Raw genomic sequence first — 101,773 nt, 5'->3', positions numbered from 1 at the left:
ATATGCAGAGCGCCATGGAGAAGGCTAGGGAGGATGCGCGGAGGCTCATGAGGCCTGGAAAGCACAGAAAAAAAGGAGGAAAGAGGCGGGCTCTGGAGTTGGAAGGCAAGAGAAAAAAATTGGGGCAGGAGAGGAAGGTTGCGGAGGCCAAGGCAAGGAAGGAGAGGGAGGGCGGGGAGGCCGCGAGAGAAGAAACGGCAAGAGGAGGCAGAGGCTAAGGCAAAGGCAGAGGCGGCCACGCGGAGCAGCGGAGGTTGGAAGAGGAGGCCAGGGCCTTGGAGGAAAGGAGGGCCACAGAGAAGAAGTTGGAAGGTGAGGCCAAGGCCAAGGCTTTGGTGGAAGCTAGCAAGGCCGGAGGCGGAGAGGGAGAGAAGGAGAAGGAAGATGGGAATGAGGGGAGCAGGTTGGTAGGGTCCGACGGAGATGACGAGGGGAGAAGGACCCGAAGGAGAAGGCGTTGAGAAAATTGGTAAAGCAGAGGAAGGATAGGAAGGGTAAGGGCAAGGCGACCGATTCAGAGGGGCCGGTGGATGTTTCAAGGGAAGCATAAGATAAAGTCTAGTGGCGGTGGTTGGTCAGTGGGGAAGAGGAGGTCGCGGGGGCCGTCGGGAAGGCCTCTTTGCAAGAAATTGAAGACCGAAGGCCTGAGATGCAGGCGGACGACAAAGAAGTATAAGGGGTAACGGTAAGAGTGACTTCCCATAGGGTCCATCGCTTATGCTGACTTGCCTCTGTATAGAGCGTGTGGCCGTTGTAAGACAGACAACGTAAGATGTTTCATTGCGCCACAGGTCGCACTTGCGAACGGTGGCAAGATTAAAGAAGAACAAGTGTGTGTTTCCACAAGGTGAAAGTTCGAGGATCTGCAGGGTCCCGTGAGGTCATCAACCTCCTACAAAAACTTTGGCGACAAGATGGACGATTTCCAGGAAGGCTTGGAAAGGGTAGAGGGAAAGGTGGATTTCCTCGGAAGCCGTGTCGATGACTTGGTCGACGATTTTCATGAGGGTGACGCTCCGGAATGGCCGTCGGATTTCGTCGAGGAGGAGTTTAGGGAGGAATGGGCGGTGTCTGAGGTCGAGCTAGGAAACCTCAAGAATGTGAACTTGGAGGCCCTACAGATTGCGATGTGTATGCGACTTGACAAGGACGTTGCCCAGTTGTGGAATGCTCATGTGATGGGTACCGAAACTCTCGACGCCGCGGATCCCTTCGAGGTCGCCAACATGCAAGTTTGGTATGGCTGCCTTGGGAAAGACGGTCTTCGATTGGCCATCAAACATCGCGACCATTTCTTGGACACAAGGGACAAGTTCTATGCGCTCGGAGGCCGTCGGATTGAGTGGGCATTGTGGAAGAGGTATTTGGAGGATGCGGATGAGTTTTTGGTAGAGGATTCCGAAGGGGAATTGGATCCCGAGGAGAAGAAGAGGGATGAGATGTGCCCGGGCACGGGTGCCATCGGCATTCCAGCACTGGATGAGCTGGAGCTTCTTGTTATGAGTGATGAGGAGGAGGAAGGAAGTGGAAGGGAAGATAGGGTGGACGAGGATGTGGTGATGGGAGAGTTGGTGCACGCGGAATCCTAGGCGCCCTTCTTGGACTTGTATATATTTTTTGGATGTTGTCTTGTACACGGATTTTAAAAGCGCGGGCCCCGATGGGTATAAATATATATATATATCTTGGCTTGTAGGCTTGAGTGAGTAAGAGAGAGAAGGAAAGCAAGAAATAGGTGCCCGATGGGCTCTGTTCCCAATTAGGAAGGTAATTTGCAATAGTTTTCCAGGATTTGATTTGAAATTCAAGGAGCGGAGACCATAGGGAGCTGATAAGTTATGAGTAGGTCAAGAAGCAATGGGCGAGGGTTTGAGGGAGACTTTGCGGATGGTGACTTTGGATAGCGGTCCTGGTTTGTCTGGGTAACGTTGGTGGAAGTCTTTTATATATTCGTCTGCAGAGAATTCTGTAGCGGGGATCCAGGCAAACTCTTCATCGGTACCTTCATAACCCAACCATTGGACTCGGTATAGGAGTGGACAGCGGAACCGACGGTCGAGTTTAGAGTCGAGGATTTGAGAGATCTCATACTGTTCTTCACCGTCGACTTCAACTGGAGGTGGTGGAGGTTGGGTACGGTTAGGGATAGTATTGGTCTCCACGGGTTCAAGTTGGGAGACATGGAACACAGGGTGAATGGAGCGGAGGTCCGACGGGAGTTTGAGAGTGAAGGAATGGGATCCTGGCTGAGCGATGATATCGAATGGTCCTAGGAATTTTCGGCAAATTTCGCAGTAGGGCGAGTAGTTCTGATATGTTTGGAACTGAGGATAGACTTTGTCACCTACTTTGAAGTCAGGAGCCGGGGACCGCCGCTTGTCCGCTTGTAATTTGTAACGGGACTGAGCATAAGTGATTTCATCTCGAAGGAATTGGTGGAGCTCATCGAGGTTAACGATGAAGTCATGGGCCCGAGCGGAGGCGATGTCGCGTTCAGGATGTACGGTGATATTGGGATGATAGCCTTTGTTAGCAAAGAATGGAGAGATTCCGGTGGAAGCGTTGGGAGCGTTGTTGTAGGCAAACTCGGCAATGGGTAGTAAGGTATCCCAATTGTCTTGTTGATAGGAGCAGTAGATACGGATGTACTGTTCCAGAGTTTGGTTAGCACGTTCAGTTTGTCCGTCGGCCTCCGGGTGATATCCGGAAGTGAAGTGAAGCTCCATATCCAAGGCTTTGGCAAGAGCGCGATGTGAACTGGGAGACAAATTCGGAGCCGCGGTCGGATGTTATATGATTGGGAACGCCATGCTTAGCGAACACATGGTTAACGAATAACCGAGGCCAGCTCCTTCAGAGTTGATGGTGTCATGAGTGGGGATAAAAATTGCTTGCTTACTTGCGCGGTCGACAACTACGAGGATAGCAGTGAATCCGTTGGAATCCGGTAGTTGTTCGATGAAATCCATAGAAATAGAATCCCATGGGCGTACTGGGACTGGCAAAGGTTTGAGTAAGCCAAAAGGGCGGTGTCTAGGTGTTTTGTTATGTCCACAGGTAGTGCAGGATTTAACGTAGTGGCGAACGTATTCACGCATCTGTGGCCAGGTGTAATTCCGCCGGACGAGTTCGAGAGTCCTATTTTGACCAAAATGCCCTGCCAAGATGTGGTCGTGATTGTTTTGGAGAACGCGAAGACGGAGATCATCGGAGTCCGGGACATAAATGCGACTGTCAAGACGTAGTAGTCCTGATTCATCCACGGACCACCGAGAGGAGTTGGAAGAGGACGATGCGAGTCGGAAGGCCTTCGGTGGCAGCGGAATCCAACGGCTGTGCATTCTTGATATCAGAGTGGAGCTTGTCGATGTCCATGATAGCACTAGCACGTAAGACAGGACCTTCAAGGAATGTAGCGCGGAGTGAAGCGGAGAGTTGTTCTTGAGTGAAAACGGGTCGGAAATTGTGAGGATTGACTTGAGCATATTGACTATCCCCCTCTTTAGGGTAGATGTCCCATCGTCTAGTGAGGGCATCCGGTTTCCCACCAAGTTTACCCTGGTCAGAACCGAATAACGAGGTTGAATTGGGAGAGGAATTCGGACCAGCGCACTTGACGTCGAGTAAGGACCTTGGTAGTAGAGAAGTACTCAAGGTTCTTGTGATCTGTAATGATGTCACATGGCCTCCGCGGAGCCTTCAAGGTAGTGCCGCCAGTATTTGAAAGCTTCAAAGATGGCTAGGAGCTCTTTATCGTGCGTATCGTAGTTGAGTTCGGCACCTGTGGAGACTCCGGGACAAGAAGGAGATGGGATGGATCTCACCATCCTCTAGGTAAATGGATAGGATGGCGGCAATAGCAGTAGTCGGATGCGTCGGTTTCCACAACCAGTTGACGGTCGGGAAGCCAGTGGGTGAGGATAGGAGCATGAGTAAAAGCCTGCTTCAACTCAGTTGAAAGCGGATAGGCATTGTTCGTCGAATTTCCACGGAGTACCTTTGCGAGTGAGTCGTGTTAAGGGCAGGACGATCTCACTGTACTCGTGAATAAAACGGCGGTAGAAATTAGCAAAGCCGAGGAAGGATTGGATATCCTTGACCTTGCGTGGAACCGGCCAGTCAGTGATAGCTTTGACCTTGTCTTCAGACATGCGTAAGCCTTCGGGCAAGAGGATGTAACCAAGATATTCGACGGAGTCCCGATGGAATTCACATTTGGAACCCTTGCAGTAGAGGCCATTAGCCTCGGAGTCTGTGAAGGACTTCACATACGTGTTTTCGGTGATCCTCGGGATTGTCGGAGTAGATAAGGATGTCATCAAGGTATACGACGACAGATACATCGAGCATATCGGAAAAGATGTCGTTGACGAAGCGCTGGAAAGCCGCGGGAGCAGTTAGTGAGTCCAAATGGCATGACTCGCCATTCAAAGGAGCCGTAGCGGGTCCGAAAAGCGGTTTTCCATTCATCACCCTCGGCTATGCGGACGAGATGATAGGCATGACGAAGGTCTAGCTTGGTGTAGAGACGAGCAGGAACGCGCAGAATCGAGGAGGTCGGAAATGAGGGGCAAAGGGTAACGGTCTTTTTTAGAGATTTTATTAAGGCCACGATAATCTACACAGAGTCTAAGTTCACCGGTTTTCTTCTTGACAAACAGTACCGGGGCTCCATGTGGAGAGCGGGAAGGAGTGATGAAACCATTATGGACGTTATCAGTCAATAAACTCGCGTAAGGCTTTTAGTTCGGATTCAGAAAGGGAATAGATGGGTCCGAGCGGAGGAGTGGAGCCTTCCTCAATATTGATCTTGAGGTCGTAAGGGCGATGCTCAGGGAGCTTTTCAGAAAGGGAATCACTGAATACATCAGCAAATTCATGGTACTCCGGTGGGACATCGGATAAGTTAGCAGGAGCTGTGGAGGTTGCCTTGCCATTAACACTAGGCATAGAAGGCTGCAATGTGAACTGCTGAGCCCCTTCTTCTGCACAAGCTCGGACAAAAGCGGCAGCCGATATAATAGATATCTTGGGGGCGGCCGAAGCACCAAAGGAAGGAATGGTAGGGTAGGAATAGATAGGTTCGTAAGGCGGCGGAGCCCATCGGGATGTCGATTTTGGGGTGGAAGATGATGATTGGGATGGTTGGATTGGACTGGAAGAGTCCGAGCAGACTGGCACATGTGTGTCGGCAGCCGCAGAAGCGCTTGATGAAGAAACAACCGATAATGGTGAACGGAAAGTGATACTGTGCTTTACCCAGTCAATCGACGGATTGTAGCGAGGAGAGCCAGTTGTATCCCAGAACGACGTTACAAGATGAATCTAGACGAGTGACGTAGAAGTCAATAGGGAGGATGTCTCCGGAAGGGAAACGGATTGGAAGGGAAATGGATTGGGAGATGTGAGATCCGATGGAGCCGTCGAGAAGCCGAAGTTGGACAGGTGGGATAGATTTGGTAAGGAGATTGTGATCCTCAACATACTTCGAATCAACAAAGCAGTGGCTAGAGCCAGAATCAACGAGTGTGAGAAAATGAAGGATAGTAGAAATGGGTGAACCGTCGGACTCCGATCCGGAGCCGACTTCAGATGAGAGAGAGACAGTTAGGAAATGATTGGAAAGAGCGGCAGCGTTGAGGGTTACAATCTCCAGTGCACTGTGACAGTCAACGCAACCCTGTCCTAGTGCGGAGGATACAGGGTTGCTCTCTAGTTTTCCGATTCCGACGGAACCGTTTCAATAGAGGCAGTGGACTCGGGAGTAGGGGCAGGAGTAGCTGCGGCTGCATGACCCCGAGCGGAGGCCGCGGCTTTGCGCTTGTTGCAATCTTCGGTCTTGTGCTTACCTCCGCAGAACATGCAGAGGTTATTCTTCCGACAGCGGTCCTTTTCTTCCTGAGTAAGATGGTCATCTTTGCCTAGCTTGTCAGCATAGGGCTTAGGGTTGGAAGAGGAAGAGTTGTTGGGGGAAGACGAAGATGATCCTGCGGAGCCCAAATGAGAGGACTTTTGGCTCGCGGAGTTGGAGTTGGGAGACGAAGAGTTAGAACTCTTCACCTTGTTGCTGTTGCTGGAAGAGGAAGATGGGTTACTGCGATTTTCTCAGGAGATTTCGGCTTTCCGAGTCCAGTAGCAAGCGTCGAGCTCTTGAGCGAGATTCCGCATATCACGGAGATTATCAGGTTTCCCGTGGTGGGCCATATCATCCTTGATGCGAGAGCAAAGGCCACGGTAGAAGGCATGATGAAGGGAGTTGTCGCCATAGCCAATAATGGCAGCATACTGATTGAATTTGACAATATACTTCATGATGCGGTCTCCATCGCACATCCAAAGATTTTCAAGCTCATCTTTGGCATCACCAACAGCGTCGAAGGGGCCGAAGTTGGTGCGGAGTTCTGAAAGGAAAGCGGTATAGGAATATGCCCAAGCAGGGGGGTTGCAGTGATTAGGGTGGAGGATATCCGGTTTGAACCAGTCAAGGGCGACACCGGAAAGGAAGGAGATAGCGTAGTTGACTTTTGCCGTATCCGATCGGAAGGCGTCGGGACGGTCGTTGAAGTTCAACTGGAGGGAGACGATGAAGGCCTTAAGTTTTTGGGAGTCCGAACCGTCAAAGGTATCTGGTTCCTTGACCTTGGTGCGTACCGCACATTGTCGATTGCCATTGACAGCATCGGAGACACTGTGGAGGACATTCATGAGTTGAATGAGGATCTGGGCGTCGTTATTGGGAGGATTAGGATTGTTACCAGAATTGTTGTTAGGTCCTCCTCCAGGACCGCTGGGACCACCGGGGCCTCCGGGGCCACCAGGATTGGGTGGGCCACCGCCAGGGTTTCCTGATGGGTTTCCGCAGCCATTCATTGGTGTGTGAGGGGGGAATTCCTCGTCTTCCGAACCTTGGTCATCGTCATCGCGACCTGGGATGTCATCGAACAGAGAGGTAGTTGGGTTCCGCAGTGGGTCGCTTCGATACTCGCCCCAGCCATTGGATTCTGATCGCTGGGCTAGGAAGGGGTTAGGCGATCGGTTAGCATCGGATTGGCGAGCAGTGAAGCCACTGTGAAGGTAGGTTTCCCTATGGGATTGTTGGCAAGGGGCGGAATCTGATCCGAAGAGAAGGGGACCCTCTTTTGAAGCAGAGGCAGGGATATCATCCATGGTGTAGGTTCGGTTGTTGACCGTGGAGTTGCGGCTGGTTTCTGGAGGAACAGTGAAAGTAGAAGACATGGTTAGGAAGAAATTTCGACTCAAGGGTTTGAGTTCGAATATACTGTTAGGATCGTGCCAATAGGATTGCAGCAGTAAGTGCACGTAGCGGAATGCCGTGGGATGCGTCGGGCATAGGCGAAGCTATTAGCAACATCACCCCTGAGCTGAAGCCCTAAGATGGATACGGATGGAAGTCCGTGGGGTGGCAGAGATGAGGTAAGAGATAAGTCCAACGGATTGGAGTTCTGCGGACTGGAGAACGAGAGTTAGACTTAAGAGTCAGAGAGAGAGAGATTGGGCTGAACCAAGTTGATATTCGAACTGAGTATCTACAATGTAATTCTAAGGCTTATATACTAGTTAGGAGTCCGATCTAGTTCCTACTCGGAGTGGTCTACATTCTAGGGTTGTCGGAGGATGTATTCTACCGGTCGGTAGCCGATGGGGTCTGATGACATATTCGCTACCGATGTCGGGCTATTGATAAATTGTAATGGAGAAGTGAAATATAAAAAGGAATATGAAATGGAATATGAAATAGAAACTGGGAATCGGGATCCATAGGATTCCGGGCTGTGGTTTGTTGGATTGAGTGGAAGTCGGGTTTCCGTCAGCATGCTCGTTACAATGCGCCATCATGCTTCTTAGTGGTTTGACAATGCAGACTGCTAGTCGAGGGTGGTCTATAGGATAAGGACTATTCAGATGAGGTCCCACTTCCATGCAGGTGACATGCACTCTTTATGCTCATTTGTTGGAGACTGCACTTCTCTATGTGAGAATCATGGCCAGGACTTATTATTAGATAGAGCGAACATGTATTTAAGCTAGCCTATGCTGTGGCTTAAGCCCCAGCTTCAGCTAAGGTTATATACTCCCAACTCTTACTGAACTCCCTGGTTTGTGACTCAATTGTCTCTCACCACCATTCATGAGAACTTGCAATGCTGTCCTCACTGTGAATCACTGAACATGAGTGACATGTAGGGCTCATGCCTTGTATAGTTTTGAGTTGGTGCATTAACAAGGTTATACACTCCCAACTCTTACTGAGCTCCAAGTCTCATGACTAAGAACCAATGTCACTTAAACAAGTGGTCTGCAGCTCTACTCTGATTCTGATTCACCAAACACAAGTGACAGATCTGAGTCCAACATTGTTTACCAAGTTGGTGCATTACACCTTAAGCCAAGCCCAAGCCCTAAAAGCCAGGCCAGGCCAGGCCCTGTACATCACTAGCTACTATTAATTGGTTCTTCTCTCATATACAAGATGTGAAACCCATGTTCATGGCAACTTTCAATGGAGAACTTTTTCGATTTTCGATTTCTGGACACAAGAGCAAAGGCCAATGGAATTGACATGTTCCTTCAGACCGGTTTTGCCAAGGACAGTGAGGATGAGTATAAGAGTCACACATGTGTGCATACGGATTGTTTCCTGATAGGTGAAACAAGATTCATACCTTCCCCAAGGAAGTCAAGGTTTAAAAGCAGTGACCACAGCAAAGCTCGAATCCAATCCTATAGAGTTGGATCCCGAACTGATGACTCCGTATGTGTTCTGTTCCAGCTTTTAGAACATGCCTTGACAACACTCTTCTAGTTATGCTATGGAGCAGCCTCAAGTCTTGATGCAGTATTCAGTTTCCGATGCTGTTGCCACATATTATCTCTACATGAAATATGTCCACCCTTTCATCTTCTCTCTCTGTAACATCATTTCACTCTGCCCTGATGAGGTGCTGCGTAAAGGCACTGGGACTTTATGCGAGACCTTGCTAATGGTAGGCCCACGATCTTCCTTTCGAATTTCTCGTTAGGTTGAAGCTTTTTGAGGTAAAATCATTATGCCGAACAGACACGAAAAGGCACATGGGCATATGTATGATGGCCACCTTCTAGCATCTGAAACTTATGTCGGCGGACACGTCGAAGCTTTGGAGGCTGGTGTCTTTTGTAGTGATATCAAAACCGATTTCAAGATTGTTCCTGCAGCCGTACAACAGGTACAAGGTTCTTTTGATGCATCATAGATGGGATGTTGACTAGCTTGAGCAGTTAATTGATGAACTCGACACGGCCCTAACTTTCTGCATTGTAGAAGAGTCCAAGTCGTCCATGGATGATGTTACAAACTACGAAGAAGTAAAGGCGGAGATACAAGCCCCCCTAGAAGTCATGAGGGACAATCCGAAGTGCACCGACAACCCACTCATCTATCATCTGGACGTTGCGGCGATGTATCCTAACATCATGTTGTCAAATGGACTCCAGCCAGACTCCATGGTCAACGAATCTGTTTGCGCCGTCTGTTATTACAACAGACCAGGGAAGACTTACGACCGACGGTTGGAATGGGCGTGGAGAGGAGAGTTCTTTCCTGCTCATCGTGACGAATACAACATGATCAGGCATGCCCTGAACCAGGAAACCTTTCCACCGAAACGCCCTGGGCAACCTCAAAGACGTTTCGCTGATCTCTCTCCTGCAGAGCAAACAGCTTTACTCCACAAGCGACTTGGTGACCACTCTCGCAAGGTCTATAAGAAGACAAAAGACACGAAGATCGAGAACCACGAAGCCATCATTTGTCAGAGGGAGAATCCTTTCTATGTCGATACTGTGCGGAGGTTCCGTGACCGTCGTTACGAGTATAAAGGTCTTCACAAGACTTGGAAGAAGAACTTGGACTCAGCAGTCGAGCCACTGGTGGGCCACATGCGCGAGCGCAGTATAGCAAGCGTTACCGCGTAGGTAAGAACTTTTCGAAGATCTGGGATTGGAAGATTTTGATCAACTGGAGCTCTCCGCGGTGCTTCACTTCGAAACCTTTCAACTCGGCCAACGAATCATCGTCGTTAAAAACAGCGTAACATTTCTTCAACAATTTATTCTCCTCCTTCGAGGATGGTAGGATCATGGCCTTGTATGGACCATCGAGCTCGAAAAAGATCGAGTTTTCGCTGTGGACCTTATACTCGCCCGTTTCCAGGTCCAAATCGTGGTACTGGTGATTGGTGAATTTCGCATGAACGAGATGATTTAGCATAGTACAGGGGTAGGAGAAGGCGATAGCTTTGTCGTTCGAGAGTTGGAACTTGAAATTCTCCGGGAACACGCCGGGCAGCATACACCAAATTCCATCAGTATCCAGCTCGAGTGGACGTCCAATTTGTTCGACTACGGCGCGCGCCATCTGGATGATTGTCGCACTAGTAAGACAGGTAATACCGGCCATTTCCATCAAATGCCATCGGGCATCCTTTCGCATAACGTATCCGAAGAACGAGTTTAAAATGCACTTGTGAGCGAGCTGCAAGGCGTCATATAGCACAATCTTCTTCTTCGCCTCGTCAATCTCGGCTATCGACTTCCCGCCGCCGACGTCCTGTTCAGTAAAGCCGAAAGTCTTCAAGAGCTTGTTGAACTCATTACAGAGAATCGAAGGGTGTCTAGGACATTTGCTGAATATGATGGGCAGAAGTCAATGTCCGTCGTCTTGCGGTTGAAGAACCTTAGACTAGTAATGTAATCGTGCTGATCAGTTCCCGCAGCGCTATATAGGTGCGGCGGAGTTATGGTGAACCCGTGTCCTGATGATTCCTGCAGTGTCGGTGTCGCGTGCTGTAAGCTTGGCAGATCTCCAAATGCCGTAGTCTGATCCACAAAGATGTTCGGTACAGCATGCATCTACGAGGGCGCTAATATAAGTTGTACACTGAAGAGGAGAGGCGGGGAAAAAGTACGAGGGTAGAACCTTCTCCTTGGTGGTGTTGGTGTTGGTGTTGGTACCGGCACAAGAGGTCCCAATAAGGAACGGCTGGGTAACATGGCAAGCCATGCACCGGTGGAACGTCGGTGCCGTAGTCGCCCATAGGCTAGCCGAAGCATCACCCAAACGGGATGAAGGAATAGTATCTGGACCTTGTGTCTTAGGCCTTATGGGGCACTGCAACGAAGCAACCATTTGACCCTGTAGGGCAAAAAAGGAACAGTCAAGACCTCCGATCTAGTTAGCGTCGTAGCGCGGTAGAAGGTATATGAAATGGAGGTGATATGCGATTGCGTGTAGCGTTATTATACAACTCGTGTTCGACCTAAGGTTTCAATAGGATATGGTTACTTTACAACGTTGGAAAAAAGCGTCCTGAGGCCTAAAGATGGAAACCGGTCTGTCGTCTAGGGTATACTGCGACTCGTCCTGTTCATAGCCTAGGCGTGTTGACTTTCTCTTCGGGAGCGTACTTTGCCTGGTGAAGACGGTGAGATAAACATCCTCGCGAGACAACATGCCAACACTCACCATTTCATTCTCCTTCTTCTCATAGCCACATTTCTTGTAGAACGCTGTAGGGATCTCAGGACAAAATCCACGAAGAAAAAACAACGTGAACACGCACGTATATTCGCATCACTGCAGTTCAATATCGTCTTGTAGCACCCGCTGTTCTCGCTGATGTACGTCAGGGCCTGGATGATTCTCAGCCCGAGCTTCTTTCCCTGCTGGTTCTTATAGTGGTAGTTGTCGTGAAGGTTAAACGTGGTTCTATAGGGTTAGATAACCGGTAGTGGGTTCGAGTCTACTACGTCATTCCGGTCTCGTCCTTCTTACCTTCCTTCAATTGGTAACATCAGGTGTTTGAACCCAGCGGATCTACCAGAGTACTATACTTGGAACTACATCCTGAAAGAAAAAAATGAAATCCACATTGCATACTGAAAACAAAGACATTGAAAAAGCAACAGAAAAAGACTCTCACAAACAAGAAGCATATCCAGATCTTGCCACCGAGAGAATGCAATCTACATCCACTGAGCTCTATCCCAACCGGGATCTTGAAGGAAAGCACACAAAACTTTGCTACCTGTTTGCAGTAGGGGATGTCCAGCAACAACGCTCAGGAACCTGAATGAAGAAATAATTGGTATAGAGCGGTTAGAGGGCTTTCAAAAGCGCACCTCTCCAGTCCTTCTCGCCGTCCTTCAATGACCTCCTCACTAAATCGATTAGTGAACACCTTTCCCGGCAACGGCGGAATGTTCACGCGCGTGCTCTCCCGCTCAAGAATATCTCTGAATGCTTCAAAGTCACTGTATCTTCGTCGAACCAGACTATGCCGCAGTTTGAACGCTGGTATGTTAGTCTTGGCGGGTCAAGTTAGATCAGAGAGGTACGGGACACGAATGACGAAGCCGATACATACCTTGCAGACTATCTCATAGTCAGTATACATCTTCCTTCCAAATCCATGTGTCTGGGGATTACGAACCTCGATTTCGAGGAAGCTTTCCGGGACGCTGTACATTTCCTCTATCTACAAGTCACGTCAGCGTAGGGCAGCGAATTGAAGGGAAAGACTGACGGTCTGCTCGCGTCCTGGGAGGCGTGTGTCTTCAAAGGCGCTGCTGCGGGCAAAGGGAGATACGGTCGTCATTGGGGATCAAGTAAGAATCAGTCATAGGGCAGTCGGGCGATGATGTGTAGTATTCAAACTCCGCCTAAACTAGCTCACACTATTGACGGGTCGCTCTGCCGTTTCCTATACTCCTTCTTCTTAGCCGTCCATGGCGTTACCTCCCATGGATGAGGGCAAGCACCTCAGCGAGGCCCTCAATACCGTAAAAATCCAGTTTCAGCAGATGAAACGGAACCTGGTACATCCGCAGTTGCTCCTGGATCCCTTCTGCTCTACTCACCTTCTCTGTCCCATTCGCAGGAGTTAGATCAGCTCATGGACGCGTTGAAGAGCGCAAGTCTAATGCTTGCTGAGCTTAGGACGTCGTCGCTCTCACCGAAGCAGTATTACGAACTCTGTGCGTAGCCGACGCGACCAGTATCTTTTTTATTCAACCTTCTCCCAAGATATGGCTGTATTCGATGCGCTACGGCATCTCACCAACTATCTGTACGATGCTCACACACAAGGACGTCACCACCTCGCCGACCTTTACGAGTTAGTCCAGTACGCTGGCAACATCATCCCCCGTCTTTATCTCATGATTACCGTTGGCGCCGTGTACATGTCCATTCCCGATGCTCCAGTCAAAGAAATCATGAAGGACATGATGGAAATGTCTCGAGGCGTCCTGCATCCGATTCGAGGATTATTTCTGAGGCATTATCTGAGCGGGCAGACCCGAGACTATCTGCCAGTTGGCGTTGAAGAAGGGTCAGCCTTTCTCATTCTTCTGTGGTCCTTGCAATTTATCTTTGTGACATCCAATTAGCCCCGCCGGGAGTCTGCAAGATACCATTTCATTTGTCCTCACCAACTTCATCGAAATGAACAAGTTATGGGTTCGCTTGCAGCACCAAGGGCATTCGCGGGACCGCGAGAAGCGCGAGATGGAACGACGTGAATTACGAATCCTTGTTGGCACAAACCTCGTTCGGCTTAGTCAACTAGACGGCGTTGACCTCGAGATGTACGAGCGCCTCATCCTCCCAGGTATCCTCGAACAAGTCGTAAACTGCAAGGATGTCATCGCTCAGGAGTACCTGATGGAGGTGGTCATCCAAGTCTTTACCGACGAATTTCACCTACATACCCTTGGTCCATTCCTCTCAGCCACTGCCCAATTGCACCCCAAGGTCAATATCAAATCCATCGTAATTGCTCTCATCGACCGTTTGGCAGCTTACGCTGCGCGAGAAGCAGAGAGCGAAGACCCGGAAGAAACAAAGCGGCAAGAAGAAGCGGCTGCTCGGCGTTTGGCAGAAAAGGTTAAACTCCAAAAAGCCAAAGCTCGGGAGAACGGTTCTGTGACATCTTCGTCTGTGGAGGAAAATGCATGGGGAGTATCAACCTCACCGACAACAACCAGCGCATCAGAACCGGAAAAGACACCGGTAAACGGGTCCAGTCACGAGCGAAAGGGTAAAGACAAGGAGGGGTCGCCAGTGCGCAAGTTCAGAGGGGTCCCAGAGAACGTCCAGCTTTTTGAGGTCTTCTGGAAACAGGTCGTAGAACTCATCAAAGCGCGGCCGGATCTCTCAATCCAGGACATCACGGCCTTGTTCGTTTCTTTGACAAATCTCTCTCTCAGTTGTTATCCGGACAGACTAGAATATGTTGACCAAGTGCTTGGTTACGCCGCCGAGACGATCAAGGAATATTCCGAAAGTCCTGATCTGCACGCCCAGCAGACTACCTCCAATCTGGCCGCTCTTTTGGTCGCACCTATTAACTCTTACCAGTCCGTTCTGACATTGCTGGCTATCCCGAACTATGCTCCCCTATTAACGAAACAACTTTTTTCTACTCGCCGGTCAATAGCGCATTCCATTATATCATCCGTGTTAAAGAACGAAACCGTTGTTGAAACACCGGAAGACGTAGATGGGGTGTTGGAGCTGTGTCACGTTCTTATCAAGGACCAGTCGGATGCAGCAGGTGGTGTCAGCGTCAACGGTTCACAGCCCAATTTAAAGGATGTCCGTAGACAAGGGCCGTATTCCATGGAACGTGAGGAGATGTCTGAGGAACAGGGATGGGTTGCGCGTATGGTGCATTTATTCCGAGCAGACTTCTCTGAGTGTTCAATTTGAAGTGAGCAGTGTTACTTTTTGTATTCTTCTCACTGACATGGTCCGTCTAGCTGCTGCAGATGGCTCGGAAACATTTCGATGCCGGCGGGGAGCGGATGCGATTCACTTTCCCTGCTCTAATAACATCATCAATAAAATTATGCAGACGGTATAAGAACAGGGAGCATCTGGTAAGGTTGCTGTTTATCAAGGTCGTTGTCCAGCTCAGAATTTTTGGAATAGGAAGAGGATTGGGAAACACAAGTTTCTTCAATCCTCAAATTTGTTCGACAGCTCACATCGATTCTCGCCACACAAGTAGACGCAGCCAAACATTGCTTTGCGGTTGTTTCTACTGTCGGCGCAGATTGCTGATGAATGCGGGTTTGAAGACTTGACATATGACCTCTATGTGCAGGCATTCAGCGTGTATGAAGACAATATATCAGGACTCCAGGGCGCAGCTTCAGGCTATAACACTCATTATTGGGACCTTGTCCGGCGCCAAGGTATTCGGGACAGATAACTATGATACACTGATTACAAAAGCGGCCTTGCATGGAGCCAAATTATTGAAGAAGAGCCACCAGGCGACCGCTGTTGGATTGGCGAGTCATCTGTGGTGGCAGGATCTCCCTACGTCGTCAGAGACGGCTGACAGCGAATCAAAAACTGACGTTACCGAGAAAGCGAAGGAAGATGGTGGAGAGAGTACTGCCAAAGCTGTAGGTGTGCCGCCGTGGTGCAATATTCATGCTTATCGTTTGTTTCAAGTATCCACACCGCGATAGTAAGCGTGTACTGGAATGTTTGCAGAAAGCTCTCCGTATCGCGAACTCTGCCATTGAGGAGATTGTGACGGTCCAGTTATACTGCGACACTCTTGATCATTATCTTTATTATCTCTACCATAATGCCCCAGCGGTACGTTTCCTTTTGTCATTTTGACGGCAGACGCTGAAGGCTTGACTTGTTACAACAGGTCGCTCCGAAGTTTATCAATAGCTTGGTTGAGCTAATTTCCACGAGCATTGGAAACATATCGTCACCCGATGTGCATCCTTCTCAGCGCGCACCTCCTGGTCTTCTGGAGGGAGTGCAGACGCCTGAGATGATTACGCGGCATTTCCGGAATACTCTTATCCATATCCAGACACGGAAAGATGCTGCACCGGAGGGACCATGGGGAGAAGTAGATGTAATTGGTGCTATGCTGAAGATGGGTCTGGGACGATGATGATGATTTACTGTCTGGTTATTTTATATTGTACATGGCTTTTTGCCTTCCTCTCTTTAGTACTGCTTTCAAGTTTCAACAGGATATGGATCTGACGGTCTACCAATTATGTAAGCACCATTGCACTTTTTTTCCGGACCGCTTTGCCGGAATGCAGCTGGATGTCCACTGTAACTCTCATGCCCATACGCCTTGCCAGCGATAGTCTTGCGCAAAAGTACCGTAAAAACAACACTGCTGCTCCCCGACAAGCCGTACAATGGATGGACGTCAGCGACGACGAGGACAGGCCACGGAAGACGCCTCTCAAGGTTCATGGTGTCTTGTCCAATGGACAGAAGAGAGTGCAGACAAACGGGCGAAAACGCCTTCGAATATCGCAAAATGGATGCGCTACTAGCATGCCGCCATCGACGATACAGGAACAGAGAAACAGCTTGCCCATTGCCAAAGGTGTTTGCCTACTTCCTTCTTCATTGCTCACACTAACACATCGCAGGCAAAGCTGCTATCATAGAAGAAATTCGCAACAATGATGTGACTGTACTGATTGGAGAGACCGGTTCCGGAAAAACTACTCGTAAGTCGGTCAATGATCGCGACTTTCCCATCTCATCATACTCAGAGGTCCCTCAGTATATCTTGGAGTCTGGTTTGGCAGGAGGTGGCCTGATTGCTGTGACCCAACCGCGAAGAGTCGCTGCTACATCTCTTGCCACACGCGTGGCAGTGGAGCAGAATACTACCGTCGGAAGACTGGTTGGCTATTCCGTTCGTTTCGACGAACGTTCAAGCCCTTCTACACGCATCAAGTATCTTACAGACGGCATGATTGTTCGAGAGTTGCTGGCAGACCCACTCCTCACCAAGTATAGCGTCGTAATTGTCGACGAGGCCCACGAAAGAACGCTCAGAACCGATTTGCTGCTCAGTCACCTCAAGTCAATACAAAAGCAGCGCGTCTCCTCCACCAATGGCAAAGGCAAAGGAAAGGAGAGAGAGACTTCAAACTGTCAGCTCAAAATCGTCATTATGAGCGCTACGCTTGACGCAGAAAAATTCAGCAAGTACTTTACGGAGTGAGTGGTGTCTATTCTCTTCTTTTCCCCGCATATTCATTAATTTATCCTAATCAGAGCCAAAATATTGTACGTGAAAGGACGTCAGCATCCTGTGAAGATCTATCACTCTGCCATGGATCAGATGGACTATCTCGATGCAGCTTTACGAACGTTTTTTCAGATTCATATGGACCAACCTCCGGGAGACGTTCTTGTGTTTTTGCCGGGTACTCATCGTTTAACCTTGTGTCTCGCATATATACATACAAACGCATCTCTTCAGGTCAAGAAGACATTGAAAGTCTTGAAAAATCAATAGAGTCCTTAAATCGAAGATTGCCACCCGGTCGAATGGAAGTGAGTTGTTCACCTAGCGACTTGTAACTCAAATCCATCCTAAAATGTGCTTTTCTCCTTCAGGTCCTTGTCTGTTCCATGTACGCTGCTCAAGCTCCTGGACAGAATGCAAAAGCGTTTTCTCCGCCGCCGTCGAACACGCGCAAGTGTATTCTTGCAACAAATATTGCCGAGACGTCTATCACAATACCCGGTGTGAAATATGTCATTGATACAGGGAAATGCAAAGAAAAGCGATACCTGACGAGCGATACTGGAGGAGGTATGTGACCTTCTGTTGAATACATCGCAGTGATGGACGGTAGCACAGGTCTCGACACCCTTTTAACAAGGGACATCACTCAATCTTCGGCCATGCAGCGAACCGGACGTGCCGGGAGAGAAGTAAGTAAAAGATTACCATTCTGCGCACTCAGAGGCTTCATTCCGCGATAAACAGGGGATGGGGCATTGTTATCGATTGTATACGGAAGCCTCATTTAAAAACATGCCTCTGTCTGCGGAAGCCTGAGATATTACGATGCGGACTTACTTCAAGTCTCCTCCAGCTTCGATGCATAGGGCAAGAGCTGGAGAACCTGGACCTGATGGATAGGCCTGAAGAAGATTCAAGTAAGTGTACCCACGACGTGTTTTTAATATTACTGACGTCTCGCAAGTCAAAGCCGCGTTTCAAGACTCTTTTCATTATTGATGGCATTGACAGGAAGAAAGAGCTTACACAAAGTTGGACGGAATATGGCTGCCTTCCCGCTGGAACCCATCCACGCCCGTGCCATTCTTGCCTCGAAGGATTACGGCTGCACGTCCGAAATTCTATCCATCATTTCTATACTCTCCGCATCCTCCAAACTTTACATTGATAATTCCGAACAGCGGGAAACGATCATTGACTCGCGACGCAAATTTCGACATCCGAGCGGGGACCACCTCACCCTCCTTAATGTCGTACGCGCCTACGAGGAAGGTTGCCTGTATCTGAGAGTAAGGCCTCCCGGAAGGAATGGTGCAAGAAGCACTTCTTAAACGAGAGGACCCTTCTTGAGGCGAAGGAGATCAGAGCGCAGCTAAAGCAAGTGTGTGTGCGAGTTGACGTGGATCCAAACGTGTCTTGTGGCGAAGAAGAACCGATTTTGAAAAGCTTAGGACACGGACTTGTGCAAAACTCAGCGTTTTTGCAACCTGATGGGTCATATAAACAGACGATGGGTCCATCGGTTAGCTGTCCTCAACATCTTTTGACCGAGAGCTGACCATGATAGCAGATTGTTAAAATTCATCCTGGTTCTTCCATGTTTGAAAAAAAAGTTCCTGCTCTGATCTATGACGAGCTTGTAAGTCCGTATTTCTTGCTTCTCTTCGGATGGCTTAAAAGTCATCAGATTTATACCAATCACATATACGCTCGTGGAGTCTCTTCCATACCAAAGGGCTTCTTTCAAACACTAGGTGCCCTTAACCAACGTACTGCATAATTAATACAAACTAGATGTGTGAATGTTTGCTATACAGACTATTCGTATAGACTAACTGACTATAACAACGCGAGACTACATTACAACTGAAGGAAGGTGGATAGAAGACTTGCGCCTACTGATATCAATAAAATGTAATAAATCAAGAAACGAAGTAAAATACAGAGGTTGAGATGGGAGGAGTAGAAGGTACTATTCTATATGATGTACTCATTATACATTACTTCTTTCCGAGAGTCAGGCTCCTCATACTCTCCTCCAACAACGAGCACACATCCTTCGGTTCGCTCTTGACTTCGGTTGTCCTTCTCGTTGCTCCCATTTCTTTTCGAACAACCTTCTGCTCCTCGACATCGACGACCTTCACGACGGCTTTGCCTTCCAGGACCCTCCTGACCTTATCAGTATCAATCTTAATTGACGACGAGGCATTGCCTGGTGAAGATCCACCAGCGAAGGCGTCCCAGAACGCACTGCCGAGGCGTTTCAACAAAGTTTGACTGGCCAAAGCAGCGATCATAGCTTGTTGTTGTTGTTCCTTCTCCCTCTGTTGTTCCTTTGCTGCGACCGATGGTAATTTGGATGAAGGCGGGTTGGAAGAATGGTGTTTTCCGGCCAGAAGTGTGCTCAACGTATTTCCCAACATGGGAAGCGACGGCCTGTCCTGCGTCGAGGGTAAGTTGGCCTTGCTTGACGCTTGGAAAAATTTGGGGCCCAAAGACGAGGCAAGTCCATGGAGAGACGTGGAGTTCGAGTATGGAGAACCTGTGAGATAAGGAAGTGAAGGGTTTGTGAACGGAGAAGGAGAAAAGAGAGGATTCGGCGTAGGAGGCGACGAAGGCGGTGAAGGAATGGAAGATGGTGAATACGGTGCTTGCTGAGATGCCATCTTGGTCCAGAGTTGCATGCGATATCTATAATTAACCGAGTAAATCGATATGATCAAATGAGACACTGAAAAATAGATACTGACGAATCAAGGCTTTTCATAGTAAACAAATGGCCGTCGGCGAAACCATCGAAGCCACCAAGCATTCCGGAAGTTGAAGTCTTAGGTTTTGTTCTCACCGTTGAGAGCAGGGTTGATATTCTCTTGCAGCTTACTGCGGGTCACGTCAGGAATGAGCACTGTATGCACAGGGGTGACGCCGCCGCCCATCCGAGATACACCACCCCAAAAGTTCCCTGACTGAGACGGCGAGAGGTCCTTCTGAGTGTTCGGTGTGATAAGCGAAGGAGACGAGGTAGGAGGAGTAACTGGCGATACTAGGGCAGGAATCGGCCCAGGTGGAGGAAGGTTGAGGACAGGAATGTCGTCTGCTGTAAGTTCGGATGTGGATCGGCCTTCAAGAAGAGCTCTCTTCAATGCAGATATCTCTTGACGAAGGGCATGGTTTTCCGACTGCGACGACCCTAACTCTGTCCGGATTGCTTGGAGAAGTCTGTCCCGCTCCGCAATATCAAGTTCGAGAGTAGAAATGTATTCTATTGAAGAATAAGGTGAGCCTTAGCATAACAGACGGAGAAATGAACAAACCCTTTCTTCGAACACGGAAGTTCCTGGCACTGATCTTGTTACGCAACTGGCGCTTCTCCTTGCTGGACATCTTAGCATAGACCTCCGGGGGAGGCCGCCAATCAGCAGGGAAGTCGTCATCGTCCATCTCATTCTCCTTGGAGGAAGTAGAAATGACGCCCTTGGAAACTGCAGCGGGCGGATGTGTTGAGGAAGACTTCTTTACAATGCCACCGCTTTGCACGGTGCCCTTGCGAGCCTTGCCATGGCCACCAACTTTAATGGGTGCAATGGTGACAGTCTTCGTGTCTGCTTGCTCGTGCTCCTCCTCGTCTATTTCATCCGAGTGACCTGGATGGTGAAATCATGAGTTGCGGATCGATGGCGAAGGTGGCTTGCATGTCAGGCGTGGAGTCAGTATTGAGTGCGCCGACAAAGTCATACGGAGCCGAGGATGTTGGAAATGGCTCCACGAGCTTGAGCTCATCTTCAAGGAAGTTGAAGAAATTATTAGAATTGGGAGAGTCATATACCTCAGGAAAAGAAGTCGGAAGCGAGGACTGCGGAGGAGTCAAAAGGGACTGAAACGGGGATTGGGGCGACGAAGCTCGGGACGAGGAGGACGCTGCTGACGACGACGAAGGCATACTGGGTGTGAATAAATCGGCATTGAGATATTCAGAGATATCTGCAGGAGAAAAGGCGAAGGGAGATACTGGGTTGTCGACTAACATGACTGTCGAGAGCAAGGAGGTATTCTTGACACAGCTTTGCCTTGTACACCTAACCTCTGCCGTTTCCCACGCCTTGTGCACGGCACCGCGTAATAGAGAATGACTAATATATGCGACATGACATGAAAGTGATGGCGTGATCGTTATACTACTAGGGCTACATTTATCGCATCCGTCCGAGATAATCCTGCCAGAGGTCATCTACAAATTTTTTATCCGTCTGCAAAAGATGGTGAGCATGTATCCACTAACACCATACAGGATACTCACATGAATTAAAGTCAGTACTTCTCGCACAAACTCATTTCTATCTACATGTCGTCCTCCAGGGATTACCGCGTCCAAGATACTCTCCTTCACCGCATCGGAATCCAGCCCTGCAACTGGCGCCTTTCCATTCACCTTCATCGACCCATTGACAGTCATCTTCACTGTCGTCGGCGCACTCCTTATCTCTGTAGATGGAGGTGGTGATGGTGAAAGTGATGGTGACGCTGGGACAGCCGGAGGTACAGGAACATCCCAGCTACGTTCGATCGCGTCTCTTTGCTCCCTACTATTGGCTTTCCCTTTCTTTCTCTGATTGTTGTGACCGTTTCTCTTCTTAGCATTCATCTCGGCCTCCCTAAATGCATCTGCGTCACTCAATGCGCTTGTGTCTTCGAAATCCAGCTCCAGAATTTCCTCCTCCTGATCTTCGTCAATGGGCGCTCTTGGATAAGGCCACAGACTAGGGTCCGGTTCGTCAAATGGCACTAGACGTCTTCCGTTACTATTGCCATTCAGAGGGACCATGTCTGCATGGACTGGTGGTGGTGTAGGAGCAACAACCCCAGACTGGGACGTTGAAAGTACACGTTGTACTGTAGTATCTGACCAAGATGTCTTCATCGGCGGGGGGCATGCATGGCTTGCGGATGCGGGCGGCATAGATCCCAACCGTGGTAACGGAGCGCGGGGCGTCACATCCCCGTTCACCCTCTCATTACTGTTTGATCCCAGTAGACCGGAGGGGAATTCCCTGCTCAGCAATGGCCGTCCTGCACTAGCACCAGCCGCTTGCAGCTCCATATCTAGCTCAGCCTCTTGATCCAGCACCGTGCTCGATTCAGAATATCCTGCATCCGAACAATCTCCCTCTCGCGAGCTTGGATGTGAGCGCGAATTACTGCTATGAGAAGTTGATGTTGATACAGACGTCGCCGCTGAGTTTGTCCGAGAAGGCGGTAGGCCTAAAAGAGTAGAAATGACATCTTGGTTCAAGATCTGGGGTAATGAAGTGCTGGTGGGAATGGGTGAGTGAATAATGGGTTTCGTTACGGAAGGCGGGCGTATCGTGGCTGTAATTGACGAGACTGAAGCGGACTGTGAGACAGAGCCGTTAGAAACGGGGGCAGGAGTTGCTGATGCGAATATCGAATCCAGTAATGGGATGCCGGTCGTGCTTGTGGACTGGGGTGGTTGTGGTGGTGGTCCAGGAGCATCCTGAGAAACGCCACCTCCATTCAAAGCCGCAAACAATGAATCAACGGTGAGTTTTGAAGAACTGCCAGAAGACGGGGGCATTGAAGGCGTTATGCGCGAAGATGAAGGCGAGGGTGATTTCTGAGCACCCAGCTTGGCCAGTAATGAGTTGAAGGCAGGAGTGCCATGGGCATCATCATTAGTAGAACTGTTTGGTCCATTGTTGGAAGTAGACGCTGGCTTAGATTCGACTGGATGGATAGAGGTCAGCTTATTACGAGAGATAAACAAAACCAGAAAGTTGACCTTGTGTAGAAGGCGAGGCCGTTGTAGTGCGCAGGTGTGGATTAGGCGGGGGTGGTTTGTTGGGGCCATATCTGAACTCTTCAGGATACGGCTCGTTTCTCTGGATATATTTATGCAAACTGCAATGGCATCAGATGTAGATATGCGATTGTTAAATAAATACTGTACCGTTTCATAACTACAGTTAGAGGCTCCCGGGCGTCAGTGGGAAACATCCAAAGGCCAACAGTCTTGGTGCCACTGAGGCTCTTGTGTGTGATTGAGTCTGGAGGTTCTGGGAGACTATAGACATCATTGAATTTGTCTGGGCGCTGTAGAGGATGCTGCTCTTCTGCACGAGCTATCCTTTCAGAAGTATAATCGGGATAAGACTGAATCATAAGGTAGCTCCCATGCAGTCCCATATCGTCCTCTGGATGAATCCGTTGGATATAATCATCCATTCCCATGCGGTTGAGAATGTAGAAGCCATATGGCGGGTATGATTCTCTGTTGCGGGAATAAGAGCCATCTATACGAAAGAAACCAGGTTAACATGCCTTTCATAGAGAAACATGCTGCCTTCGTATCCCAACTTTTCCCACTTGGATCCGTTGTGATGATAGACACAGACATGGCTAAACTGATCAAATATTGTTGTTATTGAAGGATCTCTCCGTCGTAGGACTTTGAGATTATGGTTGTATCTGGACATTGGGGACATTCCGAGGTTCGGTTTCGCTTGTGGTGGCGGCGGCGGTGGTGTAGGATCGGAAGGTTGAGGTCGAATGCGCTGGTTTTTCTGTACCCTTGGGGAGTCTGACCTGCCATTTTTTGAGGTGCCAGCGCTGTGGATGGATGGTGCTCGTCGGTGTGTCATTGTAAGAAGAAAGTGGAGGATGTCACAATTAGTGACGGTTGTCACGCCGCCAACCGCGCCGCTTCCGCCACTCTGCCAGGTCCGGCCCGTACTTAGTGAATATCTAATATTAGTCAAAATTCACGTATCTATACACTAACAAAATCTGTACTACATTTTTTAAACTTCTTCGCACCACTTACGGGCACTTTGGAACAATCTAAACCAAGGCCCGCTCCCACGCCACTCCTTCCTGAACGAAGCTGGATACCAGCTGTTACTTTCCAAAGCTACCACTCTCTCGGGATGCGGCATAAGCGCAAGAACTCTCCCATCCGGAGTCTGGACTCCAGTAATACCCCCAGGGCTACCATTCGGATTCAAAGGATACTTCTCAGTCGGAACGCCCTGTGAATCGACATACCGCACTGCGACTAGACCTTCCTCTTCTACGGCCTTCCTCTGTTCATCGGAACTGAACGCCGCCCGTCCTTCTCCGTGAGCTACGGCGACTGAAAGTTTGGAACCTTGCATCTCTCTCAAGAATACGGATGACGCTGTGCACTCGTTCGAAACGATTTCCACTGTGACCGTCCGCCCCTCAAATCGTTCACTCCGGTTAGGCTTGAAATCTGGCCAGTCTTGAGCCCCGGGAATTATAGAGCGAAGATGACTGAGGAACTGGCAACCGTTGCATATAGCGAGCGTAAATGTGTCGCTTCGGCTGAAGAATGAGGAAAATTGTCTCCTTGCAGTGGAATGCAGGAGGACAGAGTGTGCCCACCCTTTCCCAGCACCAAGGACGTCTCCGTATGAAAATCCCCCTGCCGCAGCAACACCCCGAAATGAATCGAGACTGACAGCCCCGCTCAGAATATCAGACATATGTACGTCGACGGCGTCAAACCCTGCCGCAGTGAATGCCCACGCCAGCTCTATCTGACCATTGACACCCTGTTCCCGAAGAATGGCGACCTTGGGACGGGAGTTATAGGTCGGCGTCGGAGTGTAAGAGAATGTAAGATCATAGGTTATCCCATTGTACGAGTTGTCATCAATAAGATCGAACTCCTCCTTTGCTGCGAACGGATTGTCGCGCAGCTCCTGCATTTTGAAAGACGTCTCCGACCATTTCTTCTGCAATACACTTCTTGGACTGGCGAAGAGCGTTTCGGGTCCGCGCTTTACCCGGACAGTCTGATCAGCGTTGAGTACGCCCACAGTATGGATATACTGCTGCGGGAATCCTGTATCGCTAAATGCCTTGTGAAGTTTCTCCACGTCACACCGTCTCACCTGCACAACAGCCCCCAGCTCCTCGTTGAACAAGGCAGATAATGCGTCAGCGGCGTCCTCATCTGTCAGAGTGATGTCCACTCCGACATGTCCAGCAAATGCCATCTCCACAATAGTAGTAAAGAGGCCACCAGTCTGAACGGTCAGTGATAAGCCAATACAATGTCTAGGACCATCCACCTTGATTGCTTGACGACCCAAGAGGAAGGCTTTGAAGAGGGCGGCATCATTGACATCTGGTGCGTCGTCTCCAACTTCTTTGAAGACTTGGGCAAGGGCAGATCCACCCATCCTCCGCTCCCCCTTGGCAAGGTCGAACAAAACCAGCACCGTATCCTCTACTGCTTGTAGCTGAGGCGTCCAGGTTAACTCCACATTGACAACAGGAGCGAATGCTGTAACAATCAACGACAACGGCGCCGTAACTTCCCGCTCTTCTCCTTCCTGCTTCCACCTCATACCCATTGACATCGAGTCTTTACCAACAGGAACGCCAACCCCCAACTGTGGGCACAATTCCAGACCCACAGCTTTCACGGCCTCGTACAAACCAGCGCCCTCGCCGTCTTTCCCCGCAGCACACATCCAATTCGCACTGAGCTTGACCCGCCCGATATCCCCGACGTATGCTGCGCTGAGATTTGTCAACGCTTCAGCAATCGCTATACGCGCAGACGCAGCCGGCCGAAGAATTGCAAGCGGAGTCCGCTCACCGATGGCCATGGCTTCTCCACTAAGGACATCGAAGCCGAAGGATGTACGCGTAACTGCGACATCCGCGACGGGCACCTGGTAAGGACCAACCATCTGGTCGCGGGTGACGAGGCCCGTGATGGAACGATCACCAATGGTGATAAGGAAGGACTTGGAGGCCACAGATGGGAGATGCAAGACACGGTCTACGGCCTCAGAAAGGATATCCACTTGCGGGGTGACATATTTGGATAGCGTAGTGTCGAAGGCATGCAAGTCACTTCGTCTGGAAGTGTCTGTCCGCGACATCTTGGGTGGCTTCCCAAAGAGCGTCGACATCTTGAGGCGGATGACATCGTTTCCAAACAGTCGATCTGTTACCACCAGCTCGTCCTCCTTGGTAGCAACACCGACTACACCGAAAGGACACCGTTCCCTCTTCACAATGTCCTCAAAATCATTGATCTTATCGGCGGAGACCGCAAGAACATATCGCTCTTGGCTTTCATTGCACCAAATCTCCATAGGACTCATCGACGCATCCGCCACTGGGACATCCCGAATCTCAAAGACGGCACCCAGACCAGAATCGTGAACAAGTTCGGGTAAGGCATTCGACAGTCCACCTGCTCCAACATCATGAATAGCTCTCGATTAGGTCACCCGCACCAGCGCAAGCATCAATGACCTGTTGGCACCGTCTCTGCATCTCAGCATTGTCCCTCTGCACACTCGCAAAGTCTAATTCAGCTGAGCTCGCTCCCGATATCTGACTTGATGCTGCACCTCCACCAAGACCTATCAACAGTCCAGGACCACCGAGAACCACAATCTTCGCGCCCTCGCTAATCTTTCCCTTGTACACGTTCTGAGGTCGAACATTGCCGTAGCCACCAGCAATCATGATCGGCTTATGATAGCCCCTCACTTCTCCACCAACTCGTTCACAAAATGTACGGAAGTATCCCGCCAGCGCTGGGCGACCAAACTCGTTGTTGAAGGCACTGGCACCAAGGGGAGCATCAATCATGATATCCAGAGCGGAGGAAATATGCCCTGGACGCCCAACATCCGTTTCCCAAGGCTGCTCAAAACCTGGGATGAGAAGATTGGAAACCGTAAAACCGGCCATGCCAGCTTTCGGTTTCGATCCACGACCGACTGCGCCCTCATCTCGGATCTCACCTCCAGAACCGGTAGCAGCGCCGGGATATGGAGAAACAGCAGTAGGGTGATTGTGCGTCTCCACTTTGACCAGAATATGCATGTCTTCCTGTTGAGAAGTGTATAAACCCTTGTGAGGGGAGAACCGCGGAGCAAGATGACCCTCTAAAACGGCAGCATTGTCCGAATAAGCCGATAACGTGCCCTTGTTAGATAATTTCTCGGTATTGCGGATCATCTGGAAGAGGGAATACGGCTGAGGGACACCATCGATAGTCCACGACGCATTAAATATTTTATGGCGGCAATGTTCAGAGTTGACCTGGGCGAACATGAATAGCTCGGCATCCGTGGGACTGCGGTTAATAGAGGTGTATGCGTCCAGCAGGTAGTCAATCTCATCTGGAGATAACGCGAGACCCAAATCTTTATTTGCCTGGATGAAGATGTCCTTGGGAGATGGACCAGACAGGTCGACGGTGCGGAGGAGTTTAGGCTCGTTGTGCGAGAATATGGCGTCTTCAGAAGGAAGGTGCTGATAGACAGCCTGCGTCATACGGTCATGGAGCAAATGGGCAATTGCTTCGACTTCATCTTCAGAAATGGCCTTGCCTCCAACCGTCCCGAAGGCATATGCAACGCCCCGTTCCAGCCTTTCCACACTGTCACCCAAATCGCAAATGACGGAAATGTCGGTCGCCTTGCTTGACCACGGTGAGATAGACCCCATCCGTGGAAGCACGTAGACTACATTGTGGGAAGTGAAATCTGTGCCGGCTAATTGGATATTATCGCCATAGGTCAAGAGGTGATCCAGGTTCTTTCTCGACGGAGATTGAAGATCCGATAGTTCAGACTCGGCCGACTTGGAGCGACATTTGACGATATGCAACCACACGGCATCGACAGAGACGATGGTAGGAACTATTGCCTGGATTGCACGGAGCAAAATATCCCTCTTCTGAACAGAAATAGAAGAGGATCCAAAGAGGACGAGCATTCTACAAGAAACGATAAGCATATCTATTGGAGGGGTAAGCGAGTATCCTCACTTTGGACGACGGTGGCCTATTGCTGGTCGCGATCGCAGCAGATGGTGGTCGTGAAAAAAAAAGGCGGGTCCGGCGGGTCCGTCCCGATGATCGACGTCGGACGCGGCTAATTTAATTAATTAATTATTTCATCCTCTATCTTCCATGGCTCGCACGAAGGCTAAGAATCAAGACAATGGCGACGAGTTCAGCTTTATGGCGTCGCAGGCGAGTAATGGTAGCGATGACCAAATGTGCGTCGCTGGACAGATGCAATTCCGTCAATCTTACCGTGGCCCAGGCTTCAGCAGGCTCTCGCCGAACGCGTCTTTGGTTGGTCTCCTCCAGCTTGATGTACACCAACATATAACGCGTCTGGTAGCTACCAAGGAAAAGAAGAAGAAAGAAACAGAGAAAAAGTTTCTGGCTGCCGCGCAAAAGCACCTTTTGAAAGAGGTATTCCTTGCATTGATTTTGTCTCTTCCCAAATATTCATCAGTGCCATAGGTTACGAACGCGTCGGCAAACATTCAGTCTACGTATCAGGCGGCGTACGTACCATGACCGCATTTCCACGATGATACTGATTCAATTTCTCTAGCAACGAGGAATTCCAACGATTTACAATGGAATACGCGTCCATAGAAGACGAGATACGAGCCCTGTGGGATCGCCTCCACCAAGAACAGCAGTTGCTAGCTGTTCGTCAATGCATCATTCCTCACCCAGCATATACTGAATTTTGGTGCAGAGCACAGCTGAGAAACGACGAAATACGCTGCTAGCTTCGGCTCAAACTTACGAAGCCAAACACATCAAGGCGATGGGTCTCGTGAAAGAGGCCTGTAACGGTGAGTGATCCTTCGCTGGCTGAGCGCAGAACATGGCCGATATTCCGCTCGCAGAGAACGATAGAATAGTTACGGCTTTGATCCCCCAGAATGCTTGAACTCGACTGCTTTGCTTGTGCTTTGCTGTAGTTGCTCTCAAAACTGTATCGTTATAATGTATCATATATGCTGTCGCCGCAATACACCGTGTAGAACTATGAGCCCTTCACCGGTTTTTTCTGAAGATTGAATGTTCAGTACAGCTAAGAGCATTGGACACGGCAGACTTACATATGCCACTGCATCAAAATCATACTGGATACCTGCCGCCTCGAGCTTGCGTTTCCGTTCATTCTGCCTCTTCAGCAGCCGTTTTGACGCCTTTTGTTGCTCCTCAACAGTACGAGGCTACGTAGAAAGTTCAACAAGTAAATCAAGAACAATCAGACTTGAACGTACCCTGTTATGATCCACTCGAACTACACGATCCATAGGGACCACTCTCCACTTGCGATTACTTCCTACCCATAGCTGAGGATGCACCTCTTCCTTGGGTATAACCTTGCACCGCAGGATATGGCCCATAAGGAGGTAGTTGTCCATCGTCTCCGCAACGATCTGCGCGACAGACGCAGAGTCGAATTCAATGAACCCATAGTGTTTTGAACGACCCGTCTTCATGAAAGTGAGCCTAGCAGCCAATAAATAAACGGAACAGTACCGTTTTGTTTCTCGAGATACGTATACGAGTGACGTTCCCAAATTGCGAAAAATAGGCCTTCATCTGTTCTTCGTAAAAGCCGTGGGGTATTCTGCCTAGGTATAGCACGCCTCGGTCGTCTGACTGCAAGAAAACTAAGTCGAAGCAGCGATGGATAAAAAAAGCGTACATACCGGCGACCGCTTTGCTTTTTCTAGTCGCCGTTTCACGTTGGCGTCGTCCTTGGCAATCGTAGGAAGTTTTTCCACGTCTACTGGAGTGGGCTCCGGCTCGTCTTCGTCTGAAGAGTCGTCGTCATCCGAGGACAGCCCATGCAAAGGTATCTCAATTTCCTCCTCCTCCTCGCCGTCGCTAGCTTCCTTTTCCTTGCCAAGTTTTTGTGATAATTTCGAGGCGAGCATGATGGAGTGAGGAAGAGAAAGAAAATGTTTTGCCCTGTTGCCTTTTCCGGCTTGTCTTCTTCCAATGATGTTGAGGCTACCGCTTCGTCGTATACGTCGTCCGTGCTTGCCTGCTATTCCATCGTGCAGGAGACTCAATTCTACTGATGCAAAGTAAGTTTTGTCTGACGCGTAGCGCAAGTGCTGATGAGCAATAGGGTACCCGAAAACGATGCAGAAGCTCTCCCATTGGCGGACACCAAGGAAGAATTGGACAAGAAAATGGAAGAAATTTTATTAAAGTATGTACAGTTCGCTTTCCAATGCCTCTGTTAATTGTCTCTTCTCAGGGAATTTCAAGCATCTGGCCTGACCGATGAACACTCGACAGGATCCGAGTTCAAAACCCCTTCCTTGTGCGCCTTTCCTTGATTCCAATCAATGGTATTCCTCATCTGTATCCAGGCCAGCACAGAACGCAAAAGAAATGTTCAACGCAGGACGTCGGTTACTCCAGGGTAGTTCCAGTACTCTAAGCCGCATTCGACCTGGGCGGAAAACACTCGAGTCGAACCTCAGGGATGTCGACGAAGAGGCAAAAATGCTGCCAATACCCGCCGCCTCCCTTGACACAGAATTCACTGAACGAGAATACGCCTCTGCGCTGATTCACGGACGAAGCTTCCATTTACCATACTACCATCCACATACGCATTCGATACCGGTTGCCTCGATTCAGTTCCGTTCACACTTTCCCCGTCTACTGGATCTGTTTACGCATTTTGCTTCTCATGCGGCGTCATCCCTTGCGATACCTGTGTCGCGGGTAGTGATGCTGCCGACGCAGCGTTCGATGTGGACTGTTCCTCGCAGTCCGTTTGCGTACAAAAAGTCGCAAGAAAACTTTGAACGCAAAGTGCACAAACGAATGATCAAGGCATGGGATGCGGATGAAGAGGTTGTGCGACGATGGATTCTGTATTTGCAACGGCACAACATGGGAGGTGTAGGTATGCGAACTACAGTGTGGGAACGGTTACCTCTTGGACTGGGCCGTATTGAGAGTACGAGGGGAACAGTACAGGTCACTGAGGCTGGTGCAAAAATCAAGCAACTCGGAGAGAAGATTGTGAAGGAGGAGCTGGCGGCGTTATCGGGCCGTGGCACATGATGTATATATCACCTGACCGTATTTGATAATCTTACCTAACGGGCACGTCCAATCACCGCCCTCCGCTCGCAGCCAATCATGTCGATGGAGGAGCACGTCGTCGATCAGCTCTTTCCTGCCTCGTATCCTCTTCAAAATTGGGAAAACAGCCCGCCCATTGACGGTGCGCTTGATACTCAAATCGACGGTCAGCTCAACCCTGCACCTTCCCTGGAGAACTCGCATGGTTCGAATACCGTCTACCCGTCGTTTCAGCACCACATTACCGATTCTCTGGAGGGTGGTGTAGACGACGAGCCGCTCTATGTCAATGCCAAGCAATATTTTCGTATTTTGAAGCGTCGGGTGGCCCGTGCACGACTGGATGAAGTTCATCGTCTGTCTCGTCAACGAAAGGTACGCGTCTTTTTTTTTTTTAAATCTTTTTTCTCTTCTCATTGGTTGTTGGTGCAGCCTTATCTCCACGAGTCGCGCCACAAGCATGCGATGCGACGTCCTCGGGGCCCTGGAGGCCGTTTTTTGACTGCAGAGGAGATTGCTGCTCAAAAGGCGGCAAATGGGGACGATGGCGCAGCAGAGGCGGGACCGTCGTCGGCGACGGTTGATGAAGACGAAGACGGGGATGATGGTTCGCCAATGCAGCAGGATGCGTCGCCGCAGTTGCCTCCTAAGCCGCCGCCTCAGCAGCACCAGATGGCTCCCCCTCTTGCTCGACACCAACAGCAGCAGCAGCAGCAACAGGTTCAGCAGCAGCAACAACAACAAGCTCAACAGCAACAACAGCAGCAAGCTCAGCAGCAACAACAGCAACCACCTTCGCATGCGCATCATCACCACTCTCACTCATCGTCACGTATGATGAGCACAAATCTTCACCAACCAGAGACGGAAACGTACATGTCTCCAGAGTCCATGGGAATGATGAACATGCCATACGGGCAGACGGTGCAACCGATGAACATGACCATGGGCCAGAGTCAGAACAAAATGGCGGCACCGTCGTCGCACACGATGTACTCGCAGATGCGGCAAGCGGGAGGGATGGGAGCAGCGCAGGGCCCATCGTCGATTACGCTGACTTCACCGTATCCAGCGACTGTTCAAATGCACCACGTCCCTCACCCACATGCTCACGCGCGACACCGACATTCGCAGCTAAACTATGCTCAGGGATTGTATGCTCAGCTGAATACGCCGATGCAGCCACGGTCAGATGAGTACAACGGGGGAGGTAATTAGAGGGATTTTTCACAGAGGGTTTGTATTCTACGGGATAGCATGTTTTAGTTAGATTGTACAAATGTAAATGTCAGTATTCTACGTCCATCGCGTCGTCGTCTGCGGGTGGCTCTGGTTGTGGTTGTGGCTCTGGCTCTGCTGGCTTTTCTGCCGGCTTTTCTGTGGTGGGAATGGGTAAGGGACGGTAGAGAACAAGAGCGTGAGTGGTGGGAGTCGGCAGCGTGGAAGACAGCTGACGGTTCCGGATGCGGTCGATGAGGGCGGGGGATATCGACAGGGTGGTATCTTGTTCATCGTCTTCCTCGTCGTCGGACGAGTCGAGGTCGGTGACGACGATGCCTGTGGGACGATGAGGACGCGCCAGAGCAGAATGACACGGAAACAACTTACGGTCAGGCTCTGGCTCGTACCAAGTGGACTTGTTCATTTTTACGTCGTGGATGGGCTCTTCGACGCTGTCGGGAAGCTGAGCATCGACGGGGATGATGTCGTCGGGGAGGAGCTCTGAGACGTCGACGGCGTTGGGCGGGGAGGGCGGGTCATTGTTGTCTGGCGGGGCTGTGCTGTTGAGGGAGAGGTTGGAGAGGGTGCATTCGATGTTTGTGGAGAAGCGAGGACGTTTAGTGGGTGAGTCATCGAATGAGTGTTTGCGTTTCATTGAGGGGCCAGCAATCCATGGATGACGAAAACAAGCCATCTTTAACAATTCACACACACTTCACGTCTTTACGCGAATCTTCTACATCACGTGCTACGAAACGGCATAGATTCAATGACAGACATAAACATCCTAGTATCTAACCACGCTTCTTTGACACACCAACAGTCTTGCCACGGCGGCCTAATCAATTATTAAACCTCCATTGTCCATAAGATAAATATTCACTTACCAGTCGTCTTGGTGTGTTGTCCACGTACACGAAGACCCCAATAGTGTCGCAATCCACGATGAGCCCGAATCTTCTTCAGCCGCTCAAGGTCATCACGCAACTTGGAGTCAACTCCGTTAGACAGAATCTGCGAGTTTTTGCCGTCCACAATGTCCTTTTGTCTGTTCAAGAACCACGTAGGAATCTTGAACTGTGTAGGGTTTTGGATGATCGTCACAATTCGCTCTAGCTCATCAGAGTTGAGCTCTCCGGCACTGCTTCACAGTCAGATATACACCCCAACCTAAACACTCTTTATACTCACCGCTTGTTGAGATCAACATCAGCCTTTTTGCACACCAAGTTGGAGTATCGTCGCCCAACACCCTTGATCTCAGTCAGCGCGTACATGATTTTGCGCTTTCCATCGACGTTGGTGTTCAAAAGTCGAAGAATGTGCTACACCCATAATTCAGCATATCACCCTTCCCATACCAGAAAACTACCTACTTGGAACTGCTGGTGAGCCTCGGGAACAACGAGAGACATGGTCAGTAGTCGTTTGCCTGCAATAACACAATTGTCAGCATCAGTACATCCTGATCCAGATCCTTGCATCCAGCTTCAAATCCACCGTTTTCCTCCATTCAAACGCGCGAACATCCATAAACTGGATACAACATCCCGTTGCCATGTAGAAATACACTCACCGAAGCGTAAAGTAGGCTTGCGTGGACGTCGTCCGTATTTTCCTGCAAGAGAGGTCTTTTGCGTGCTCTGTTTGGCTCACACCGATCGTAACGTGTGATGCGTGACAAATTCATTCTACTTAGGGCCATCATTCTAAATAATTAAAAAGTACACATTATTACAGGTACGCCGATAGATATTCTTCAGCAATAGCAACAGCTTCTTTCACTCGCGACACATCAGCACCCACACCCTGCGCAGAATCTTCCTTCCCACCAGCCTGAAAAAAAAAAGTCAGTTTGAAAACACACTTCCAACCGAGCTCATCTTACCTTGCCTCCAAGCACCTCACCAACCTTTGACGCCCACGTCCGAGCATCCGCACCCTTTTCCTTCAATACAGGCGGCACATGGTTCACATGCCCAACCTTGCTTCCCTCCTCGTCAACGCTGAAAACGTACACCGCTTTCCCCAGTTTCCGTCCTTGCAAAACAACATTTTGAAGTATCTTTACCAACCATATCAGCCTTGCACACAGGCAAATGAAACAATTCCCACCTTTGAACTACCGTTCACTTCAAGAACTGCAATATACGACGACGCTCCACCCTTGAAATGCTGCTGTACTCGGTCAATCGCCTAACAACAGCAGTCAGTACACAATCAGGTCCCAGTCATCTCACGCACCTCCTTGTTCATTGCAGTTTCCTTCTCCCTGATCTGCTTGTCAAATGCTTTCCGCATCGCAGCAAGTCTTTCCTTCAACTCTGCCTTCTTGATCGCAGAAACGTCGGTTTGACCCAGTTCCTATATATCAAGTTAACTCGGGCACTCTCCAAACAAATACATACGTACGACGCCCAAAGCTTTCATCCCCGCATTCTTCTCTTTCCCAGAAATCTGCTCTAGTTGATCCAGTCTCGCCTTGAAATTGTCAGCAATCCGACTGACGTCCGCAGCTTCATGTCCAGTGACTGCAATGATTCGACGTATCCCTTTGGCGATTCCAGACTCTTCCAGGATCACAAAGTCCTTGATGTCTCCAGTCTTCGCCACATGTCTATCCACCAACTCAATAAGCACTCATGCATCATAAAAACTACCACTCACGTCCCACCGCAAAATTCAACACTTGTACTCCGCCACTTGGGATTTTCAATATCCTGCGCAATCTCATCGGCGTCGTACTCTAGCGTCACAACCCTGACAGGATCAGGATACGTCTCTCCAAAGACCGCGCGAAGTCCCGGAATTTTCTGGGCGCTCCGCAGATCCACATCTTTACTGAAAACCTTTACATTGCGCTTGATCCAGTCCACTGACATTGCCTCGATCTTTGACAGTTCTGGGAGACCGATAGACGCCTTGTGCGAAAAATCGAAACGAAGTTTTGTCGGCGCAACTAGTGATCCCTTTTGATCGATATGGTCGCCAAGAACTTCACGGAGGCAGAAATTGAGAATATGCGTTGCGGTGTGATTGTTCCGCAACGGCCAGCGACGGAGCTGTATACTACTGAGAACAAAAATAATGAAACAACAGCTCCACTCACTTCATCGTATGACGATACCACAACGTCGTCAACTTGGAGATTTCCATATTTTAGGCGGCCAGTGTGTAGAACATAGCCGTTGTAAACCTGGACGTCAGTGACCTCAAAATCAGCCACTCCGTCAATTACAATGTTTCCAGTGTCGTATTCTTGGCCTCCTGCCTCTGCGTAGAAACTCGTCTTGTCCAGAAGCAAACCAAAATAGGCATCGAGAGGTATAGATTCTGTTGATCCAACAAAAGACTTGTTGTAGAATATCGCTTTTATCGATGCATCGATATTTCCGATACCTATAAAGCTATTCATTGGACATAAAAATCTCAGGCGATCCACTACACTTACCAAATTTCGCAGAGTCGTCTGTTTTAGGTACTGTTTCCATCTTCTCAAGGGAAGCAATATCGTGTACGTCCAACTTCACCTGGACTCTGGTTTCTGTCTTCCCTGTCGCCTTACTGGCTTCCTTCGAGTGGGCCTGGGCTTCTTCAAATTCAGCATCGTTCACGCCAAGTCCAAGTTCCTCTGCCATCAAACGCGTGAGGTCGACAGGAAAACCAAAGGTATCGTATAACCGCCAGACATCTTTTCCGTTCAGCTCTTTTGCTCCCTGCTCTCTTGCGCGCGCGGCATATTGCTCAAAGAGCTTTTCTCCACGATCAAGAGTCCGAGAAAAAGATTCTTCTTCTTCGTCAAGAATCTCTTTGATTTCCGCGATTTTCCGAGTTATCTCGGGAAACGTGTGACCCTGGAGACCGCGATAAGATAGAGAACAGCGTCGTAAAGTAAATCATACCATAGTATCGACAACGACAGGCATCAAAGACGAAAAGAATGAACCGATAGTCACGCCAAGTTTCTTTCGGGCATAACGTGCTCCCCGACGTAAGATACGTCGAAGTACGTACCCGCGGCCGTCCTTGTTCGGGACACCTCCGTCGCTGAGGGCAAATGTAAGGGTTCTAACATGGTCTGCGACTACCCGGTAGGCAGTGTCGATGCCGTCAGCATCCTCGTCTCCAAATCTGCCTTCATACGGGCGTACTCCCGTGAGCTCCTGCACTTTGGCAAATATCGGCGTGAAAACATCGGTATCGTAATTTGAGCGTTTGTCCTGCACAGCGGATACGAGCCGTTCGAAACCCATACCCGTATCGACGTGTTTGGAGGGAAGTGATTTTAGGGAACCATCATCTTCGCGATTGAACTGGATGAAGACGTTGTTCCATATTTCCAGTACGTCGGGATCATCTTGGTTGACTAGACTTGCGGCATTCCTACCGCCTATTCGGTCAAAGTGAATTTCACTGCAGTCAAATGAGCGAAAAGCAGTCTTGGAAAGCTGAGCACTATACACACCTGCACGGTCCGCACGGTCCAGTAGCACCCATTTCTGTACGATGTGTATAAGCAATTATCACAATAAGGGCGCGGAGATGCATACCCCAAAAGTTGTCTTTGGCGTTTCCCGGAAGAATATGGTCCTCTGAGACACCTTGGCTTAACCAGTATTCTTTGGCCTCTAAATCAGGCTCGAGGTTGTTTTTGGGATCTCCTTCAAAGTAAGTCACGTATAGACGATCCTTCGGAAGTTCGTAAACCTCAGTCAGGAGCTCCCAAGAGTATGCAATGGCCTCTTTCTAGAAGATTTGTTCAGGTCGTGTAAGGGTAGAGTAGTAATACGGCGCATACCTTGAAGTAATCTCCGAAAGACCAGTTGCCAAGCATCTCAAAGAATGTATGGTGATATGAATCCTTGCCGACATCGTCGAGATCTGCAAAACATGAGAAGGGTAATAAGTCAAGTAACGGCGGCGTACCATTATGTTTCCCTCCCGCCCTTATGCACTAAAATCAAATCAGACTTTCTGCAAATTCTAGTTGAGCTAGAAATGACCTTTTGGGAATTGAACGCGCGCTTCAATTTAGACATCTCTGAATGCGGATCTACCGTGCCGAGAAAAATTGACTTGTACTGGAGAAGGGTCAGCCAGTAGATAAATGGTACTTTCACAATGCATACCTGGTTCATTCCGGCATTAGCAAAGAGTAAAGTAGGATCGTCGAATGGAATAGTCGGTGAAGACGGTACGAAAGTATGTTCCTTCGACCGAAAGAAGTTAAAGAACTCATCGCGAACTCTAACGGCGGACCAGGGACCGTCGTTCGACTGGGAAGACATGGTGTGAATGCAACGCCGGTAAGGAGAGAGGTGGTGGTAGACGATACGGATCGATGGTGGTCGAAGGCGCATTGACTCGACCAAGTCACGTGTGCCTTATTATTTTCTATTTTTCTTTCCGTTGCCGAAATTAATTGTTGGTTCAATGCCTCGAGTACCTCCCGGCCTGCTGCAATTGCTGGCCCGTCCTCCGCCTCTCTCTGCCGTGCTATCCCTCATACGGCCTCGCAGTTTCCAGCACCAAAATTCTCCCATAATATCCGTTGCCAGAGCCAGCCCTTTCCTTGCGCAGTCCTTCGCCCACCCTTCACCCATCTTAGGATCCTTGCAGCAGCTTCGTTTCGCCCAGATGGGCACTGAATATCAACCATCCCAAAGAAAGAGGAAACGCAGACACGGTTTTTTGGCACGGCTCAAGTCGCGAGGAGGAAGGAAGATATTGGCTAGGCGCAGGGCAAAACACAGGAAATATCTCTCGCACTGAGGGTATGTTTGTCAACGCTCAGCATTTCCGTATATCTTATATTTTCAGTTCCACATTGTTTGGGTTGCGTTGTCATCACTCCCAATTTGTCTATCACCGCTCAGCAAAAATCACAGCGGTTCGATATTGAATACTTATATGAAGCTATCTACTTAAATTAAGAACGTGAGTGTATACGACAACGAGATGACTACTGGACAAATATCCGCTATCTGCATCCATTCTCACCCTCAGCAGCCACTAGACGTTGCCTATCTATCGGCCAAGGTTGCACGAATTTCTCCGATCCAGAATCCGTTGAGATACCAAACAGCATTTTGGGCTGCAGAGGGAATGGCGCTGCCAGGTTAGTTGCATCATTCATCCCCCGAGGATAGGATAGATACGATATTGGTGGAGACAGAGGCGATGCTGGTGTAAACAGGAACCCTTGCTCAATAGAAGACAGCAAAGCCGAAATGGGAGTTTTTTGCGGCTTTGCAATATTTTCTCCTTGGCTTGACGGAGGTGTGGCAGGAGCGTCCACTGGAAATGACAAAGGCTTTGCAATGATGACTTGTTGTGGGGCATTGTTGGGAGTATCCGTTGCTTCTTCGACTCTCACAGTTTCGTCTGAACTGTCAGCAGCCCCACCTTCTCCTTCAGGTGTTTCCTCGTCGTGACTAGATGAAATGGAGGGTGCTGGCTGTTGCTCTGAGGCATGGTCTTCACTTTCCTGTACACGTTCTGCGGTGTCGTCGACAGCGACACCGGCACCCTCTGCATCTGCTTGTTCATTGCTCTCAACGTCCTTCGCAGACTCGTTAGAAGTTTCCTCCGTAGTGCCCTTCAACGAGGACGGTTCTGTTTTTGAGGATGATGCCGTCGTTGTCCGAGAACGGGCGGGAACGCTTCTGCTGCGGGGGGGATGTTTTGGGACAGGTGGTTTGGCAGGTCGGCTACCCCACATCGGCTTAGCTGCTGCTTTCTCTGGCTTTTTCTGAGCTACAGGCGGTCGCTTGCTAGAAGCTGATGCCTCTGCTTTAGCCACAGGTTTCATCAAGGGTTTTGCCTTTACTTTGTTGTCGGCATATGAAGGCTTTGTAGACAATTGAGGCAGCTCTGGCTTCTGGCCAATAACGATCTTGGGTCTACCATTCGAAGACGCAGGGCAAGTCGCTTGGACTGTAGTTGACTGTTGAACAGGTTGAATACTTTTTGTTGATCTGCTATTGTCAGACTCATCGTTGCGCACTTTGCTTGGGGGTGGTAATGGCGCTCGCTGAGCCCGACTGCTTGGCACGGGAGCGTGTTGCGAAGGTACAAGTTCCCGTCGGGGTCCGCGAGCAACAGCACTGTCTGAATGTGCAGGTACAGGTGCAGATCTGAGATTTGTCGCAGAGCGGAAGGCCGGCATGCCAGGTCGTAAGGGCGGCGTAGGCCTCTTATCGTTACTAGCTGACGAGGCTGAACTAGATTTCAAAGGCGGGCCCGGATGCCGTAAAGGCTGTGTGGGTCTTGTAGGAATGGTATCTGGAGGCGGCATGGTTCCCTTCTTAGGGCCTGACACAGCGGTTGGTTTCGGGCCCTCTGGAGCGGTGCGAGAACGTGAGCTGGCCCTACTTGATGACGTCGAATGAGTTAACACGGGAGCGGGTCGTGACGCAGTGGATTTGGATGGCAAAGTGACAGCGGCAGATGAAGATGGAGGAGCGGGTACGGAGCGAGATAGGTGACTCTTTGTACTGTTGGACGTCGAGGCCTGCAGTGGCGGGAGGGGCGGTAGACCCTTTTTGGGTGCAATGTTTAGATACTTCTTGATTGTCGGTGTAAGAGGAGCAACAAAACTAGAACGGCCGTCGTCAATAGTGCAGCAACGAGCAGTGGATGATACGACGTACTTGTCCACTCTATCAGGCAATAGAACCTTAAAGGCGTCAAAGACCTTTCTCCCAGTCTTCCTAACATCTGCATTGGCATCCCTTGTCGTCGCTTTGATCAGGTTCTCAATTTCTCTTGCCCTAACCTCCTTCTCCAGATCTGGTGGGTTAAGGCAATTCATGTACGTCAAGACACCTTCTGCAGCAGCCAGTCTCAGTGACATCGACTTGTCCTTGATTGAGTGAGCGAAGTATGGAAGAATTGAAGGGAGCTGCGTCGATTCGATGATGACTAGTATGCAGGCTCGAGCGCGGGTCACGAAGACTTTGTTTGTGCGTGCACATAGTGAAAGGAGGGCAGGGAAGAACACTGGAAGAAGGGGTTCGAATGACGTGCCAAGGCCAGTAGCCAATTCTGTGATGCAGTCGATAGCCACGCCCGACAGCCGTGTTCGTTCAGATTTGATAGCGCTGGTAATTGGATTCGACAGCGACCGCACAGAGGACACTATTACCTCTGTATATTCACAACTACCATCCTTGCATACTTGAGTAAGGGTTGTTATCGAGGTGGCAATAGTGTCCCACGATTCCTCCGTTTCAATAAGGGTGAGACGGGGAACGAGGGCCTCGATGCGAAGCTTGACGTCGTTGGCAGACAAAACCTGAAGGTATGTCAGATATTTTCGCTGGTAAAAAAGGAGAGGCTTGCCTGTCGGGCCATTGCTGGTATTGGTTCGAGTACAAGGTGCGGGTCCCGTAATGATGACGGCGACTGGGCAGGCGTGACACTAAACATCACGTGCTCGCGATTGTACTGCACTGCCACCACCAATCCCCATTTAAGCTCGTTCCGTGATTATCTTCAGCCGTAAGGGTGTTTTGTCCTATAATACCCCCACCCTCTGCCCAACATTGAAATAGCCAATTCAGTTCAGGTGCCCTCAGCCCTGGGCACTAACTATAAGTATTACACTGCACTTGCAGATAACTATCGACAACAATGAGTCCTGATCCTCGCACAACTGATTTCGGTTACCCTGAAGACGGCGCTCGCTGGACGTATACATTACTGTCTGAGCCAGATCTCTCCAACGAGCTCACTCGTTTGGCTTCTGCAACTTCGCATGGCTCGACAGACTCAGTCTCCTTCCAACCATCCCCCAACCCAGAGTGCTACAGTCAGGATCGATATGTGGTACAAGATTGGCATCTTTCTACTGGTATTTGGCGCTTCCATGCCATCTTTGATGGTAACTATCCAGTTCTTTTCCGCCATTCGTAGCGGACTGACAAGCCCCCAAGGGCATGCTGGAGAAGAAACTGCTGACTACGCCGTCGAAATGCTGCCCTCTCTCGTAAAGCAGCACATCCAAAATTTCCTGGATAATCATACAGATTACAGTTCGACATCCATCTCGGACGTGATGGTCAATGCTATCTCATCTCTAGATAATGCAATTGCCCGTGACCTCCTCGAGATCTTTCCGGACCCTCACGCACTGGACAGTCTTTCAGATGTCGCCGTTAGAGACGTTATTAATGGCTCGGATCGAGGTGGCCAGAATATTACCAAGGTGTTGCGTTGTATGAGGGGAACAACTGTCCTGGTCTCCCTTGTAGATCCCACCAAGACGCATCTTTGGGTGGCAAGCCTGGGGGATTGTCAAGCAGGTATGCTTTGGTCCTTTACGCCGACTTTTATTTCACCGTGAAAAGTTTACGGCAGGCAGGACGAATCTGGGGTCTGGGAAGCTATTCTCTTGAGCTCTAACCACAATGGTACCGAAAGCAGCGAAGTGGAGAGAATTAAGCAAGAGCACCCAGACGAACCTGGATGCATAGTGAGGCATAGGGTTCTCGGAGCCATTGCCGTCACACGAGGCAAGTTCACGATATACTTTAGCACCACAAAACATCTGATCTCAGCACTTCCAGCTCTCGGTGACCATGAGTTCAAATTGCCCAGAGTGTATACTGAACGCGTGTTCTTGAACGCAGTTCCTGGCTTCCGTACTCAACAATCCGTCGAGCAATTCATAAAGAGGAGTTTCACGCCGCCATATGTATCCAACATTGCCGACGTGAAACATATTACGCTCGACCCAAACAGCAAAGCGAGAGCATGCCTCGTGATGTGCACAGACGGTTTGATGGATCTTTTTGAGGGTGAGAGCCGAGAGGGCGGTACCCTCGATATTTTGGCACTCGGACGACGGTGGCTAGAGATAATTGAACCTATCGTCTGGACTAAAGGCACCAATGCAGCTTTGCATCTCCTGCGAGACAGCCTTGGGGGTGCAGATGAGGATAAGGTATCTCAAATGATGACTGTGGAACGCACAGGATCGGTGGATGGATGACACTACCATCCTGATTCAGCGTCTTTGATGAGTAATTGATATATATATATAATATAATAACCATTAAATACTTCTGCCGCATACCAACGACCGACTCCCTTGTTAACAATGGATTCCTCTCAGCAATCTCTCTTTACCTGCATATCATGTTCCATTGCATTCCTCTCTGCAGAGGAACAGAGTCAGCATCCTTTTCTCGTCGTCCGGATTGTCTCTCACTCTGAAAATTAGGGATGCATTACAGGTCGGATCACCACAGATACAACATGAAGCGCCGTGTTGCCTCCTTGCCTCCTGTCAGTGCTGCAGTCTTCAATGAAAAAGTGCTGGAGCGAAGGGTTGAGACTGCTGTGATGTCGTCTCCGAATGGGTCCAGTTGCGATGTTTGCAAGTAAGTTTTTCTTCACAGCCCAAACCTTTCATTTTTTTTACTTACTTTCATAGCAAAACGTATTCCACTGAGAATGCTTATCGATCCCACTTGAATTCTAAACGACACAAGGACAATGAGCTACGAAATGTTACCAAAGGATCCCCAAGGCAGGACGCTCCTACAAAGCAAGACATCCCGAAACCTGTACCAGTATCCTCAGCTCCAAAATCACTGACTATTGATGAGGCTGCCTCGGATGATGAAATTAATCAAACCATCGATGAAAAAATTGCCGCCGCTCGTTCACGGATATCGCGAACTCAGTGTCTATTCTGCCCAGAGGAGACAGATTCGCTGGAGAATAATCTCACCCACATGTCCTCCGCACACTCGTTCTTTATCCCAGATGCAGAGTATCTGGTTGATCTGCCAGGTTTAATCGACTATCTCGGGGAGAAGATAGCCATTGGAAACGTTTGTATCCACTGTAATGGCAAAGGTCGGGAGTTCCGTACTCTTGACGCGGTCCGAAAACACATGCAGGATAAAGCTCATTGCAAAATTGCATACGACATCGAAGCGGATCGGCTCGAGCTCTCCGATTACTATGACTTCACTAGCTCCTATGATGATGCAGCAGGCAAGGAGGATGATGGCGAATGGGAAGATGTTGAGGGTGATGACACTCAAGATGCAGATGAAGTTGTCGAAGACACAGAGTCAGAAAGCGGGAGCGCAGATGATCTGACCGACAATCAGCTCGCCTACGGAGACTCTCACTACGAACTCGTTCTGCCCTCAGGCGCACGTATAGGGCATCGTAGTATGCGTCGTTACTACGCCCAATCCTTTGCGACTCTTTCGAGGCGTAAGGACGAGGATCCGAATTCCGGCAAGGCTCTCGTGCGACAATTACTCGCGGACAAGCATTCTGCGCTGGTTCCACGAAAGGGTGGGTTCGGAGCATACGGCAGCGGTACAGACGTGGTGAAAGCGAGAAATCGTGGCGAGGCCCGTGAAGCTGGGAGACATGTTCGAGAATTTAGAGACCAGAAGCGGCGCGAGGATTTCAAGACCAAAGTCGGGTTCATCGGCAACCACCAGAAACACTATAGAGACCCATGTAAGTTCCATACCATGTCTATACTCTATCCGTCACTGATCTTCTCTGTGTGCAGTGCTTCAAGTGAGTATTCTTGTTCTCTCCTGGATGTTCTACACTAACTACCCATTTTAGTGATCAGTGATTGCCGACATTGTTGTCGATATCTTTTGCATCTCAGTAGACACATTGCTAATATGCTCGTACAACCATCATGTATCAATATTTCCAGGCGATCTTCTGCAAGACGAGGCACAGATGGTAATAGAGTGTAACTGAGTTTACCGTCGTTCTTCCTAGTACCAATGAGCGTATGTTGAGATTTTGGGAGGTGAAGGCCTGACGTTCGAATTCTGATTGCTTTGATTGACACAGGAAAGCCCAACCTACAAAGTACAGTTATCCCAATGGTGAGAAGTCAACTGAAGTGCTTATCACTTGCCCGTCGACATTGTTGACTGTCAACCAAAAAAAAACTTATGCGCTATGGCACAAAGAGCGCAGTCGACCGGTACCTGTGTTTTCATTAAGACCTACTACTCTGAAGCTCGACCCTCAAATCACACTGCATCCCAGATCAATGGTTCGGACATGAACATAATGATATTATCATTGACTCAATTACACTCCAAACAACCAAAGCGACACGACTGTAGATACTATAATATGGGTAACGAATTTGGTGGACCGTCAATATGAGAAAGAAATCGTGATGGGGTATATTATATATAACAATTGCAAGCGACAAATAAACGATCGGAAAGAAATCAAAGAGCGAGCTAATACAAATACGCAGCTGGTACTACCCCTTCTTGACCAGTTCGTACATCACGCGCATACCACCAACTGTTCATAAACATTAGTATCCTGCAAATATAGAAAAGGTTGCTACTCACGCTGCATCTCTATCATCTAGCACCTCTACCTCAGCACCTGCTGAGAGAGGCAGCTCGCCCTCACCTGCTCCATCGAAGGAGTAGCGTGCGTGCGCAGGTCGACTCGAATCTTCACCCATGAGTCCACCCACAGCATCAGAGGGGGTCTCTGCCCGCAGATAGTTACTCTCATCTGGACCAAAAGGATCCGCATCTGGTAAAGGTGATGGTGCGTCGCGCAGGATTTTCTCCTCCTCCTTGTCATCGTAGTGGTCATATGCGCCGCCTCCTAGCACAGTGGCTCTTGTCGCTGCATTGATATGTTCAAGAAGGGATGAAGGTCGATGATGTGTTGAATCGTCGTCGTCGTCGACAACATCCAATTTATTGAGCTTTTCATCGCGCCGAGAGAAAAGCGTCCACAGAATTCCAATCAGGGCCAACAAAAAGACAACGCCGGCTGCGATTGCAATGGATATCAAGATGACAACGCCAGTGGCCAAGAAATCTGCGAACAGTTAGCGACCTGCAAATAAAATGAAACGAAGATGATGCTTACGACGTTGAGTGAAGCTGAATGATGCAAAAGAATGGAATAATGCCGCTACAGCGCCCGTAGATCCTGTGCTCGATGACGATACGATATAAGGTATATACGATTGTCCATCGTATAGAGCAGAAGATGCGTTGCCAAAAGAGGAATCGTCCAAGGAACCGGATATCATGAGCATACGGTCAGATTCGATTATTCCCGAACTGGAGTGCGTATCTTGCAGAGGGACCATTGTGAGCTGCGTCACAACTGTGCTGCTCTCAAATGTCGAGGCTAGAAGATAAGTTAAGATTTTGTACTTTGTGAGGTATAACGAAAGATCCATACAGAGAATATTCCAGGTCTGGCCGTTCCAGAAGGTTAAAAACGAGGCACCATCAGAAGTTCTAATTCAGAGCTTGAGTGTATAGAAATGGAATAAGTATGTAACTCACTTTCCGGCTGCAAAAATGCTACTCGAATTCGCCGAATTCACTTCAAGTGCGGTGACAGGTCCTGGGATGTCACCTCCAGATCCGATGGATGTCCACGTTGAATTTGAGAAGCTGAATAGCGCGACGTTGGCTTCTGTGTTGCCGGAGAGGGCAATGGAGCCTGCCGCAATCAGCAGCTCTTCGTTATCCTGTTAGCGAATAAGTATGGTGCACGCAGATGTTCATCAAATTTCACGGACCCCAGCATATGAAACAGAAGACACCTCGCCTTGAATTCCCTGCCCCAACGCGTTCCATTGTTTGGAAGTGGTGTCCATAGAGCATATACCTTGACAAGGTAGGGATCCGGCCTGAGCAAAGGAACCTGCTACGATGATGGTGTTATCCTTGGACGATGGTGTGGTGATAGAGTACACGGTAACGACGGAGCCGGAGCTTGCCTGGAAGCCTTGGAGACCAGAAGTGTCCCACTCCTGGTTGGCTAGGTTGTAGACGGCGAAACCATTGACACTGATCCCTGAAACCGTAAACTGACCGCCTATATAGAGCACATCACCATCTACAAGGAGGGTTCGCACTGTGCCATTGATCTGGGAGCCCTTTAACCCGTTTAAAGATCCAGAATTGGAATCGTAAATAGCGACTGCAGACGCTTCTGTTCCTCCATTGGTGAAAGAAAAGTTTCCACCAATGATGGCAACTTGTACGGACGACGTACTATTCGTCCAGAAGGCCCCGGCCAGAACGGATGGTGCAGGTGCTGAAATGGGTGTGGGTAACGACGTCAGATTGGTGGATGAAGACGACTGTCGCGACCAGAACCGCGAGAACACAGCATGAGGCATCCAAGGAGAAGCTCTCGAGTGATGTTCCCGGCGACGTTTGGATGCCGCTGAAGGGGAAGAGGACAATGTGTTGTTCACATTGGAATCGAGCTCTATGCCCAACGGTTGTACCCCTGGAGTATCACTATCGCTATTTTGCAAGAACACCATGCCGCTGGCACCGTACTTTCGTGAGGCAGCCACAGTTTCCTGACACGAACTGTTGCGAGTTTGTACCATTACCGACGAAGGATAGATCCCCGACAATAAAGCCGCCGCTATTGGCCCATGACGACTTTGCAATGTCCCAAACAGCAAATCCACCGACGCTGCTGCTAGAACCGCCAAGCGAGGACATCGCTTCGGTGAATTCGCCAGCAATCAAGACTTGGCCATTCGAATACCCCAGTGAAGTAACCTTGCCGTTCAGGCCGCCTTCAAGAGGACTCCATTCGTCTGCCTGAACATTATATGCAGCAATGTTAGATAGCCCTGACGTAGCGGTGGCTATTGTGTCATCGAAGGATCCCCCCACGTATAGGGTGTTCCCAACCAAGACGGAGGCCGTTACGGGACCATTTAAACCTCCACCATTTAGTCCCAGAAGTTCCGAATTTCTATACACCGCTATGTTTCTAGCGCCTGATGCACTTCCAGACGACAGCGTGAAATTACCGCCGACGAATAAACCGGAGGTATGATGAGCTACGGTAGCAATTGCGGAATTGGAAGAAGTTAAGCTGCTAGTACTTCCAACAGCAGAATAAATATCGAAGCCAACACCCTCTAGAGATGTTTCTGTTGAGTTAGGAAGGGTGGCAGTTGCGTCGTTAGTGGATTCAGAATCTAGAGGCCATTCGAAGAATCCGAAGCTGTTCCTGGTTCCCGACGCTGATGAACTGGTGCTTGAACTGGTACTGCTGGAGTTGGCGGTGATGTTTGCAGAGGTAAGAACTAACTCAATGCGATCCGCAACCAACTCGTACTGCCCTCCTTGACCACTGCCAGCCGGGTTATCAGACAGTGTCATAGTCACAGTGGTGACAAAATTCGACGATGATGGGATGACCGGACCACTGTATATAAGAACAACCGCGTCGTCGTTGCTCTGCTGCGAAACCTGCGTCACCACAGGTTCCAAACCTTCAGCCGGGAAGACAGTGACTTGAACAGAAGTGCGCATATCGCAGTCTTGGAAGTTGGTGCATCCAGGGATCAGCATATTCATCTCGTATTCGCCAGAAGCGGATACATATGGAACCCATTTCATGCTTGGTCCGTTCGCCGCCGAAGTTCCTACTTCAACCGTCGACACTAGGATAGACTGGGTGGTTCCCGAAATATTTGTGTTGGCGACCTTCACTTGCCAATCGCCTGTGCGGGTAGCGTTAGAAGCAATTGGGGCGTAGCATGATTGACTGTTCTCGGAATCAACGGCAGAAGCAAAGGCTCCCGATGAAAGCAGTTGGAAAATATGGAGCCCAGGTGCATTACCCGTCCATTCCGATAACTTGACTTCTACACCAGTGATAGACAACCTGTCTTCCTCGAACAGAAAGTCCTGATAAAGGAGAGAAGAATCGGTAGACAGCAGGGCATAGATCAGTGCAGGTGACGTTCTCGTTTATCGTAGGATCTAGATAGCGTAGCGTCCGCACGGTGTTGTCTGGGATGGTTGTGACACTGCACAGAGGTTTTTCAGAAAATACCAGAGCACCAGATAAGAATTTCGTACCTGAATCCTGTCGTGCCATGATTACCCAAGAAAGTATTCCCCAGACGAATACCATCGGCAGTAATGTACGAGAAAGTCCGCGCAGTGATCACAGCAGTATTCTGGTCTGCCGCAAACCATGTATTTCCGGCACCATCCTCACCTGCAGGACACAAAATATTCGATATATTGCCGAAATTAGCGTCTGTGGATGACGGAGAGGCGACGATCTCGGCATTCTGGAGAGGAATGGGAACGAGAGATGAGGAAAAAGGAGTGGCTCCCGCCGAGAAGGGAACATTTGGATTATTTGTACTGTTGATAGTGGTTCCATTGCCTTGAAAAGATGTAATGAAGGAGCCGGAAAAGAAAAGACTGGACTCGGACGAGTTGGTGGTAATTGAAAGGACCTTGGCGTTAGCACCTGTGACGCCCTTGAACGGAGGCGCCGACCACGAGCTTGTACTCGGATCCCAAACAGCGATAGAGGAGCCTGGGGATGTAAACGATCCTCCCGCCCACAGCTTCTTGTTCTTGTCATCACAGAACACCGCGTCGATCTCGCCGTTGGGTCCGTTGCTACCCAGAGCAGCGAATTGGTCAGATGAGGCAGTATATGACGCGACGTTGACTGCAGACGTTGAGCCGATGGATGAGAATAGACCCCCGAAATAGAAAACGTCGTCTAGCACGCAGCCGGCCACGATGCGGCCACCTGTATTGGTGGCAGCGAGGATAGATAGCTCGCCGTTGTCAGAACGGGAAAGTAGGGTAGCGGTGGATGCGTCGAGCGTCGAGGAAGAGTTTTGAAAAAAGTCGAGACCAGCAAAAGTGCCTACAAGACCGACCTTGCCCATACGGTCAAAATCGACTAGTGGTAACGCTGCTAGAACGGCATTTGCAAGGAGGACAGAGAAAAGGCAGCGAAGGAGCTGCATGGCGGGCAGCTTTTAGGCACCGTTGTCAGCTACGCACGACGATGGCGCGATTGCCTGGAAGGACGACGACCGCGGCGGCTGGCAACGTAAGTGACGACGAGAAACGTTGAAGACGTCTGGTCCTGAGACTCAGAGTTATTTTTCAACCTGCCAACCGGGCACGTGACATCATTAATACAAAAAAGTGATAACAGGTCCAGTACTAATTCTCTAGTCTACGGCCTCTCTCGCTAATTGTGCTTCACCTTGACATCACTCAAGTCTCTGGTCAGCCCTACTGGAACATTGAAGGGTGAACCATTGTCAAGCATCCTGCGTAGTCATTAAGCTATGTACTCCATCTAGGGGAATAAAACTCACTGAGGGAATCGATACCGGTAGGATGATAGGACGCTTTGCTTCAGCAAAAAACAGCCTTTCGTTCGACTGTTCTTGCGTCAGGAATGTGTGATTGAGATTTCTCTCAAAGTCCTGTCTAACGGGGGCCTGTCGTTCCGCCATCCAACGAGTAAGCAATGCATCTTCGCCCGGAGATGGTGCAAATTTGTAGGCAACAGCAACAGCGACAGCAGCAAGGGCAGCATTTCTCCATCCTGCACCGAATCCTAGACGCCCAAGTCAGGCAGCTGCCAGATCGAAGACGCGGCAAACACGAACCTTCCTTGGGATACACGGTGGTGTCCTCTTCATGATGTTCGTGGGAATGAGAATCAGAATATGCTCTGGTTTGTGACAGAGCAGCCCGACGAGGGGCAGCTCGAGAAAGACGCGCCGCCGCTGCAAACGACATTGACGGACGAGATGAACGAGTGGACAAATGAGAATCTGGCAATTACCGGCCGCCCATCGGAAAGGACCGGAGCCGGACCGGAGACCGAACAGTACTGGTCGAACTCGAACCACCACGATGTCTAGCATTGCCATTAATCTGGATATTTCTTGCTCGCCGCTGTTTCCTCAGGATGATTATATCGAACATCCCTCTACACGCTCTTTCTCCTCGTCGGCGTCGTCATCCTCGGCTCACTCCTCAGCACAGTCTTCTACATCCTCAGTCGATCGCTTCTCTTCGCCGTATTCTTCAGAGCTCGTGTCGTTACTGCTGTCTAGATCAACTACAGCCTACAGTGCCTCTGCGAAGCGTTTTTGCTCCTCTGTAACGCGTCTCAGCGAACAAGAGAAACCCCTTCCTGCGCTGCCGCTTTCGTGTCCGCCTCGCATTCCACCCCAAGAAATCATTTCGTTCCTTGACTTGATGGAAGCTTTGGATGCTGATGTTGAACTACAAGTGTCCAGGATCAAGGAACACATTGACGAAGCACGCAAACTGATACTCGTCTACAAGGAAGAAAGGGAAACAAAGCGGGAGCAAGCACGAAAGGACCGGGAATTAGGTGAAGAGTCAGACTAAAGAGATTGGTAGCGACTTTTGGCTGGGTGTATGAAAGATACCTACTTTTGTAATCCTTGTATTGATGGTCGTCATCGTCACGGGGTCACGGTCCCCTAAGTACCTCTTTCACTCGAACCTTCATCATCTACAATGTGTATGTCCTCGTTATGTCGTCCCTCACACAGCTGGCAGTAATGAGCATGCAGCATCTCGCCCTGAACATACTCGCAAGAGCTCTCTCGACCCAGATGCAATGCATAACCTCGAGAAGCGCCTCAGTGAACGCCCTGACAAGAACGAGTTGGTAGAGCGTAATATTCTGAAGGGTACGTATATTGTCCCCCTCTGATGTATTTCTCTCACCGATTAAGTACCGGCTGTCAGACGACAAGGGCATTGCCCCCGCCCTTGTAGCAGCCAAGGAGAAACTACAAAGATCACAGCTCGAGGTTCGTATATGCACCTTGTACAATGCATCGACTACATCTGAATGACATAGGACAAACTCGATCATGCGTTACAGCAGCGCCCAAAGGCGGAGGAGCTCGTCAAGGGTGGTATCTTACTTGGTACGCCTACTATCGAGTATCCATAGCGCCCATCTGATCATCGCCAGCAGCAAGTGAAGCACCCATTGAGCAGGAATAAATGAGGTATTATAATTTTGAGTTGTAACAATAGCTGTTATGCATGTATGAGCAACAGAATTCATGGACGGAAAGGCAAATATTATCCTCACTTTATGGCATCTATATTATGAACGGCTATTCCTTCGCAGTTTGTCCCTCATCTCGGTCGCTGCTCGTCTCGTTCCAGCACCGCCTGCCCAACCCCTTTGCCTCAGCCAACCAACTAATTTGGGTGTCAAGCCGGCAGTGAGTCCAATGCGGACAGGAACGAATAGGGTTTTGTGAATGGTGTACGCGAGCACAATCATTGCATAGAGACCTTCATTGCCCCCCTGCTCAACGCTTCTGACGGTGGAGTCCATGTCTTCCTGACCTGGATCCGGCGGCCGAGAGTGTACAAGACTGACGACCGCCTCTTTTGCGGATGCTGCAAATTGGGAGACTTGCTGGGCACCAATAAGATTGATGGCTGCAAATGCGACGCCAAAGTCGACGACAGAAAGGACGAGGTAGACGCCAAGCGCGTACCAGCCGTAAGACTTGATGAGATGCTTCAGTCGTTCTGTGAGAGTCGCATTTGGAGGCAAGTTTGATGAAGGATGAGGCGACGAGGAGAGTCGAGCTGGAAAATGAGAAAAGAGACGAGAATGAGAAGTACGAGGGCCATGCTGGACAACTCCAGGCCGCAAAACAGGGAGCAACGGTGCTTGTAACCTGGGAACGACGCTACGCAGGAAAGGTAGACGGAAAATACGACGGGACATGGAAGCCAGGTAGTCGAATGCCGGTCTCTGACGTCCACTCCTCGGCAATCCTGTGACAATCACATCACGTGCTTACCATGTCGGATATCACCGTTCCCTTTCCTAAAAGAAATTTTCGACGAGTTTTTTTTTTCTTCATCTCATGCATCCACAGCCTTTCGTCGCAAAGACTCATTTATATCCTCCTCCTCGATAGCATCTGCCAGTGAATGGAACAGCACACAGGCTCTGCTCCCTTTGAAGGCCCTGAAAAACTCCTTGAGATCTGGTTTGCACCGTCTCCAGCTCATTTGCCCGATGCCAACGGTTCTGCGGATGGTAAAATCGGCCTCAGAAAGGTCGAACGAGCTGTGTGGGAGGGCATGCTCGACATCGTCAAGTGCAGTGTCCTCAGCATGGTATCTGGCGCCGATTTCGACGCCTATCTGCTAAGGTAACCGTCACTTCCCATGAAGCCCTTGCCGTCGCATTTAGTGTCAAACTGCCAGCGAATCTTCTCTATTCGTTTCCCCCCACCGTCTTATTTTGAAGACATGCGGTACTACCCTTAATCTTCTCGGGCTTCCCCGTATCCTGGAGATTGCCGCAGTCCATGCCGACTTGCACACCGTCTATCGCTGTTTCTATTCTCGCAAGTCATTCATGTTTCCTGATCGCCAGCATGGTCCCCATCGCGACTGGAAATATGAAGTTGAATTTCTTGACAATATCTTTGCCAATGGCGCCGCCTATACCGTCGGAAAGGTGAACGGTGATCACTGGCTTCTCTACCTCACCAATCCAGAGGAGGAAGTCTCTCCATCTCTATCTATACCGCCGGCCATCGATACCACCTGCGATCTTGAATTCCCCGACTACACCATAGAGATCCTCATGAGCGACCTTTCGCCCTCGGCACGCGAACGTTTCTTCCTTTCTTCCCCTACAGATGATCCAGCCCTCCACGCTGCGGCCTTGTCCCAATCCTTAGCAATCACCGAGATCTTTCCGTCACACCTCACCACTCTTGATGCATATTCCTTTTCTCCATGTGGATACTCTTCAAATGCACTTATCAAGTGGGGTGAAGACTCGTCATTCGTGGCTTCCCCAAACGGCGCCAATACTCATCCTGGCGAAGGGTACTATACTATCCATGTCACTCCAGAAGAAGGCTGGTCTTATGCCAGTTTTGAATGCAACGTTCCACTGCCTCCCTCCCGTCCATCGCCTAACGATCCTCGCACGATCCCAGACCTCAAAACGCTCATCCAGCGTGTTGTTTCTATTTTCCAGCCCGGCCGGCTCACTCTCACACTCTTCATTTCCTGCGAAGAGAATGAAGTTGATATAGGAGAGAGGAGCCCCGTCGAAGCTGCCCAGCAAGCTTTCCGCGCTGCGCTTTGTGTACCCGTCGCCAAGCAGCACGGCAAGGTCAATGGCAATCAACTGAACGGCCTATCCCCCGGAACATACAAAAGGACGGACAAGATTAACTACGAGTTTGGAGGGTATGACCTTGCATTCGCTAGCTTTGAGCTGGTATCGTAAAACATGGATTGTAATCGTACAATGCTATAGATACTCCTTAAAGATATACAATGATTACAACTACAATGTGTTTAACCAATCTCTGATTGTCTCTCGGAGTCACCCTTGACTTGGATGGAAGATGGTCCCTTGTTCTTGCTCGCGCAATGTGGACAGAGACTATTGAACATGTCGACCATTGGCCAGGTGATGTTTGCCTGGAACTACGCTGTCAGCTCATCCTTTCCGGACCAACGAGACGACTCACAAAATATAAGCCTCGAAGTTCCCGAAGCATCTCGTACGATGCTGAATGATTGCGATGTGTGTATGTCAAGATATCCCACATCTGACTTCGAACAGGAACACGTTCAAAAGCATTCCGCCAGTCAACGGCCCCCTCTTCGTAGTCGGGCCCCGTGTCGACATCAATAGAAGGCAGCGGCGCAGTTCCAGTTCCGTCTGCGTGGTTTCTATACTGACGAAGAAGGCTTTCCTCGTCCCAGTCGGCCGATTGAAAAACAATGTCACGAGGAATAAGAAGTATGCTGTATTTGTTCGATCCGGAGCGGACATGATGGTGTGCCATCCATTCGCGGATATGAGTTGCGAACCTAGTTACTCCCTTTCCTGCCAGGTAATTAGCGACTGCCGAATACATCTCTGGAGCCATCGGCGCGGTATCGCGAAGGTTCGGTATAAGACCGTTGAGGAAGTTGTCAAGTGCCTCTTCATACCTTATCTTCACAGGCATCTGTTCCGGATCCACCTTCATGAGTCCCTGTAGGATGGTGTGTGGAAGTGGAAGGATAGAAGGATGGGACCACGGTTGAAGGGGGACACGGTTTTTGATCATCGCGGGCATATCCTTCTTCAGGAAGGATACCGATGATGGAGAGTGATAAAAGACAGATGCAGTCGAATGTTGTGACCGCTGCTGTGGTGCGACATCGGTTCTGGATGTTGGCGTCCGACTGCTACTCTCTGCACGGATAGATGAAGATGGCGCGCTAGAGCTAGGTGCCGGCGGTGGAGAGTCTCGGTCTGCATTGGCTTTTGGTGCGATAGAAGTAACAGGCGTCTCTGTAGTAGAGGCCTTACTCCTCCTTTTAGGTGAATAAACACAGTTTGGATTGTTATCCATTTGACATTGATCGCAAACAGGGACATTCCTGTCGCACTACAAAAAAGGAAAGTTCAGAGACATGACAAGCAAAAAGCAAAAGCAACGGCGAACCTTCAAATTATTCAGTCGACAAGTATCGCATCTAGGAATGCCTCGGTGAGCAGGAGTTGGTAGAGGAGTATATTTGCATTCTCGTCCTGGAACCCAGGTGCATTGATTGCAGCTCGGCTGCACCCTATCGCACTGGCTTTGGTGTCAGATGACAACATCAAAAGTAGGATGAAAGGAAAACTTGAACCTTCAGATTATGTGCCCGGCAAGCATCGCAACGAAGTTTACCGCGACGTCCCACCCAAAGCGACTGGCGAGCCATGTAGACTCTGGGATTGGGTATGCGTATAGTCAACTGTGCGTCATCTGACCCGTCTGCCGACGCACTTCGAGATGTCTGGTGGTCAATTTCAGGACGGGAATCAGTGGCACTCATGACGTTCGATGAGACTTGACGAGGGAGACGGCCTATGTACTACTTCCCTCAAATACGGATTGTCGCACCTGCAAAGGTTAATTCAGCATCAAACATTTGCGATCCATAAAAAATAGGTGGGAATGATATCTGCGCTGTCAAAAGCAAGGTGCTCCAGCCTCAACGACATTTACGGCGTTGTAAGATGATCACCGGAACAAAGCGGTTGAATGAAAGCTCACCGGTACAATTGTAGCAAGGCAAATATTTCAAGGCCGCAGATGGCTAGAATATAAAAAGGATGGGCACAGAAATTTGGCGGGGAGTCGTTAAAACGATGATACAATGATGAAGCACAGAGGTTGCTGAACCACGTCCGTTCCTGTGACACTTACGTGACTTTGACCTTTGTACCGTCACGCAGACGTAGTGGTTGCCCAATGGTCGCCACCCAATTATTTATGACCTATTATTCAAAGGAACTCTGTTTTTCGGAGATAACCTTTACCTAGAACTCGTTTTTCTTTTTCTTCCCAAATGTTTTAGGCAGAAGAAGTTCTTGCCCCCTTTAATACACTTGCCATTCACCTTCCTCAGATACTACTTCTTTCTTGCCACGAAATACAGTTTTTTAAATGTCCAGCCGTTTCATATGTTGAGCCTACTAGGGCCATGCATTGGAGCCGTAGCGTGCAATGCTCATGTTCTTGATTTCTGGATCAGGACCATCCTGATTCCTTACCGCCGCATGCCTGATGCACAGTGCACACGGCCGTGGGGCCTGCTGGCCTGTTCTTCAAGCATCCCGGTTCTCCTTATAAGTTAAGAAATACAGAATTGATTTCATAGGTGAGTCAGCCTGATAAATTGTTACAAACCCAGAGCCTCATCCACCGCACACACCAGCTTTACAGCCCCCCAGTTGACAGCCAGAAAGGTATCAGATGATCTCTTGCCGTACGTTGGACGCTATGTTTTCGGTTACAAGAAGGACTTCCCCACGCCAATCACAAAGGGTCGCTCGCTTGCTAGTACTCTTGGGGGTTCCAGCGAGAGGCTAGTCCCGGTACGGGTACTATCGTGAAAGAAAGTCGCTGCGGACTCGGCGGCGATGGCAGTGTCAACTTGTACAGCCATTCTCGAACCTTCATAGGTCGGAACTCGGCTAATGTCCTAAAGCTCGCCTGAGAATCCTTATCTGTCGAAATGTTTCATTCCCACAACATTTCTGCCCCATTAGGAGGGAATTTCGCCAGAATCTAAATCTGGACCAGCAGTGGTTTGAAGCACTCTAGCTGTTTGCGTCAGTATTTTGACTTCTTCACATGCATTCTGAAGTTGTGCTAGATCTCAATAATTTCGAGTCATTCATGCCGTCTTTTAGTGGTCCTGGGACTCCGACTAGCGCTAGAAAGTCTGAATGGGATCCATTTGACAATATTGACAGGGTCTATACTTAATGTCTACCAGTTTGGCTCTACATGAACATTGGGCAGCATGATAACGTACGGTACGCTGTTGAATTTATACCGGGGCCATTTGATATCGACATGTAGCCAGCACTCTCATGGAGTATTCTCGTAGTACGCTCAAGCCCAAGACTGTACACTTGATTTCGATGCAAATGATGTCTGTGATTGCTGTGTATGCTACAATGAGGGGTATTTAAACAAAACTAGGAATGATAGAACGAATACGACTTGTAGAATGAAGACAGGGGTGGTAGTGAGTGATATACTCAAAAAGTCAGGTTCATATGCAAGAATTAAAATCTACCAACGCAAAGACATCTATTCATCATCATCATCGCAAGGATATTCCTCTTCTTCTTCAGCCTGCTCTTCCCGTTGCTGATCAGCCTCAATTTCCGCGCGTGTTCGACGTCTGATCCGAGATAAGACAAAGTCTAGGGAGGAGAAATTAGCGGCATTATTGGCGTATCTATCGTGTTTCTTCGTTTTTACGTGCTAGAAGCAAAATGAGTGCATGTCATGAAAGCCATACGCATCCACGTACGACTTTGAAATCGTCGAACTTTACTCGACATGATTCGCAGTATCCTGGTTTACTGCCTTCCTCCCGCTTTGGTAGGCGTAGACTATTGGTACTTCGGCTCTTCCTGAGCCCGCTTCTGGTGGGAATATAAGTAGGAGGACCCATTGTGCTTTTACCATCACCATCTTTGGCAATCGAAGCCAACCTCCGAGATGTAGTCACCTCGTTACCTATTTGTGCACGTAAAGACGGGGGAAGAGGACGGGAATGCGAGTAGTCAGTGGTTGAGGTTGTGCCGGTGGTAGATGTGATGCTGACACTATTCCCTGAAGCTGCAACATAGGCACCAGATCCCAGATATCCCGATGCATTTGCTGAGTCAATATTGTCGTCGCCTAAGGCCTCTCCGACCTCTTGTTCATCAAGTATTCCTCTCCGATGTAAATTATTCATTGACGCGGACCGCCGAAGATCACCGGGACCTTTGCTATGAACTTGAGCACGAGCTTTCCGTTTCATCGCCTCCAGGCGCAATAACTTTTTCTTCTGTTCCCGAGCCTGATAAGTATCGAGTGAGACACAATTGGTGGTTTTCCGTACTAACATACCTGCTCATCCTTCTGCTCCATCTCTTCCTTCTTATTTCTCTCCCAACGTCGCCTCTCCCGATCATCAAAGGGAATGAAAGGCCCTCTTGCGTGAGGATGACAGTGGGCAACCGGCCAAGACCCTTTTATACTCGAGTCACGTCCCTTGCTTACTTCGTACTCATGGGCAGCAATAGTAGCTAATTCTTGCTGCATATCTTCAACGAGGACCCAGTAACTGCCGCGGCTAAAGTAGGTAAAGTCATGTCGTTTCTGGGTGGGATCACGCTCTGTAGAGCCGTGGACACGTTCCGACTGCAATAGACGTGCAAGAGAGCGATAAGGTTGAACAGCATTCATAGGTTGTGCAGCATTTGTTGCCCGGGAAGGGTTTGAGCCCGTTAGCATGGGGACCTCGAGGCATCGCGAGAGAACACTATCGAGTTTGGCTGTGCTCCATGTTTTCATCTTCCACTCCACGGCCTTGGTGATAAGACCATACATAGCACCATCATCTCCGACGACGCTATCAAACAGTGAGTGGCGAGCAACAAATAATGCTGATACGACGCACCGAGTCCGCGATTTACTTGGACTCTTAATGGTCGAGTTCGTCTTCGAAATACTGCTTTTCGGATTGTTTTCCTTGTCGGCATCGTCATCTCCATCTCCTTTCTGATTGGTAATGAGGTGGGTCACATCCTTGGAGAAAAAGTCTTCGATAACCTAAGGTTCCCGTATTTGAGTACGCAGAAACGCATAAAGGCGAATATTTACCCCGCCAAGCTGTACAATACGGGCCTCAAGGCTCTTCCGAAGACCGGTATCGGGTTCCAGATGGCTCAGATCGAAATGAAAGGTGAAGGTGGGAAATGCGCGTGAGTATTTGTCCTTGAACTCCTTATCCTTCTGAGCACGCTCGGTATGTCTGCGCTCCTTGTCCTTGTACTTTGGTGCTGAAGTATCAGGACCCGCGGCGCGTTGGCGTTTGAATTCCACGGTAGCGTCGATTTCAGGAGAGCGAGGTCGCTTGATACCAGAGGCTGTTCGTGCCCATTTCTGTCCCAAAGACCTAGAAGTGGCACGGTTGACGAGAGGAGGACGACTACCGACGGTCGTCGACATGGAGGCAGAAGACAAAGCTAGAGTCGCGACGAAAAAACGCGTAAACAAACAGGTCACCAATTGGGTCATGTGATCGGGTGATGTTACGCCGCTGTGACATTGGGAAACTGTCACGCCCTGCTCACCCGTATTATTCGTATTATTGCAGCCATGTCGACATACGGGACTACTCGACACCATCATTCACCGGCGGCGCAGGTATTCTCTGCGCGTGAACGGATCACAGACTATCACACAACTCTATTTCGAAGGCTCATCTGGGACGGGACTGTTCCTCTTGAAATTCGTGTCGATACCAAGGAACTACCCGCCAACTCGGATAGAGGCCTCGAGTCGTATTTTATCCAGGCTCCACGCGTCAGCTATCTGCCGCTCTTGATGCTAGAGATTCGTCGATTTTTCACCGACCTTGTTTTCGATGAAACGTCGGCAAAAGATCTCAAAGATGATGATTGGTGGTTTGACACACCAGATGGGACACTCCTCAAGTGGTCAGTTGCATTTCTAGCCATTGAATGTCGATTCATTATTTCCCAGGCATTGGCCCATTGGCCTCATATATGATAATTATACCATCTCTTCATCTGTAAAGAATCCGACATCTCTTCCATCTTCAACGGTGACCCCGTTGCGTTTGATGCTACATCTTGCCTCTCCTCCTCAGGATAAGCTACTTTTGTCGCCCAGTGCAGAAGCATGCAAGCAGGCCTTTATGGGCCAATTAAAGGAGGCCGACTTCATTCGATGGGGAAATACCAAACGAATTACGGGACTTAGAAAACAGGATCAGGATGGCATCTGGGAAGGGATCAAAGAACGTACGTGCCGTCTGTCCATCCATCCGTTTCTTGTCTTTCTATGGCATGTGTTCAGATAATTTTGATGACTATTGGCGTGTTGCATCGAAAGTGACCCCAACCTCAGCACCCAATCGTACGCAGTCACCAGGGCCGCCACCATCGTCAGCATCGATGCATGCTCGTCCTCCATCTGCAGAACCTTCGGGTTCATCCGACCGTGAAGGCGCGTACAACGTGAGAAGTGTGCCTGTTAGGCTGTATCTTCCTGATGGACCTGTTATACAAGACCTTGCACCTCCTCTTCTGGAAGACAGGTGAGTCCTCTGCCTCATTTATTGAACAAGCACTGACTGTAATAATCCAGGTACCCCCCATACTTTGTCCCATTATCTGTCAATACATGTGCCCTTGCTTTTCCCTCCACGACCGCCTGCACCTCCGCCCTCACGGACGAATCCTAATCCTCAGCCGCCTCCTCTACTGCAATTGGCATACGTGTTAATTCAGGGTGTAGTCACTCCCCTTGAATCCGAAATGGCGTGGCTTGGTGCCTGCATGGCCGGTGCTGATGGCTGGGTGAACGTATGTGTCGGTATTAATAATGGATAATTGTAAAAATATAGTATACATATACCCAGATATCCTAATTCACAGCAAGGTAAAGTTACACATCAAACTTGACAACCTGCTCACCACCACCTCTATCAATCTTCACCAGCCTCTTGGCTACACAACCGTAAAGCACTCGAGTGGTTCCTTGTCCAGCAACTAAAACTGCACTGCCTCCGGTACTCGCCTTGGCGGCCAGTGATTCTTTCACCTTGTTAAGAGGCATGGAAAATTTGGGTGGGCACGATAAGAGTGTCACTAGTAAATGAGCGGTAAGAATTTGGTGAGGAGTTGGCTGTGATGGTACTGCATCAGCAGACAAGAGACTTGACTGAGGAGATGAAGGCGTCGGAACTAACGCGGATATGGATTGAAGATGGGCGCTAACCAATTGCAACGTTAGTAAGCTCGTCGTATTTCACTGGGTATACACACATTGTTTGTTTTGCTCTGGGAGGTTTTGAACCATCTCCTGTGGTTCTGTAGGGATGACCAGGCATAATTACATCACCCATTGTGGCCCATATCTTTGCCTGTGGATGGTTAGGACGCATAAAAGTACCGAAGGGTGACAGCATTACCACTATTCTCTCTACCTCTGTGTTGATGCGCAGTCTAGCCTTGGTCCCTGGCGTTTCAGGCTCAGCAACCTTTGCTGGTGGTACATCAGCTGCCAAAGGTTCGGAGGAACTACCAGCAGGTGTTGCTGCGGATTCGACTTGCATGGTTTCATCGATTGCACCTTCCACAATAGGCGGTTCATCTCGCGATTCGTATGTATCTTGCGGTTCCTCGACAATTTCCGGGGCTACTTCAACCAAGGGTTGTGATGCCGAACGTCTACGAGTAGAAGACGAAGGGGCCGAAGGACTTGGTATGGACACAACTGACAGGTCCCCAATATCGACTTGTTCGTGCAGCAGATTTTCGGAGGCAAAAGCACGTCCAGGTGTTGCCCAAAATGATTCCTCTTCTGCATCCACATGAGAGGGAGCGACGGGAGTTACTGGACGAGGTGGCGCGCTTTTTACACTCGCAATTGTTGTACGTGAGGTGCGCTTCGCTTGAGTCATGAGTAAATCCCTCTGTAATATATTTAAAAAGTAATTGTTGGAAATAAATGAAGGGCGTACGCGTTTCCTGAGCGCGTTAACTTTCTTTTCATAATGATGCAATGTCTGTTCCTCGTTATCAATCATAGACTTTATTGACGGGCCATCTGTAACTTGATTCTAGATTTCGTTGGCTATATACGTTGGATCCAAAGGCATTCGGCCGACTCACGGAATGAAGTAGCTCTGTAGTTTCTTCTATGCCATCGCGCACCAACTGTATTTCTTCGAGAAGAGCAACAACCTGAGAATATGCACGGGGCATTGGTCTGATACTCTGGCTACTCGATGTAAACAGAGGGGCACAGAACCCAAAAAGAAATACGACGTACTACCGGTCGATGTATTTGAGGGCGGCATGAGCATATATCTCGGGGTCTACTTCGCGTCGCGTCGCCGGCTTTAGTGGCGTCGCACCTGGAAACGCCGACCGAGCCAACGTGGGTATATCTCCCCGAGAATCCTGTTCAGAGTGAGGGACAACGAGTGAAAACAAGCCAAGTTCGGATGGATCTACATCGCGAATCAAATCGCCCAGCTGAGTGTCGAGGACGGCGGTGGAGAAGGGGGCGACGTCGAGAGAGACGGTGACGGCGGCGGCGGTAGCGGCGATGGCCTTGCTCGTTCTCGAGAGACGGTCGATTTGGTCTGAGAGAGAGGCCATGGGACACGGAAGAATAGAGGTAGCAGGGAGGACAAATACGTACATACCGTATCAGTGCAGATTGATCCCGTCCGACTTTGGTACTACACATATAAGTACTCTCTTCGTTGATCCAGCTATCTTTTTCTCTTCTCTTCTTGCCTCTCCGCTTACCTCTTCTCAAGTGAGTCGTCGTCGTCGTCGCCGTCGGCGTCACACATGTGGGAACCTCTACCCTTGATCGTCTACGGCTATGCGGTACATCCTCTTAGTCCCTCACGTCGCGACCACACGATGGTCCAGTCGAAATCGCGACCGTCTCTCTGTCGTTACCGAGGCTTCTACCGACGACCAGCTCGTCTACCGTGATGTTGTCGCATTGGAAGTAGGAGACGAAGTTTACGCTTTTGAGAAGTATATTCCCAAAGGGAGAGAGGTCGAGGGTACTTGGTATAGAGGGTATGTCTCCTGCTGCCTCTTCTAATACAGACAACTAAAAATCTCCTAGGTATGTTGTCTGTACGACTCGTAGACCACCCGTAACATGGGCCGTGTCTGGCGACTCCTCACTGGCCAAGTTACCCCCCAAATCCGAAGAACCACAACAGGTCTTCATTGGCATCTTTCCTGCCTCCCATATATTCCTTCGTGATGAGCTTTCTGATGCAGAGGGTCGACTCCATAACTATGCCACCTCAGTAAATGGTTCGACCATTAGCAATGGTATCGATCAGTTTAAGCAAGCTTCAAGCTCGACCGAAACCTTTTCCCAATGGGGCAAGGACAAGGGAGGATCCAGTATGCATACTTTGAGGGAGGAAGATGAAGATTTTGACCGTCTTACTACAGCCAGTAGACGCTCCTTCAGGCTTGGTCCACCTCCTGAGCAAGCATTCTCTTTGCGCGCTGGTCTACCGGTTTATTCCAACAGTCTTCGCTCCTCGTCGCCTGCAGATTCCCAATTAATGAAGCCACTTCCTCCCCGTCCATCTCTCAAATCTGGAGACGACACTGCGTCAGGTGCCGCTCAGCCAATTATCGACGAAATTGCTTCGGCCCTTCGCGAATGGCACACCCTGATGTTCCAGTATCTTGCCCGGAGAGACTACAAGTTATTTCACGTAGTTAAAGGCCATATTGAGGCGCTCCATCTTGGGCGACTGCAACTTCTGGCCGAAACGTTAAGCGCTGAAGAAACAGTCAACATGCGGCGTGACTGTGTTACCAGACTGGTCAGCGGTAACCTTGTGCAGGGATTAGATGTCATTGTGCGACATCCGTCATGGGGAGGCCTGGTTACGGTCGACGTCGAAGGTGATGTAGATGAAAGAAGTTGGGTTAGCGCCGTTCGAATGTTCACAATGCAGACCTCCCTTGCATACCTCAACATCTCACTTGATGAATCCCTGTCGCCGCGTCCTTATCCTGTCGGTGCAAGTACGGATTACCTGGCCTCGGCACCATTGCCCACCCCAGCTCACTCAGCATTTTCTGATTCCACCTATCCCCGCAATCAAACTCGTATTCGCCCTTGGGGTTATTTGAGTCTACCTGCCGATTCAGGCCCCGATACAGCCAAGTTCTATCATGTCTACCTAGACCTGAGAGCATTTGTTGCCTCTCCGTGTGCCCCAGGTGAAACAGCGGAACTATTCTTCTCCCTCTATCGGCATAAAGGGAATCAGTTCATCACCGAAGATTTTTGTGTCATCCTCAACCACAATGGGGTTTCCGCTCGCAATCCGTCTGACCACATACGCACTTTGTTCGTCGATTTGGCGCATTCCGACATCCAGGATCCAACATATCTTGTGTGCCGTATTGTCCGAAATGGCTCTTTGAAGATAGGAAATGGATCGAACTCAGCTACACCTTTAGAAGGGAGGCGAGGGTCAGAAGCGTCGGTCAGAGCGGATGCTGGCACTTCGGCGGGATGGATTGATAGCAACGGTACACAACCACGTACTTCAACAGATATTTCAGGCCAATTTCGACGACCGTTCGGCTGCGCTATACTGGAGCTAACGCAACTGGGTCGGATAACTGCTGAAGGAGGTAATGTAACTGCCATGAAGGAGTACAGCATGCCGATCTATGTGCCCACGAATGAGGTTGCGTTTTCCATGATACATCAAAATATCATCGACAACGCAGCCAAAGAATTTGAAAAATCTCCTCGGTATGCTACCCTCTTTCTTGGCCAAAGTGAAAACGCTGAATATCTTAAATAGGGCCGAAATGTTGGCGGTCTCAGTCAAAGTGTTTCGTGGAGATGCTGTCACTATCGTGAAAGAAAACACTTCTCTTCTGCAAGATATTCCTCAAACCCTTCGCCTTGGTTTCCCTGATGTCGTGTTTCCTGGCGACGTTCGAAATGAACTCTATGTCAAGTTATGGTCTGGGGATTTCCTGTCAACGAACGGGACTCCTGGACGGATCAGTGTATCGAGCTTCACGCGTGGTCCTTTGAATTCGACTTCCAGTAACGTTCAGGTCACAGTCGAAGTCAGGGACCAAGATGGCAGAACTGTAGAATCAGTTATATCTCAAGGAAGTGGGGAGCCTCTTATGACACAGTTCCATTCTATGGTTTTTTCAGCGATGCAGCGAACCAACATTTGGAGAGCTCATCAAAATCCGATTGCCTCTTAGCGGAATACCGCAGTGGCACCTCTTTTTTACTTTCAGGAACCGTTCAGGCCGCGAAAGAGGAAATCGGGGGACGCCCGAGTCAGATCGGCCATTTGCATTTGCCTTCCAACAGCTTTTCCCTGATACCCGCGCATTTGTTGAAGACGGGAGTCACAGGCTGATCATGTATAAAGGAGACAGGCTTGGAACGCTCAGCCCCGACATATATCTGAATGCACCTTCATCCTTACTTGGTGGTCAGAAATTGGATCAGCTCGTTCCACCAGAGATGCTCCGCGTTGCCCCTTCGACGAGGGACACACTAACCGTTCGCACGTCCTTATGCTCTACCAAATTCACCCAGAACCCAGTTCTATTAAGCCTTCTCAACTGGGAAAAGGTCGCGGACCAGGAATTTCTATCGACAGTCCTCACCAAGTTCACATTTGTTGGAGAAGGCGAAATCGTCAAATTCCTTCCCGACATCTTCGACTCTTTATTTGGTATCATGGTCTCTCCCAATAATCAGGCTTGCGAAATGGATTTTCTGGTCTTCAATGCGTTGGTCACCGTTTTAGGCATTATACAAGATCGACGGTTCAGCAATTTCCAGCCGGTGTTGGACGTTTACATAGAAAAACATTTCAACTGCGCATCGGCCTCATCGCATATGATCCAGTCCATGAATCGTCTACTCACCAATCCTACGTCCACAGAAACCGCATCTCCACTTCGAGCAGCGCTGAAGGTTTGGCATTATGTCATGAAATTCATAGCCAAGTCAAGAGAGCTGCAGAAAGCAAAGGAACTTGGTGTCGGAGGTGGAGTGACTGCAGAACATCTCGAAGGCACTTTTAAACGTGAACTTCGGTCCCACTTGACGGAGGTCACCCGTTTAATGTCGACATCTTCGCCCCTGTCAATCGTTGGAACCCAAACAATTGCATTGCAGCACTTCACTTCGATCCTCCCGGAACTGGCTAAGATATTTTCAGTCGTTGATTTAGTGTCCATTGTGACGACCTTTGCCACAAATGCGGCCACTGCAGCAAGGGGCAAGATAGTCATTTGGAAGCTTATTATGTACCTTCAGATCGTGAAAGGGTTCCTTTTTGACAACCCGCAGTCTCGACCGCTACTTGTGGAGGCTGTCGTACAGTGGATCAGGCCTCACTTTGGTCGATATGATGAATATGCTCAAACACAGGGCGCGGATTCAGAGGGCGCTCGTGATGCTGCGCGGGTGGCTTGGTTGGAAAACATACGGTTATGTGTCGCGATTATTGCTGTCATGTTGGACAAGCTCCAGACAAGCCTGGTGTGTCCATCGGTTATCGAAGATCGACCCAGGTTCCGCACGGAGCAGGAGAATGTGGAAAATCTCCTTCCCCTTCTACCAAGGTTCGCCTTCCTCTGGCCACTCTACAAGCCTCTCAATAATTTGATAGGTTACTGGACTCTTACCGAGAATTTCAAAGTTCAGAGGCGGTCAAAGCTTTGGAACGCACTCGATCGCCAAAAACGGCCATTCCTGTCATCTTCCCAGAGTCCTACCCATTCTCGTTACTATCCTACCTACCAAGCTCGTCCCAGAGCTCTGTGAGGGCGGGAGAATCTGATGAAGTCTTCAATGCTGGTCTAGGCGAGACAGCCGTTGTCTTTCTAGTGCTTGTTTTGTCATCGCCCTCGAAGCATATTCTTGACTTTTAGAGTCGAGTCTTGACATTGAAGGACAGGAACGCTTTATCGCATTGATGTCTCAATTTTTCAAGGTGGCAACCTCGATTCTAGGAAATGACGCATTCCCGAAGTCTTGGTTGAACGTCAATATCATGGCGCACAAGGTTCTGGTTAAAATGATGGTTCCTATATCCACCATCCTGGAGAAAGAGTTTATCCCACCTCAGGATTCAGAAGCTCGATTTGATGCTCGCCTATGGCGCGAGGCTTTTTTCATGCTTCTGAAGCTGCTGTCTTCCGATCAATTGGTCATCGAAGACTTCAGCCCTCAGGCAAGTTGACCTCCTCCCCTTGCTGAAATCTTCATTGTTGATGGGTTGTACAGAAACGGCGTGCTGTATGGCGATTAGCCGGCGATATCCGAGGTGAAGGAGCATCTATCATGCTATCGCTTTGGCAAGCGTTAGGCTGGGCAGAGCAACTTACTAATACCGGCGAACCTGTTGCCCGTTACGGGGTATGCTCTCTCCACCGTGACTGTCCTGTGAACTGAATTCTTGACAGGGATATCAAGTATATCTCAACGCTCTTGTTGGTCATGTTGTCAACCTCTGTCTGAGCCACCATGAACAACTTAGGAACAATGCCGTTCACATGCTATACTGTATGATTGTTTCAGAGTACCACCAGGCAGGCAATTTCGATGAAATCGAAAACGAACTTGTAACACGCCTGGATTCTTTATTCATGTCCGATAGCAAAGGCGATGACATTTCTGGTGCTTTCTTCGTCACACAACTCAGACACCTGTTCGAAACCTCGGATGTCGATGAAAGTTTGCGGGAGCGGATTTCGACATTTTTGGATTCCGTGGATCTCTTCCTAGAACTGCTATTAAGCCTTCGTGCACTTCCAGAAGGAGAAGAATTCGCAGACGAACGCGTCATTGCCACTGTGAGTCGATTTCTCATGCGCGCCGACTTTTACTAAAGGTCCGAAGCTGCGATTGATGAACTTCATTCGACGAATCGGGAGGGATGAAATTTATATCAAATACGTGCATCAACTTGTCAACGTAAGTTGCTATGCTTTTCAGTCAGACTCTGTAACACCACCAACTATCTTTAGATGCATCTACAATCCCAAAATTATGTTGAAGCCGCATTAACATTGAAGTTGCACTCCGACCTCCATCAATGGGACCTGAATACTTTGTCAAAGCCATGGATGACTTGGGCCTTCCGCAACAGTCTCAGTTCCACCGTAAGGAGACGCTTTGCTTGCTGATTTTAGATTATTTGGGTAAGATTGGATTTGCTTGTGTGTTCATTATTCTCAATGTTGCGGCTATCAGGCAAAGGGAAAGCTTGGGAACGGGCTGTTGAAATCTGCAAGGAGCTTGCTTACCAGCATGCCGAGGTCACATATAACTAGTACGTGTCCAACGTGCTCGACACCTTCTTTGCCTGCTTACATGTGTCTCTGTGTCTCGCAGTGGTCGTCTATCCGAAATTCTTCGTCACCAAGCGACGCTCCTGGAACACATTGTCACAGAGCAGCGATACTATTCTGATTATTATCTGGTGACATTTTATGGCAATTTTCCTGCGGCAATCCGGGACAAACGTTTTATTGTGAGTAGCTGCAATAATTGATGAAGCTGGTTGCTCATTTCAATGTTAGTATCGCGGATACGAATGGGAGAAATATGGCGCATTTTGCGAGCGGATGCTCAACAAGCATTCGGGAGCACAGCTACTTAAAATCATTGGCGACCCTCCGGTTGACATCCGTTTTGGCACGGATCAGTATATCCAGTGTACATCGGTAACTCCAGAACCTGATCGAACTCTGCCCGTCTTCACAAATCCTGATGTGCCAACCGCAGTCCGCGTGTACTACGAACACAGTGCGATCAACCTCTTCAGCTCTTCACGGCAAGTCAAGAAGCTTGGGCGCGACGGATCAGACGAAATTTGGGTAGAAAAGACCTACTTCACAACAGAGGAGACCTTCCCAACCGTTCTACGCCGTTCCCAGGTCATCGAATTGGAGGTTGTTGAACTCTCCCCTGTCGAGAACGCCTTGACTGAAGTGGAGACCAAGACCAAGGACCTTGCGGCTCTCAGTATCCGTTATCAATCCCTTGCTAAGACCGCTCAGCAGGTATCGACCAACGCGTTATCAATGGCACTTAATAGTGCAGTCGATGCACCCATGAACACAGGTGTTGCATCATACCGTCAGACGTTCTTCAACAGCGAATATGTTACTCGCAATCCTGATCGAGCGGAGATGGTCGAACGGCTAAGAGTCGCTATAGATGAGCAGGTATGCGCTACGCTAGCTATTCCATTTTCTTTAGCTCAATTTGTTACCAGGTTCGCACAATTGACGCATGCCTCAAACTCCATGGTCATCTCTGTCCCGTCGAATTCCATCCATTCCACGAAACACTGGAGAAGTTTTTCAGGAAAAACTTCAGGGAAGAAATTCGACGATTAGTAATCGATGAAACAAGTACACTTCCTGCCACTTCTGTGTACGAGCAATCCGTCATTAGATCCATGTCTTCAACTTCGACAAAACGTGCACCAATCATCCCTCCGATTTCACTGTCTTTCAAACGCAAGACGGCATCGCCCCCACCTGCCTCGCCAATAGATGGAATACCAGGTGTTCCGCGACAGACACCGCTTCAACGGCACCTTGCACATTTGGCACGACACGGGATCAATGGGGTGGCCTCGTCGCCGGGGGACATGGGCGCGGGCATGGCGGGCGGAAGCGACTCAGTAAGTGTCGAATCGCCCGATACGTCGCTTGTCAACGTCAACAGCGGCGCTGCGGAGCCCTCGGGGTCGTCGGTAATGACGTCCCTTGGCTCCTTGGGTTCGCTCAAGGGTCGCTTTTCGCGCTTCGGGAGTCTCAGCTTTAGTAGGCGTGGTGCTTCCCATTCATAGTTATTTTTTTTTTTGCGGATCTCTTCAATTTTTTGTAAAGTAGTCCATGTAATGTGTGCAGTTGTTCATTATATTATATGTAAGTTCTGTGTCATATGCGAGGCCAGATAACGGGCCTCCTGGGTGCCGATGAAAGCTGCTGGTTTCTTCGGCCGCCTTGGATTTCGGTTTACAGATGCATCATTACAGCAGCTAATTTGGCTGAGAATCTGAGCTGGAACCTGTGCGATTTGTTGTTCGCATAAAGGGGGAGAAGGTACTTCGAAAGAGAATTCTGCGTCTGCCAAATGATAAATCTGTTGCAGCGCGTCAATCAAAGCGTCTGCTCCTTTGCGACCCTCCTGTTCTGGAAAGTGTAATTCAGGAAACAGTCGTCCATTAAATAGAACGAGCCCTTGTTTTTACTTCCTAGCTCTGAAGATTTCCTTTACCCTGCCCGCAATATATCTAATGGATGTTGCCGTGACCAGGAACCGCAACCTCAGGGACAATATCATGACAAATGGGTAAAGGAACTCGGACGCGTGTCACCGATTTCGAGCTGTCAAATTCCTGATCTACCCTACCGCCGGCCCCTTCTCCTCTTATGTAATTACAACTATCACATTGTTGAATCTGTCGCACCAGATGATAGGCTGTGGCTTAGCCTGTCGCGGCTACAAAATGCTGCACCGCCTTCATGCATCGCAAGCTGAGTTCAAACTCCCCCCCAGCTGAAAGTGTGTCAATCCATTGACTAAAATGTGGTTACCGTACAGTTGATGTCGAAGAGATAATGATGTGATGATATGTGATGTGCTATAAATGTACAGAATAGGTAATTTGTCCGTCTTGTCTTGTAGAGATGGGCCTCCGAATGTACAAATACAAATCCAACCAGAACAAACGTAGCGATAGGAACTGAGAGATGAAAAAAAAAATAGTACAAACTGATACAATATGGGATGCTTAGGACTGGTTTGGCCAGTAGAACTCCAACGGTGTCTCCATCGGATATGCTGTTAAACTATGCAAATCGTTCAACGCAAGCCCCGCTGGGTGCTGCTCTGGCCCTGGCCAGGAAGTATTGTAGTCGTACACTGGCTCGGCCGGGGTGACGCAACCCGAACTATCGTGCGAAGCAGAGAAGAGGATAGTGTCAGGAAGTGGCTCGTATTTATCAGGAATGGGAAGTGGGTCGTGATAAAGTCGGCTATCGACGGATGGAGGGTCTGCGGGAAGGGAGGCGGTTGAATCGGTGGGGGAATCAGAAGTGTAGATAGACTGTACCAGTCCTCAGAATTCAAAGAAAGACGACGTGAGGGAATAGCTTACATATTTGGACAGGATTTTGTCGAGCGCCTGTCCAAGGAGCGACCACTCAAACACTTTGAGGTCTTTCTCGATATTCCGGGGCTTGGGATCGGGGAACTCCATGATGCGCTGAAAGAAACTCTCGAAACCGTGCTTATGTTTGCTGACGGTCGTCGGCCTCAACCCCTCCAAGTTGCGCCTTATACGGTTCTTCTCCTCAACGGGAAAGTCGTCGTTGGTGAGCCTCTCGAGCAGATAAATGATATCTACGCTGGTGACATAGAATAGGCTGGTCTCATCCCTGAAAATACAGGAAATGACGGTGTCTGTCTCGCAGTAGTCATCCTGGCGGATAGCTTCGCAGGAAACGATGAGTTTACAGCCATCCTGGACCTTGTGAAAACGGACAAGTCGACGACCCATACGATTTTCGGCAGCATCCCAACCGGTGCACATGGTATCGAGAGGGGTGATGATCTGGAGGATGGGTGTCTGAGGATGGAGATGAATATCCTCTGGAGAACCACGGTTGGCACGCATAAGAGAGTTTGCGCGAATGCGGCGTGATGCTGGTCTGCGGTCAGAGAGAGTAGGAGAAGGGACTGATGGCACGTTATGTATGCTGGTCGTTGTGTTGGCTCGTCGGCGAAGCACAGGCCCCTGGGAAGGGACTACTGGCTGCGAGGCTACCATAGACGCCTGAGAAGCTACAACTGGCGGATTCGGTATCGGTAGATGGTGTTCCCAGTAGGTAAACTCGCCAAAGCAGACAGCATCGAGAATGATGTTGTCAGCGTCAACTGCCTCAACACTAAGGGCGACCTTCTGGTCATGTATTCTGGGCGGGATCGTGGCATGAAGCTGGTAACCGCCGAATTTTTCTGGCGATATCTGGGAGACTTGAGTGCTGACCGCTGTCGAGCCAACTTTTAGACGTAGGAATATTTTTTCCGGGGCAGGGTGGTGGAAGTCAATGTGGACAGAAATGGGCACGCCGACCTCGCCTTCGGAGGGATGATAGCTGAGGACGGTGATGAGACCGGCAGAAGAGACGATAACCGACGTTGGGCGGGACATGGTGGTCGGGAAGAAAGAGAGGCGGGCACTGGCAGGAGCGATGCCAGCCAAAGCCCTCCCATTCTTTAAAGTCGGTACAGAATAGGGGTATTGACGCTTGTTTATTTCCATTTCCGGTCTATTTGTCGTCTCGTGCTAGCGTCGATCACCGATCGCTATTGCAGGTGCCAGGAGTCCAAGACCAATTATGGAATGCTTTTGTGCTCAAAATGTTCCATTTATATTTGCCCGATATATTCGCATTGTCTACATTTTTCGGATATTTAATGTCCATGACAAGTAAGATGTCGGTATTCCCAGCGCCCGTCGCCCCAAATTAGGCTCACCGGCGGCACGTGACCCTCTCCCGACAAGACCCGCCCGCACACAGCGCAGCGGGCAACAAATAGTCCCCCGTAAGCCTCCAACGCGGACACTACCTCCGCCACCCCCGCTCCTCCGGCCCGGGCCGCCATCCCGCTCACCCGTTCAGTCACTAGTCGGAACACGTCGAATGCAGACGAGGCGTGTGGCGCCCGTTTTTCCCGTGGCCCAAAGACAGTTACGGCCTCGACGCTCAGTTCATCGCGTCGGCTAATGCCCAGGAAAAGATATGCCTGAAGCACGTCGGGAATCACGACGCGCACAATATCATCGCCAGTGTCGCCACGTCTCGCGCGCCAGAGATGCACTTTGCCACTGTGGTCGCGATTCCAAGTCCGTATCCAAGCTTTGAGTTCTTCGATCGTGTTAATGACAGTTCCCTCTGGGAAAATGCTCTTCTTTGTCTTCTTTTCGGCGACATATGGCTGCGGTGACCTCGACCTAGACCGGATTAATTAAGAGTATCTGCACGGCAACGTGCTGCTAACCTTCGTTTAACGCTGCCTCGCGTCACATCGACCCCAGATCCATCTTTCTTTTCACTCGATGCCGCGTGTTCTAGCGCTTGTTGTACCTGGCTACTCTCCACGGCTTCCTTGGCCTTTTGCACCTCCTCCAGCTTTGCTTGCAGCCGTACTTCCTTCTTCGCGTTCACATTCAACAAATCATGAGGAACCTTTCGCAGCCTGCCCACATGTGCCTGCAGTTCCTTGAGCGCCGAGATCTCTTTCTGAAGCTCATCGACGTTGGAAGTCATGTCTAGCCATACACGCACAAATAACGCGATACGTTCACATTGTCACATCCAGGCAATGTCCGAACAAACCTTTGGATTGATAAAGCTTGACAGTTCGCCATCACCACCAGTCTCTTTAGCCGATTCTTTTGTTACTAGCTCGACATCGACAGCTCATCTTTCAAATTTCAGAGCGACCGCAAGGCAGAAAAGCACCCGAATTAGAGTTGCTTTGTTCAAAATTGTTATTGGAGTACAGGATATGCCAGAGCTTCCGCTAACCATGTCCCTGACGACGCTATCCAATTCTAGTTGGGCAATGTATCTCTGCGTGCGGTGGAGGATTTTACGGAGGATACCGTTTTCTCCGATCTCCGACAATGCATCACTTCCGCGCAACATATTCCTTGAAATTCCAGGTTCCCGCATCCGCACGGCCAGCAAAAGAAGCTCATCATCGACCATTGGCATGGGATATCTGCGCAGTATATGTTTCAGAACGTCAGTCCGACGACTTGGCTATGACCGTGACGGCTTTGCCCAATACGTTTGGTATAATTTTACAGGCAATAATATGATCATTTACTCAACTCGTCCAATATAATTGATATCCCCAATGGGCGTTCACCGATCCATGGCCCATGCCAGGCTTGAACAAAGCAAGGCGAATTTTCAATTTTCACCAGTCCGATCGGACAGGCTGGACTGCCACCAGAAATTCCACCAAGAGAGTCGATCTAGAGACTGTCGGAGGAAGATCACAGAATGGTTTCATGAAGGCGGACCCCGCTCATGATTTTTCTTTTCGGCCAGAGGCATACCGTGCATGTCAGACACAAAACCTTGCTGCTCATCCGAATCGCGCCCATCTACGATTTAAATAATTGACGGATCATTTATGGACCAAAGGAGCGAACAATGCAAGGTGGCTCAAGATTGAGATCGTAAAGAGGACAAGAAGAAACACTAAAAATGTCAAGATGACAATAAAATACTGGGGTCCCGGTCAAAGTTCTGTCATGCTTGGATTTCATCCAGGCGTTTGAACAATCTGTTCATTCGATCCTCCAAACCCTCGACATTTCCTTTTACAACTCCTCTATTTTCTTCCAGACTCTTCTCCACGCCCTCAAGGGCACCCTCAAGTTCAGCAAGACCCTCCTTTATCTGACGCTGTTCTTCCTCCAACCCCTTCAAGGTCGCTTCAAACTCACCAGCAGCGGCATGTAATCCAGACAATGTCCTCAGTCTGGCCAAAACGTGAGGAATCTGAGGAAGACTTGACCCCAGTCTATTCAAAAGGGGTAGCAACTGCTCAGCGGTAGACGTCGTTGCTGCGTTTGGCTGAGAACCCTGTCGTCGATGTGAATGAGCTGCAGTCCGGTCCAAGTCGGATAGAAGAAGTTTAAGTCGGCGCGAGATGGAATCAATATGTCTGGGCTGCGTTAAGAGCGTGAGTTGCGTATTGAGACGCGTAATGAGAGGGACCAGTGGAGGAGGCAACGGGCTGAGTTCATCGAGTGCAGTCGTCGACGAGCCGACGAGCTTTTCGAGCTGCCCGACCCTTTCGTCCATCTCGACGAGTCCAAGAGACGGCTGCTTTTCAGAGGCACCCTTCTCGTCAATGTCGGTATCCTTTTCTTGGTTTTCCTTGAAGCCATGGTCTTCGAGCATGACACCTACTAACCGCCCCCTTCCTTCCTTCCCCTTCCTGATATGTTCAAGTCGGTCCCGAACGTCAACGATACCACGTATGAGCTCTCCAGGATCCTTTTCCTTGCTCACTTGAGGATTTGTAGGATCGGCCATTTCAGCCTCCAACGCACCGAGCTCAATCTGTAGGGCTTGGAGCCTATGGCTCAGAGTCAGCTTCGCGGGTTCGTCGTCGTCTTCATACGTAGTTCGCAGTCGTTCTACCGCGTAGTGTTAACGTGCGATAATGAAGGAAATGTTGGTACATACCTCTCCTCTGTTCAGCCTTTCTGAACCTTGAGCTCGCGGCATCCATTGCAATCAGGCTGCTTGAATCCAGCTCCTCCCCGTTCCCAACCTCCCCGTGTTTACGCGGCCGTTCCCTTTCCTCGTCACTACCATCGCCTTTCTACAACGGTATCAGCTAGCAGTGACGCCGACGGGGTATGCACTAACATTCCCTTGTTCCAATGTGGGTACATCCTCCGTTTCGTACACATCGGGCGCTGTGTCCTATGTCAGATGAGCATTCGGGATAAAGCAGGAGGAAAAGGAACGAACGATATCTGGAAGATTCGCGTACTTAGCTGAGCTCATGATGGACAGAAACAAAATAGGTAATGCCGCTAACGGCGAACGCGTTGATAACCGAGGTATGTAACGGTAGAAACGTAAATCAAAAATTCGTCACCTTAGAGATTCGAACTCTAGCGGGCAAAGCCCAACCGCTTAGCAGGCGATCCCGTTAACCACTCCGGCAAAGTGACCACAGCAAGTTTATTGTCATATTATTACTATTATTAGTCTCTATTGCAATTCATCTTCACGGAAAATCGCAGTCTTGGACACACCGTCCTCCCTGATGACTCCGCGATACATGCCTTCGCAGTTTAGCGCCATTGCGACTATAGCAAAGAGTAATAAGGTTTTATAGATGGTGAGAGACAGGAGGACACGTACCATTGCCGTCGATATCCAAGGCAATGAGACCTCCTGTACCCCCATCCTTTAACAAATCTTCTACTGTATGCTGAGCAGCGCTATCTAGGTTCTCCCCCAGGAATTTGACTCTATGACACATCGTCGCCGCCGCCGCGTGCCTAATGAAGTACTTGAATGGTTTGATAATCAGAATACTGGGACCAAAGCACGAGTCTCGAACGTTGACTGACATCGCCATCACCTGTTCCCGATATTCCTACCGCTTGCGTTTCTTTGCCTCTCCATATTTTGTTCCACTTGCAGCATATCCATCCCTTTACGGGCCATTCCTCAGCCCAGAACCCAGACCCCATGTGTGGAGTATCGCCAATCCTTCCTGGGAGTTTATTGGTTCGACCACCGGTGGACGTAACGGCAGCAATGCATCCCCTGACATCCAGGGCAACAGCACCGACAGTACCCTTGGGATTCATACCCAGGGTGTCGTCATCTCCACCTATTTCAACCCCGGATGGGAGTGTTAGCGACTGATTATACAAACAAGATCAAACAACTGAGCATGACTCACACTTCGGTCAGGCGCTCTATGTTGTCTGCAGGTTTGCGTGCAGGGAGCTATCGCTTAGCAATTCGAGAGTGAGTTCAGACTAAGTTATCGGGTGAATAAACTTTAGTTCGAGACTGAGGTTTAAGACCTGCAGTCGAGCTACTTAAATACAGTTTGAGTCGTTCTAAGTATAGTACAAGAGTCTGTAGCGGTGCGGTAAACACACGATACCTGCATGGTGTAGTGCGATCAGAGTCGGAAAGTTGGCATAGCATGATTACGATGAGGTCGATAAGATAAGATAGAGCACGAAATCGTAATATTACCCCCCTGTTAAGGCAGTCGTCCCGACTGCAGCGTAGTTTGGTTTTGGTAGATAGGCGCCTACTAGAGTTTCTGGATTGGGCCTTATGAGGTATTCTTGTATGGCCTGTACTAGTGGGTGGTCGATCTCGGATTCCGTTACTGACTCTGTTTCTGACCATGAATCAGATTCGTCTCCATTTTCCCACCAGTCTTGAGGCAGTTGCGTGATGAAGTTTACTTGTTCGTAGTCTTCGATTGCCTCTTTGGCATTCTCCAGTTCTCGTTCGTCTACCCAAGAGTTTTCCTCCCAGGGATATCCTTTCCACTTGATGAGGTACTCCGTCCTGGTTCGTCGTCTACACCCTCGTCCTACTGCTCGTTCCCGACGGTCTACTATTTCCTCCACCTCGTACTGTTCTTGTCCATCTATTAGGTCTGGTGGAGGTGCCGGGGGCTGTATTTGGATTGGGAACTCTGGGGAGTGGTACAGTGTCAACAGGTTCTCGTTGAACCGGTTATGGATTTTCCATCCAAGGGGTAGTTCTAGCTCGTAGGCGGAGGCACCCTTTTTGGATACTACTTTGAAGGGTCCAACTCGCTTGTCTCCGAGCTTTTTCATGGGACGGGGAAGATGAAGGTTTGTTGAGTCCAACCAAACTTTGTCGCCTGGTTGGTACTCCACCGCCGGTCGTTGATGCTTATTGTAATGTCGTTTCATCATTTCCGCTGCTTTTTCCAAGGCTTTCGCTGTTTGTTCATGTATTTTTTGTATTTCTGTGACGAAGTCCTTGGCCGCCGGATTCGTTCCTTCCTTGATAGTGAGCGGTGCGAGATGAGGTTTTTGACCGTGGTTTATCTCGAATGGAGAGTAGCCGGTGGTGGAGTGTTTTCGATTGTTGTGTTGAAATGCTGCGAGGGGCAGCCATTCGCTCCAATCGTTCTGCCTATGATTGATGAAAATTCGGAGATACTTTTCAATTTCCTGATTTGCTCTCTCAGTCTGCCCATCGGTTTGGGGATGATATGCGGTGGAGGGGTTTCCTTGGATGTGCAACATCTTGTACAGTTCCTTCATGAATTTGGATACAAATTGTGGTCCTCGATCAGAGATGATCTTTTGCAGCATGCCATGTTTTGCCCAGACGTGGTCATGAAGTACTCGGGCCCACCCCGCGGAGGTTAGTTCGGTCGAGCAGGGGACCGGGATCACTTCTTTGGAGAAGCGGTCTACGATCACAAGGATAGCGTTGTATCCGTTGGAGTCCGGTAGCTCGCCGATCATATCCACTGTGATGTGCTCCCATGGTCGCGTTGGTACGGCGTGTGGGTGCAACGGTGCCCTTCGTCTTTGGGTGCTGGTCTTGGTGCGTTGACAGGCTTTGCAGCCTTTAACGTAACGTTCTACGTCGTTTTTGAGTTTTGGCCACCAGTATTCTCACTGCACGAGTTCTTTGGTTTTCTCGATTCCCGGATGACCGGCCGTAATGTGGTCGTGATGGATTGCTATTAGTTCCCCGTGTAGGTTGGCATCGCGTGGAATATACAGTCGTCCATCGTAGTACATTAACCCTTCCTTTTGGGTTATTCCTTGAGGATGATGAAGGGACATCTCTATCCCCTTGTCCAACCTAGTGACGTCTCGTAAAGCCGTCCTGATCTTCTTATGTATCTCCTCCTCGCCTGGCATGATTAGCACTCAGAACATTTCCGGTTTTAGCACTACCACTTCACTGTTGTCCTGGCTGCCTTGGTCGTGATCAGCTCGTCGAGACAGCAGGTCTGCCTTTTTGTTCGCCGTCCCCGGCTTATGATGTAGCGTGAAGTGGTATTCTGCTAGCTCAGTTACCCATCGCGCTTGTTGGCGATTGAGTTTCTGCGGTTTTCGAAAATATTGGAGGTTTTGGTGATCCGTCCAGATCTCAAACTCCTGATGAGCGCCCATCAGGTAATGCCTCCAGTCTTCGAGGGCCAACATGATGGCTAGAAGTTCCTTGTCGTATATCTCGTAGTTACGTTCCGTAACTGTTAGAGCTTTGGACAGGAACGCCACCGGTCTCCATTTTCCTTCTTGTTTCTGTGACAGCACCGCCCCTATTGCTCCTTCGCTGGCATCAGCTTCCACTCGGTACCTACCGGTACGGGTGGGTATGGCCAGTATTACTTCTTCTGCCAGCTTCCTTTTGATTTCCTTGAACGCATTTTCTTGGGCCGCTCCCCATACCCACTCTGTTTTCCCTGTGAGCTGGGTTAAGGGTCGTATGTGCTTGCTGTAGTTTTGGATGAATCGTCGATAGAAATTAGTGAACCCCAGGAATGATTGTAGCTCTCGTTTCTTGGTGGGCTGGGGCCACTCTGTGATTCCCTTCACTTTCACGGGGTCCATGCGAATTGATCCTTGACTGATGATTACTCCAAGGTACTCCGTTTCCAATACCTCAAATTCGCATTTCTCCGCTTTTAGGAAGAGATTGTTGGCACGGAGGATAGTCAATACCTCTTTGACGACGGTTCAGTGTCTTTCCTTGTCTTTGGTACAGATTAGAATGTCATCCAGGTATACGGTGACGTCTCCTCCAGCAATTTGCTCCTTGAATAGATCGTTCATCATCCATTGAAACGTAGCCGGGGAATTAGTGAGCCCAAAGAACATCACCATAGGCTCGAACAGTCCCCGGTTCGTTCGGAAAGCCGCCTTCCACTCATCTCCGCCTTTAATGCGCACATTATTATATCCCCATCTCACGTCTAGCTTCGTGAAATATTTCGCGTCTTGGAGTTGGTCCATCAGTTCTCTGATAAGGGGAAGCGGGTATCGATTTTTGATCGTTATTTCATTCAACTTTCGGTAATCCTGTACTGGTCGAAGCTTCCCATCTTTCTTTTTGACAAAGAAGAAGGGGGATGCCATTGGGGATTTGGAAGGTCGGATTCTTCCCGACTCCAGGTTTTCATCGAGGAATTTGTCCAACTCCTCCTGCTCTTCTGGATTAAGGGGGTAAACCTTACAATCTAGGCTTGCATTCGCATTAGGGACGAGCTCAATGGCATGATCCCATGGTTTTCGTGGCGGTAGCTCGTCAAAGTTTTCTTTTGCAAATATGTCCTGGAATTCCTGGTACGGTTCCGGTACTATTTCCTCGAACGTTTTTGCTTCTTTGGCTTGATTGGCTTTGGCGGCTAATTCGTTTGCCTTGCTCCCCATTGCTCGTACGTGTAGCACTTCTTCGAAGTCTATGATGAGAATGGTGTCCCCTTCTTCTACTTCTGTTCCCCACTGCTGCTCGGGGTCTTCGTCTGGTAGTGGGAATGGTATCTTGCGGCACGAGCATCGTACTAGGGATACGGCTCCTGTTTTCCAGTCAATGATCGGGTTATGCCGTTTGAGCCAGTCGTGGCCCAGGAACATTGGTACGTTTCCTAGGTCCACAACGGCGAGGTCTATCTTTTCGTGGTGATCCCCAATGGTCATTCGGAGTTCTACTACTTCTGTGATGTCCCCTCCTTTATTTCGGCTTCCATCCGCGTTGTAGACTGCCTGAGCCTTGTGTTAGCGACCGATTACACAAACAAGATCAAACAACTAAGCGTGACTTGCACTTCGGTCAGGCGCTTTATGTTGCTCGCAGGTTTGCATGCAGGGAGCTATCGCTTAGCAATTCAAGAGTGAGTTCAGACTAAGTTATCGGGTGAATAAACTTTAGTTCGAGACTGAGGTTTAAGACCTACAGTCGAGCTACTTAAATACAGTTTGAGTCATTCTAAGTATAGTACAAGAGTCTGTAACGGTGCGTTAAACACACGGTACCTGCATGGTGTAGTGCGATCAGAGTCGGACGATTAGCATAGCATGATTACGATGGAGTTGATAAGATAAGATAAAGCATGAAATCGTAATATTACCCCCCTGTTAAGGCAGTCGTCCCGACTGCGACGTTAGTTGGTTTAGGTAGGTATGCTCCTGCCAAGGTGTCGGGGTTTGGTTTGATCAAGTACTCCTGTATTGCTTGGACTAGCGGGTGATCGACTTCTGATTCAGTTACCGACTCTGTTTCTGACCCCGAGTCGGATTCGTCATTGTTCTCCTGCCAATCTGCTGGTGGCCTGGTGATGAAGGAGACCTGTTCGAAGTCTTCTATCGCTTCCCTGGCGTTGTCAAGTTCTTGTTCGTCTACCCAGGAATTTTCTTCCCATGGGTATCCCTTCCACTTGATGAGGTATTCGGTTTTTGCATGTTGCTTGCGACCCCGTCCCACTGTGCATTCTCGCCGATCTACTATTTCTTCCACCTCGTACTGTTCTTGCCTGTCTATCAAGTCTGGTGGTGGTGCTGTAGGCTGTATTTGGATTGGGAACTCCGGTGGATGATACAGGGTTAACAGGTTCTCGTTGAACCGATTGTGAATTTTCCAGCCCGAGGGTAATTTGAGCTCATATGCAGAGGCGCCCTTTTTAGAGAGTACTTCAAAAGGTCCCACTCGTTTGTCTCCCAGCTTCTTCATTGGTCGAGGCAAATGAAGATTGGTTGAGTCTAGCCAGACTTGGTCGCCCGGCTGATATTCTTGCGCCAGTCGTTGATGTTTGTCGTACTGGCGCTTCATTGTTTCTGCGGCCTTTTCGAGGGCCACGGCCGTCTGTTCGTGTATTTTTTGGATTTCGGCGACGAAGTCTCTGGCGGCTGGGTTTGTTCCTTCTTTGACGCGGAGGGGGGCAAGATGGGGCTTTTGACCGTGATTGATTTCGAAGGGAGAATATCCGGTTGCGGAGTGCTTTCAGTTATTGTGCTGAAAGGCGGCTAGCGGTAGCCATTCGCTCCAGTCATTCTGCCTGTGATTGATGAAGATACGGAGATATTTTTCAATCTCTTGATTGGCCCTCTCGGTCTGTCCATCTGTCTGGGGATGGTATGCGGTGGACGGGTTTCCTTGGATATGTAGCATCTCGTACAGCTCCTTCATGAATTTAGATACGAACTGCGGTCCTCGATCGGAGATGACTTTTTGTGGCATACCGTGTTTTGCCCAGACGTGGTCACGAAGTATTCGGGCCCATCCTGCGGACGTTAGTTCGGTCGAGCAGGGGACCGGGATTACTTCCTTGGAGAAGCGGTCTACGATCATGAGGATAGCGTTATACCTGTTAGAGTCCGGTAGTTCGCCTATCATGTCCACGGTGATGTGTTCCCATGGTCGGGTTGGCACAGCATGTGGATGTAATGGGGCCCTTCATCTTTGAGTGCTGGTCTTGGTACGTTGACAGGCTTCACAACCTTTAATGTACCGTTCTATGTCATTTTTGAGTTTCGGCCACCAGTACTCTCGCTGCACGAGTTCTTTGGTTTTTTCGATTCCCGGGTGACCGGCCGTGATATGATCGTGATGGATGGCTATTAGTTCCCCGCGTAGGTGGGCATCGCGCGGGACATATAGTCGTCCATCGTAGTACATTAGCCCCTCCTTTTGGGCTATTCCTCGGGGGTGATGAAGGGACATTTCTATCCCCTTGTCCCACTTGGTGACGTCTCGTAAGGCCGTTCGGATCTTCTTATGTATCTCCTCCTCTCCTGGCATGATTAGCGCTCGGAACACTTCTGGCTTTAGTACTACCACTTCGCGGTTGTCCTCACTGCCCTGATCGTGGTCGGCTCGTCGAGACAGTAGGTCTGCCTTCTTGTTCGCCGTTCCCAGTTTATGATGCAGCGTGAAATGATATTCCGCTAACTCAGTTACCCACCGCGCTTGTCGGTGGTTGAGTTTCTGTGGTTTTCGGAAGTACTGTAGATTTTGGTGATCCGTCCAGATTTCAAACTCTTGATGAGCACCCATCAGGTAATGCCTCCAGTCCTCGAGGGCCAGCATGATCGCTAGGAGTTCCTTGTCGTATATCTCGTAGTTACGTTCCGTAACTGTTAGAGCTTTGGACAGGAATGCCACTGGTCTCCATCTTCCTTCTTGCTCCTGCGACAGCACCGCTCCTATGGCTCCTTCGCTTGCATCAGCTTCTACGCGGTACTTCCTGGTGCGGGTGGGTATCGCTAGTACCACCTCCTCTGCCAGCTTCCTTTTGATCTCTTTGAAAGCATCTTCCTGTGCCGTTCCCCAAGTCCACTCTGTCTTTCCAGTGAGTTGGGTTAGGGGTCGGACGTGTTTGCTGTAATCCCGGATGAATCTTCGATAGAAGTTGGTGAAGCCCAAGAACAACTGTAACTCTCGTTTCTTGGTGGGTTGGGGCCATTCTGTGATTCCTTTGACTTTCACGGAGTCCATTCGAATAGATCCTTGACTGATGATTACTCCGAGGTACTCGGTTTCTAGTACCTCGAATTCGCATTTTTCCGCTTTGAGGAAAAGATTATTTGCGCGAAGGATAGCCAACACTTCTCGTACCACCGCCTGATGTCGATCCTTGTCTTTGGTGCAGATTAGGATGTCGTCTAGGTATACGGTGACATCTCCGCATGCGATCTGCTCCTTGAACAAGTCGTTCATCATCCACTGGAAGGTTGCCGGCGAATTGGTTAGTCTGAAGAACATCACCATGGGTTCAAAGAGCCCTCGGTTGGTTCGAAAAGCTGCCTTCCACTCATCTCCCTTCTTGATTCGTACGTTGTTGTACCCCCATCGTACATCCAGCTTTGTGAAGTACTTAGCGTCCTTGAGTTGATCCATCAATTCCCCGATGAGAGGTAACGGGTATCGGTTTTTGATGGTCATCTCGTTTAGCCTTCTGTAATCCTGTACTGGTCTAAGTTTCCCATCTTTTTTCTTGACAAAGAAGAAGGGTGAAGCCATCGGGGATTTCGACGGTCGAATTCTTCCTGATTCCAGGTTTTCGTCTAGGAATTTGTCCAGCTCTTCTTGTTCGGCTGGGTTCAAGGGGTAAACCTTGCAGTCTAGGCTTGCGTTCGCATTAGGAATTAGTTCAATGGCGTGGTCCCATGGTTTTTGAGGGGGTAACTCGTCAAAGTTTTCTTTGGCAAAGACGTCTTGGAAGTCCCGGTACGCTTCTGGGACTATCTCCTCGAACGTCTTTGTCTTTTTGTCCTGATTTGCTTTGGCGGCTAGTTCATTGGCTTTGCTTCCCATGGCTCGAACGTGAAGGGCTTCTTCGAAGTCTATGATGAGGATGGTGTCTCCCTCTTCCACCTCTGTGCCCCAGTTCTGTTCTGGGTCCTCGTCTGGTAGTAAGAACAGTATTTTGCGGCACGAGCATCGTACTAGGGAAACGGACCCAGTCTTCCAGTCAATGATTGGATTATGTCGTTTGAGCCAGTCGTGTCCTAGGAACATGGATACGTGTCCTAGGTCGACAACGGCGAGATCTATCTTTTCGTGGTGATCTCCGATGGTCATTCGGAGTTCCACTACTTCGGTTATGTCTCCCCCTTTGTTTCGGCTTCCATCTGCGTTGTAGACTGCTTGGGCTTTGGCTAGTTTTACCGTATTGAGCTGGTGTTCCCGTACAAAGGACTGGTTTATGCAGCTCCTGGTACATCCACTGTCCACTAGTGCGTCTATGGCCTTTTCTTGACTGGTGTCTAGTGTTTCGAGCTGTACTCGGATGTTGACGCTTCTTCCTTTTCCTCCTCGGATATACTGCGGAGGGACGCGCAGGTCCTCCATATTTTGGAGGCATTGTTCTGTTACGGTTTATTCTTTTCTTTTTCTTTTTCTTTTCCTTTCTTACGCATTCACGCTTACTCTATGCTGCGGTTCTGATCGGACATTCTCACAGTACTATTTTTAGTCTGTTCAACGTGTATTTAAGTAAAGCCTCAGCTGGTCTAAACCCCAGCTTCGGCTAAGGTTTAATCTACCTAACATCGAACTCCGTTCTTCGTGACTATCTAAGTTCGCGACTGACTCCCTTCCATCTACTTTGACCCCTCTTGTATCGTCCACCGAAGTGCGAGTGGCGATCTTGAGTTGATCTAAGTCGATAAGAGTTAGTGGCTAACATTTAGCCGAAGCTCGACCAACCTTGCTCAACGTCACTTCCGAGAAAAAGCATTGCCCAAGTTATTCTACAGACGACTTCCTCCTGCTTGACCAGAGAGGTCACCACTGTGCGTTCGAAAGGACAACCTCGTGGTTGTTAGCGTACCGTGGGTGGACCAACGGAAAAAGCGCATTTCCAAAATTCGCCCGATACACTTCCTTATCGCAGTGGTCATTTGGGTCCTACCCTTTGATCTGCTGCTTCAGGCCATTGTTATCGCCTGGATTATCCCCTATATCATCGACGACCCTATCTTTGCAGTTCTAGTAACTGTTCTCCTTACCTTGGCCCTCGTCCGAGTCTGTATCGCCGCACCGATTCTAGCAGGACTGCTAATCGCTTTCTACGGCGCATACATTCCCCTCGTCTGAGGCACCACGAACCTATTCAAGCTATCACTACAGTCAGCTTCATTGCTAGCAGTGATCCTGTTGGCTCTGACTGACCCTTCCTTTGACGACGAAATCCCGTTGATGACCGGTTCTCACTACGAGACCGACCTCAACCTGATCATCGCGACCCTCGCAGCCCTCACTATCATTGCCTTGACCGTCGTATGGTCCATCCTTACCGCCGGCTATCCAAGAAAATAAGCCCCCGGACGGATGCCCTTATCCGACGCCATTCCCGTAATCTCCACGCTTTTTATAACCTTTTTCTTATTCACCTCCTTGTACTACGTCCAGCGGTGCTGCCGCCAGCAGAGGCGCGTACGAGCTCAACTCCCCTTTCACTACGTTCCGGCAACACCGGCGTATCCACCCCCAGTAATCTTCATCCCTGCGGCCTCGGCCCAAACTCTTCACGATGGCCGACCCATCACACCCAGAGGACCTGGAGGGTCCCTCTACACATCGTCGCGATCCAGCTCGGGATCCTCCGAGTCGAGCACCAACTCCTACAGAAGCGCAACCGAGTCAGGAGACTCTGTCGACATCACCGATACCCGGGGGGTACTCCTCGACAGAGGAGACTCGCCCCTACCAGGCCTCTTCGACGTCTCTCCAGTCGAGGGCGAGTCAAGCGCCGACGGAGCCCGAAGACAAGGCACCAGGCATCTGGTCACGGGCGAAGAAGGCGCTGACACCGAGTTCGAAGGCGACGAGCTCTCCGACTGGGAAAGGGAGCGACTCGAAGACCTCCTCGGCGACCTCTATCCGAACGAGGAGGAGAATGCAACCTATACCGGAGATAAGTGGAGCGGACGCTCCCAAAACCGGTGGAGCAACGCAGAGTGGGGATCAGCAGCAGAAGGCGCCGCAAGGATCAACGACAGCTGGGAGCAGGCCAGAGACCGAAGAGTGGCGGCTGACACTGCCAGGGACCGCGCACGCTACGAGGCAGCCAGGGGACGTCGTGACGACTTCGACGACGACTCCGGAGAGCTTAGCCTCGGGGCCTCCGCAGCTACCACCTGTCCAACTGAGCCACAGCCTGTTTCAGGCTCCCGGCCAGCCAATCGGGGAGGGGCAGTCGCCTGGTATCCCCATACCAGTTGGGTCTACGCCGACGACGACGGGAAAGAAGCTTCTGTGGCCGGAGAGTCGACCGACTCAGGATCCGAATCAGAGTCCCACCAGGTCAATACAAGGCCCGCGACCCCAACGCTCGCTCCCACCGTCCCCTCGCACGAGCCGACGAGTGGGGAGCTTTGGAGCGAGTTCCCAGACTACGACGCCGAGGAACTTGGAACAGTTACCGTTTCCGAGCGCCTCGCCGGAGTCTCCAACTGGGAACCGTCGGTCCAGGCGCGAGCCTTCGCCGACCCCGTCCCTGCCTCCCAGCGTCCATGGCCTCTCCTTTATCACACGTACGTCGAGTCCCTCGGACTCCCTGGAGATGCCCGAGAAACCCCAGAAGTCCAGGCCAGAATGGACAGAGGAAGAGCGCACGACGCACGCATTCGTCGAGCCGAGGAAGACGCTCTCCAGGGACCCACAGGCTGGTGGGACCTACCGCTCGAACCCGACGCCACCTCCGCCGAAGTCGGAAATAGAATACGAGCAGCCGCCGTCAGATACTCCGGCGCCGTACGCCATGCAGGAACAGACCTCCAGGCTAGAGCAAGAGCCTGGGCCGCCTACGAGGCGGAACTCACCGACTGGGACTCCGATATCGAGAGACAGAGGAGAAATGCGAGAATCGACCGCCTCGCCCGAGAGAGGCAGGAGGCAAAGGATGCCCAGCCGCCCGCCAAACAGGGCCCTCGAACCGACGGTAATGGCGGCGGTGAGGCAGGTCCTTCTTAATGGACCTAATCCGTGGCCCGCCATCTTCGAACTCCTACCCTGGCACGGCCTGTACGAAATTATGATGGAGGATATGGAGAGAGACCCGCAATGGCTGTTCACGGAGGCGGGAGAAGACTACCGACACGCTCGCCTTCTGGGCGACGTGTATCTCCAAAAGAATATCTTGGACGTAGAGACCTGGCACCGCGCAGCCGGGGTATGGAACCAGATTCACCCTGAAGACCTTCGACGGGGGTGCGAACCGTACTGGCGTCCTCAGCCGATGCCTCACCTGCAAGACCCGTCAGACTTCTTCCCCGAAGGTTTCTTCGGAGGAGCGGGGGAGGACGACGACGACTACGCGGATGTGGGGGCGGGACCCTCCAACCCGGACAAAGGGAAGCAGTCCACGGTTCCGCCAATTCCACCAAAGCCGCCGAAATATCCGGACCCCGCGGGATATCCGCCTCCCAGGGAAAATCGAAACTTGCAGTCACTTTCGCGACCGCCCAAGCTGCCCGCACCCCCTCACGTCCCACCGCCACCGGATCCGATTCCTCCGTGGCAGCTGGCACCAGGAGGGGCGAATAACCCCTGGAACGATGTTAAACCCAAGCTGGTGACCCAGCCCGAATATTTCACCGGGGTTTCTTCGGACATCATCCGATTCCTGCATCACTGCGAAGTGTACTTCGCGGTGTTCCCCATGTACTACACGATGAACGATCAGGGGCATAACCCCTACCGCATTACATTCGCACAAGGGTACCTATGAGGGGATGCGCAACAGTGGTGGGTCGACCAGTACTACCGCTATCGGGACCTGCAGGGTCATTGGAGATTCCCCACCTGGGCGGAATTCTCCGATGACCTCACGCGCGAGTTCCGCGAAGTAGTGGAATTAACCATCTGGAAGGCCGAATGGAAAAAGATCCGACAGTCGGATTTCAAGTCAGCTGTGGAGTTCTTCGCGAAGTTCAAAAGGCTGGCCCACAAGTGCGAGGAGTTCGGCGATGAGAAGCAGATGTTCGAGGCGGTAGAAGCGGCGATAAGACCAACGGTACGAAACACGGTTATGCATGGGGACAATGAGCGCCCCACAACCTACGCAGAATGGAAGACGCGCGTCTTGAGGATAGACGCCAATTACCGATACGGAGTCGCCCAGGGATTGGGCAGTAAGTCCTCCTCGAACCAGGGCGGTTCGGGTCGAGGCAATCAATCGTCACAGAAGGGAAGCGGGCAAGGGTCAAGTGGCGACAAGAGGGACGCCACTGGAACCACCTATGGAGGTGCCGGGCAGCCGATGGAAATTGACAAGCTACGGTCCGACAAACGGTGCTTCAAGTGTGGGAATACCGGGTGGAGCCGGGACCATAAATGCCCGACTGACAAGTCCAAGTGGCTTCCCGTCAAACTCCCACCTCGTAAAAAGCCCAACGCCCAACGTCTACGCCAATTACTTGCAGAAGCCGAAAAAGAAGAAAACGGAAAGGAGACGAAGATTGAAGAGGTCAAGGACGATAAGTCGTCAAAAGACGAGCCGGCGTCGAAATAAGCGATTCGACGATGTCGGCTAAGGACTTAGTTTTTACTGGTGCGCACTCATGTACTTCTAGCCGGACTTATACTACATATGTAGGTACTCCGTACGAACAATATACCAATTTTTTCGCCGCGTTACCAGTCGAAGAAACTAAGAAAACGGAATCGCAACCATCGAACGGCGTAGGAGGGGATTACCGCCGCTCCGCACGGTCTGCGTCGAGCACTGAACCCCTAGGGGTCGTCCCAGCTCAGGAACCCCTGGCTCACCGTACAGGGAAAGCCCCTCGAGGGCAGAGCCCCCTAGGTCGAGTCCCAACTGCACCCCAGACGTGGGGAGGTCACCCCGGAGAGGGAGAAAGGTCGACAGCCCAGCCCGCTGGGCCTGCGTCTTCGTCTGTGGAGCCGTCTGTTCCAGCGGGAAGCGTCGGAAAAGCAGCTGAGGCGATGAACCCGGACGACCACCCTCACCCAGTAGTCACCCAAGCGACAAAAAGTGAGGACCGTACAGGAGAGCCAATATGTGTGCCCCCGCGAAGGGTTACCCGAAGTACCGCCGGGTCCAGGAAGAGCCGTAAGGATGGATCGACAGTGGAGGTTACAATGTCACGCACAAGCGCCCGAGGCCAGGGCCGAACACGGGGCAGCGAGCCCTCCTCCACCACCTCGACTACCAAGGGCGCCCAAGTGCCGCCTCGGGACCTTTCTCGTCCCGGTGACCAAATGCCACTTCGAGGGAAGACCCCTTTGGTCTCGTTGGAAGAAGTAGAAGATGAAGAAGCTCACCTACGGTCCGACATCCCGGTTGTACCTCCAAAGCGGGCGCCTTCCCCCGCGTTCTCACTCTCCGCGACCCCTGCCGACAAGAAGATCATCGCAGAGATGTACTATGAGCCGCATGGCATCCTATGGACCCGCCGGGCGTTACGTATCACACCAGGGGACGCAGCGGCTCGAGCCGTCCTCAATGGGTGGATCCATCCCCGACGTCGGGGGGAGGTCACCGACGAATTGTGCTATCAGCTAGAGGAGCAGACGGAGACGGCCACCCAGGCCAGGGAAAGGTGGCAGTGGATGGAAGACCTACAGAAACCACCCATGTACATACGGGGAAGGAAGGGACGGAACGTCTCAATAAAAGTGCAGTTGGAAACGCTCGATACTCGGGAGACTCACGCCATAAGCGCCTTAGTGGACAGCGGGGCAATGGGAAGTTCCATCGACCGAGCCTGGGCCCAAGAACGTGGCCTTAACCTCAAAAAGGCTGCTCGCCCCGTACCAGTCTATAATGCCGACGGCACTAGGAACAAAGGAGGAGACATCACGGAATACGCCAAAGTAAGATTACGCATAAGTGATCACGTGGAGCAGATCGAACTAGCCGTAGTCGATCTAGGCTCTACCCCCCTGTTCTTAGGGCATGACTGGTTACAACGTCATAACCCGCTCATTGATTGGGACACCGGGGCGGTTACCTTGGCCCGATGCACGTGTAGGAAAATCCCATTTTCCCTTCCCGACACCGACCCCTCGGCATGATGGGAAGAGTATGAGGAAGGGGATACCATCCTGGTAATAGACTTCGAAGAAGCGTTCCATGTACGAGCTATGGGAACCAGAGCCAATGAACTGGCAGCCCAAGCAAATGCAAAGAAAACTGCCAAGTCGTTCGAAGAAATAGTACCCGAAGAGTATCAGGAGTTCAAGGACATCTTCGACAAGGAGAACTTTGATGAGTTACCTCCTCGCAAACCCTGGGATCACGCCATTGAGTTGATCCCCAACGCTAACGCCAACTTAGACTGTAAAGTCTATCCTCTCAACCACGCCGAACAGGAGGAGTTAGACAAGTTCCTTGACGAGAACTTGTCTACCGGCCGAATTCAGCCCTCGAAGTCCCCTATGGCTTCACCATTTTTCTTTGTCAAAAAGAAAGACGGCAAATTGCGCCCGGTCCAAGACTACCGCAAATTGAACGAGATGACGATTAAAAACCGTTATCCCCTACCGCTCATCGGGGAACTGATGGACCGGCTGAAGAAAGCCAAGTACTTCACCAAGTTGGACGTGCGGTGGGGTTATAATAATGTGAGGATCAAGCGAGGGGACGAATGGAAGGCCGCTTTTCGCACCAACCGAGGGCTCTACGAACCCTTGGTGATGTTCTTTGGACTCACCAACTCCCCCGCGACTTTCCAATGGATGATGAATGACATCTTTAAAAACCTCATAGCAGCAGGAGAGGTATCAGTATACTTGGATGACATTCTCATCGCCTCCAAAACCAAAGCGGAGCATCGACGTATCGTACGAAGAGTACTCCAGATTCTTCGCGAGAACCGACTCTTCCTCAAGGCGGAGAAGTGCGAGTTCGAGGTGGAAGAGACGGAATACCTAGGGGTGATTATTAGCGAAGGAAAAATCCGTATGGACCCGGTGAAGATTGCAGGGCTACTGGACTGGCCAGCCCCCCGCCGGAAACAAGAGCTGCAGTCCTTCTTGGGATTTTGCAACTTCTACCGACGCTTTATCAGGGACTATAGCAAGCACGTTAGGCCGCTAACGGCCCTCACTGGGAAACAAGAATGGCAGTGGGGAGAGGCTCAACAGAAGGCGTTTGACAAGCTTAAAGAGTTGTTCCGTGAGGACGTGGTGCTAGCCATTCCCCTGGACCAGGGATGGTTTAGAGTGGAGGCAGACTCCAGTGAAGGAGCAGTAGGGGCGGTACTTTCCCAATGGCAAGACGAGAAGTGGCGACCGGTGGCCTTCCTCTCCAAAGCGCTTTCCGTCACCGAACGCAACTATGAGATCTACGACAAGGAGCTCCTGGCCATTATGATTGCCCTCGAAGAATGGCGCCAATACCTCATGGGAGCAAGAGAAGATTTCGAGATCTGGACGGACCACTCCAATCTCCAGTACTTCCGCAAACCCCAGAAGCTCAACCGAAGACAAGCTCGGTGGGTGACGGAACTAGCGGAGTACCAGTTCACGCTGCACCACAAACCCGGGGCCCAAAATCGTAAAGCAGATCTCTTGTCAAGAAGGGCAGACCACGACCAGGGCAAGGAAGACAATCGGGATGTCGTGGTCCTAAAAGCTGAGCACTTTAGGGCCCTGGTGATGCCCACCGTGGAGGAATTGCACGAAAGAATTAGGGCTGCTACGCACGATCCCCGCCACTGGGACAGGGGGATCTCTGATTCCCTTAATCATGAAAAGGGGGTTTCACGTGAACAGGGCCTGTTATGGTACGATGGGCGCATTTATGTACCGGTGGATCGGGACCTACGAGGACAGATCATTGCTCTCAAGCATGATCATATCACGGCAGGTCACCCAGGGATCGAGAAGACCAAGGAACTGGTACTTCGCAATTACTGGTGGCCATGCATGCGAAGGGATGTAGAGGCCTATGTGAAGGGCTGTGAAGTCTGCCAACGAACCAAGGCGGACCGCCGTCCCAAAAAGGCCCCCCTTCATCCTAATGAGGTCCCAGTACGCCCGTGGACCCATATTTCAGTAGACATGATCACCAAGCTACCAAACTCCAAGGGCTTCGACTCCATCCTGGTCATCGTTGATCGCTTCTCCAAGACCATCATTCCTATCGCGTGCACTGAAGAGCTCACTTCCCTCGGATTCGCCAAGATCTTGAGGGACTACGTCTATGTCCCCTACGGAGTAATGCCCGAGAAGGTCATCTCGGATCGTGGTTCCGTTTTTGTCTCCAAGTTTATGAAGGAGTTTTACACCCTCATTCACGTCGAAGGGAACCCCTCCACCGCTTACCACCCACAGACCGACGGGCAGACGGAGAGGGTGAATCAGGAGATTGAGAAGTACCTAAGGATGTTTGTCAATGATCGACAAAACGACTGGAGTGAATGGTTGCCTCTAGCAGCCTTCACCCACAATAATCGTCAACACTTGTCCACTGGGTACTCCCCATACAAAGTGGTGTTTGGAAGAGATGGTCAAGTTATTACCAGGGCACAAAAACCGACCACAGTCCCGGCGGCGGCAAAATTGGTGGCAGAGATCGAGAAGGCGCAACGGGAGACGAAGGTATCCCTAGAAAAAACGGCGGAGTCAATGAAGAAGGCTTATGACAAGCACAAGGGTGAGGCACTACAATATCGACCCGGGGACAAGGTATGGCTAGACACAACCAACCTAAACCTCCCTCGCCCTACGAAAAAGCTCGGGGATCGTCGCGTGGGACCCTTTACTGTCGTTGCAAAAAAGGGAGCCTCGGCGTACGAGCTAAAACTACCTGTCAAATGGAGGATTCATAACCGCTTCAATGAATCACTCCTAACCCCCTACGTGGCTCCGGCCTTCCCGAACCAGCCACGCCCCGAATGACCACCTCCAGAGCTAGTTGACGATGAAGAGGAATACGAGATTGAAGAAATCGTGGAACAGCGGGACAAGGTTATTGGTCGCGGACGAACCCGTCGCGCTATAACAGAGTACCTGGTAAAATGGAAGGGTTACCCAAGGGAGGAGAACTCCTGGGTCAAACGTTCAGACATGGCCAACATGGAGGAACTTGTAAACAAGTACGAGGCACGCCTCCAAAGAATTCATTGGGAGGTTGACAAGCATGGACGAACGGTGGGGAAAGACGACAAAATACCACCGGGCATTGGAATGGTTTACCACGACCCGGATACCCCATGCGTCACGGATATCGAAACCGTTTACTCCTCGGAATGCACGAACCCAAGACACTCCGATTCACAGTCGTCGATGGCGGTGCGGGAAGTCACTACAGAGGAAGCAGAGGGAATACCGTTGGTGGAAGAAACATCGGACAACGAAGACTCCGAGTTAGACCTCGAAAACTTACAACGGATCTATGAAAACTGGGAGTTCGACTCAGAAGATGATGACAACGATGATGACAGCGTCCTATCCTTTTATAGTCAATCTGCACAAAGCAGGGAGGGGAGCGAGAACTCATTCGGGACGAACGAGTCTTAGAGAGGGGGTAATGTTACGGTTTATTCTTTTCTTTTTCTTTTTCTTTTCCTTTCTTACGCATTCACGCTTACTCTATGCTGCGGTTCTGATCGGACATTCTCACAGTACTATTTTTAGTCTGTTCAACGTGTATTTAAGTAAAGCCTCAGCTGGTCTAAACCCCAGCTTCGGCTAAGGTTTAATCTACCTAACATCGAACTCCGTTCTTCGTGACTATCTAAGTTCGCGACTGACTCCCTTCCATCTACTTTGACCCCTCTTGTATCGTCCACCGAAGTGCGAGTGGCGATCTTGAGTTGATCTAAGTCGATAAGAGTTAGTGGCTAACATGTTCCCTTTGTCGGTAGGTTTCTTGGGGAGATCTGACGAGATCCAGGACTAGATCTTCGTCTACCTCTATTAGGCGTCTCGGGTGTACCCACATGCGAAGGGTCGCAAGCTTTCCTTCCATGGTTTTTTCTTGTCTCATCTTTCGCCTAACCCATTCAGCACTGTGCGGTTTAAGCCATCCTTTATCCCACTTGTCTTCGTAGTATTCTTCCTCTAGTTCCATTACTTCATAGTCCTCCGGGTACTCCTCGGTGTGAATCACCGGGTCTTCCCCCTTTGGTCGAGGTTTGAGGCTCTGTTGGTAACTGTAGTCATCTTCCTCATCGGGCACTTCTTCCAGTGAAACGGTCTTTTTATTAATAGGTATCGAGGCACATAATGGTCCCACCGACCCGCCCACCGAGGAACACGAGCCCTCGGTGCCATTATGTGTTAGTACCGAGGAATGTGGCAGATGCACCGTGTACTGTGGTTCGAGAGAGATGGGGTCCCCAGTCATCTTGACTGTTCTTTGCGGGGCAGCGGTTTTGTTGCTGGGGATTCGCGTTCCCTTTTGCGGCTCCGTTCCACGATGAGGGCAGTCGGTCACTCGTGGCTGGCGCATACATTCCACCCCCGAGTGGGTTTCTTCACTGCTCACCTTGGGCTCGGCCGCTCTTCCTCTGTTCCCCGTGCCGTCATCTGCCCCCGACGGAGTGATCTTGATCCCGAGCGTCCCGCCGCCTTTCACCGTGTCTACGGTTTGTGCTTGCGCACCGGTGGCCAAGGATCTTGAATGGGGTTCTTCTTCGAGCACGGTGGAAATCCCCTGTACACCGTTCCTTTTATGCGACTTGTTAATTTCATTTTGTGAATGCGTGAAAATTGTGTCATTGCCTCGAGATACTACATGCGGTAGATTAGTCCGGCCTGCGGGTTCTGATGACGCACCACTGGATGAAATTAAGTCCTTAGCCGACGCGCGTTTGTCGCTTACGCCGCCGGCTCGTCTTTTACCTCCTCGACTTTCAACATTGTTGCTTCCGCTTCTTCATCCTTCAATACTTGCTGATACATGGCTCGGACCTCGGCTCGGGAGAACTTGGGCTGGTGCTTGACGAGCCAAGTGCTCTCGTCCTTGGGGCACTTGTTGTCCTGCTTGCGATGTCCCTTGTGACCACAGCGGAAGCAACGGCCTTCCTTTCTGAGACGATCTATTTCCATCGGCTGCCCCTGTCCCCCATACGTGGTCCCCGTTCCCGTCTTCTTGTCGTCTCGGGTACTTCCGGAGTTTCCGGTTTTTCCCATTCCCTTGCCTGGTTGTCCCTGCGTTCCCTGACTCCTGCCTGCGTCTTCGGCTAACCCTACCCGATAGTTGTAGTCCATCTGTTCTACTCAGAATTTCCATTCTTCGTAGGTGCAGGGTAACGCGGTGCCTGTTGCATGTATGGCGGTCTTGATGTTCTTTTGGATGGCGGGTTTTAGGATTTCGATCATGTACTCTTTGTTATGGCGCTTCCCGGATTCTTTTGCTAGTCGTTCGAAGTCTCGGAAGAATTCCTTTGCCGATTTGTACGTGTTTTGGCATAGGCGTTTGAACTCCTGTAGTTTGAGTTCTACCTCCGCATCGGTTCGGAACTGGTCTTCAACGGTCTGCTTGAATACGTGGTATGCTGGGTACCGCAGGTGACCGCATGTGGGATCGTCGTATTTGTCCCTTTCATGATTCCACCAGTGTAAGGCCTTCCCCGTGAATCGGAACGTGCAGAACACGACCCTGTTCGGGCTTTGTCCATACGCGTTCATAGTGAATTGCTGTGGGAACACCACGAAGTAATCTTCACATTGGTTGAAGAACCGATCCACATCGTTTGAGGCCCCTGCGAATTTTTTCGGGGGTTCGGCTAATTGTGGCTTCACCTGTCCCCAGGGGTTGGTGTTTGCCATTCCAACTAGAAACGGGGGTGGTGTGGTTGGTGGTTGTACGGGGTCAGCGGGGATGGGGATCGCCATGGGTCATGGGAGTGATCTTAACGCGGGGTTGTGATGCGGGGATAATGGTCCTTGTGGTACCGATGTTTGGACTGGGGGTATTGGTACCGCTGCTGCTTGTCCACTTCCTGGTGTTCCTGCTGCGGCGAAGAGTCTGCTCGGGTCTACGTATCCGGTTCTTCGGAGAATACTGAGATGGCTGAGGTCCACCATATCTCCATCAGACGACTCCGTGGGTGGCGGTACCGGGTACCGTTCTCCAGGGTCTGTGTAGTCTTCCGGATGTACTTGGTTCCATAGAATGTTCGTGTGGTAGATGGTTTCTCTATAGAGTACGTGGGCCGCGATGGGCGATTTCTTTTCCCTTTGGAAGTACCTTCCTTGGGGCGATCCGTTCCACAAGATTTCTTTTGGTAACTTCTTCTCTGTCCAATGCAGCATTTCAAGATATGTCATTGTTACTAACTCGGCCTCAGTAGGCTCCCGAGCTAGATCCTTCCACGAACTCTGGGATGACGTCTTCGTCTCCATACTCTCCTGCCCGGTGTAACCGCTCCAGATCGACGGCTGCATGGTTCCAGGGTTCTCGTAGATTTCTCCTTCTTCTAAGTCCGATTGGTCGGACTCGTTCAAAGGGTTCTGTGCTTCCTGTAATGATTTGGTTCCAGTTTCTAATGATGCGGGCCCACTCATTGACCCTGAGTACGACTTGATCGAAGTCGGGTCTTCGAGGTCGGTCCCATACCCAGGGTGCGATGAAGGGTACGGGGGCTGCAAAGGGATGCTCGGGTGCGAGCGGATAGATGACGTAGGGGACGACTGAGGAAGGGGGTTCGATTCCTTCGTATATGAGCCACGCGTCGGCGTAGTCCTGTGTTTGTCTGCATATATCGCAGCTGGTGTCGGCATCGTATGTGGGCTCGCATTGGTCGAGCTCGGTAGTGGCTTCCCTGGCCCTATCATTGATGATGATCGGGGTGTTTGGGCACGTGATGAGGTTGAGGTAGCTTCCCTCGTCGTCACTTGAGTCGCTGCAGGCATAGTGGTGGCCCCACGTTTCTCCTCTGGAGTCCAGCCTTGGAGGGGACCAGTTGTTTTGTGGTCCTGGGAGCTCGTTATCACTACTGTCCTCTTCTTCAGTGCTGCTTTCTGCATTTGAACTGCTTCCAGTTCCATCTTCAATCGTTCTTCTCTCTCCCAGACGGTATCTAAGTCCTTGCTGATAGAGACGTTGTCCATCTGAATCGTAGCCAGGGTTGGCGGCTGAGTTCTCTGTGGAGGTGGGAGAGGGGGCGTCCCAGGGATCACTTCCCGATTCTTCCCCTTCGCTTTCCTCTTCGGTAATGGGAGAGAGAACACGCTGGTCCACCCCTTGTTCGTAGAGTCCTGGCTCTTCTTCGTCTTCAATGACCGGGCCTCTTTGTGCGGGCCATCCTTCCATGTCGGGGTCTGAGTCTGTGTCGGACTCGGTTCCGTCTGAGATGAATATGAAGTGGATGAAGGTGGGGGCTCTATCATCGACGTAGTCGGGAGGGGGTGTGTTCGGTCCCCTAGCCTCCTCGACGGGGGCTTCAACGGGGATAGTTTCTTCGGGGATGGGTTCGTGGGTTTGTCTGTACTCATATCCGTACAGGAATGCGAGGTATGCTAGGGCTATTAAGCCTTGCAAGCCAATGAAGTCGTTTATGGTTTGTTCGATGGGGTTCATTCATTACTGTTCGACAACGTGGTTGTTGCTGAAGAGTAAGAAAGTCTTGAACTAATTGTTAGCGACCGATTACACAAACAAGATCAAACAACTAAGCGTGACTCACACTTCGGTCAGGCGCTTTATGTTGCTCGCAGGTTTGCGTGCAGGGAGCTATTGCTTAGCGATTCGAGAGTGAGTTCAGACTAAGTTATCGGGTGAATAAACTTTAGTTCGAGACTGAGGTTTAAGACCTACAGTCGAGCTACTTAAATACAGTTTGAGTCATTCTAAGTATAGTACAAGAGTCTGTAATGGTGCGTTAAACACACGGTACCTGCATGGTGTAGTGCGATCAGAGTCGGACAATTAGCATAGCATGATTACGATGGAGTCGATAAGATAAGATAAAGCGTGAAATCGTAATACCTTGGCTAGCTTTATTGTATTGAGCTGGTGCTCCCATACGAATGACTGGTTTATACAGCTCCCTGTGCATCCACTGTCCACCAGGGCATCCACTGCCCATACTTGGCTGGTGTCTAGGGTCTCTAGTTGTACCCTGATGTTGACGCTCCTTCCTTTTCCGCCTCGGATGTACTGAGGGGGAGTGCGTAAGTCCTCCATGTTTTGCAGGCACTGTTCCTGTTGTTTGTAACTTTCTCGGGGAGATCCAACGAGGTCTAGGACTAGATCCTCGTCTACCTCTATTAGGCGCCTTGGGTGTACCCACATGCGAAGGGTAGCGAGTTTCCCTTCCATGGTTTTCTCCTGTCTCATTTTTCGTCTTACCCACTCTGCGCTGTGTGGTTTGAGCCACCCTCTGTCCCACTTGTCATCATAGTACTCCTCTTCCAGTTCGGTTACCTCGTAATCTTCTGGGTACTCCTCAGCGTGTGCTGCCGGGTCTTCCCCTTTCGGACATATTTTGAGGTTTTGTCGATAGCTATAGTCGTCTTCCTCATCTGGTACTTCTTCAAGGGAAACGGTGTTTTTATTCGAAGTAGGGGAAACACATAATGGTCCCACCGACCCGCCCACCGGGGAACACGAGCCCCCGGTGCCATTATGTGTTAGTGATGAGGGGGGTAAACGCACCGTGTATTCTGCTGTGGGAAAGGGGTCCCCGTTCATCTTGACTGTTCTTTGTGGGGCATGTTGGAATGTCAAGTGTCGCGCATCATGGTGCAGTCGACGTCGGGATCTTCAGTAGGAAGCACCGTTCATCTGTTCTCCTTCTCGGCTTTCCTTATTACATCATATTGCTTCTATTAGTGTACACGGCATGTAGATAAATAGGTAGACGAACGACGATGACCCTCGCCTGTTTGCGAGGGTTCCCTGCTATATCCGGGTGAGCGGCTGGAGAATTACCGCTTATCTCAACACAAACAGGCAGCATAACCCACAGTCCTTGTCGCTCTCGTTCTCTGTGCTGACTCTCGAGACTATCGCTACACCGCCACCCCGACACTGGTGTCGAGATCACCTTTGTCACTTGCTAGACCACGAGACGGTCTGGTCGTTCGCTTTGCTGGTCCACGAGACGGTCCGGCTGTTCGCTTTTCTGGTCCACGAGACGGTCCAGTTGTTCGTTTTTTGCTCTCCACATTCGTTGTTTGCCGCGTCGAGATCGCCTATAGAGCAAAATGTCGGACGAGTTGTTTGGTGCGCGTTTTCCCAAGTTATCGGTCGGAAACTTTGCGGAATGGCGAGTGATGATGGAAGCCGAGCTCACACGTCGGAAGCTCTGGACTGACATTGTCGAGATTGAGGTTGATGGGGATGGGAAGTCGGAGTCGGAGGTCTTGGCAGAGGTCACGGCGAAGTTGAAGGCGCGGGATAAGCAGAAGATGGCGGAGGCGAGGGCTGAGATGATTTTGAGGGTGGATGTCGGGCAGCTGGCGCACATGGACTCGAAGGACCCACGGGAGATCTGGGGGAACTTGCAGACTGTGCATCGTGCACAGGGCTTTGCAACGAGCTTGTCTTTGCGAAGGAAGTTCTTGACGGCGAAGATGCTTGAGGGCCAGGGCATGGAGGCTTGGGTTGGAAAGATCAGGCGAATGGCGAAGGCGATGGAACTAGCCGGTATCGACGTCAGCGACCAAGATCTAATCCTCGCGCTCACCATGGGACTCCCCCCTTCCTACGAAAATGTCATTATCAACTTCGACGCGACGCCACCCGACCAGCTCACACTCTCAAATGTGATCGTTCGCTTGCTCAACGAGGAGACGCGTCAAGCGTCGCTTGCTCCTGAACGCACCGAGGTAGATAAGGAAGAGGATGGTGATGTTGCAGCTGTCGCCTTTCGTAGCGGAAAGGTGAAGGGCAACAGTCGAGTTGACCCCATTTGCTTCTTTTGCGATAAGCCTGGGCACTTGAAGGTGGATTGTGAGGAGAGGGCAAAGTGGCGGAAGTCGAGAAAGGGGAAGACTGCGGCGGCGGACTTCGCCGGGTTGGCTTATGAGAGTGACTCCGATGCCACTTTCTAGGTTACTCTTTCCCACCACGGTGTTCACCTTCCGGGGGTGTACATTGTATGTTTTCTCCTCTCATTTTTCTCTTCTTTTCTTGGTATTGATGCACGAACTTGCGGGGGTGTGTTGGAATGTCAAGTGTCGCGCATCATGGTGCAGTCGACGTCGGGATCTTCAGTAGGAAGCACCGTTCATCTGTTCTCCTTCTCGGCTTTCCTTATTACATCATATTGCTTCTATTAGTGTACACGGCATGTAGATAAATAGGTAGACGAACGACGATGACCCTCGCCTGTTTGCGAGGGTTCCCTGCTATATCCGGGTGAGCGGCTGGAGAATTACCGCTTATCTCAACAGGGCAGCGGTTTTATTGCTGGGGATTCGTGTTCCCTCTTGCAGCTCCGTTCCATGATGAGGGCAGCCGGTCACTCATGGCTGGCGCGTACATTCCACCCCCGAGTGGGGTTCTTCTCTGCTTGCTTTGGGCTCGGCCACTCTTCCTCTGTTCCCCGCGCCATCATCTGCCCTCGACGGAGTGAGGTTGATCCCGATAGTCCCGCCGCCTTGCACCATATCAACAGTTTGTGCTGACACACCGGTGGCCGAGGAGCTTGAATGGGGTTCTTCTTTGAGCACAGTGGTAATCCCCTGTACACTGTCCTTTTTATGCGACTTGTTAATTTCAATTTGTGAATGCGTGAAAACTGTGACATTGCTCGGAGATACTACAAGCGATTTATTAGTCCGACCCGCGGGGTTGGATAACGCACCACCAAATGAAATTAAGTCCTTAGCCGACGCGTGTTTGTCGCTTATGCTGCTGGCTCGTCTTTTACCTCCTCGATCTTCGATGCTTCTTGTTCCTCCTCCCTCAATACTTGTTGATACATTGCCCGGACTTCTGCTCTGGAGAACTTGGGTTGGTGTTTGACAAGCCAAGTGCTTTCGTCTTTCGGGCACTTGTTGTCTTGTTTCCGATGTCCCTTGTGGCCGCAACGGAAACAACGGCCTTCCTTTCGAAGGCGGTCTATCTCCATGGGCTGTCCTCGGCCCCCGTACGTGGTCCCAGTCCCTGTCTTCTTGTCTCCCTGGTTATTTCCGGAATTCCCCTTGTTCTGTGACCCTGGATTGTTCGGGGTTTTTCCCGCATCTTCGGCTAACCCCACCCGGTAGTTATAGTCCATTTGTTCTACTCGGAACTTCCATTCGGCATATGTGCGAGGTAGCACGGTGCCCATAGCGTGTATGGCGCTCTTTACGTTTTTCCGGATTGCGGGTTTAAGGATTTCGATCATGTAATCCTCGTTATGCCGCTTCCCAGATTCTTTTGCTAGTCGTTCGAAGTCTCGGAAGAATTCTTTGGCCGATTTGTACATGTTTTGGCATAGTCGTTTGAACTCCTGTAGTTTGAGTTCTATTTCTGCATCAGTTCTGAACTGATTCTCGACGAGTTGCTTGAATACATGATATGCCGGGTATCGCAGGTGATCGCACATGGGATCGTAGTAATCATCTCTGGCGTGATTCCACCAGTGTAAGGCTTTGTCTTCGAATCTGAACGTGCAGAACACGACCCTGTTCGGGCTTTGTCCGTATGCGTTCATTGTGAATTGCTGCAGGAATACCGCAAAGTAGTCTTCACACTGATTGAAGAATCTGTCCACATCGTTCGAAGCTCCTTTGAATTTTTCTGGGGGTTCGGCTAGCTGGGGTTTTACTTGTGCCCACGGGTTGGTGTTGGCCGTTCCTACCAGAAATGGAGGCGGCGTTGTCGGTGGTTGTACTGGGTCGGCGGGTATAGGGATTGCCGCCGGTCGTGGCAAGGACCTTAATGCGGGGTTATGGTGCGGGGACAATGGTCCTATAGGTGCTGGCGGGTGTGGGGTTCACGGGTGCAGGAATTGCTGTTGCCCCTTGGGATCCTGGTGTCCCTGCGGCTGCAAAAAGCCTGCTTGGGTCCACGTACCCGGTTCTCTTGAGAATACTCAGGTGGCTTAGATCCACCGTTTCTCTGCTGCTTGCTTCTGATGGTTCTGGTACTTGGTACCGTTCTCCGGGTTCTAGTGTTGCCGCAGCTTCGGCTCGAGCCGCCGAGCCGACTGAGCCGCTCATGGAAATCTCCGAGCTGAGCTACCGATGACGGCTTGTAGCTTCTGCGGCTTGGCTCGGCATTGGAGCCGGCTTGATCCCGCTCGAAGCTGGCTAAGCTGTCAGCTGGTTCCTAATCGGGACGCTGACGCGTACCATGACCTTCTCCTCTCATCGTCTTTTCCTGTGTGCTTGCTGCTCTATCTCGACGATTTTCACCTCCTTCAGTATCTGGTTCATCTCATAGCAACTCTGTCCTAGATATACATGAATAGTATCCTGTTTTTCCTCTGTCAACTTGGAGTGACCTGTTGTTGGGTCAACACTGCGCCGCCACTCCCTCAAGTCGTATTCCAATGAATCAAAACGTCAAATTTTGCCATTGTCCTCGGCT

General features: G+C 50.2%; 33 protein-coding genes and 1 non-coding gene across 34 annotated transcripts; 13 read left to right on the top strand and 21 right to left on the bottom strand.

Moving 5' to 3' along the window:
• The first annotated feature begins 8,939 nt into the window (after positions 1-8,939).
• Positions 8,940-10,411, top strand: EV420DRAFT_197916 (uncharacterized protein). Its single transcript, XM_060481180.1, has one exon. The coding sequence runs from the start codon at positions 9,340-9,342 to the stop codon at positions 9,973-9,975; it is 636 nt and encodes a 211-aa protein (XP_060333333.1). The 5' UTR covers positions 8,940-9,339; the 3' UTR covers positions 9,976-10,411.
• Positions 10,412-11,524: 1,113 nt separating this feature from the next.
• EV420DRAFT_1233470 (uncharacterized protein) lies at positions 11,525-11,733 on the bottom strand (the record flags this gene model as incomplete). The annotated part of the gene is made up of 2 exons (XM_060466559.1): positions 11,525-11,568; positions 11,622-11,733. Coding segments are annotated over 2 exons (156 nt in total), but the record flags the coding sequence as incomplete, so codon positions are not given.
• A 291-nt stretch (positions 11,734-12,024) lies between these two features.
• On the bottom strand, positions 12,025-12,656 carry EV420DRAFT_1266952 (Phox domain-containing protein; the record flags this gene model as incomplete). The annotated part of the gene is made up of 4 exons (XM_060467361.1): positions 12,025-12,127; positions 12,181-12,365; positions 12,426-12,536; positions 12,585-12,656. 4 exons carry the CDS (start codon positions 12,654-12,656, stop codon positions 12,025-12,027), a joined length of 471 nt encoding a protein of 156 aa, XP_060333331.1.
• Positions 12,657-12,723: 67 nt separating this feature from the next.
• On the top strand, positions 12,724-16,149 carry EV420DRAFT_1531942 (vacuolar protein sorting-associated protein 35). The gene is made up of 10 exons (XM_060472705.1): positions 12,724-12,876; positions 12,939-13,035; positions 13,085-13,391; positions 13,450-14,728; positions 14,821-14,940; positions 14,993-15,034; positions 15,078-15,176; positions 15,199-15,474; positions 15,524-15,673; positions 15,732-16,149. Exons 1-10 carry the CDS (start codon positions 12,787-12,789, stop codon positions 15,984-15,986), a joined length of 2,715 nt encoding a protein of 904 aa, XP_060333330.1. The 5' UTR covers positions 12,724-12,786; the 3' UTR covers positions 15,987-16,149.
• Positions 16,150-16,249: 100 nt separating this feature from the next.
• On the top strand, positions 16,250-18,879 carry EV420DRAFT_1619803 (ATP-dependent RNA helicase Prh1; the record flags this gene model as incomplete). The annotated part of the gene is made up of 12 exons (XM_060475516.1): positions 16,250-16,439; positions 16,486-16,566; positions 16,612-17,065; positions 17,123-17,274; positions 17,331-17,404; positions 17,468-17,666; positions 17,715-17,788; positions 17,821-18,035; positions 18,082-18,352; positions 18,388-18,621; positions 18,670-18,738; positions 18,787-18,879. 12 exons carry the CDS (start codon positions 16,250-16,252, stop codon positions 18,877-18,879), a joined length of 2,106 nt encoding a protein of 701 aa, XP_060333329.1.
• Positions 18,880-19,099: 220 nt separating this feature from the next.
• On the bottom strand, positions 19,100-21,129 carry EV420DRAFT_1669727 (uncharacterized protein; the record flags this gene model as incomplete). The annotated part of the gene is made up of 5 exons (XM_060479032.1): positions 19,100-19,793; positions 19,853-19,929; positions 19,994-20,364; positions 20,417-20,723; positions 20,830-21,129. The coding sequence occupies 5 exons, from the start codon at positions 21,127-21,129 to the stop codon at positions 19,100-19,102; spliced, it is 1,749 nt and encodes a 582-aa protein (XP_060333328.1).
• Positions 21,130-21,206: 77 nt separating this feature from the next.
• EV420DRAFT_1531937 (uncharacterized protein) lies at positions 21,207-23,780 on the bottom strand. Its single transcript, XM_060472704.1, has 5 exons — positions 23,439-23,780; positions 23,068-23,388; positions 22,900-23,018; positions 21,400-22,844; positions 21,207-21,349 (listed from the first exon to the last, which is right to left on the bottom strand). Exons 1-5 carry the CDS (start codon positions 23,756-23,758, stop codon positions 21,293-21,295), a joined length of 2,262 nt encoding a protein of 753 aa, XP_060333327.1. The 5' UTR covers positions 23,759-23,780; the 3' UTR covers positions 21,207-21,292.
• Positions 23,781-23,917: 137 nt separating this feature from the next.
• On the bottom strand, positions 23,918-28,064 carry EV420DRAFT_1669721 (CobB/CobQ-like glutamine amidotransferase domain-containing protein; the record flags this gene model as incomplete). Its single annotated transcript, XM_060479031.1, has 2 exons — positions 26,390-28,064; positions 23,918-26,355 (listed from the first exon to the last, which is right to left on the bottom strand). Exons 1-2 carry the CDS (start codon positions 27,909-27,911, stop codon positions 23,918-23,920), a joined length of 3,960 nt encoding a protein of 1,319 aa, XP_060333326.1. The 5' UTR covers positions 27,912-28,064.
• Positions 28,065-28,086: 22 nt separating this feature from the next.
• On the top strand, positions 28,087-28,870 carry EV420DRAFT_1640917 (uncharacterized protein; the record flags this gene model as incomplete). Its single annotated transcript, XM_060477162.1, has 7 exons — positions 28,087-28,175; positions 28,223-28,254; positions 28,304-28,377; positions 28,429-28,472; positions 28,523-28,622; positions 28,673-28,772; positions 28,827-28,870. 7 exons carry the CDS (start codon positions 28,087-28,089, stop codon positions 28,868-28,870), a joined length of 483 nt encoding a protein of 160 aa, XP_060333325.1.
• Positions 28,871-28,893: 23 nt separating this feature from the next.
• On the bottom strand, positions 28,894-29,902 carry EV420DRAFT_1531931 (uncharacterized protein). The gene is made up of 5 exons (XM_060472703.1): positions 29,646-29,902; positions 29,473-29,595; positions 29,211-29,426; positions 29,043-29,159; positions 28,894-28,990 (listed from the first exon to the last, which is right to left on the bottom strand). The coding sequence occupies exons 1-5, from the start codon at positions 29,871-29,873 to the stop codon at positions 28,967-28,969; spliced, it is 708 nt and encodes a 235-aa protein (XP_060333324.1). The 5' UTR covers positions 29,874-29,902; the 3' UTR covers positions 28,894-28,966.
• A 19-nt stretch (positions 29,903-29,921) lies between these two features.
• On the top strand, positions 29,922-31,083 carry EV420DRAFT_1531930 (ribosomal protein S10 domain-containing protein). Its single transcript, XM_060472702.1, has 2 exons — positions 29,922-30,026; positions 30,071-31,083. Exon 2 carries the CDS (start codon positions 30,229-30,231, stop codon positions 31,021-31,023), a length of 795 nt encoding a protein of 264 aa, XP_060333323.1. The 5' UTR covers positions 29,922-30,026; positions 30,071-30,228; the 3' UTR covers positions 31,024-31,083.
• Positions 31,084-31,101: 18 nt separating this feature from the next.
• Positions 31,102-32,262, top strand: EV420DRAFT_1640914 (CCAAT-binding transcription factor (CBF-B/NF-YA) subunit B-domain-containing protein; the record flags this gene model as incomplete). Its single annotated transcript, XM_060477161.1, has 2 exons — positions 31,102-31,419; positions 31,477-32,262. 2 exons carry the CDS (start codon positions 31,102-31,104, stop codon positions 32,260-32,262), a joined length of 1,104 nt encoding a protein of 367 aa, XP_060333322.1.
• A 70-nt stretch (positions 32,263-32,332) lies between these two features.
• Positions 32,333-32,959, bottom strand: EV420DRAFT_1267231 (uncharacterized protein; the record flags this gene model as incomplete). The annotated part of the gene is made up of 3 exons (XM_060467376.1): positions 32,333-32,391; positions 32,446-32,601; positions 32,653-32,959. 3 exons carry the CDS (start codon positions 32,957-32,959, stop codon positions 32,333-32,335), a joined length of 522 nt encoding a protein of 173 aa, XP_060333321.1.
• A 9-nt stretch (positions 32,960-32,968) lies between these two features.
• EV420DRAFT_1531925 (ribosomal protein S13) lies at positions 32,969-33,937 on the bottom strand. Its single transcript, XM_060472701.1, has 5 exons — positions 33,842-33,937; positions 33,642-33,697; positions 33,457-33,590; positions 33,153-33,406; positions 32,969-33,103 (listed from the first exon to the last, which is right to left on the bottom strand). The coding sequence occupies exons 2-5, from the start codon at positions 33,678-33,680 to the stop codon at positions 33,060-33,062; spliced, it is 471 nt and encodes a 156-aa protein (XP_060333320.1). The 5' UTR covers positions 33,681-33,697; positions 33,842-33,937; the 3' UTR covers positions 32,969-33,059.
• Positions 33,938-33,999: 62 nt separating this feature from the next.
• EV420DRAFT_1267157 (tRNA synthetases class II (A)-domain-containing protein) lies at positions 34,000-37,553 on the bottom strand (the record flags this gene model as incomplete). The annotated part of the gene is made up of 15 exons (XM_060467372.1): positions 34,000-34,101; positions 34,154-34,330; positions 34,381-34,461; positions 34,510-34,629; positions 34,678-34,882; positions 34,933-35,327; positions 35,375-35,664; positions 35,717-36,119; positions 36,168-36,678; positions 36,731-36,764; positions 36,816-37,011; positions 37,064-37,146; positions 37,192-37,219; positions 37,269-37,346; positions 37,395-37,553. 15 exons carry the CDS (start codon positions 37,551-37,553, stop codon positions 34,000-34,002), a joined length of 2,862 nt encoding a protein of 953 aa, XP_060333319.1.
• Positions 37,554-37,679: 126 nt separating this feature from the next.
• On the top strand, positions 37,680-38,396 carry EV420DRAFT_197424 (ribosomal protein L34-domain-containing protein). The gene is made up of 2 exons (XM_060481178.1): positions 37,680-38,039; positions 38,086-38,396. Exon 1 carries the CDS (start codon positions 37,699-37,701, stop codon positions 38,035-38,037), a length of 339 nt encoding a protein of 112 aa, XP_060333318.1. The 5' UTR covers positions 37,680-37,698; the 3' UTR covers positions 38,038-38,039; positions 38,086-38,396.
• Positions 38,142-40,646, bottom strand: EV420DRAFT_197474 (clasp N terminal-domain-containing protein). Its single transcript, XM_060481179.1, has 3 exons — positions 40,609-40,646; positions 39,918-40,561; positions 38,142-39,863 (listed from the first exon to the last, which is right to left on the bottom strand). The coding sequence occupies exons 1-3, from the start codon at positions 40,618-40,620 to the stop codon at positions 38,246-38,248; spliced, it is 2,274 nt and encodes a 757-aa protein (XP_060333317.1). The 5' UTR covers positions 40,621-40,646; the 3' UTR covers positions 38,142-38,245.
• A 91-nt stretch (positions 40,647-40,737) lies between these two features.
• Positions 40,738-42,350, top strand: EV420DRAFT_1531910 (protein serine threonine phosphatase 2C). The gene is made up of 5 exons (XM_060472700.1): positions 40,738-41,149; positions 41,202-41,570; positions 41,616-41,780; positions 41,835-42,211; positions 42,243-42,350. Exons 1-5 carry the CDS (start codon positions 40,900-40,902, stop codon positions 42,285-42,287), a joined length of 1,206 nt encoding a protein of 401 aa, XP_060333316.1. The 5' UTR covers positions 40,738-40,899; the 3' UTR covers positions 42,288-42,350.
• Positions 42,343-44,107, top strand: EV420DRAFT_1531906 (C2H2 type zinc-finger-domain-containing protein; the record flags this gene model as incomplete). Its single annotated transcript, XM_060472699.1, has 5 exons — positions 42,343-42,440; positions 42,491-42,650; positions 42,704-43,755; positions 43,811-43,822; positions 43,870-44,107. Coding segments are annotated over exons 1-4 (1,297 nt in total), but the record flags the coding sequence as incomplete, so codon positions are not given.
• Positions 44,108-44,306: 199 nt separating this feature from the next.
• On the bottom strand, positions 44,307-49,151 carry EV420DRAFT_1531905 (cortical protein marker for cell polarity-domain-containing protein). Its single transcript, XM_060472698.1, has 10 exons — positions 48,156-49,151; positions 48,010-48,103; positions 46,668-47,981; positions 46,603-46,640; positions 45,836-46,571; positions 45,597-45,784; positions 45,490-45,548; positions 45,169-45,435; positions 44,631-45,117; positions 44,307-44,580 (listed from the first exon to the last, which is right to left on the bottom strand). The coding sequence occupies exons 1-10, from the start codon at positions 49,070-49,072 to the stop codon at positions 44,514-44,516; spliced, it is 4,167 nt and encodes a 1,388-aa protein (XP_060333314.1). The 5' UTR covers positions 49,073-49,151; the 3' UTR covers positions 44,307-44,513.
• Positions 49,152-49,199: 48 nt separating this feature from the next.
• On the bottom strand, positions 49,200-49,963 carry EV420DRAFT_1531904 (uncharacterized protein). The gene is given in 4 exon segments (XM_060472697.1): positions 49,200-49,384; positions 49,409-49,413; positions 49,433-49,677; positions 49,730-49,963. 4 exon segments carry the CDS (start codon positions 49,860-49,862, stop codon positions 49,303-49,305), a joined length of 465 nt encoding a protein of 154 aa, XP_060333313.1. The 5' UTR covers positions 49,863-49,963; the 3' UTR covers positions 49,200-49,302.
• Positions 49,964-50,567: 604 nt separating this feature from the next.
• Positions 50,568-51,219, top strand: EV420DRAFT_1531903 (uncharacterized protein). Its single transcript, XM_060472696.1, has 5 exons — positions 50,568-50,619; positions 50,672-50,791; positions 50,850-50,914; positions 50,965-51,034; positions 51,085-51,219. The coding sequence occupies exons 1-5, from the start codon at positions 50,616-50,618 to the stop codon at positions 51,111-51,113; spliced, it is 288 nt and encodes a 95-aa protein (XP_060333312.1). The 5' UTR covers positions 50,568-50,615; the 3' UTR covers positions 51,114-51,219.
• On the bottom strand, positions 51,220-51,858 carry EV420DRAFT_1266902 (uncharacterized protein; the record flags this gene model as incomplete). The annotated part of the gene is made up of 1 exon (XM_060467358.1): positions 51,220-51,858. The coding sequence occupies one exon, from the start codon at positions 51,856-51,858 to the stop codon at positions 51,220-51,222; it is 639 nt and encodes a 212-aa protein (XP_060333311.1).
• A 138-nt stretch (positions 51,859-51,996) lies between these two features.
• EV420DRAFT_1531898 (S-adenosylmethionine decarboxylase) lies at positions 51,997-53,657 on the top strand. Its single transcript, XM_060472695.1, has 2 exons — positions 51,997-52,291; positions 52,347-53,657. The coding sequence occupies exons 1-2, from the start codon at positions 52,068-52,070 to the stop codon at positions 53,386-53,388; spliced, it is 1,266 nt and encodes a 421-aa protein (XP_060333310.1). The 5' UTR covers positions 51,997-52,067; the 3' UTR covers positions 53,389-53,657.
• EV420DRAFT_1267111 (uncharacterized protein) lies at positions 53,460-54,980 on the bottom strand (the record flags this gene model as incomplete). The annotated part of the gene is made up of 4 exons (XM_060467368.1): positions 53,460-53,585; positions 53,636-54,547; positions 54,605-54,736; positions 54,792-54,980. 4 exons carry the CDS (start codon positions 54,978-54,980, stop codon positions 53,460-53,462), a joined length of 1,359 nt encoding a protein of 452 aa, XP_060333309.1.
• A 1,544-nt stretch (positions 54,981-56,524) lies between these two features.
• Positions 56,525-58,684, bottom strand: EV420DRAFT_197366 (Dfp1/Him1, central region-domain-containing protein). The gene is made up of 5 exons (XM_060481177.1): positions 58,319-58,684; positions 58,116-58,267; positions 57,563-58,067; positions 56,976-57,512; positions 56,525-56,926 (listed from the first exon to the last, which is right to left on the bottom strand). Exons 1-5 carry the CDS (start codon positions 58,664-58,666, stop codon positions 56,750-56,752), a joined length of 1,719 nt encoding a protein of 572 aa, XP_060333308.1. The 5' UTR covers positions 58,667-58,684; the 3' UTR covers positions 56,525-56,749.
• Positions 58,685-58,788: 104 nt separating this feature from the next.
• EV420DRAFT_1531883 (autophagy protein Apg5-domain-containing protein) lies at positions 58,789-60,090 on the top strand. Its single transcript, XM_060472694.1, has 4 exons — positions 58,789-59,157; positions 59,204-59,484; positions 59,540-59,778; positions 59,830-60,090. The coding sequence occupies exons 1-4, from the start codon at positions 58,817-58,819 to the stop codon at positions 60,073-60,075; spliced, it is 1,107 nt and encodes a 368-aa protein (XP_060333307.1). The 5' UTR covers positions 58,789-58,816; the 3' UTR covers positions 60,076-60,090.
• On the bottom strand, positions 60,091-61,871 carry EV420DRAFT_1531880 (uncharacterized protein). The gene is made up of 6 exons (XM_060472693.1): positions 61,520-61,871; positions 61,360-61,468; positions 61,209-61,307; positions 60,657-61,160; positions 60,511-60,608; positions 60,091-60,458 (listed from the first exon to the last, which is right to left on the bottom strand). Exons 1-6 carry the CDS (start codon positions 61,849-61,851, stop codon positions 60,131-60,133), a joined length of 1,470 nt encoding a protein of 489 aa, XP_060333306.1. The 5' UTR covers positions 61,852-61,871; the 3' UTR covers positions 60,091-60,130.
• Positions 61,872-62,049: 178 nt separating this feature from the next.
• EV420DRAFT_1619788 (uncharacterized protein) lies at positions 62,050-69,104 on the top strand (the record flags this gene model as incomplete). The annotated part of the gene is made up of 15 exons (XM_060475515.1): positions 62,050-62,127; positions 62,168-62,289; positions 62,339-64,009; positions 64,062-64,406; positions 64,438-65,909; positions 65,945-66,132; positions 66,174-66,473; positions 66,527-66,658; positions 66,706-67,095; positions 67,142-67,220; positions 67,363-67,443; positions 67,496-67,574; positions 67,637-67,775; positions 67,825-68,472; positions 68,523-69,104. The coding sequence occupies 15 exons, from the start codon at positions 62,050-62,052 to the stop codon at positions 69,102-69,104; spliced, it is 6,306 nt and encodes a 2,101-aa protein (XP_060333305.1).
• Positions 69,105-69,818: 714 nt separating this feature from the next.
• EV420DRAFT_1531876 (uncharacterized protein) lies at positions 69,819-71,555 on the bottom strand. Its single transcript, XM_060472692.1, has 2 exons — positions 70,419-71,555; positions 69,819-70,367 (listed from the first exon to the last, which is right to left on the bottom strand). The coding sequence occupies exons 1-2, from the start codon at positions 71,472-71,474 to the stop codon at positions 70,053-70,055; spliced, it is 1,371 nt and encodes a 456-aa protein (XP_060333304.1). The 5' UTR covers positions 71,475-71,555; the 3' UTR covers positions 69,819-70,052.
• A 121-nt stretch (positions 71,556-71,676) lies between these two features.
• EV420DRAFT_1762665 (uncharacterized protein) lies at positions 71,677-72,596 on the bottom strand (the record flags this gene model as incomplete). Its single annotated transcript, XM_060480709.1, has 2 exons — positions 71,677-72,278; positions 72,326-72,596. Coding segments are annotated over 2 exons (812 nt in total), but the record flags the coding sequence as incomplete, so codon positions are not given.
• Positions 72,597-73,434: 838 nt separating this feature from the next.
• Positions 73,435-74,971, bottom strand: EV420DRAFT_1531869 (Dynamitin-domain-containing protein). The gene is made up of 4 exons (XM_060472691.1): positions 74,827-74,971; positions 74,722-74,778; positions 74,536-74,674; positions 73,435-74,486 (listed from the first exon to the last, which is right to left on the bottom strand). The coding sequence occupies exons 1-4, from the start codon at positions 74,860-74,862 to the stop codon at positions 73,591-73,593; spliced, it is 1,128 nt and encodes a 375-aa protein (XP_060333302.1). The 5' UTR covers positions 74,863-74,971; the 3' UTR covers positions 73,435-73,590.
• On the bottom strand, positions 74,951-75,032 carry EV420DRAFT_t108. Its single transcript has one exon. It is a non-coding gene; the product is annotated as a tRNA-Ser (tRNA).
• Positions 75,033-75,072: 40 nt separating this feature from the next.
• EV420DRAFT_1640893 (nucleophile aminohydrolase) lies at positions 75,073-75,768 on the bottom strand (the record flags this gene model as incomplete). Its single annotated transcript, XM_060477160.1, has 4 exons — positions 75,073-75,170; positions 75,226-75,376; positions 75,438-75,703; positions 75,762-75,768. The coding sequence occupies 4 exons, from the start codon at positions 75,766-75,768 to the stop codon at positions 75,073-75,075; spliced, it is 522 nt and encodes a 173-aa protein (XP_060333301.1).
• Between the last annotated feature and the right edge of the window lie 26,005 nt (positions 75,769-101,773).

This window comes from Desarmillaria tabescens, assembly GCF_030435595.1.
Source record: "Desarmillaria tabescens strain CCBAS 213 chromosome Unknown EV420scaffold_11, whole genome shotgun sequence".
NCBI classification, from domain to species: Eukaryota; Fungi; Basidiomycota; class Agaricomycetes; order Agaricales; family Physalacriaceae; genus Desarmillaria; species Desarmillaria tabescens.
The sequence above is the reverse complement of the archived record's forward strand: the minus strand, read 5'-3'. Positions and strand labels throughout refer to the sequence as shown.

Excerpts from the sequence above, each read along its gene's own strand:
- EV420DRAFT_1531869 (XM_060472691.1), bottom strand. The coding sequence starts at position 74,862 with ATGAGCTCAGCTAAGTACGCGAATCTTCCAGATATC. Across the intron at positions 74,779-74,826 it reads ACGCGAATCTTCCAGATATC|GACACAGCGCCCGATGTGTA; the intron begins GTTCGTTCCTTT and ends CATCTGACATAG. Across the intron at positions 74,675-74,721 it reads CCACATTGGAACAAGGGAAT|AAAGGCGATGGTAGTGACGA; the intron begins GTTAGTGCATAC and ends ATACCGTTGTAG.
- EV420DRAFT_1531942 (XM_060472705.1), top strand. The coding sequence starts at position 12,787 with ATGGCGTTACCTCCCATGGATGAGGGCAAGCACCTCAGCGAGGCCCTC. Across the intron at positions 14,941-14,992 it reads ATAAGAACAGGGAGCATCTG|GAAGAGGATTGGGAAACACA; the intron begins GTAAGGTTGCTG and ends TTTTTGGAATAG. Across the intron at positions 15,035-15,077 it reads TTTCTTCAATCCTCAAATTT|CCAAACATTGCTTTGCGGTT; the intron begins GTTCGACAGCTC and ends AAGTAGACGCAG.
- EV420DRAFT_1531903 (XM_060472696.1), top strand. Across the intron at positions 50,792-50,849 it reads AGAGCGTAATATTCTGAAGG|ACGACAAGGGCATTGCCCCC; the intron begins GTACGTATATTG and ends ACCGGCTGTCAG. Across the intron at positions 50,915-50,964 it reads TACAAAGATCACAGCTCGAG|GACAAACTCGATCATGCGTT; the intron begins GTTCGTATATGC and ends TGAATGACATAG.
- EV420DRAFT_1531904 (XM_060472697.1), bottom strand. The coding sequence starts at position 49,862 with ATGTCGTTTGCAGCGGCGGCGCGTCTTTCTCGAGCTGCCCCTCGTCGG. Across the intron at positions 49,678-49,729 it reads CACCGTGTATCCCAAGGAAG|GATTCGGTGCAGGATGGAGA; the intron begins GTTCGTGTTTGC and ends TTGGGCGTCTAG.
- EV420DRAFT_1531876 (XM_060472692.1), bottom strand. The coding sequence starts at position 71,474 with ATGTCCCGCCCAACGTCGGTTATCGTCTCTTCTGCCGGTCTCATCACC. Across the intron at positions 70,368-70,418 it reads ACAAAATCCTGTCCAAATAT|TCTATCTACACTTCTGATTC; the intron begins GTAAGCTATTCC and ends GGACTGGTACAG.
- EV420DRAFT_1531898 (XM_060472695.1), top strand. The coding sequence starts at position 52,068 with ATGGAACAGCACACAGGCTCTGCTCCCTTTGAAGGCCCTGAAAAACTC. Across the intron at positions 52,292-52,346 it reads TTCGACGCCTATCTGCTAAG|CGAATCTTCTCTATTCGTTT; the intron begins GTAACCGTCACT and ends TCAAACTGCCAG.
- EV420DRAFT_1531931 (XM_060472703.1), bottom strand. The coding sequence starts at position 29,873 with ATGCTCGCCTCGAAATTATCACAAAAACTTGGCAAGGAAAAGGAAGCT. Across the intron at positions 29,596-29,645 it reads AAAAAGCAAAGCGGTCGCCG|TCAGACGACCGAGGCGTGCT; the intron begins GTATGTACGCTT and ends GTTTTCTTGCAG. Across the intron at positions 29,160-29,210 it reads TTCGAGTGGATCATAACAGG|CCTCGTACTGTTGAGGAGCA; the intron begins GTACGTTCAAGT and ends CTTTCTACGTAG.
- EV420DRAFT_1531883 (XM_060472694.1), top strand. The coding sequence starts at position 58,817 with ATGTCGACATACGGGACTACTCGACACCATCATTCACCGGCGGCGCAG. Across the intron at positions 59,158-59,203 it reads GATGGGACACTCCTCAAGTG|GCATTGGCCCATTGGCCTCA; the intron begins GTCAGTTGCATT and ends ATTATTTCCCAG. Across the intron at positions 59,485-59,539 it reads CTGGGAAGGGATCAAAGAAC|ATAATTTTGATGACTATTGG; the intron begins GTACGTGCCGTC and ends GCATGTGTTCAG.
- EV420DRAFT_197474 (XM_060481179.1), bottom strand. Across the intron at positions 39,864-39,917 it reads TTGCCTGATAGAGTGGACAA|TTTTGTTGCTCCTCTTACAC; the intron begins GTACGTCGTATC and ends CGGCCGTTCTAG.
- EV420DRAFT_1531925 (XM_060472701.1), bottom strand. The coding sequence starts at position 33,680 with ATGTCTCTCGTTGTTCCCGAGGCTCACCAGCAGTTCCAA. Across the intron at positions 33,591-33,641 it reads AGGCTCACCAGCAGTTCCAA|CACATTCTTCGACTTTTGAA; the intron begins GTAGGTAGTTTT and ends TTATGGGTGTAG. Across the intron at positions 33,407-33,456 it reads GATGTTGATCTCAACAAGCG|TGCCGGAGAGCTCAACTCTG; the intron begins GTGAGTATAAAG and ends ACTGTGAAGCAG.
- EV420DRAFT_1531905 (XM_060472698.1), bottom strand. The coding sequence starts at position 49,072 with ATGCAGCTCCTTCGCTGCCTTTTCTCTGTCCTCCTTGCAAATGCCGTT. Across the intron at positions 48,104-48,155 it reads CATGGCACGACAGGATTCAG|TGTCACAACCATCCCAGACA; the intron begins GTACGAAATTCT and ends ACCTCTGTGCAG. Across the intron at positions 44,581-44,630 it reads CTAGATGATAGAGATGCAGC|TTGGTGGTATGCGCGTGATG; the intron begins GTGAGTAGCAAC and ends GTTTATGAACAG.
- EV420DRAFT_1531910 (XM_060472700.1), top strand. The coding sequence starts at position 40,900 with ATGAGTCCTGATCCTCGCACAACTGATTTCGGTTACCCTGAAGACGGC. Across the intron at positions 41,150-41,201 it reads CTTCCATGCCATCTTTGATG|GGCATGCTGGAGAAGAAACT; the intron begins GTAACTATCCAG and ends CAAGCCCCCAAG. Across the intron at positions 41,571-41,615 it reads CCTGGGGGATTGTCAAGCAG|TTTACGGCAGGCAGGACGAA; the intron begins GTATGCTTTGGT and ends CACCGTGAAAAG.
- EV420DRAFT_197424 (XM_060481178.1), top strand. The coding sequence starts at position 37,699 with ATGCCTCGAGTACCTCCCGGCCTGCTGCAATTGCTGGCCCGTCCTCCG.
- EV420DRAFT_1531880 (XM_060472693.1), bottom strand. The coding sequence starts at position 61,851 with ATGGCCTCTCTCTCAGACCAAATCGACCGTCTCTCGAGAACGAGCAAG. Across the intron at positions 61,469-61,519 it reads CTCAAATACATCGACCGGTA|CCAGAGTATCAGACCAATGC; the intron begins GTACGTCGTATT and ends TACATCGAGTAG. Across the intron at positions 60,459-60,510 it reads CCCAGAGCAAAACAAACAAT|CGCCCATCTTCAATCCATAT; the intron begins GTGTGTATACCC and ends GCAATTGGTTAG.
- EV420DRAFT_197916 (XM_060481180.1), top strand. The coding sequence starts at position 9,340 with ATGGATGATGTTACAAACTACGAAGAAGTAAAGGCGGAGATACAAGCC.
- EV420DRAFT_197366 (XM_060481177.1), bottom strand. The coding sequence starts at position 58,666 with ATGTCGACGACCGTCGGTAGTCGTCCTCCTCTCGTCAACCGTGCCACT. Across the intron at positions 58,068-58,115 it reads CCAAGTAAATCGCGGACTCG|CGTCGTCGGAGATGATGGTG; the intron begins GTGCGTCGTATC and ends ACTGTTTGATAG. Across the intron at positions 56,927-56,975 it reads AGTTCGACGATTTCAAAGTC|CACGTAAAAACGAAGAAACA; the intron begins GTACGTGGATGC and ends TTTTGCTTCTAG.
- EV420DRAFT_1531937 (XM_060472704.1), bottom strand. The coding sequence starts at position 23,758 with ATGACACACCGACGAGCACCATCCATCCACAGCGCTGGCACCTCAAAA. Across the intron at positions 23,019-23,067 it reads CTAACTGTAGTTATGAAACG|TTTGCATAAATATATCCAGA; the intron begins GTACAGTATTTA and ends ATGCCATTGCAG. Across the intron at positions 21,350-21,399 it reads AAGTACTGACTTTAATTCAT|ACGGATAAAAAATTTGTAGA; the intron begins GTGAGTATCCTG and ends CATCTTTTGCAG.
- EV420DRAFT_1531930 (XM_060472702.1), top strand. The coding sequence starts at position 30,229 with ATGAACACTCGACAGGATCCGAGTTCAAAACCCCTTCCTTGTGCGCCT.